Source organism: Haliotis rubra, unplaced genomic scaffold, assembly GCF_003918875.1.
Source record: "Haliotis rubra isolate DU_JTF1 unplaced genomic scaffold, ASM391887v1 Scf917, whole genome shotgun sequence".
In the NCBI taxonomy this organism is placed as follows: Eukaryota; Metazoa; Mollusca; class Gastropoda; order Lepetellida; family Haliotidae; genus Haliotis; species Haliotis rubra.
Genome location: NW_025767654.1, coordinates 54,038 through 198,216, shown reverse-complemented (window position 1 = coordinate 198,216; position 144,179 = coordinate 54,038). Strand labels below are relative to the sequence as shown.

Sequence of the window (144,179 nt, the reverse complement as noted above, 5' to 3'; positions counted from 1 at the left end):
AACTAGTACTTTGTAGTTCCCAGTCAGGTCAACGCGACCGACGTGGCACGTGCAGGCAACGGAACGTGATCACCGCCAAGTGACGTGACCTTATAGCCTCGTTCCGAAGAGTAGACGCCACATCCACATGCTGCTGTAGTCAGCATGGCGGATTGCTTTTCTGCGAATAGTTCCGATTACGAGAAATGAATCAGGTAGACGGTTAAATCTAACATTTGAAGGGCACATCCCTGTTGCACAAAAGTCGAAACAAACATACGTTTGGGTCTGTACAGCTATTTCACATACAAGTCAACAGACGTTTTTAAAAAAAAACTGGAAGGGTTTGCAAAAACTTGTGTGTAACGTTCTTCTGCGTCGTCACTACTAATACTAGTAATACTTTTACTACTACTGTTACTACGGCTATTATTATTATTATTAATATTACTGTCACAACAAGAACTGTTACTGTCTTAACAGTTTGGTTCAAACTAGTTTATTCGCATTCCGCGTTCAGAGCCATTGCTACTAGCTCTACTGCCGCTGATGATGCTGGTTTGCATCATCTACTCCTTTTGACAACTGTTAAGTCTACGACTACGACGTTCTGGGACGACACGACCATTAGAATCATCATGACAAATTCTACTACAACGACAACTACTGCAACTACTGCTGCCACTCTGGAATAGTGATGCCTGTGGCGTTAACAAACTAGTATACAGTTTCTGCTGCCACAACAGCCGGAGCCTCAAACATCTGCACGTTGATACGGTTCAAGCAAAATTCACTCACTCATGCACCCCGGGTTAGAATAGGTACACATCAACCTATGCTGGCCGTAAGATGAGACCTAATGTATCATTTGGTCAGACTCGGTGAATGGCTGATCGCGAGTCTCTCGAACCTGATAGCTCGTTTCTTACAATCTCAATCACCGGATTTTCTGGTCTTGAGTCGACTATTTACAGGGCGCCGTCTAACATGGAAAAGCGATCAGCTTAGGGATAATCACAAACTCACACACATACGCGCACGTGCGCACGTACGCATACAGTTCTTGCATCGTTTCTTCTTAAACGTAATGTCGCGTCTGAGATTCCAGACTTGATAGCAACATCTGGTCAGTAATTCTGGGAATATTGACTTACTCGTGTAGTTATTATACCATTGTCTGCTACTTTGATGTCAGCACTCTAACCTACGAAACGCAACACCGGATGGGGGTCAGTGAGTGCATATCACATTGGCGAGCCACCAACGTTGCCAGGGGCAGTGACAACTCTCCTTCTGCTGACGCCACTACCCCAGGCGTAATATCCCGAGACTGGCTGCTATCATGTTAAGCTTTGTTTTCTTTTCTTCAAAGCCGCACAAATAGTTCCAATACAGCGATACGTAACGACAACCATAGCCCATCGTTATCTCTGGATTCAACATATGGTCAGTACACGCATGCGCAATGCTCTAATACTTCTGGTTCACCTGCGATGTCGGATCTGGCTAACACACACGGCCCACGCCCATGAGAGTGAGCGGATCGTCTACAGTAACGGCAGATGCTGAGCTCGACATCAGCATTACAAACAACATACGCGTTCCTGCGGGCATTAAACTTCAAATTTGTTTTAAGTCTGATGCGTAATCGGTAACACTCGAAACTCTTTTTGCACCCTGGTGTAATTGCCTGCTTGTTATGAGCGACGATTACCTATTTAGAGCAGGAATTGGACTCTAAATTGATCGAGATTGCGTCACATACCATTGATGTAGGAGCCTTGAATCATCGTGTATTTACGTCGGTATTAGATGGGGTACATGTGTCAGGTACATATATTGTTCACAGGTGAGCCAATCAATGCGAATATTACGGTGAATAATCAACATGAGAACCTAATTTTATTTTGTACAGAAATTATGTAATTAATTGGAGATAGAGAGACAGTGTTCTGCGAGTGAGTGAGTGAGTGACTTTGGTTTAACGCCGCTTTTAGCAATATTCCAGCAATATCATGGCGGGGGACACCAGACATGGGTTTGTACCCATGTGGGGAATCGAACCCGGGTATTCAGCGTGACGAGCGAACGCTTTATCCACTAGGCTACCCCAACGCCCCTACAGTGTTCGGTAGAAGAAGAAGAGTGCAAGGTTCCAGATAGTGTTGTGTATGTTGATGTGTATTTATAAAGTGAGTTGGGCGGATCTGGAAAACAACTTCATCGAGGTAGGGAGTTTCCCTGTATTCTTTTCGTCAGTAGCACTGTTTATTCTATGTATATAATGATAACATTCTCCAAACATAATATGAATTTACCTGCTCAGTGTGATTGCATAGAGTTGGGTGATGTTTAACTCCGCACTCAGCAATATTCCAGCTGTATGGCGGCGATCCGTAAATAATCGAGTCTGGACCAGACAATCCAGTGATCAATAGAATGAGCAACGATGTAAGTGGGATAAATTGGGATACGATGACATGTGTCAAACTAGTCAGCGATCCTGATCACCCGATCCGGTTAGTCGCCTCTTACGACAAGCATGGGTTACTGAAGATCAATTCTAACCCGGATCTTCACAGGTCGATAATTATATAGAGCAACGACGGTGTATATATTTGATATCGAAATCATCCCGTGTGTTCGTCCATATTGCCTGTTGTTTAAACCTGCACTCAGAAATATTCCAGTTGTATTTCTGCCATTAACCCGACAATCCAGTGACTGACATCATGCACATCGATGTACGTTTTCTTTGTTTGTTTGTTTGTTTGTTTGTTTGTTTGTTTGTTGTTTGATGCCGCTCTCAGCAATATTCCATCACGGCTCTCTGTAAATAATCGAGCCTGGGCAAGATAATCCAGTGCTGACACCATGAGGATTGGTGTACGCAGTCGGGATACGATAACAAGTGTCAACCAAGTCTGCTAGCCTGACCACCCGATCTCGTTAGTCGCCATTTACAACAAGCATGGATTGCTGAAGATCACTCCCAAACCAGATCTTCACGGATCTTGGCAGTTGATTGTCCACGTATCTGCAACCCAGCTTGAACGTAAACAAACCATATTTCCTTTGGTACGAATTGCGGCCTGTGCTTTAAATGAAGACTATTTGAGTTTAAAATACATTGTTTATGCAATTCAGTTATTTTTGCTCATGCATCCTTGGCATCATGCTCTAATGTTATTTATCTACCAATCCGATCCTTTACAACATCATGAGACTCAAAATACAAGACCATATAGTTTTCAAAGCGAAGGTGTGGCGTTTTCTGGAAACATTAACAAATTAAGAAGCACAGGTGTAGTGACCCTCCCTGGAGACGCGAGGAAAGCCACACATATCAGATCGCCAGGTATTCCGTGCTCAGTGCTGAAGTAAATAAAGCAGGTTGTTTGTCTAGTAGACGTGTATGTTCAAGATAGCGGAGGCTACTTGTCTAATGGGAAACAATTGGTCTATTTAGCAAGAGAAGATGGAAGGCATCGCCGTGGAGGAACTGATCAGGTTGTGATTACAGCTGGAGAAGATGAAGAGAAAAGTAGGTTGGTGGTACACTACTCGTTAAATTAAAATGCCCCAAATCAGAGATGACACGCGGAGTTGCCGCCATCTGTTCGTCATCTGTAGAAGGTGTTGTCCTACAATAGAACAGCATAACTGGACGAAACTGAACAGATGTCTTTTCTCAAAAGTCGTTGACGAAGAGATCACATAATATGCAAGAAATGTTATTTTTGTTTTAATTTGTATTTTCTTAAATGTTTAGATACTAAACTGAGGATGAACATAATGTGTGTAGAAAATCTTTTTTCCCAAGAGATGGCGGGGTAGCCTAGTGGTGAAAGCGCTCACTCGTAACGCCAAAAGGACTGAGTTCGATTCCCCACACGAGTACATTATGTGTAGCCCATTTCTGGTGTCCCTCGCAGGGATATTGCTGGAATATTGCTAAACGTGGCGTAAAACCTTACTCACTCACTCACATTTCTTCAATTACGACAGGGACACAGCAGAGTGTATTGTAGTTCATTTTACCGTTTCTGTCCTCATACATTAGCCAGTTATCTTCAGCAGATATGGCGACTTGGGAGCCTGTTTGCAACGAAGGGTGTATTTATTTCACTGATCGATATAATGTCTAAATGCTAAAAGGAGAGAAATATATTCTGTAATAATAACATTCAAAGACTATACTTAAAACTGTAACGTCGATCGCGTCACCAACTCCTTTAGTTGAAAAGAATTACTGTTATGGCAGAATGGCGTCATAGATGTTTGGCCATGTTAGCAGCAACTGGTCACTCGACCAGACTCAATTCTATACCGACCGCTTTTGTGTAGCTGGAATATTGCTGCCACACAACACATCAACACTGACTCACTCGCTCTCCCTTGGGACACGTCCAAAAGAAAGGCGATGAACTTCCTGTCCTTTGTAAACAACCACAGGAACTGTATATGTACATGTGCACCCAAGATAAAAGAACACCGTATTTATCATTGCCTGGAATTTCTACAACGTGTAAAACAATCACTTCACACAATTCATGGCATACCCTCTCTGTTAATCACTCGGCGGTATAGGTGCACTCGCGAACGTTTATATCTCACCTGAACAATGTTTCCACACTTCATGTTTCACTGATTACAAAACATTGTATGAAGCTATAGGTAACACGTGTCTACAGACATAAACTCGATTGATACCTCATATGTTCTTCTCATCATCCGAAGATGGAGACCTGCCACTTCTAAACACGGACTGCGGCAGCAAGGCGGAACTGAACGCTCTTTAACGCGTCGCGAACATGGCGTGAAAATGACAAGTTGAAAATATTACTTCTAACATAAACAAACTAATGATTACATCGTTTAAAGATAGATCTGAAATGTTGAAATAAATGAGTAGGGAACATATGGGATACGCGTCTACCTATTTAAGGCAATGGACACTCTTCACCATGACTTACACGAACAGGTAACGATACCGCTCGTTTAAAGATGGATCTGAAATTGGACGATTGTGTTGGAAATAGATGATCTTGGAACTGGAGATAAACGGCTAACTATTTAAGGCAAGGGTCGCTCTTCACTATGACTTACACAAACAGCTAACGAAACCCCTCGTTTAAAAATGGATCTGAAATGTTGGAAATAAATGAGGTGGAACATATGGCATTCGCGTCTACCTATTTAAGGCAAGGGACACTCTTCACTTTCACTTTCACTAACAGTTAACGCTGCCTCTCGTTTGTAGATGGATCTGAAATTGGACGATTGTGTTGGAAATAGATGATCTGGCAACTGGAGATAAACCGCTAACTATTTAAGGCAAGGGACACTCTTCACTTTCACTGACCCTCGAAGGTCCGGGTTAGATTATTGATCTTCAGTAACCCATGCTTGTCGTAAGAGGCGACTAACGGGATCGGGTGGTCAGGCTCGCTGACTTGGTTGACACATGTCATCGGTTCCCAATTGCTCAGATCGATGCTCATGCTGTTGATCACTGGATTGTCTGGTCCAGACTCGATTATTTACAGACCGCCGCCATATAGCTGGAATATCGCTGAGTGCGGCGTAAAACTAAACTCACTCACTCACTTCACTTTCACTAAACAAACAGCTAACGATACCTCTCGTTTAAAGATGGATCTGAAATTGGACGATTCTGTTGGAAATAGATGATCTGGCAACTGGAGATAAATGGCTAACTATTTAAGGCAGCCGGACGGTTCTTCGAATGAGTCACAGACCATTAGTTCCTGTGTTTCGCGTTATCCTCACCATGCATGGTATCCACGATGCATAACGTCAACTCTTCAAACGGTAGATTTGTCGATACCCACATGTTTTAATATTGTTTACGCGACCCCGCACCCGTTGCTCTCCTCGCCATGACATGTTTATTTGGTGAAGACTGCAAGTGCATTATGCACGTTTATTTTTCCTCTGTTCCTTTATGATGAAACCCGTGTATCCTTTACAACAGACACACCAACAAGTGCAGATATATATTTAGAAGTAGTTTTATTGATGTTTAGATGATGGTTATCTGACATAATGTTGTTTCAATGATGAGCGGGTCTGTCAGACAGGTACATATTTGTTCTTACATAACATCGCAGAGGGAAGATATGCAATGTGAATCACTGGATTCTTCTCAATCGCAGGAACATATGGCTGATAGAATGTGCAATGATCGGGCTTTGTTTTCATAATCAACTAATCGTTATTGCATCTTCAGTTTTTGATGTGGCTTATGAAATGGAATACCCGCTGATATGAAATAATTCGTCATAATCTGTTGTTTGTAAAAGCATCTCGTGTTATGCAGTAAGAAACACTGTGCAGGTCGATATAGCAAATATATTTTATCGCTGCTTGTACGTGGATATCTAAAGGTGTATTTTCATGAATTATGTGTACATGGCTTTGTAACTGTAAATATCAACGATGTACATGCACTTCGGTTTATATGGGTAATATCAACGATGTACATGGACTTCGGTTTATATGGGTAATATCAACGATCTACATGCACTTTGGTCTATATGGGTAATATCAACGATCTACATGCACTTCGGTTTATATGGGTAATATCAACGATCTACAAGCACTTCGGTTTATATGGGTAATATCAACGATCTACATGCACTTCGGTTTATATGGGTAATATTTACGATCTACATGCACTTCGGTTTATATGGGTAATATCAACGATCTACATGGACTTCGATTTCTATGGGTACATATCAACGATGTACATGCACTTTGGTTTATATGAAAGATCGACGTGCACTAAGGTTGATATGGGTAAATATCAACGATCTAAATGCACTTCGATTCATATGCACCGTGGAATGCAATCATGGTAAATTACGTGGACTTGCTTTACATGGGTTTAATATGGTAAACACATTTGACTGACTTGTACCGTGGTATATAACAGGAAATATAAGTCATAACCAATTTTACCGGGGTATCTGATGGTAAATACTCATAAGCAGAATGTACCTAAGCTATAATGGTAAATATTCACGACCGACATCTACTTAGGATTATGATAAATAATCCTGACCTAATTGTACTTCGGACTACAATTGTATATGACCATGACCAACTTGCAAATGGGTTTATCGTGATAGATATTCATGGCCTACGTATAACTGGCTTTATGACGGTAAATGCACGTGATTCGCTTCGTGGGCTCGCATCAAACTGTACCGCGTTCAGGTAATCATATGTAACGCTGTAGAGACACAACAAAGATATACTGAAAAACACATCAGGAAGTATGGAACATAGTTACATAGTATTGTTAACGCATGAGTGAGCAATATTATAGGAAAACTTCCTGGTTGAGGTTACAAATACATGTAATGCTTCTAGATCATGAATGACACAACCCTCGGATATACTTACGTAATCACAATCACATAAATGGACACACATATGGACATACGCACACACGCACACACCTTCACACACATACATCCATACATACATCCATACATACATACACACACACACACATACACATACATACATACACACATACACACATACACACACACATACATACATACACACACACATACATCCATACATACATCCATACATACATACACACACATGCATACATACACACATGCATGCATGCATTCATGCATGCATGCATACGTACGTACGTACATACATACATACACACACACACATACATACATACATACACACACACAGACACACAGACACACATACATACATACATACATACATACATACATACATACATACATACATACATACATACATACATACATACATACATACATACATACATACATACATACATACATACATACATACATACATACATACATACATACATACACACACACACACACACACATACATACATACATACATACATACATACATACATACATACATACATACATACATACATACATACATACATACATACATACATACATACATACATACATACATACATACATACATACATACATACATACATACATACATACATACACACATATAGCCACGCATACATATACGTATGTTGCAATGGAATGTTAACATGGATAATCATCACTGCATTTCTGTTACTAATGTTCAAACGCATAACTTACAGGAACAGCAAAATGTGTCACGTATGGCTCTTCCATTCGAATCTCGAAAATTGCTTTGTCAGAATAAGATTTATTTAACTGAAAATATATGAACCAACGTGGGCTAAAATCTGATTTTATTGCCACAAATACCTTGTGTGTTTATGTTTGGAGATTACGCAGTCAATTTGGCAAATACATATTCAAGATGTAATGTTTGGTGATTACAATACCATAAAGAAGGCATGTTGTGCAATGTTGTAGACAAGTGTTATTGCAGTGGAAAATTACCGTTACTGCGTGTGATAGTTAACACAGATTATGGTCAGAAAACAGATTGGTTGGTTGGTTTGTTGTTTAACGCCGCAGTCAGAAATAGTCCAGCCAATGTAAAATATTCTGGCGGCATTCTGTAAATAATCGAGTCTGGCCAAGACAATCTAGTGACCAACAGCATGAGCATCGATATACGCAATTGGGACACGATGACATGTATCAACCAAGTCAGCGAACATATCCACCCGATAGCATTAGTCGCTCTTAGGGCAAACATGGGATGCTGAAGATCAATTCTAACCCGGATTTGCACGGGTAAAGTTATGGGCATGTTAACTGACCATATGTCTGCCAGTCAAGTGTCGTTCAAGAAAAACGCGTTTCTGAGTATAAAAACTAAAGTTCATTAAAAAGATCATGTTTGAGTGACTTGGGTTCTGGCAGCGTTTAACCAGAGAAATTATCTAAGTGGCCTCACGAATGACATAGCTAAGTGGTCTCACGCACCGAGACGACCAGAAGATTGTATGTGGCCATTGTCAAGCAAAGTACAAATCAGGCGACAATAAGATACGTTGGTCTTTGAGTGTGGTCACCGATAATAACTTCAAGACTGCTGATGCGGCAGTAAGAAATATTCATTCACTCTTCGAGTGTAGGTGGATGGGAGAGAGTTCGACAACTCAATGAACTCTTTTTTCTTTGGTTAATCTACATGTGTGTCTTCTAGGGCAGGATACGATGTTGGGTCTAAGCCTTAGGTACCCGGTAGAATAAGATGGTAAAGTGACTTTCAAAATTCTCGAAACTCATTTGGCAGATGGATGTGCATACCCAAAAGGGATTTAACTGGAATTTGGATGTACAGTGAATAATAACTGGGCGCCGTGATAGTTTTTGTAGTATTGCGCACTGGGTGTGCTCTGCTTCTGTTCCCGACAGGTACATAACGGTGGTGTGTTCTGCAATGAAACCCCAATAGGGAAACAAGGGTAACTGAGATCCCACAGGACTGGGACAAATATTTAACACATTCTGCCCTGAAATCCCACTAGGGAACCCCACAAGGGTGACTTGGGGTCAACAATAATGGGGTACTTTGGACATATTATCCCTGACAGGGAGACGCACAGTGATAACTTGGATCTACGAGAATGTCCTGAAATCCCAACAGTGAGACACATAGGGGTGCCTTAGGGTCAATAATGATGGGTACTTTGGACGTATTACCCGCAGCAGAGAGGCATACAGCGCGTACAAGAATGGGGTACTTAGGACACTTTCTGCCCTGGATTCCACCAGATGATGTTAGGGTGTGACGTCTGATGAAGATAATCTACGAGGAAGTACGGCGGAAACTGCGCCCGCAACGGAAATACCACAATATCAAAACCGTTACAAAATAAGCAAATTTTCTACTCAACGCATATATTTATGGCTCTCCTTCTTAAATCCTCCTCGTGTTTCTTTACAGAGTAATTATTTACAATATAAACGCGGTGAACACATACAATCATATGAAACACAGGTCTTTTTGAAGCCAGTGTTATGAGACACAAGTGCAAACAGATTACAGCTATATGATTAATCAGGTTTTCAAAAAAATCTAATAGCCAAACCTTTATCAGGTCTTAACCTGTCTGTGATCTGTAAATACTTCATCGAAACATACCGGAAAGAAAGTTGCCTTTGGGTTAAAACAACCTTCAGCATCCAATCTTTGGAGGGCATTTAGAAGTGGAATGCATAAGAAAAGCAAGATTTATGGATGTCAACTTCTGTATTGTGAATAACACGACGTTTCGGAGTGTATGCTTACTCCTTTATCAAGTGAATGGTATGGTGTATCACTGGCCTCATGTACTTATTACATATTCATTCCTCAATATTGTTAAACATTGTTATACATGTTTTCTTTGTAGTGCCTCGTGTGTGTGTGTGTGTGTGCGTGTGCGTGTGTGTGTGTGTGTGTGCGCGCGCGCGCGCGAGTGAGTGAGTGAGTGAGTGAGTGAGTGAGTGAGTGAGTGAGTGAGTGTGTGTGTGTGTGTGTGTGTGTGTGTGTGTGTGTGTGTGTGTGTGTGTGTGTGTGTGTGTGTGTGTGTGTGTGTGTGTTGCCTGATACTCCCTACCATTCACCTGGGCCTATATTTTCGAAGCTCTCTTAGCGCTAAGATAGTCGTAAGTTAATGTTAATGTATGGCACTTACGGCTATCTTAGCGCTAAGGGAGCTTCGAAAATATAGGCCTGATGAAGGAGCAAGCATACACTCCGAAACGTCGTGCTATTCACAATAAAGAAGTTGACATCCATAAATCTTGCGTTTCTTAAACCTTCAGCATCTTCATCATGAAGCATCTCGGCGAAATTGAACTATTGCAAACCGGAAACAATCATTCCTTGTGAACTTTATGTGCATGTACAGCTAAACTTGGTTTTAATTCTCTATTGTATAATGAAAATACGGTATTATAACCAGGTTGACATTATAACCAGGTAGGTGAATGATTGACTTGATTGGTATAACTTCCTTAAGTGGCAATTAGAAGCTGGTATGATGAAGAGGGACACTTTTTATTGATAGACAACTTCTCTATTGCAGCGGGTGCGACGTTTCGGTGTAGATCCTAACACGGTTATCAGGTGCAAATAATTTTTTGTTTGATAACAGTGTTAGGATCTACCCCGAAAGGTCGCACCCACTGCAATACAGAAGTTGTCTATCCATAAGACATGTTCCTCTTCTTAATTGGAATAATATACTCATGCCAATAATGGTTGTCACCCCCTTCAATGTTTTTAATTGGAGAGGGGGTGTTGGATGGGTGTGTGAGGTGTGGGGGTTGGGGTGGGGAGGGGGATGACAACCATTATTGGCATGAGTATATATACAAGATATGAGAAGCATAGCACTTTAAAGTGTCTGTACTTACACTTTATAATACACTCTGGACTCGATATTGTTAAGTTCTTGAAAGGCATTTAGAAGTTGGACGAAACATGAATACATGACACGTTTTTATGGATAACCACTTCTTATCATGTCGTAGAACTTTTTATCCCTAAAAATTGTTTTGAAGATGAATCTTGTGTATGAAAAGAGTTTCCCCAAAGAAAACCTAAATATGAATAGACTGACAACAATGATCAATACACTTGCAAAGCAGGACGATTTCTTAAGAATGAATAATAATGATACATATTTGTGGGCGTGTTAAAAATCGCAGTTTTGGCCGGCATTTGAAAATTGTTTTCAGAAAAATATTGGCACTAGCCTTAGAGGCAGGTTGGCATCATAGATAAGTAATTTGATAGTACGGAAAAATTTCCAAGGAAAATATGTCATTTTAACCAAGTTTTCGTAATTATCAGCTTCAAATTGCGGCAATCAACAGTCTGGATTGACGATTTGAAGATCACATCCCCTAACAAGATAGAAACGGAAATGATCTTCACAGGTTGTAACGAGAAGGCATTTGTTTAAACGGTCCTGTCTGTATTCTACTGTAAAATGCATTGAGATAAAACAGCAATAAAAGAGCCGATTTCTTCTGAAAGGGTTAGACAATTGGATCAGTCTCAATCTGGTTTGATCATCATAACAGCATACCGTTATCCCATTATTGTATTACCGGTGATGTAGCCAGTCTCTGCATCCTTCTCATCTTTACGGATGCTTACGAAGCAAGATGTACAATGTTTCTGGCATAGTTAAGTCTTTAGCGATGCCCGATTAACGCTTCATGCTTCGTTGAGACAAGTTGACATTATAGTAAATTTCCCATACATCTACAAAGAAGCAACTCTTTAGAGACCGTCCGTGTATGTCATCTCGTCTTTGATCTGTAAAACGCATCCAGGAGGGTGGTTCCATCTTACGTTGTATTTGAAAATGCATTGCAATGAATAAGTCGGTAAGGGTGTTTAGTGTTTAGATGCTTAGTACAGTTTAGAATCAGTTCAGATTTCATGGCGGTTAGCTTCGTAGATGTAGAATTCTTGTAGATATACTTCAGATGGTTAATCTTCAAAAGGTTTGATTGTTTTCGGTTTGGAACTCGGTTAGCTTTCTTTGCCGCGTTCGCTTAGTTCGATTCCTTCAGTTAGCGAGTGGGTGTTGCTTTAAGGTAACAATAAGCAGTATATCGGGTTTGTTACGAAGAAGTATCAGTCACTGGTTTTCTTCTGTTCGAAATGAAAGGAGTGAGTGAGTTAGTATGGTTCTACGCCATTTTTAGCAATATTCCAGCAACATTATGGCGAGGGACACTAGCAATGGGATTCACACATTACACCAAAGTGGCGGAATTGAACCGGGTTTTTGGTGTGACGAGCGAACGCTTTAACCACTAGGCTACCCCGCCGCCTCTATTTATATGTATGACTGGGAATTGCCTTTTCAACATCATATGTTAGCTCCCTCACAAATTCAACGGACACTTCACATTCAACCAAAAGCTATGCGATGATAAAGTGTTTTGTTATCTAGGCCGTTGTGTCGTATCCTAGGAATCCTATTTGACATATGTCAGCAATTTACCGTGAATAGACAACACTATCACGGCATCTCACCCTTAAATGTTACCACCAAATGAAGGACAGGTATATTTGTACACATAAACCTTCCAGCACCTTTAGCGTACATGTTCCTGCAAATAGATGGCATTACAAGACCTCCGGTTCCTTTGAGCTCAAGGACTTAAAAAAGACAATCTCCAGCATGTATCATGTAGCAATTATGTACAAAATATACAATAACAGACACGCCCACTATGTAGGTGTTATGGTAGTACGGCACCCCGTTGGTGCCATAACAACGATGATATTATCAATACCGAGATTTTTCTTTCTTCTTGGAGTACAAGCCGAGACCGATCCCGCCGACACGTCGATGTGTTGGATCCCGGCCAGAAAACCGCCCGTCTCCCTGACTAGTATTTACATTTCCATGCGTAGCCTGGTTGAACGAAAGGCTTTAATCATTTTCAGTTTTGTACGTACACATGTCACGTGACTGAAGAAGGTTTGCGCGGAGGTGTACGCCAAATATGGACGATTTGTATCAACAGACGTTAAATGGTGGTAAAACTACCAATGAGTCGAGGATGTATTTGGGCGAGAGAAGATGCCTAAGTCAAAATGAGAAATGGGTTCCATCTCGTTAGCTCGTTTCAGGAATTTGAGCTTCTCGAATTCTGTTGACTGATTGCTTGAAAGGGTAAACGCATTTATTCAAACAATGACGTCATGCATTTTAGAAGGCCAATGCCAGCTGTTGACTCACTTTCCAGAGTGAATGTTGATTTATGTCGGAATGTGCATGTAAATAGTCGAGTTAATTTGTGGCTAATGGCACATAGAACGGGAATAAACACAACGAATGTATGTAGGTATGTGTAACTCGTATATAGGTATTGTAAAACCATAATTTACATGTGCTTAGACAATGGACGCTCATTCGAGGATACACTAGACACATACATAGACCCATAGACCCTCAGATAATATCAACTCGGGACACGGTGACACAGTGGACTCGTGCATGGGCACAGTGGACTCGTATATGGGCAGCGCAATGCAGCTAAGGACTCGCACGACTTTCTGGACCCGCATATAGAAACCCAGGGCCTAGATTTTCGAAACTCTCTTAGCGCTAAGATTGTCGTAAGTTAATGTTAATGTATGGCACTTACGACTATCTTAGCGCTAAGAGAGCTTCGAAAATCTAAGCCCTGAACTCTTACATAGACGCTATACGAACACAATAGACTGATCGGGATCGGGTGGTCAGGCTCGCTGGCTTGGTTGACACATGTCATCGGTTCACAATTGCGCAGATAGATGCTCATGCTGTTGATCACTGGATTGTCTGGTCAAGACTCGATTATTTACAAACCGCCGCCATATAGCTGGAATATTGCTGAGTACGGCGTAAAACTAAACTCACTCATTCCCAATAAACTGATATATAGATTCAATGGACTCGTACATAGACACATTCGACTTCCACACAGATTAATATATAGACACAACGGACAACGGACACAACAAAGACACAGTTATATCTTGCACAGAAACACTACTATGGACTTGTGTATTCGAAATAGTGGACTGAATGGCACACTATACTCACATAGATGCATCCGCCCATCCATCCGTCTATCCATCCACCCACCCATCAAACCATCCATCCAATTACACACATGCAGACATACATACATACAGACAGTCAGTCAGACAGACAGACATGCATCCATCCATCCATCCATAGACATAAAAACACATACATACATACATACATACATACATACATACATACATACATACATACATACATACATACATACATACATACATACATACATACATACATACATACATACATACATACATACATACATACATACATACATACATACATACATACATACATACACATACATACATACATACATACACCTGCTGTAGTCTATAAACGGTCAATATTTCTGAATGGACACACATGTCACTGAAAACATGTTCCATTTGTTGTTGAATATGTATGCTAAGTTAAAGGCAGGTGTTCTGTTTTTCTCTCGAGCCGCTGACTCTAGAAGCATCGTCTAAATCCAAACCAGCGCCTGACATTTCCCGTTCGCACCTTCTGTTTGATGCTTCTCATCATTGCGAGACTATACACCCATATTATATTCTCCGCTCGCCCTTCTAGTACACCTTAACCTGTCTGGAAGCGTCTGGAGGAGTCTCCATACAGATCAGGTACACTGGTATTCCATACCGAAACACTACAGCTAAATGAAGACCGAATGACAGACAGCCCGATGCCCGTTTTGCGCCCTTTGCATGTACGGATTCTGAGGCGTGCTTCTACTTCGGTTCTTATCAGGGAATAGCTGAGAAGACGTATTCAGTTTTTACGTTTCATTGACAAAAATGAATAATGCTAAAATGTACAATATACTCTCGTGATTTTCACAATTGCCATGCCTTTGCGTGTGTTTTTCTCTCACAAACACATGAGAAGGCATGGCATATGTACTCTGCATTTAGGAGATATTATGTATCATAATGGAAACGTTAAATACTCATGGAAACAAATAAGGGAACGCATGAAAGTACAAGTCTTTTATTCTTTTCCAGGCTTCTTTGCATGCTTTGTATTGCAATGTGAGTGAAATTCTGAAAATAAATAAAGGAACACTTGTACTTCCATGTGTCCCCTTATTCATTTTCATGAGTATAGTTGCGTATATGTGTAATAGAGAAAACTTCATGGTACTAGCCTCATTAAAACGGAAAGCCCATCTGTCTGGCGACGACTGATCGGGTATTTATGCTTAAGACCCAACTCTGTAATCCGGATATATGTTAATCTGGTTGATTTCATTCCGATCTGTATCATTCGGGTTAACATGGATTATTTATCCTGAACTGGCTTTCACCAGCTTTCGCTCGGGGTGAGATCAAGTGATATATCCCCGTTCATACCGCTACAATGAAATTGCATCACAGTTGTATACAGCCGATTGTGATGTAATCAGCTACCATGACGTCACTAATAGCTCTGCTACTGAAGCTGGTGAGTTCCCTTCACTCATTGTGCTGAATGTTATGGCTTCAAACTGTAAAGGATGGAAGAACTATTTGGGATTAATAATAGGTTCTCGCCGTCCGACCCCTCATATACTCATGCCAATAATGCTTGTCACCCCTTCAATTTTTTAATTGGAGAGGGGTGTGGGGTGATGGGTGGGGTGTTTGGGGGTCGGGATGGGGTGACAACCATTATTGGCATTAGTATATATCAAATCTCGTTGATACCATAGAAGTATTTCCGTCGGAAATGTTATCAACTTCATTTATTTTATCTCGAAAGGCTCTCGAGTGTGATTACAACTGCATCTATATCCCCCCCCTACCTGAAACTCACCTTGAGTGCGGATGAGCTAAAGAGTGAGTGAGTGACTTTAGTTTTACGCCGCTTTTAGCAATATTCCAGCAATATCGTGGCGGGGACAACAGAAATGTTCTTCACACATTGTGCCCATGTGGAGAATCGAACCCGGGTCTTCGGCGTGACGAGCGAACGCTTTAACCACTAGGCTACCCTACCGCGAGGCAAGAACAGTACATCACATTGCTTGCTAAACTTCCAAATATCATTTCTGAATATATTGACAATTCTGACACAGAAATATCAAATCAACCAAGGTGTAACACCTCGAAATGCACTTATCTGACATGCACCTGTATTACATATTTTCAGATCAAAGAAACAGAGCCGAAAAACATATTTCTCCGTTTAATTTTTCAACGCAGCAGACCTTAAATACTCTGTATGAGTGCCTGATGTATCGTTGTTTATTCAGTTAGAAAATAAATGCAAAATTATGTAGCGACCTTATTACCCGAAACCACCTCCTCAATATCTGTTAAATATCCAGTTCAAAATATGTATTGTTTACAAGTGCTCTCGGGCCATCAACGAGAATCTCGGAGTGCACGCGCAGCTGTTGCGTTTGGGCGCATCGCGGGCAGGTGTGGGAACATTAGTGCTCAGTAAATAACACTACAGCATATTATTTCAGTGATCACTGTTTGTGTGCTTGGAGCCCAGTGCCCCACGTTAAAATGAAGCTGGGAAAACGTAAAGCGAGGTGAAAATGTGCATGACATATTTTAGGTTTGACTAATAGGAATGGAACCGTAATTTGATCTCTGATAATATACATTTCAGGCTGACTTCAGTACATTCTGAATCGTCAGACGGTGTGCACCTCTGATTGTTTGTTTGTTGTGTAACGCCGCAAACGGCAGTATTCCAGCTATATAATAATAATAATAATAATAATAATAATAATTTATTAATCCAACGCGATGCTGTTCTCCTGCGTTACATTATTACCCTGACGGAATTGTACTTTCAAAGCTGCTACTAAGCGCTAAGCGCGACCGTATAGGTCCTTACATCCGCTTTTCAGGTACCCATTTTAAACATCTGGGTGGACTGAGTGCAATGTGGACGAAGTGCCTTGCCCAGGGACACAACACATATGACGGCAGTGTGTAAATAATCGAATCTGGTAATCAACAGTACATCCAGGGGAACATCGATCTACGCAGTTGGGGCACGGTGACGTGTGTCAACCAAGTCCACCCGATACCGTTAGTCGCCTCTTACAAAAACCATGGGTTGCTGAGGACCAATTTTAACGCGGATTTTCACGGGTTATGTATCTCTGATGGAATTCTATTCTGTGATGAAGATCACACGCTTTAATAGTCCGTAATTAAAGTACCGTAATTTATATGTTTCTGGAATAAGTGGAGTTTATTTGATAATGGTCCCGTGAGTACAGAATGACAATGTTTAACACTGCGGTTACAGAGCTGTATGGGTCTATTTCACACGGAGTCCGTTAGATTTGGGAAGAAATCAAGCATTGGTGCAGATCGCAGGTATTTACCATGTTTGGTGAGGCCCACAACCACGAATGTTGTGCTGAAAAGAAATTATATAGTCAAGGAAAACAGGGAATCGAACTCCCCATAGGTTTCTGGCAACGCCATTATTGTAAAATGATTATCATAATTCTCACATACGTCTTTGTTTCTATTTTTTGGTCAAGTGAAGTCGGTGATAACTTTCTTCTGCCCGGTAGTTTATATCAGAAATATCTTTAGATGAGCATTTACGACATGCATCACTGTGGTGTTTTGTTCAACATATAGCTGACACACCTTGATATATTCGCAATTCTGCTGACACCGGCGTTAGACCATCTCACTAACTCGTTTTGGCACAGAGGTGTATTCATTTAACAGGCTACTTTTTAGTATCTCTCTGTGCAGTTGGTGGAGGTTTCTCTTGTTTTGTTATTTGTTGCCACCAACTTTTCCTTCGCTATGTAATTGTCATTGTTTCCACATTTCTTCCTGAGCTTCCTATCTGTAATGATCATGTATTTGTTACACTGGAAATGTCACAGCAACACTGGCATCAGGAGTGCATGGAGCAGGAAGGTTATCAGTGCCAGTTTCATCATGTAGGCTTGTCCCAGTCACACTTATAATGATTAGATTATGTTGATCAAATGGATTTCAAAAGAGCGTCCAGAATCACTGCGTGGTGAGATGGTGTTTAGAGTCCTTACGTAACATGTAAGATGAGGTGAAGTAAGGTGAAAATGTTTATAATTATAAAGTCAATAATGTAACATGTAAGATGAGGTGAAGTAAGGTGAAATGGTGATTAATTATAAAGTCCTAATGTAACATGTAAGATGAGGTGAAGTAAGGTTAAATGGTGATTAATTATAAAGTCCTTACGTAACATGTAAGATGAGGTGAAGTAAGGTTAAAAGGTGATTAATTATAAAGTCCTAATGTAACATGTAAGATGAGGTGAAGTAAGGTTAAATGGTGATTAATTATAAAGTCATAATGTAACACGTAAGATGAGGTGAAGTAAGGTTAAATGGTGATTAATTATAAAGTCCTAATGTAACATGTAAGATGAGGTGAAGTAAGGTTAAATGGTGATTAATTATAAAGTCCTAATGTAACATGTAAGATGAGGTGAAGTAAGATTAAATGGTGATTAATTATAAAGTCCTAATGTAACATGTAAGATGAGGTGAAGTAAGATTAAATGGTGATTAATTATAAAGTCATAATGTAACATGTAAGATGAGGTGAAGTAAGGTTAAATGGTGATTAATTATAAAGTCCTTACGTAACATGTAAGATGAGGTGAAGTAAGGTGAAAATGTTTATAATTATAAAGTCAATATGTAACATGTATGACCGGGTGAAGTAAGGTGAAATGGTGTTTCATTATAAAGTCCTTACGTAACATGTAAGATGAGGTGAATCAAGGTGAAATGGTATTTAATTATATAGTCAATATGTACCATGTTTGATCGGGTGAATCAATGTGAAATGGTAATTAATTACAAAGTCATTATGTAACATTCAAGATGAGGTGAAGAAAGGTGAAATGGGGCTCAGCATTGCTTTCAACATCATGTATCCTATATTTCCACATGCATGCACATATGTGTGTGTATGTTTCTCTTTGTATGAGACCGGACTTATGCCGATTTAAAAGTGCTAGCCCAATGTGATACCATGTTTAACAAGGATACCCAACTCAGCAAATGTTTACTGACTCCGAGCGTCCCAGTGTTATTTTATCCCGTTAATGCCAAGTGCCAGGCAGGGTAACAAAAAGTACCATCTTTTAACGCCTATTGGTATGACGCAGTTGATTATTGATCTACGGTCTCCCTCTGTCCGTCCGGTGTTATCTAAATTTCTGTGCCAATCCGAGACTGACATTTATTCAAGAAAAGAGTGAGTGAGTGCGTTTAGATTTACGCCACCATTAGCAATATTCCAGCAATATCACGGCGGGGACTCCAAGAAATGAAGTTATCATAATCTTACAAAAGTCCAAAAGGAGCTGAGAACATTTGCTTATTTCTAAAGGTAATGCTATCTAGACTTGCCCAATCGTTCGCGAATTGGACTCGGTTTTTTAAATATATTTTCTAGACGCCTGGAGAACCTGCCAATCCTACAGGACCACCTAAACTTGTTATTTTACCTTCGACATTTTATATATCTCTATGGTGCTCCGAACAATGTATTTGAAATAGTTTCCTTCACATGCCACCACAAGCTGCTGAAGACACGAAGACAAAGGAAACTGTGCATGTAGATGTTTATAGAGTGCGGTATGAGTGTTATTCGAGTATAGCCAACTGCAGTCTCCAACAATGAATGCTCCCCGGAGTGAGTGGGCTACGTGCTGCCAAACAGGCCGTTGAAGCTACCGATTATCTACAGAAGCCTGTCGTAGTCATAATTGGAGATTTTAATCTCAGGTAGTTTTGGATTCAACTCAATGGCTTGAAACAGCCCAACTATGTAATTATTTAGACTCAGCAGCTACACTGCTATTATTTTTGGACAATGTAATCATTATATACATTGAATAAACATTGCTGCTGACGAAAAGAATACAGGGAAGCTCCCTACCTCGATAAAGTTGTTTTCCAGTCTCGCCCAACTCACTTTGTAAATACACATACAAACACACAACACTATCTCGAACCTTGCACTCTCGTTGTTCTGCAGAACACTGTAGGGGCGGCAGGGTAGCCTAGTGGTTAAAGCGTTCGCTCGTCACGTCGAAGACCCGGGTTCGATTCCCCACATGGGTACAATGTGTGAAGCCCATTTCTAGTGTCCCCGCCATGATATTGCTGGAATGTTGCTAAATGCGGCGTAAAACTAAACTCACTCACTTGAAACGAACTATTTTAAGCCGTATATAAGATTTTGAAAGTAAAACCAAAAGATGATCTTAGTGGCGTGTGATGCTGTTAGGCCATGACATGCTTATCGTTTTCGCGAACACCTGGTGATATCACTGATTTTCAGTGATCCATTTCCCCGTAATATTACCTTTTCCGGCAAGTAGGGTGCGTTTTGTGGGAATTTTGTTCTTTAACATTGGTGTTATGTTAATACATACACAATTCGGTGATGTAGACTGAGTAACCAGGATGGTGACCAGATGTCCCGATGAGTAATAGGTATGAACCACGTAAATACATCTGGGGATGTAGACTTGGGATTAACGAGTAAACATAATGCAGTAATGTTTATAATGTGGGATTATTTTTTGGATTACTTTTCGAAAAACGACGAAGCGGGTAAATATTTAGAAAAATGTTGCCATTGTGACTTTCAAGTACCAATTTTCAAGTACTGATTCTGTCGATGTTGACGGGTCCATAACATGCCCTAAATGGTCGATATGTCCAAATGCCAACCCCACGCAGTCGTGTCAGCGCTGCGTTGCTGCTGATGCAGGGGCGGTGGGGTAGCCTAGTGGTTAAAGCGTTCGCTTGTCACACCGAAGACCCTGGTTCGATTCCCTACATGGATACAATGTGTGAAGCACATTCCTGGTGTCTCCGACCGTGATATTGCTGGAATATTGCTAAAAGCGGCGTAAAACTAAACTCACTCACCCATTCAGTTATCCATTTCACCGTAACATTGCCGTTTACAGGAAGTACGATGAATTTTGTGAGAAAATGATTCTCTAACATTGGTATTGTTTACAATTCGGTGATGTATGTTGAATGACCAGTGTGGTGTCCAGATGTTCCGATGACTAATAGGTATGAACCATTTAAATACATAACGGGATGTATACTTGGGCTTAACATGTAAAAATAATTCAGTAATGTTTATAAAGTGGGATTACGTTTTGGATTATTATCATAAAAACGACAAAGCGGGTAAATGTTTTGAAAATGTTGCCATTGTGACTTTCAAGTACTGATTCTGTCGATGTTGACGGGCGCATGACATGCCCCAAATGGTCGATATGTCCAAATGCCAACCCCACGCAGTCGTGTCATCACTTTGTTGCACCTGATGCATTTATATATGCATAACAGGATGTGTAAAAATAATTTAATAATGTTTGTAAAGTGTCGTCGAGATGTAAATAGATGCCATACGTCTATATTTATGGAGATGTGCATACTGCTGAAAAAATATGACCCAACCAGAGCACCGTAGACTGACATTTGCTGAGTGATGCATCTTGTTCTCTGTCATGTGTAAATATAGAGATGTACATAGGCTGTATGATTTTTAGCATCTGCATCAACAATACTGGGTGGAAGTAAGTCAGGTCTGTATGTATTGAATTTTGCCATTGAGAATAATGATTCCACTGTGTAATGTACTTGCGGTATATGGTGATCGAAGCTAATGTGCAGCTCAGTAGAAGGATCCATAGAGATCCAAGCCTGATGATCTTTATGTCGCTGAAACAGATTTTAAAAAAAACAACATGCTATTTGAAATTACGCTTTTCTTCTCATCACCAGGTGGCGCCTCACCTCTGTCTGACTATTCCACTGAGTGAGTAGTTGTGGTATATGCAGTCACAGTCCCTGAACCGCATTACTTTCCTACTGCCCAGCCCTCCCTGCAATGCTAAGCACTAAATGATGCATGTCTAGAATTCCCGAGGTTCCCATCTCAATGGGGTTCCGTTTCATTTGTTGCTATCAAAATTATATATATTCAGACACTGAGCGTTAGTCTACGGTATATGGTGAAAATAATGTCCAGCTCACTATAAGCATCCATGGATCCAAGACAAAATTATTGATGATCTTTAGGTCGCTGAAAAGGTTTTATAAAACACCATGGAGAGAAACGGAATTTCGATGTCAGTCGCATTTTTTGTCAAGGGTAGCCGTGTGGTTAAAGCCTTTCCACGTTACGCTGAAGACCCTTCTTCGATTCCCTACATGGGTACAAAGGATGAAACCCATTTCTGTTATTGCTGGAATATTGCTAAAAGCGGCATAAAACCATACTCACTCACTCACTCACTCACTCACTCTTATCACCAGGTGAAGCATAACCTCTGACTATTATCATGAGTGCTGTTTACAACAACGTCACATACATCAGCCTCAGTGGCTATCACCTTCACGGCCACATACAACGTTTGTATATTAGCAACGTTCTTGTGCATAACAATTCCACGTGTATATATACCCCCTTAGACACGTTATATCCCCTTGAAGCTGATTATATGTCTTCAAAACGCACTTGCACATTTTTTCAATTCATTTTTTTGACAAGAATAGGTTAATACGAGAAAGTTCAGCAATGATAAAAAATGAGGTATCAAATTTAATCAGGAATCGTTTAAGATTAACGAGGACGATACATGAAAGCAAGTGAAATCAGATGTTGGTGGATTTACAAACCTGATGCTTACCAAATGGCCAAGCAGATTGTGTACATATTATTTACTGGGAATCAAAACAATCACATTCAGCTTCAGGCTGTTTAGAGAAACTTATCAAGGTTTGTTGCGCTTGCAGCCTTGATACGATGCACATCACTCTACTGTAAACAATCCGGCCCTGTGTTTACATCATCAGATGAAGACTATGATGATCTCTGATTGGTCTTCTCGAAGGATATCCGCCACGAATTCGGTCATTTCTCTACAACAACTATTTTAAGGAGACTCCCATCAATATGTACCCAAAATACCATGTACTTTATTCGGACAATGATTTGTGTATTAAACGTGTCTGTTACATTTGTCTCTTTTGATGAAGCTAGTCCATAAGTTCTTCGTAGAAAAACGTTTCTTTGAAATAGATCTGGAATGCCGTTTTGTTAACTATCTCTCCGTAAATGATTGTTTTTTCTTCAAAGGAACCAGTAACAGATAGCACTGTGTAGTAATTCATAAAATGATTAACTCTGAAAGTAGCTTGTGGGGTAGATAAAGACAAAGGGAGGCTTGTGATCAGCGCTATCTCTTACACGATATTAATAGATCAATTCTGTAATGTCTATGACAAGATACTTGTAAAAAACTTCAGTAAGGCGCCACCAGCACCGTATTTGTCATAATTTCAGTTATTACTATTTGCCTTACATTTCAACGCGGATTAAACAATATAACATTTTGGCACGATAGCGTGGGAACAGTGCCGATTTTCACTTGTCAGAGGGGTACACAAACTCGGATCTAGACTACCAATCTTCCGGCTTCCGTTTTTGTGGAAGCTGCGTTGGCTGAATGGGTTAGATAGCTGACTTTCTGTGCTGTTGGTTAGGTGTCTAAATAATATTTCGGATTATTTTCCAAAACAGGCAGTCGTAGATATATTCAAAATGTTTTCATTGTGTAATTCAATTACAACAAGTCGTCAGTCGTTCATGACATGCCTGTGGATGGGCCCGAATGTCCGCTGCACGCAGTCGTGTCATCGTCGTGTTCCTGTTGATGCAGTTACCCAACGTTGTTGATCCAGTTACGGAGATGGAAAATGCGGGGTGAAGGTCATCTTGCGGGCTGGTCACTCTCGGTCGTGGGCCACTTCTTGGACTGTCTGTCTAGTATGTTTGACACGTCTCAGTCTGATGCTGGTCTGAAGTGGGTAGCCTGGTCTGAATTGGGTAGCCGAACGTTCTAAGGACATAGTTAGTCCTAATCCCCTCATCTGTAGCATTCCAAAGGCAAGTCCTGGCTCCGTAGCTGATAATCTTTTTGATGTGTGTCCTTAACAGGTATACCACAAACAATCTTAAACGATTGTGTTTCATACTGTTGGCGCATAACATGCACGTGAGATTCAACAAAATCATGATTCCATGATATTCCACTACAACTCTGTGAAGGATATATGTAGTGTTTGGCAAAATGTATCAATGTTTGTGACACTTTTCAAAATATTTACTATGATTGTTTGGAAAATAATCTCGAAACGCCAAGTGTATACTTTCTTTTCCACGTCAGTTTAGTTTTATCACATACACAGATTATCAATACTTCCTTTACATCAAGGCACGCCAAGAACGGACTCCAGTGAGTAAAGATGGCAAGTTTGTATCGCAATATTAAACAGTAGCTAGTGGGCTGCTTCAAAGGACCATTATTCTATACTCGGGAATTGAAAGAGGCTTGGGGTAGGGGCGATAGTGGGACCCTTTTTCCCTTGGTATTTGCTTAAAACACATTTTTTTTCTGTCAAAATAAGTCGAACAGATTTTTACAAGACATCCAGCACATCACGATTGAATACACATTTAGTGAGTGCAAATCCCAGATAGCATTCAGACGTTGGCAATGGTTTTGCCAACATTGCCAACGTTGGGCCAACGTCTGAATGCTATCTGGGATATGACATTTCAAACTGGGATTGTGCTTCTGTCAGTAAAGTACCAATTCTGGAGCTTGTTTGGGTTGCGTTTTGAGGGACTCAGCCACAAAAGTACAAGAATCTGTACTTTCCTGATAAATTAAAATCACAAATAAAGAATGTGTAACATCAAGCGTGTTAAGTGAAACTCGAGAAGATCCGGTTAGAGTTGGTCTTCAGCAACCCATCCTTGCTGTAAGGGGCGACTAACGGGATCGGGTACGGTGGTCAGGCTCGCTGACTTGGTTGACACATTTCATCGGTTCCCAATTGCGTAGATCGATACTCATGCTGTTAATCACCTGCTTGTCTGGTCAAGACACGATTATTTACAGGTCGCCGCCATATAATTTAGCTGAAATACTGCTGAGTGCGGCGTAGAAACCAAACCAAACCAAAACAAAACAAAAGCATATTAACCGAACCAGCATATTCTCACGACAGAATATGTCACAGTATATATATTGTTCCATTTTAATGCATATCTGACACTAAGGTCGTCAGTTAAATGGTTATGTACACAGGGTTATTAGTTATGCAATATGTGCAAAGTGCCCGGTGATATTCTCTGTGCTGTAGTTCTCGAGCAGTGCGTGGTTCATACCTCTCTCAGCTTCACGCATCAATATTTACCCCTGGTGTAATCATGCCGCGGTGCTTTCAAACATGAGATATTTGGCGTGAGGGACGATGAGACTCGTTTGTGTGGCTGGTTCTTTATTTAAGTTAGGAGTTCCATCCCTTGATTCTGCCAGGTGTTTCAAGATGAGTCAGTGCCTCTTTTTCGTCCTTCACCGCCTGAACATGATTATTTGACATCTTGTATTTTCAGTGTTAGAAAAATATCACAAATCAACCAAGATTTGTCGCTTCCTCCTTCATCCAAGATTGAATCTTGATATGGTAAAAAGTAATTTGAGCATTTCCACACGTTTTGATGATAGCATTAAATCTGTGTCTGATACAAAACAATATTAAAATGACAGCTGCCCAATCTTAATGTTTACTTTACATGTGTTATAATTCTTACAAAGGTGATTCATATATAGGGATTGTAACGAGTTAAACACTCTCAGTGCTATTTCATCAACGTGGAATGATTTGTGAAGCTACGTGACTCAATCAAACCAACAATCTCCCCCTTTCACTCTGACATTTGAGACTTGACGAGATTACGTCACGTGCAGCGACGAAATGAGATTTCAAGTCTGTGTTGAGGCTCGGTGAGTGATGAAGGGCGCCTGGTGTTGTGGTCGCTACCAGCTGCTCCTCCTAGTCCAACAAAAACCTCAAACCTCCCCCCGGCAATCACACAAAATTACCCCACCCCCACCCCACTCCCCACTCTCTCTTACAAAAACACACAGCATCACAGGTTCCTCATCCTCTCCCCACCCCCTTACACTATACGTCCCCGTAGTAGATCCATTTGTTTGAGTGAGTGAGTGAGTTTTACGCCGCACTCAGCAGTATTCCAGCTATATGGCGGCGGTCTGTAAATAATCCAGTCTGGACAAGACAATCCAGTGATCAACAGCATGAGCATCGATCTGCGCGATTGCGATACGATGACATGTGTCAACCAAGTCAGCGAGCCTGACCGAAGGATTCCGCTAGTCGCATGGGATGCTGAAGACCAATTCTTACCCGGACTTGCACAGGTAGGAGATGTTAAAGGGGGAATGAGATCGAATGTGACAGTATTTATTTGTCTGAGTAAATTGTTAGTTCAACATCAACCATTCAAGGTCTCTAATACCATGTATAAACTTCTGAAAAGAGATTTCTCTAGGTTCACGAGAGCGGAAAGACGATAGCTCGATCCCTGACCGTATCAGGCCAAAATAAGTAAGAAGTGGTACTTTTTTGTTTCCCTGCCTGGTGTTCAGCATCTAGGGGATACAAGGACTTGACAGCTTGGATTCAGCTGACTGTGTCTGAATAGACATGTTAAACTGCCGTCTGGTATCAAATGGACTAGCACAGTCTATCAAAGCGGCATTATTCTAAGATCGTACAATCAGTCACACACCGCCCACACACTTGTAGAAAAGTCGCTACAGATGTGAAAGTATCTTGAGCGTGACGTTGAAGTCCGTTTCACCTCACTAACCCCACGCAGTATTGGTTGGCGTGCGTGGGTGAGTTTAGTTTTACGCCGCACTCAGCAATATTCCAGCTATATGGCGGCGAGCCTGACCATCCGATCCCGTTAGTCGCCTCTTACGACAAGCATGGGTTACTGAAGGTTCATTCTAACCCGGATCTTCACGGGTCAATATTGGTTGGAGCATTAGGGGTATTCGTTAAATCAGAATATATACTACTCTTGTGAAGATTCGCATGTATGATGTACAGACAAAATTAGGATGAAACATATGTATCGTATATACACGTAATATACTGAATACTATGTATATAACGAACGCGGTTATAACGAACTGAAGGATAATACGAACTCATTTTGCTCCGACCATATGCTGTATATTTTAATCGAAATGCGTACAACCAACCGCTGTTATAACGAAACAAAATATGTCGCCCGTTTGAGTTCGTTATAACCGTAGTAAACTGTGCTTTACATTTTACTATTGAATATACACATGGTATCAACCTTAACGGTTCTGCCAAGGATAACTATGCTCATGCCAATAATGGTTGTCATCCCCCAGTCTATTAATAAACTTGAATGGGGTGACAACCATCATTGGCATGGGTATATAACAGTTTGTGAGACATGAACGGATCAAAGACACGACTAAACAAGGCATTGCAGTGACAGTCTGCTTAACGTCATGGTTTTATTCAATAGAAACCATTGTTAATACCACAAATAATAATTCATTATATAGCGCTTAGTATCCATCTGACTAGCTGCTCACTAGACGCTGTATCACAACCTGAACCTGTACCCGTGAAGGTCCGGGTTAGAATATTGATCTTCAGTAACCCATGCTTGTCGTAAGAGGCGACTAACGGGATCGGGTGGTCAGACTCGCTGACTTGGCTGACACATGTCATCGTATCGCAATCGCGTAGACCGATGCTCATGCTGTTGATCACTGGAATGTCTGGTCCAGACTGGATTATTTACAGACCGCCGCCATATAGCTGGAATATTGCTGAGTGCGGCGTAAAACTTAACTCATTCACTCACTCACTAAGCTGCCTGTGAGGTGATTGAAGGTTTATAAACACATGACTTATCCCACCTGGTACTCATTTTTCTGCTGGGTGAACAGAGGCAGTTTTGAACAAACTCACTTGTCTACGGTGAGACCACATGTATCGCAAGTGCTTCGTTGTGAGGCAGGACTGAAGTCCTAGAAACTCTCAGGAGTCAAGATGTCAAACATGGACACCCATCCAAAGACTCTCCGCGCTGAACGTTGCTTAACTTCAACTAATTTGTGACCTGAGTTCTATGCGCAGGACCACACACCACCACATATATTTAATAATACCCTTTATATGCCGAATTCGGATTAGTCGATATGTAAGTAACATTGTCAGTTAATTTTCATGTCGTGTCTCGAACTGTAATTCTATTTCCAAAGGCTCCAAGGTTACACGAATACGCGAGGAGACTAAGTTTACCATTATGTTAAAAAGAACAGGTTCACACCAAAGAACATGTTTTGGAAGCATGTTAAGAAGGGTGATGAGATAAAATCCTTATTATATTACACTCAGCAGGGATTACCTGGATTATGGTTTATTGGATTCTACCTGCTAATTCGGGATGAACACTACTGGGCGTGGGAAGATGAAGGTATAAAAAGCCTTTGATCTTGCCGACCCTTATGTAAAAGTACATAAACTATTTCGTACTCTTTCCAGTGCCGATACTGATAGGCTGTAGCCAACATCTTGTTCGGCGATTCTTGAAGAATTATGTTTAGAATGCCTAATTAACAAATCAAGATTGCAATCATTAACTTTTATTACATATGAACAGGTGAACGTGTGCATATGCACAGGAAATGAGGCAGTGTTAAATGAGAGTGTTCCGCCCTCTGATGTATATCCTTTAAACATATTTCATTAAACTTCTACATTTATCATGGTAACCTATAGAAAATCTGTATCCGACAAACGAGTGAGTGATATTATGAACCATGCCCCTTGTCGTCGTGGTAACGAAGTCCCTAGCCTGGCCATAAAAGCATTCAAGCTGAACATATATGTCATTATACATATAAAAGTATAGTAATGCCCTATGATTCGTAAAAAGACTGTTTCCTTAGTGGAGTAGATAGAGGAGAAGTTTAGAGGTTCGATTCCCTGGCCGAGTCATACCAAATTACGTTTATAGATTTACATATTGTGTTTGACATTAAGAAGACAAAACAAGGACCTGTCCACAAAGAGTCGGTATATTGTTTCTGAGTGGGTATTATTATCAAACTTGGGGGTGGCATCTCACAGGGAAAGGCACTATTACATCAATCACTATCTCGAACAAATCCAAGAAACCACATCGACACGTGTACGTCACATATACGTGACAAGCTGTCTCATGGATAGCATAGCAAAACCACTTGTCGACTTACTCCACGTCTACGTAACATGGTGTATCGTGGGTATGACAGTTAAACCACTTGTCGACTTACTCTACGTCTACGTAACATGGTGTATCATGGGTATGACAGTTAAACCACTTGTCGACTTACTCCACGTGTACGTAACATGGTATAGTGGGTATGACTCCACGTCGACTTACGTAACATGGTGTATCATGGGTATGACAGTTAAACCACTTGTCGACTTACTCCACGTGTACGTAACATGGTGTATCATGGGTATGACAGTTAAACCACTTGTCGACATACTCCACGTGTACGTGACTTCGTGACTGGTGTAGTTAACGCCAAAGAGGAGTGGTTTGATTTGAGTTTGATGTCTGGAGAGTAAAACATAGTTGTACTTGATGATCCATATGTCTGTAACAATGTCAAACACCGACAGCATAATTCAACGCCCACTATACAGAAACCGCCAAGTTATGTATTGAATTCAAACGTGAATTCCACAAGAAGTTGCGAAGACCGCAGTCACACTTCCGAACATTCAAGATCTACTTCCCTTCAAAGCAAAATTGAATAAGCTGTTAATTCCTCTCGGGTTGCGTTTGTTGAACTTCTTAACAGACAAATATGCGGCTATACATCATACTCAAAGCCATTCTTGGCACTTACATAGAAAACAATCTTGGCACACGAAACAATTTTAGCAACACAAAAACCTGTCAAAACTTGACAGGCAGAACAGGGTATCCTAATCTTACGTGTAGAAACAGGTGTCGGGTCGGAGTTTGCTGTTTTATGGCTGTTAATCATTAAAAGGATTAAGAAGAAAACAGAACCTTGTCTGAGCCCTCATTTGGAAAATTTAAAAATATACACAAAAATTCAACAGCATTGAGAAAATGCTGCGATTTGAAGTTACCCTGATGAAAAAATAAAATGTTCAAAGGAAATTCTTACTTACACCAATATGTCAATGTTAAAATGTCGTTGTGTCCCGAGTACCATACTGGAAAGTCCCGAAAAACGAGGAAATAAAAAAGGGGCAGACAGATTCACTTCTAGTAGACTACAAAGGTGTTGATTTAAAGTCGTTCTGAACATGTCAGAGCGTGTCGGATTAATTACAGGCGTGATACGGAGAAACTAAAAGCATAATCAATTGCAAATCTGGGACTCGAATCAGGATAATCTGCAGCAGTGGATTCACACTACTAGGCCACAGATTACTGGGTCACTGGAACTCAATGAAGACACCAGGTGTTTACAATAGGATACGCAACCAGTCGTGTCTCACTGACACTATCACCCCTTCCCTTCAATGTTTGTAACCACATTGATATATACTGGACAAAATAAGTTAGGAATATTGGTATTTTTGTGATTGATATTTTATCATTGTGTCAATGAATAATTAGATCATTATTCATAATTTCAAAAATAACATATATCCCTAACTATTTTTGTCCAGTATATAACAGAAACTGTAATCTGCATCCTCATGCTTTGTTAAAATCTGAATAAGTAAGTGAGTGACTGAGCTTTGTTCTACGCCGCTTTTAGCAATATTGCAGCAATATCACGGCTCGGGACACCAGAGATGGGCTTCACATATTGTACCCATGTGGAGAATCGAACCCGGGTCTTCTGCGTAACGAGCGAACGCTTTAACCACTAGGCTACCCCAACGCCCCTTTAAATCTGAATAGCAAATAATGCCATCATTTGTAGCTGAAAGTATGTCATTTTCTTTTTTATTCCCTCAGTGTTTAAGTTTTTAGTTATCAAATAGTACTTGATATAGTTGTGAGGTATCAAATAGGACATTCTACCTTTTTAGGTTTCAAATACCACATGGTATTTTTTAGGTATCAAATGATGGTATATTTTTGAGGTATCAAATATTACATTATATATTTGTAAGGTATCAAATAGCACATTATTATTTTAGGCATCAAATAGCACATGATATATTTTTGAGGTATCAAATAGCGCATTGTATATTTTGAGGTATCAAATAGTAAATGGTATATTTTGAGGTATCAAGTAGTACATGGTATATTTGAGGTATGAAATAGCACATTGGTATATTTCTGACATATCTGGTGTATATATATTCTAACTGTGTGTACCGGGTTTCAATTTCATGGCTGCTATTTCTCAACAGCTTTCAGCATTCGCGGGCTAGGAACCTGCTCATTCTGTTTTTAACTTGAGTCAAGGCGTTTCCACTTTTAAATGATTGATCGCCCTATATTGGGCTCCTATGACGTAAATGCACTCTGCCGTTTCCAGTTGAGTCTTTTCAAGAGAGGAATGATGATTGCCTTCCTAATCGCCAATTGTTGCAAAATCTACGTGGATGAGCCATTGTGTAACATGCGCCGGAATTTCAAGCAAGAATGTTTACTGTTTTTAAGCACCGTTACGGTTAACGTAAATATCACCTTGTTCAAGGAAAATATGAAATGGAACTGCATGCGGTTAAGTAAACGCCAGCGTGGTTCGATTTCCCACATGGGTACAATTTGTGAAGTCAATTTCTGGTGTCCATCGGAGTGATATTGCTGGAATATTGCTGAAAGTGGCGTAAATCAAAACTCGCTCACGTCTCCGACTATACAGATACGTCACACCAACTGAACAATACTTCGTATTCAGACAGTAATACGGTCATGGGTGGGGCAGCTGGCTTGGGCACCGCTATTTGCAGTGCAAAAGTGTGACCATTAAGCTTGCAAGACGCCTTTGATCCTGGGTTCGAGTCCTGATTTAGGCCTGATCGTGTTACCAGGTTTGTCAAATACTCTGTACCACTTCAGTTTTTCCTTCGTATTTAACCTTACTGTCCCAATGTGTATGTCAATTTCATTCACGCTCATGCTCATGCTCAAGTCTACTCTCAGCACCCCAAGGGAATTATCGTACATCACGTCTACAGTCCACCTACATATGTTCCGTGTTCAATGTATATTTACCTTTATGCAAAACCCCAGGAAAAAGAACTTGTCCAAATAACCTATAGACTAGTGTAGCATTTTCCATCCTCTTTTTAGAGATTCGGAAATAAGGGAAAAAATGCGGAGCATGTTTCTCGGTGGAACGAAACAGGGTTATAACCCTTCACAGGAACCCTCCTGACCTGTTAATGCTAAATGCTGGATAGCGGAACTTGGTCGGAAAGACAATCCCTTCAACACTACGGTATCCCAGGCTAAACCAATTACTGCAACGTCCGTGACGGTAGGCATTGTCTTCCATCGCGTGGTAGTCGGCGTAGTATTCTGTGTGTAAATATCAGTCGACCATCAGACATGTGTGAAGAATTAGCGAAAACCTCCGATCGTGGAAACGGTACATTGTAACGTCATCTGTAACTACATCCAGCTTCACCAACCATTTGGACTGAGTAGGGGTATTTCTATTTAAACACGTTGTTTGTAGCGAAATGGCGTGTTGGTAGTTGTAACGGTATTTGTGACATATTCGTTCTTTAGAAGGTGTGTATTTAATGGTGCGTGTAGCATCCTCGTAAAAATAATCTTTGTTCTCGAAGACGTGACCCCCAAACTGTTGTTTCTTAACCGGCACATAAGCATGAGTTTGGCAACGTGGTCGCTGCTGTTTGGAGACGTTGGTACCGACAATGAAGCTAGGATAATACTGTGAACGAATATCTGATCAAGAATATGTCATCTTTATGACGTACAGGCTCAGACATATGGATGTAATGATGCAGAACGCGGGTTTTCTAACAGCGATAAATAGCATAATACTGTGAACGAATATCTGATCAAGAATATGTCCTGTTTATGACGTACAGGCTCAGACATATGGATGTAGTGATGCAGAACACGAGCTTTTTAACAGCAATAAAGAACGCTGAAGCGGAGTATCGTGACGGGCCAGATCTGTTCTTGTTATTTGTCAACAGATGAGTCTATTATATTACTACCAAGGACATAAACACCACATGATACACAAACACGTTGTGTTGGAACATGCGGACTAGTTTGCTGTGTGGGTGTTATAGTGTCGCGTTTAGCACTAATACATACATACATACATACATACATACAAACATACATACATACATACACATACATACATACATACATACATACATACATACATACATACATACATACATACATACATACATACATACATACATACATACATACATACAAACATACATACATACATACAAATACTTGTATAGCGTCAAGTCTTTAGATTTGATTTAAAAACAGCTAAATCTCGTTGTGTTCTGAGGTGAGATGGAAGACTGTTCCAGAGATGAGGGCCAGTCGTCTCGAGTGACCTGTCACCATATGTTGTTGTCCTACAGGAATTGTCAAAAGACACTGGTCATTTGATCGGAGTGAACGTACAGGAGGTACTGAGGAGCTAGACCATGTATACTTTTGAAAACAAGGAATAGAGCTTTATATTTTATGCGGTAATGGACGGGAAGCCAATGAAGTGAGTTTCGGTGTCATATCGTTTCGGTGACAAAATACCGTATAATGTAAAAAACACGTTGAGTTGAAACAGACGGACGTATTTTGCTGTATGGGTGTTTGAGTGTCGATTTTAGCAATAATTCAGTCATATCGTTTCGGTGACAAAACGCATGCGCTCCACATGTAGAAAATAAAATCTTGAATGTAACGTGCCAAGTTTTTAACTCTGTGTTGTCTTGTTTTGGTTGGGTAAACTGAACTCAATTTAACGGCGTGTTCGGCGTGTATATGTGCGTGCGTATGCGTGTACGTGTGCCTGTGCGTGCGTGCGTACATAGCTGCGTGTGCGCATGTATGGTAATCGTGTGACAAGAGAGGGTAGGGGGGCGTTTGGGCGGGAAGAGTATTTGGATATTTGTGTCCTTGCGTTTTCCCTATTTTGACCACAGGGTACCATTTGCTAACGTGTTTTGTTAGAGGCGGTCCGTGATCGAGCCACCTCCTTCTCCGGGCAGATCATATATCCACTACACCATGGAGGAGGTCCAAAACGTGCTATCGACCAGGCTACCACATTCTGAAATATAGGAGATGTCTATATTAATTACTGAGAACATTAACATAAATAACTATGTTTTACCCATAGTTGCGGGTTATATCGAGTATTCGATGCCAGGAAATGGCAATGGAAACGTACACGGTAAAATGCTCGTATCAACAAGCTGAATCATGTTAAGATGGAGAACAAAAAAGATAATTAAAAGTAAAATCTTCATAGTGGCAATTTCAACGTTTTTAATCACTTTAGAACATGTTTCAACTAAACTAGCTGGCAATACTCTCCCGTGGTTTCTAGGGATGGAATAGGCCCTCCTGAAATTTGTGAACTATGCGCTTTTATAAGACGGTGTAAATAAAAAGATCGTGTTAACCACACGTTTTCATCCTCCAAGTACGCACACGTGAACATCCGGGTTAGAACTGATCCTCAGTAGCCCATGCTTGTCTAAGAGGTGACTGGTCAGGCTCGTTGACTGGGTTGACTGGGTTGACAGATGTCATTGTGGTGACACGTGGTCCTGTGCATAGAGCTCAGATCACAGATCAGTTGAAGTTGAACTCGGAGAATCCTTGAATGGGTGACCGTGTTTGGCAGCTTGACTCCTGAGAGTTTCTAGGACTTCAGTCCTGCCCCACAACGAAGCACATGTGATACATGTGGTCTCACCTTAGGCAAGTGAGTTTGCTCAAAAGTGAATCTGTTCACCAAGTATCCCAATTGCGTAGGTCGATGTTCATGCTGTTGATCACGGGATTGTCTGGTCCAGACTCGCCATATACACATGTAGCTGTAATATTGCTGAGTGCGGCGTATAACTAACTCAATCAACCCTCTACAACACTGAGGATCAAAATGACATTAACATTACTGCTGACTACATCAGAAAACAATCAAATGATGCACCAAAGAACATCGCATAAAAATCGCCATTTTTTCCTCATCGGACAGACAAATATTGCTAACTACATGCAACTTTTGACGAAACGACTGCGAGGAATGTCAACACATGCGTTGCCTATCATTTGTACTAACGCTCGCTATATGTATATGACAGTCCGTGATATACCAGTACTTACTCTTCAAGGTAGTGACAGTGTGTCGTCGTTCTTTTGGTGCTGACAAAATGGTGTAAACGACACGGTATTATGATAGTATGTGTGGTACGTGCCTCGGCTGTCTTATTAATAGGTTCCTGTCTTACCGTCAGTGAGACATTGCGAAACAAATTTCAACATACCTTTGTCCAAGAAGTAAATCTGACTGTCGTGTGCTATTGTGTTTGTGAGGAATGTATCAGCCATGTGTTTATAATAATCATAACATCATCAATCTCCGCAAAAACACATATGTAACTTGGCTGCCGTGTACAAGAAGACAGTATTCATCTCTGTTGGATGCAATGAGACCGTGAAGATCTGGGTTAGAATTGATCTTCAGCAACCCATGCTTGTTGAAAGAGGCGACTAACGGCATCGGGTGGTCACACATGTCATCGTATCCCAGTTACGTAGATGGATGCTCATGCTGTTGATCACTCGATTGTCTGATCCAGACACGATTATTTTCAGATCTTCGCCATATAGCAGGAATATTGCTGCTTGAAACAACAAACAGACAAACGTATTGATACAAATGAAACAAACTTAATATGGTTATGCGATGGTGACGAATTTCATGCTACTATCATGGTTGTGTTATTGGATCGAAAGAATCTCCAGTTGCAAGACAGGTTTGGTCTTCAGCAACCCTCTTTTATCGTCTCGCTAACTTTGGCGATTCCTTCGTACACCAATTTCGTGGATCGCTGCTGATGATGTTACGAAATGGACGGTCTACTCCAGACTCGATTATTTAGAGACCTGCGTCTGGAATTGTGCTGGGTTCAGCTGAAAACAAAATGAGGGGCATAATGATAAGCAAAATAGTGTATTAATACCTATACCACGCACACTAAAAGCAGTGAGGGTGTCTCGAAGAAGTTAAAGATCCGATGACCATGGTTGGTTGTTGTTTAACGCCACACCCAGCAATATCCCAGCTATATGGCGAGTCTGGACCAGAAAATCAAGTGATCAACAGTATGAGCATCGATCTACACAATTGGGATACGATGACATGTGTCAAAAAAGTCAGCGAGTCTGACCACCCGATCCAGTTAGTCGACTCTAACGACAAGCATGGGTTACTGAAGACCAGTTCTAACCCGCATCTTCACGGGTTGATGACCATGGCTACGAACATCTGAGACCTCTGAATCTCTGTTCCGGTATACCTGATTGAACTACTGACAAAGCATGCATCATATCTAGCCTTGCGATCTGCAGACCATCCTTTTCATCCAATGTGATGAAAACAGAAATCTGCTGGTCAAGGTCAATTTGTAAATTGGAACCATTTGCCACTCAACCTTACACCCTCTACTTCCCTAGAACTAGAGAACTTTCTGCCAAGCAGACACTACTGTCTACAATCTAACTGCAATAACACTGTACGGGAGACCATAAGTTTGCTATGAAGAAACAACACAGTGCTTTACTGGTACGCGCTGCTGAGGTTGTGTGTATATCCTTGAGTGTATTTTCTAGTCAGACCAATTATCAGCAGGAATGCTATAGTATGACAGCCTGTTGTTGACAAACGGTTATCAAGTTAGCGTTGCCATTATACATCAATTACAACGTCGTGTTCGGTTATTTCAGAAGTGACCACCGAGACATTTACACATAACATTCTCCATGCAAACACCAACATAACGACAGGAAACATGCTATTTACACATGGTATCACTCGTCCACAATGCAACATGCGCATAGTCCGAATACCGCTCGTTGAACATGAGAATGTTACTTGGATGAAAATATAACTGTCTTTGTGAAGAGGCCATGGGGAGTCCAGGTGCTTAAGCAGTTGGGATACTATTTGTAATGCTAGAAAACTGTTGTTGGTTCATACCGCCGTGGCATTACCGGAGTACTGGTGTGCGGCAAGGCAACACGTTTAACCCTTACTTTTTTATGAATACTATGAGTGATTGTCCTACATGTACAAACCATGGCTAACCCTGATGTGGACACCGTGAATCATCACTGAATTTTCCATTGAAATACCTTCCAGGCTATTTAGCCCATTTTCGCCAAATTATGTCGGAAAATCTATACTGGATATTTTCTAATTTTACGTGTCAAATTCAATTCCAAACTTCATCCCTATTATGAACCTAATCAGCACAGCATCAAAGTGGTAAATGTCTACGACACTTCATGATGCTACCTGACAGTTGTCAAAGCGTGAAGGGGCGGTGGGGTAGTCTCGTGGTTAAAACGTTCCTTGTGTCGCCAAAGACCCGGGTTCGATTCCCCACATGGGTACAATGTGTGAAGCCCGTTTCTGGTATACACCGTCGTGATATTGCAGTAATATTGCTGAAAGCGGCGTAAAACCAAAACTCACTCTGGACTACACGTCGTCAATTGCGTTAATATTGCTGAACGTAAAGCTGAACGTACTCATGCTTGCTCAACGGCGGATGTTCTATACCTGTGAGTTTCCATATCTTCCCAGATGCAATCTGGCAAAGGAGCGAAAAGAGTACTTTCCCGCAAAGCATCCATAGTTAAACATATGTTTGTTGTGCAGTGTGCCACGATGGGACAAGCGGCTGTTGTGTACCAATAGTTCAACACATGCTTGTGGTTTGCCAGTACATCGACAGTGCATTCGCCTTGTCTGCTGTCTCGGGACGAGGTCACCTTGGTTTTTGCTGACATCCAAAGGGATATGTCAACCGAAATCTACGGGGGTTCATATAAATTTAAAGCTACCTTGTCTTATGTGATTACAATCTTACCCTTTATAGATGCTATAATCCTTGATTAGGTCATCACCATCATCATCATCATCATCATCATCATCATCACCATCATCACATCATCATCATCACCATCATAATTATCATCACCACCATCATCATCAAATCATCGCAAAAACAACTACTACCGTCATTATTATCATCATCATCATCATCATCATCATTACCACCATCCTTGTTATCATCACCACCATCATCATCATAATCATCGAAACAACAACTACTACCGTCATTATCATCATCATCATCATCACCACCATCCTTGTTATCATCATCTTCATCATCAACTTCATCATCATGTTCGTCTTCATTTTAATCTATTCATATTTTCATGATTATTTTTGTCCGTGCAGAGTCATGGAGTCCCTGATCGACAGTTTGGATGCAGACAAGTGGCAGACCGTGGAAGTTGCAGCCAAGGGCGATGGTGAGTATGAACTAACCGCCAGTGTACATTTATTCCTATACTATTAAGTACTTCAAGAGCTTCACTGTTAACCCTAAAATTAATATGAGCAGATCAGCAATAATTATTACTTTTGTCAAGTCAAAACTGATGAGTATTTCAGAATTTAAATACATTATTTGCAGCCGTGTAGCTGGAATTTTCAGTGTTACTCTTCAAGATAAATCTCATTTTGAAATATACTCATGCCAATAATGGTTGTCACCCCCCTACTCACCCCAACCCCACACACACCTCACACCCCCACCCCACACACCCTCTCCAATTAAAAAAATTGAAGGGGGTGACAACCATTATTGGCATGAGTATATATATGAAATACCTACGTGCACATGTTTTACACGTGTCGTAGTGTATCTGTTGATGATGTGTGTACATTTTGACTTTCTGGATGGACATATGTAGGTGTGTTCTCCATGTATGATCGCCCCCTCCATCACCTTTAGTATAGACAGCCCACACATTACACAGTCACAGTTTTATTGATGGTTAGAGACATCTATCTGTCTATCTATCTATCTATCTATCTATCTATCTATCTATCTATCTATCTATCTATCTGTATCTATCTATCTATGTATCTATCTATCTAACTATCTATCTGGGAGGTGGTGTAGCCTAGTGGTTAAAGCGTCCGTTTGTCTCGCCAAAGAGTTCGATTCCCCATTAGGGTAGAATGTGTGAAGCACAACTCCTATCTATCTTGATATCTGTATTGATGTCTACATTCTATCCTATTCTCTATATTATGTCTCCATCCTCAGTCATTTAGGGTATTTTATGTCCATTTCGACATGGATCCACGAGTTGCCACAGCTTTGTTTTGAGACAGATTTAATGACAATTTCCGATCAAATATGTTTTAATGATATGAAATATGACGATGGCAACGTCCGTTACGAAGCTATGATAGGAAATGGGCCCAGGATATCTATCATGACTCAGTGGAGATGCAATACCCTTGATATTCGAGAACGCGTTGTCTCTAACCATCAACTCCAGTTTCCCCCTTACCCTCCGTGTCGTGCGTCTTTGTCCCAGCTGCCTGGAAGATGACGGCTCCCATGACACAGAGTGGATCCTTCTTAGATACACTGTCCCAGCTTGCTGTACATACCTAGTATCAACTGAGTTGTGTGTTGTGTGAACATTCGTAGAATTTGGAATTTGGTAAAACTTCCAAACAGAACCAGAAGCAGTCAGCAGGTGAGAGATATATATATATATATAAATATATATAAAGGATGAGTTAGGATGAGAAAGCCACAATAACTCGGTGCGCCTAGTGGCTGCAAGAGTTGTATACTCCCCAGGGAGTTGAGATTGATAATATGATGTGCCATTGAGATTGACATCCAATGACCGAGGGAAAAAATATCAGCGCCTTGAGCAAGCACTAGTTGCCTGGATATGTGCGCTATATAAGTATCCAATAATAATAAAAAAAAATTAAAAAATATAGAGAGAGATAGAGAGAGAGAAGAGAGAGAGGGGAGGGAGAGAGAGGGAGGGAGAGAGGAGGAGAGGGAGAGAGAGAAGAGAGGGAGGGAGAGAGCGGGAAAGAGAGATGAGAGAGAGAAAGAAAGAAAGAAAAGGAGAAACACGATGAAAATAAATGGGTACATGGGTGATAAAAGCTGTTTCAGCCATATTGATGTACGAATAGAAGTTTCACATTTCAAAAAGCGTTAACATAATTTTCAAAACATATATGAAGACAACAAGGACAAAAATATCAATACTATGATACATTATATAACCATACACTACAATATCTGAACACGTCACGCGTATCGACATAGTGACGTCATACACGTCATTAATTATACATAACAACGAGCATACCAATCAAGACTGAACACGTCACGCGTATCGACATAGTGACGTCATACACGTCATTAATTATACATAACAACGAACATACCAATCAAGACTGAACACGTCACGCGTATCGACATAGTGACGTCATACACGTCATTAATTATACATAACAACGAGCATACCAATCAAGCCTGCAAACCTTCCATAAACCAGATTGTCTGAAACAAAAAGAAGTTCCACTCATTTTTAATCTACAAAATACCCGATGTTTTCTTCAACACCTGGATGAAGCTGGCATCCATCAACAGACGGGGTTTGCTCCCAGTGAACCAGTCAGGGTAAGACTTATTTTCTTGTAACAATTTGACATCTTATGAATGACCTCTTTTGTACCATTATACACTAATTATATTTTTTATATAATTTTAACTCACATTACATACTGGCAGCAGGTGCCTGAAACATAAAACAAACTGCATGTGGCATGGTTGCATGTACCTTTAGCAATCCCAGGTCTGTTTTCAGGTTTAATGTGTACTTCATTTTCAGAAACAAACCTCTGTCATTGTTTGACAGGAGTCAATTCTTAGAATTGACGGATGGGAGACTTGGGTAATTGATGGATAACAACATATTCAATAAACTGTTAACGGGGTATTCGTAGAGCTCATTATACTTGATAAGTAGGAGTGCATTTTGTGAGCATTATAGAATTATAAGAGCGAGTGAAGTAAAATTTCAGAAACAAACCTCTGCCGTTGTTTGACAAGCGTTTCTTAGAATTGACGGATGGAAGACTTGGGTAATTGATGGATAACAACATATTCAATAAACTATGTTAACGAGGCATTGGTAGAGCTCATTATACTTGTTAAGTAGGCCTGCATTTTGTGAGCGTTATGGAATTATACTTAGAAGCATTAACACTGAGAGGAATTTCTATATATGGGTGAGTGAGTGAAGCTTTAACGTACATTGTTGCAGCCTGAGAGGTTGTATACACGAGGAAGATTAAATGACAGATAGTTATTATAGTCTGAACCCAGTGAATCAACATTATATTGAAATGATACGTTTGGATTAAAATACATGCGACATTCCTTACGTAAGTATGAAAGAAGGTAGTGAAAGATAATATACACCTGTATACATATTGAATATCTTCATACCAGTGATATGATATCATCTTCGTTTTAAAATATATTGGGGGGCGGTGGGGTATTCTAGTGGTTAAAGCGTTGGCTCGTCACGCCGAAGACCCAGGTTCGAATCCCCACATGGGTACAATGAGTACCATTTCTGGTGTCCCCCGCCGTGATATTGCTGGAATATTGCTAAAAGCGGCGTAAAACCAAACTCAATCACTCAGTCAGTTAAAATATATTGGCGAGATTTGTTTGCAGATATGCTCTGGAATTTATAAAGCATAGCTGCTCCAACTGTGTACATTTTCTATTTTGTACAATATCTTTACAACCGAACTATGAACATAACAGGCATTTTGTTAAAGATTATAATGTAAGTCATCAAAACCAGGACAAGTCAGAGCAACACGATTCAGTTAAAGTCAGTAAAACGTAGAATTCGATTTTGGTACTGTTTTTACTGTTACACAAATAAGTTACTTTATGATGGAAATTCTTTCTAAATCTTAAACCTGATTTTTAAAAACACAAATGGTCAATTGAAGATTCCCCAACGTCCCATTAAGATATTTTACCACTGAGCGATTCTATCACAATATTTATAGCCTTGGGGTCCATTTGGACCCCGCTCCATAAGACAAGGGTTAATGCATCCATTTCAATTTTGTACAAAAGTACAAAAACAATGCATCTTTATTTAATTTTGTATCATATGAGTAGGCAAAGATAAGTACAAAAGTAATAAAATAAAGAGAATCAATCCATCCAACACCCCTTGAGTCTTTTTTGGTATGATCCAAAGTTTTGATAACTAATTAATAGCTAAGATCACAGTGCGCATCCGTAGAATGCATTTTACCACTTTGAAATCAGAAATTCGACGGATCGGTACGCGTCCGCTGAGAGGCAGGCAGCTTCAGGTATCGCGTGGTTTAAATGAGGCCACCTACTTTTCGCACCTAAATTGCTTCCGGGAACAACAGCTTTTACGTCGAGTTCTGCTCCATTTTTCTAAAATAAACGATATGTTCTCTGTTTACCGGTGTTGCCCGATAACCTTTCTGTCGCTCGGTTATCGTGTGTTGGAAATAGCATATATACATTGCAACAACGCATCGGAAAGGAGTGAGTTAGTTTAGTATTAGTCTAGTGGTTAAAACGTTCGCTTATCACGCCGAAGATCCGGGTTCGATTCCCCACATGGATACAATGTGTGAAGCCCATTTCTGGCGTCCCCCGACGTAATATTGATGGAATATTGCTAAAAGCGGCGTAAAACAAAACTCACTCACTCTAATCGCAACATCACAGCGTATAGCAGCGATGGTTAAGGTTATTGAATAATATAAGTACTCTATATTGCACCTAATAACCAACATATTTTATACATTGAAAACAATGTGATCTAAAGGCTATTAACATGTATTCCTAAAGCTAAACCTGGAGTTCACATGGTTCATATTAATTTAATAATTAATAAGCTGGCAGGTTTATTTTTAATAGGTTGGTAATGCAACAATGAAGCTACATGCACCTGCCGGTTATAACAGCCATGCATCGTTCACCAAGGGTTAGATAACACCCTACGTGTTTAAAACAATTAATGAAGCATCTGATGTAAATAGTTTGTCTTGATTAACGCCACAACTTAGGGAGAGAGGCCAGGATACCCGTTCCAAGAGGTATTCAAGTTAACATGTACGGAGCAGTGTTGATCAGCCTCCTTGCCACATTATATTGCTTAAAAGAACTTAATTATCTTAACATGTCTTCCTGCAAAGAGTTTTAACTTATAATGGCTAGAACTGACTAGAGATATGCGCGCCCAGTTTATTAAAACTTAAATTGACAAACTGCGAAGGGTAACATTGAAGGGTATCGTGAATTTTGACAATTCCAGTCATTGAATGGTAATAAGTGGAATCCAAGTTCCATATATTAAAACCTCGGAGGTATTACATTATAAAGTTTCTATGAAAGCTTCTGTCTTTATAGAGTTAAGGAACTCCTTGGAAACGTAGCTTCAAAAATTTTCGTTCATGTATTTTGGAAGTAATGAAATATATATAGAACGTCATTGCAGAAAAATACCCAGTCTTGACCAAAGTTCAGTCTCTTCTTTTCGACCTGTGACCATCTTCTTACTCTGTGTAGCCCTACATCGTTGACCCAGCTGTATATGAATATGTGACAAAGTTAATATAATTTCCTTGCTTTCAAACTAATGATTACCCTATATTCTTGGCTAACCGTCGACAATGTCCCCTCTCAATTAAACTGACACTCTAAACAATATAGCCTACCAAGCTTAACCATGAATTACATGCAATTTAACCATGAATTGCCGTTCCCCTGTCTTAACCCCGAACATATACTATCTTAATAAATAAATCCGACCGAGTGCATCCCTGAGAAATACTTTACCATACATTTACTTTATATTTTACTTACATTTACTAATCAATACTATTGTGTGTCTTAACGATATCACACAAGCATTAACATTCATGATACTTCGGATCTAAAAAAGACTACAAGATCTCAAACTAATGCCAGCCTCTTTTGAAATTATTTTATATCATATTATATGATTGATTTTACAAAACTGTTCAGTCAAATAATATAACGATCATATTATTCAAAATCGGTAATTACTTAGCATTCAATTCGTTGAAAAACTTCATTCACTCTGAATGACATCCGGTCGTTAATACACATTGTTTAGAGAACTATCGACATTTTCCAAAACCACTTACCTCCTTTTTGGAATTGCCTCCCTTCCTTGAAGTTACCTCCCCTGATGATTACCTCCCCTTGTTCCAGGTTACAAAGAGTACAAGGTGATGAGACAGCACAAGGAGGACCCATACGGTACCTTCAAGTACCTCATCCAACAGGAGGACGATGACCCTAAGGCTGTGTACCTCGTTGGCTGCAAGATCGGCATGGACCCTCTCAAGGATATCGGCACAGCTGAGCTCAAGCTGGACGCGGAGGAAAAGCACGTCCTTGGCGTCGACCTCGATGGCGAGATTGTTGCTAAGAAGTAGAGGCCGTTGTGCCATTTACGACATTCACTATCATCAAATGTATTGGAGCTAATTTCTCTCGATTGTCAAAGCAGCGCGTGAGAAGGGGGGAGCGTGTGTTTGCACTTTGGAATTGGGGGTGGGGATGTAGTCTAAAAAATGCGTCATTGCGCAATAACAAGCTAAATAGAAAAAATGTAGTTTAGAATGGCATTCGGACTACTATTGGCAACGTTACGTCGATAAAGCTTTTGGAACTAAAGTGGAGGCTATCATCTTGAAAAGTCTAAAGGCGCTTTAATTTCATAAATATATACAGAGCTTTAAACATTAGTAGTAGTACATGGTCTGTTAATGAGACCGGTATATGTGCGTGTGTTAAAATCCAAAGTTACTAACAAAGGTTTCGGCAAATTGAACACTATGAAGCACCTGTAAAATGTTACTTCGGGTCGTTAAGTACTTGGACGCTCTATCCCACTTGTGAGATTGACTTTCAGCGAAAACGTTATTCATCTGATAATATAGCAAATATACTTTATTGTTATTGATTGTGATAATCTGAAGCTTTGAAAGAGGAGGATGAAAACACACGACCATCTGACATTACGGAACCATCTTGATTGACATGGACATGTTCTTGTGTTTGATGATCTTTTGATGTTAGTTGTACAAATGTGTGTATTGTGCTTCACATTAAAACAAGCGCACCAACGGGCTGTTTCGTGTAGAACTCGAGAATCCACTGCTGGGAGCTCACATTCACCATCACATGTGTTGTTTGAAGAACAGCATTGACGACAGTCTGTTTCTTATCACCTGAAGCGCCGACTGTCTGACCTGATGATGTATCCATTAAAGTAAACAAATACTTTAAAACATCTTGCAGTACCAAATGTCTGATCGGGTGATTTATCTATTAACGTTTTACAAGTCCTGTTGTACCAACTATCTTGATGATGATTTATCGAAAAAAAGTAAATATTCTTAAAAGTATCATAAACTAATTAAATGGTAAGATGTAAATAGAAAAACACTTATTTGAAACAGTGCAGTTATAATTGCCTTTCTTGTTTTGTTTCAAAGAATTTTTTTTGTGTGAAATTACTTAGTGTATCCCTATTATTTAAATGTATATTAATTTCGTAAATCAAAAAAGCTTAACATCCCACGAGTCCTTAAAGCACACCCATCATCACCTCAAAGCACACGTTAACAGATTCACAGGTCCTATGCTTTTAAAGCTTGTTAACGATTTGAGTTCCACAACAACATCTCGCTCAAGAGCAGTGACCTAGATTTTATAAATAAACTGTTTAGTGTAATTATGTGTTTTGTTATGATTCTGGTAAGTATATTTCAGATTAATGTGTTTTAAAAGCTCCCTTACACATGCCTACTGGACAACGTCGTACATGTACCATTTGGTTTCGTTTTTCAGTTCTTGACAAAGCATACAACTGTCATAGCGTATATGTTTGACAAACATGCAATATCTCATATACTGTCGACATTCTTTACACTTCCATTATTTTATATACATCCAATATCTCATACTCCAAGAATAGTCGATATACAGCAACTCTTCCGTGAACTTCCAATATTAAATATTCATGCAATATTCGATACTTATACTTCCAGTAGTAGTTCCTGACTATTACAGTGGAATTATATGCAGAAAGATATAAGAGAAACATGTCTGTTGGTTACACTCAATAACTGTCATTATTCTTTGAGGAAATGATCGTTATCACACTCATGTCTTGTTACACTCAAAGATATTTGTCAGCTGACTTACGTTAATAATAGCTTTTGAGATTGCATAACCCCGGTGAAAGGAATGAGATTCATGGTAATTGGTTAATTGCCCAAACTGTAATAACAATTTCTGTGTTGGTAGTTTCAGACGCAAAGGTCGTAAAAAGAGGAAAACAAAGGTAATTGATTGCAATGAATTGCTTCCGACTAAGAAGGCACAACACAGTTGTGAGGGGATAGTGAGAATGTCGAAAGCTCTGGTACCTATGTTACAAAATGGTACCAGCATTTTTAAGTCTGCGTCTGCACAAATCCTTCATCTGGTTACATATCTCACCATAACCAGGATACTGTATTTTATCAAGCATACCGACAACTTATTTCCCAAGCCTTTCATTTGTATCAATTGGTTATTGCATTTCTTTTTGTCGTCTCTTCTTATCATCTTATATTTCTTCCTCGTATCTTAGTGAATTACATCGTCATTCGTTCTGTCAACAGTGTCTCAACACACACCTCCACGTCCTGCTTTCCCCATTCAGACGCCCTACATTTTGTCAACACACACCTCCACTTCTTGCTTCCCCAACTCAGACTCTCCATTCTGTCAACACACACCTCCACTTCTTGCTTTCCCCACTCAGACGCACCATCCTGTCAACACACACCTCCACTTCTTGCTTTCCCCACTCAGACGCTCCATTCTGACAACACACACCTCCACTTCTTGCTTTCCCCACTCAGACGCTCCATTCTGTCAACACACACCTCCACTTCTTGCTTTCCCCACTCAGACTCTCCATTCTGTCAACTCAAACCTCCGATTCTTGCTTCCCCCACTCAGACGCGCTGCATTTTGTCAGCGCACACCTCCACGTCTACCTTCCCCTACTCAACACACACCTCCACGTCCTGCTTTCCCCACTCAAACTCTCCATTCTGTCAACACACACCTCCATTTCTTGCTTTCCCCAATCAGACGCCCTGCTTTTGTCAGCACACACCTCCATCTCTTCCTTTCCTCGCTCAGACTCTCTCCACTCTGTCAACACAAACCTCCTCTTCTTGCTTTCCCCATTTAGACGCTCTATTCTGTCCACACAAACAACCTCTTCTTGCTTCCCCCGCTCAGACTCTCTTCACTCTGTCAACACAAACCTCTGCTTCTTGCTTCCCCCACTCGGACGCCCTACCTTTTGTCAGCGCACACCTCCACTTCTTGCTTTCCCCACTCAAACTCTCCATTCTGTCAACACACACCTCCACGTCTTGCTTTCCCCACTCAAACTCTCCATTCTGTCAGCACACACCTCCACCTCTTCCTTTCCTCGCTCAGACTCTCTCCACTCTGTCAACACAAACCTCCTCTTCTTGCTTTCCCCATTTAGACGCTCTATTCTGTCCACACAAACCTCCTCTTCTTGCTTCCCCCGCTCAGACTCTCTTCACTCTGTCAACACACCCCTCCACTTCTTGCTTTCCCCACTCAGACGCCCTCCATTCTGTCAACACACACCTCCACTTCTTGCTTTCCCCGCTCACACTCTCTTCACTCTGTCAACACACCCCTCCTCTTCTTGCTTTCCCCACTCAGACGCTCCATTCTGTCAACACACACCTCCACTTCTTGCTTTCCCCATTCCGACGCCCTACATTTTGTCAGCACACACCTCCACTTCTTGCTTTCCCCTCTCAGACGCACCATTCTGTCAAACCTCCACTTCTTGCTTTCCCCACTCAAACGCCCTACTTTTGGCGGCACACACCTCAACGTCTTGCTTCCCCCGATCACCCTCTTTATTCTGTCAACACAAACCTCCACTTTTTGCTTTCCCCACTCAAACTCTCCATTCTGTCAACACACCCCTCCACTTCTTGCTTTCCCCACTCAGACTCTCCATTCTGTCAACACAAACCTCCACTTCTTGCTTTCCCGATTCAGACTCTCTCCACTCTGTCAACACAAACCTCCACTTCTTGCTTTCCCCACTCAGACGCTCCATTCTGTCAACACACACCTCCACTTCTTGCTTTCCCCACTCAGACGCTCCATTCTGTCAACACAAACCTCCACTTCTTGCTTTCCCCACTCAGACGCCCTACTTTTGGCAGCACACACCTCAACGTCTTGCTTCCCCCGATCAGACTCTCCATTTTGTTAACACACACCTCCACGTCTTGCTTTCCCCGCTCAAACTCTCCATTCTGGAAACACACCCCTCCACTTCTTGCTTTCCCAGCTCAATCTCTCCATTCTGTCAACACACATCTTCACTTCTTGCTTTCCCCACTCAAACTCTCCATTCTGTCAACACAAACCTCCACTTTTTGCTTTCCCCACTCAGACGCTCCATTCTGTCAACACAAACCTCCACTTGTTTTTTTTGACGTTATGAGCATGGATCTACGAAATTTGGACTCAATCACATGCCTCAATGACGTCAGCGAGTCTGGCCACTAGATTCCCCTTGTGTTCTTGCAACAAAGCAGGGTGGTGGGGTAGCCTAGGGGTTACAGCGTTCGCTCGTCACCCCGAAGACCATGGGTACCATGTGAGAAGTCCATTTCTGGTGTTCCCCGCTATGATATTGCTGGAATATTGCTAAAAGCGAAGTAAAACTAAACTTACTCACTCACTCACTCTTACAACAAAGTCGGGTTCACACAGCGCAACTCTAATCCAGGTCTTCACTTGTATACGAAAGTGAAAGAAAGGTGGCTCTTTGCCGTTTACAGAATATCCCCATTTTATTTTTGCGGTTACAGGTTTAAGACCACAATAATATGCAACTAATTGAACATTAGACGCCTCAACGTAATGACACCCATGCTTCTCCCAAGTGCTGGAGAAGAATCGCATGGAAAAAAAATAACATCGGTGCCTGCTCCCGTGAACTGCTCTTACTTCTGGTAGTTCTTCATGAAAATGGGGCGGTGGGTTAACCTAGTGGTTAAAGCTCCTCACGCCGAAGACCCGGGTTCGATTCGCCACATGGGTACAATGTGAAGCCCATATCTGGTGTCCCACGCCGTGATAAAGCTGGAATATTGCTAAAAGCGGCGTAGAACTAAACTCATTCACTCTTAATGAACACGGCTGAAGCTGTAGTAAAATCGTCATATTGTGGCTGCCGTATATCTCTTACAGGGAATGTGTGAAACCAGGGATTTCACGTAACCCTGAAAGTCAGTGATTTCGTGAAATCATTGTGACCCCCAGGGATTTCGTGTATCCCCTAACATTTCAAAGGATTTCATGATATTACTGATTTTCATGGTGTTCCATTACACACATTCCCTGTTAGGATATCAGTGAATATGTGAAATTAATGACTGAAGCCTAAATGGACACTGATCCAGAACCATTCCCCGGGAGTGGTTGTTGCTTTTGTTATTGTTTTTCCCTGCAACTACCCAGATGATATCCCAGACTTCTTGATTGCAAGTATAATATGTATATCCGTACATTGATCAACAACGATGAAATCTGTTTCTCTATTTCAATAAAGGCTGTCAGGGGTTTCATGAAATCCCTGAGCCAATATTTCAGTAATTTCATGAAATCCCTTGAAAGTTTAGGGAATACATGAAATCCCTTGGGGTCACAGGGATTTCACGAAATCACTGACACTTTTAGGGATTACGTGAAATCCCTGGTTTCACACATTCCCTGTAACATATATAATTGTTGGTATGCAAATGTATATTTCAGATATTTGTGACGAGTTTGAGCCAGATAACCCATTGATTGATGTCATGAGCATCGATCTGCTCAACTGGGCTGACATCTGTACTCTACCAAAAGACACAGCAAAAATAACAAGGTTTCCAGTTTTCCGGAAACCTACCTGAAACTGGGTAAAGCCAGAATCATGTAGGTTTCCGCTCACGGAAACTATGATTGTTTGTTTCCGGCAGTTTCCTGTTACTGAAACCAACAAGGTTAGTTTCAGCGACTGGAAACTGCCGGAAACCAACAAAGTTAGTTTCAACGACTAGAAACTGCCGGAAACCAACAAAGTTAGTTTCCAGAAATTGAAACTTACAGTAAAGTATGATTGGTAGTTTCCATTGCATAAAGCAACTGGAAACCATCATTGATGGGAACTTGAATGAAACGAAAGTAGAGGAAATTAATTTGACTCCATATATACCAGTATATACAATATATATCCAGAAACCTACATTAACCTGCCCATGCATTACATGTATATAGGTTTCAGTTTAGTTTAGTTTACTCTACAAAAAATGTTCACATTGGAAGATGTGGATAGAGTCGGATTCTTGCTTTTGTAGATGAAGACGTGTACATAGAAAGCTTATGTTGTCTTCTGTATTGTGTGACTTTGAAAAAGCTGGTATGAAAATGTAGTGAGCGTAAAATTTAATAAAATCATGTCGGTGTTTTCCCAAAGCAGACAGATGCTGGTCTTGCATTAGCCACAATTCGTTAGGAGTCAAGGGGTCGGAATAGAATATTACACAAATCAGAGTTCATTCAAAAAGTGCATAAAGAGTAACATACATGAGACAGGAGTCAGGTGACAAGTCATCAACAGCGAGTGTAACCACCCTGGGCATCCATACACGCCAACACCCGTCCCCTCATTGACGTCCCCTCAGCTGACGATTAAGATGACCCAAGAGATGTTCAATTGGGTTCATGTCTGGAGAACGCGCTGGCTAAGGCAATACGTTGACGTTAACGTTGTGTAGGTATTCTCGAACAATTCTGGCGATGTGAGGCCTTGCGTTGTCGTGCTGCAAAATGACTCCTCTTGGCTGTTGTCGAATAAAGTGCCCCACAAAACGGTCCCTGTATCGCTGGGCATTGAGATTTCCTCGGATGATAATCAGCCTTGTTGTTCTCTTGACACAAATGCCTCCACATATAGCACGACGTCATCGAACCGGTGAACTTCTTGAGCGCACTTTGGCGCCAGTCGCTCTCCTCTACGTCGAAAAACTTGAACTCTGCTATCGTTTGAAACGACTTTCATCTGTAAAGAGCATTCTCGCCTAGTCACGTCGCTGCCACCGACTTACAGTTCGTGTCCATTGCAGTTTGCGTTTACGGTGTAGACGGGTCAAGGACGGTATCCACGGAAGGGCTGGAGGGTTTGTATACCAGCCATACCACGCCGACGACAGACTGTTCGTCTGCTAATGTCGTGTCTTAGTGCTGTCGCCGCCGCCGCCGCCGTCACGAGTGTGTTCCGGAGGTGGATCTGCCGGATGTAGCGGTCTTCGGCCAGTGTCATGACTTTTAGTCTTCCCGATTTTGGGCAATCTTGGGTCTGGCCTGATTTATTGGTACCGGTTTATCAATTTGCTGATGGTGGCCTGGTGCCAGCTGACTTAGTGAAACCCCCATATTGGCCATGCCGATCGTCCTGTCTCGTTGCGCTAGCGTAAGTCTTGGCATATTCGTGGTGTGGTTTGTGTTTTGGGTTTGTTTGTTTTTTGTTGGTTTTTTTCGTTGTTTTTTGTTACTGTATACTTTCTGTGTCCATCGGGATTTATGTCAAAATCTCGCCGGTGCATTTGGACCAATGTCCCACAATTACGTTTTTAACATTTAAAAAATGTACTATTCATTTGAAGATTTCCGACAGCTGCGTTGTTTTCGGGACCACGCTGCGTTTTGGCGAATGTTTTCTGCTTGGGTTCAAACCTGTGCCAGCGTGTGTGGTTTTTTTTATACACTTACTTTAAAAGTGAAAACTTTCTTTTGTCTGGTAGTTTATCTTGATAAATGGGACTTCAACACGGGTGGTTATGAATAATTGGATACATATATGACCGGTCACGCCAGTTTTCAAGGGTATTGAGATCAGTGTCAGTGTCATACATGCACACTCAAGAAAGCTATCGTAAAAAGTGACCATATGTACACACTTCTTTATTTCAAGAAAAGCGTAAATTTGTTCAAATCTAGTGACAATGTATCTACATGCCACATTACCTTTAACGATGCAACACAATATACAAACAAATAACTTCCTATTGATAATAAGGTTTTTGTAGCATCTCAGCGAGTGTGTTGAGTTTTACGCCGCTTTCAGCGATATCCCAGCCGTATCATGGCGAGGGACACCAGAAATGGGCTTTATACATTGTACCCATGTGGGGTGTCGAATCCGGGTCTTCAAAGTGACGAGAGAAATCTTTAACAACTAGGCTACCCAACCGCTCTTTTGCATTTCAGAATATACCTACTACCAAAACAAATATATTAGCTATTTTTCATATATTTTGCATTCACCTTTGCGATAGGGACTAACATGATGATTTACTTAACATTGAGACAACCCTGTCATCAAGAAACCTACGAGATGGTATTGTCGCCGACTCTGGGGTGTTGTTTCGTCAGTGTTATATGTAATTGCAGGAGGGGGTGGGGTAGCCTAGTGGTTAAAGCGTTGGCTCGTCACGCCGAAGACCCGGGTTCGAATCCCCACATGGGTAAAATGTGTGAAGCCCATTTCTGGTGTCCCCCGCCGTGATGTTGCTGGAATATTGCTAAAAGCGGCGTAAAACCAAACTCAGTCAGTCAGTCAGTGTAATTGCAGGATGTAATATTGGGATATGTTTTGTCGGTTATTGGCAAATACAACGTCGCCATATTTCTTAGTAATTGTGTTACGCGCCTGTTTAACATAATGATAATGTGTATGTTTAGTTTACGATAAGCAGAAATCCCAAACATCATGGGCATCAGTTTGTCATTCTACCTCGTAAATTTGTTTGAAATACACGATGCACACTACAAAGACAATTTCACTGGATTGTCTGTTCAGACTCGATTAGTTACAGGTAAGGTGAGGTGAAATTGGGTTTAACGTCGTGCTTGAGAATATTTCGCTCATATGACGACGTGCATGCGTGCGTGTGTGTATGTGCGGCTGCTTGTACTAGCCCAGACTTAAGCTGGTTTTATAGTGCTAGCCCACTGAGATACCATGCCGCAGTGAAGCATGAATACCCCACTCAGACACATTATACTGACTCCGAGCCGACCAGTCCTTGTTGTACCCATTAATGCCGAGTGCCAGGCTGGGACCAACAAGTACCATATTTTAACGTCTTTTGGTATGACGCGGTCGGGGATCGAACCCGCGACCTTCCGCTCTCCGGGCGGACGCTCTAACCACTACACCACGGAGGCGGTCTCGATTAGTTACAGACCGCCGTAATATAACGGCGTTTAAACAACAAACAATAAATAAAAAGCGAATGTATTTTTGCTCATCCTTGTCCAGAACTATGTTGATTAAACCTAAAGTAAACCTAAACTTCACGGTATTCCGGGGTAAGTTTAAAACTGGTACCCCATGAAGTAACTCTAACCCTGTACCCTGGGCGATCCAAGCTAAAATGGGTTTAAGTCTCTATTCGCCTACATCTCAATTCGCCTTCAACCCATATCGCATACAAAAACAATGTAAGCTAATTGGGTATTAGAAAATGCACCCCCACACTGCTATAATGAGCCCGAGGGGCGGTGGGGTGGCCTAGTGGTTAAAGTGTTCGCTCGTCACGCCGAAGACCCGGGTTCGATTCCCCATATGGGTACAATGTGTGAAGCCCATTCCTGGTGTCCCCTGCCATGACATTGCTGGAATATTGCTAAAAGCGACGTAAAACCATACTCACTCACTCACTTTAATGAGCCTGGGCCCCGTTCCTCAAAGCGATCGTAGCGCTACGACAGTCGTCAGTCTATGTTAAGGTATGGGAGTTACGATCATCTTAGCGCTACGACAGTCGTCAGTCTATGTTAAAGTATGGGAGTTACGATCATCTTAGCGCTACGATCATTTTGTGGAACGGGGCCCTGACTCTTGCAATGCTGTCATTGTTGCTTCCTTTTACAGCGCTCGATCAGGGCTTTACCGTCAACGTGCAAGGTGCACAAGTTCTACCACCTGTCCCACAGTCTTTTTGTCCTTCAACTACATCAACTAGAAGAGTCCACTTTTAGATCATAGGGGTGACACTAGTTTATCATTGCGTAATCAACATTCAACAGACCATGAGATGCTGTTTTATTACAGTGGACGAATTAGGATGTAGGTGAATAGATAGTCTGTTGCACAGCCCCTGAACCATATTATTTTCCCTACAGCCTAGCCCTCCCTGCAGTGCTAAAGCCCTAAATGAAGCAAGTCTAGATTTCCCCAGGTTCTCTGGTCTCCCTGGGGCTCCTTTTCACTTTAAATGGGCTTGTTTGTTGCTATCAAAATTATATATATTCAGAGACTAAGCGTTAGTCTAGCGTATAGAGAACACACCAAAATGTGTTCCTCTCAAAAAGATTACACTTCCTTTCGGCAGGAATTTGCTGACAGATACGTGAGGCCACACCCACTTATCCAATTCTTCAATTGTTGCAGGTTTTGTTGAGTACCGAGTGATGCGGCAGCACAAGGAAGACCCAAAATGCACTTTCAAGTACGTCATCCAGAAAGACGACAACGAACCCAAGTACGTCTTCCTTGAAGGCTGCAAGCCCAAAAAGGACCCACTGAAGGACATCGGTACGATAGAGATGAGATTGGATGCCGAAGACAAAATCACAGGGATCGATCTTGATGGTGACATTGTGTCGAAGAAATAAGAACTGTGAAGCGCCATTTCAGTTTCACCGAGACATTCGGCACACCTCGGTTATGTAGTCCGATTACTTGTCATGGAACTCGGTGAAGGGATCAGAAACGCCATGTTCGTATTTTGACGTTGAACCCGTCTGGGGATTCTTTTTAATATCTTTCAACAAGAATGCAACGGTTGGAGGCGCATTTTCCTTACATTGTAAGTCACGTCAGCTAAACTGTCTGAGAGAAACTTCTTCATGAACAGTGGATGGTGTTTGTGTGTGTTCTGAATGTGTTCTTCGTGAAACGTCTAACAGTCGTCTCCGGACACATCGGGATTATGATTACGAAGACAGACATGTATTTAAGAAACAGACACAGGCCGTTTACTCATTGTATTAAATATCTAATAATCAGTAGGCCACCCTGTCAGTAAAATATCCAGTCAAACACCGTTATGTCGAAGGTACGATTGTCTCGAAGTAAAGGCTGGGTTCCTGCCTATTCCTTCTTTAGTCAGCATTTCCGGTTGTGTCGAACCTGGTTAAGTCGATGATATTACAAAGGCCCCTTCAAATTCGACACAATAATGTTTGACTGTACACCGGACTTATAAACCTCCAGTTACGTCACTCTATTGGTCTTGCAAGGCAGTATTTCTAGTCATATCCCGATGGCCCGTCGATTAGGGGCATTACTTAAATATTGTCCCTCTGCCCCGGGATATTACTTCAATATTGTCCCTCTGCCCCGGGATATTACTTCAATATTGTCCTTCTGCCCCGGGATATTACTTCAATATTACTTGTTTTGAAGATTGATTTAACTTTGTCTTGCTATCACTGAATGCGATCGTAAAACATCACATTATTGAAAACTTCCAACATATTACGATAATTAGGTTTGTGTGCCCTGGAAAGACAAAAATGTATTCATGCAAATGTTGCGTACTGCATATTCAGTGATTTTATTAGAAAACAATTAATTACAAACCTTCCCAATGTCAAAAGTCGAAATTTTATAACAGAGTTACTGTATTTTGCAATCGTTGGAAGCTGCGCCATAAAATACATAGGACTCTATTCGTTAAGTTATAATTTGATTGTTCATATTCCAGTTATCTAATCCCTGTTAGCGTATTGTTCAAATTGGCAAGACTTTTGCATGGGTTCTTGGGTGAGTTTCCGTCACAAACTTTGGCTTTTAACAAAACCTGACATTTCAACTGATTTAAAGAACATATTGGTTTACCGTATTTCCTCTTATAAATGTGAGGTTTAGAGTCCGAGTGTCTGACAGACATCACCAGACTTCTGTCTCATATGTTTACGGACCCATGAAGATACATCGTCAATTCCTCACGGTTTTGTATGCACTGCCTTTCTTTGTCACCAACTGTTATGTCCAGCGATGTCAATTTTTCTATTAAGTAATAGCATTATGCCACGTACAACTCATGGCCGAAGATGGACTTGCTGGTATAAATAACGGTTAACCTTACAGGTGGCCCTACCAATAAAAGCGTAACAGTTTGATATCCGTGCATTGTTTACAAACCCGTAACTATGGTGACGACAAGGATGCGGGGTTGAATAACCGCCGTTTTTATATCATATTCAAAGAGACATATGATTAAGTGTCATTTGTGTATATTAAAGGAAATATGTTTTTCCGCCGTAAGTGGGACAGCCTAGTGGTTAAAGCGTTCGTTCATCACGCCGAAGACCCGGGTTCGATTCCCCACATGGGTACAATGCTTCAAGCCCATGTTTGGTGTTCTCCGCCGTGATATTACTAGAATATTGCTAGAAACGGCGTAAAATAAGCTCACTCACTCACTCCACCGTAAGAGAAGTAACACGATAAGCTGTATACAATCCATGTCAAATTGATGTCTCATGTACATATAAATACTAAATAGTTCCTCTTTTTCCTACATATTTCTCCTCCCCAAAACACAAAGTCGATTTAGATGTGTTAGGCTTCTTTTTGACGTCATATAGGAACGGTTCCAGATCCCTAAACAACCAATGAAACGCAGATAGACTTCATCCTGAAGAGGTTATCAGAGAACATGTTTTACCCTACCCGTTGTCCCCAGCAATAAGTCCCAAAGGCTGCAATGGTTTTGGCAATGTACAATATTGGAGAGTTGCTATTTTGCTTACAGGCTATTTTGATATTAACGATTCCCCGATCTAGATGTTTTGCCCTGTTATTATTTATTATTCTTTAAACTATTGCAATAAAGACGTTGATATATGTTTATTGATCGTGACATTTTATTTTCATCACATAATATCCGCCGGGGATTCTGAGGAATTCGTCCCCAGGAACCTGTGCCTGTGACGTCATTGGTCGGAGATGAGGCCCAAGAGCTTGTTGGCTTATCGTTTGCTTGTTTGTTGTTTAACGCCGAACTCAGCAATATTCCTGCTATATGGCGGCAGTCTGTAAATAATCGAGTCTGGACCAGACAATCCAGTGAGCAACAGTATGAGCATCGATCTACGCAATTGGGAACCGATGACATGTGTCTACCAAGTCAGCAGACCTGACCACCCGATCCCGTTAGTCGCCTCGTACGACAAGCATGGGTTGCTGAAGACTAATTCTAACCTGGATCTTCACGGGTCTTCTTGGCTTATCGTTCCCTACGGCGTCTATAGCTGCTCATGATATAAATCACTGGATTATCGGGTCCAGTCTCGCTTATTTACAGACACGGAAAGGAAAATAAGATAATGCCTTAGCGAACGTTGTTGAAATGCCGCAGTCAGATGTATCCAAGGCATATCAGCGCAGACATTAAACATTCATGTCTGTCAAACAATCAGTACACAATTTGAACAGAACGATTGGTAAAACAACACAGTAGACTAGGTAATGAAAATACGAGAACATGTGAGCGAATATTGTTTAAAGCCGCAAGCCACATCATAGCAGCAACTAAACAATCAAATTTGCTTACATATCAGTATTTGAGGAGCGGTGGGATAGCCTAGTGGTTAAAGCGCTTGCTTGTCACGTTGACTGACTGTCTGACTGAGTTTGGTTTTACGCCGCTTTTAGCAATATTCCAGCAACATCACGGCGGGGGACACCAGAAATGGGCTTAACACATTGTACCCATGTGGGGATTCGAACCCGGGTCTTCGGCGTGACGAGCCAACCCTTTAACCATTAGGCTACCCCACCGCCCCTCGTCACGTTGAAGAACCGGGTTGTATTCACCACATGGGTACAATGTGTGAAACCCATTTCTGGGGTCCCCCGCCATGAAATTAATATTGCTGGAATATTGCTAAAAGAGGCGTAAAACTACACTCACTCACCCACTATCAATGTTTGATAGAATGGGCAAAGATGCTGTCCTTCAGACGTTCAACAACACGAAATCAAAAAGGCTCAACCATTCATTTGAGCAGTTCCAGCGCAAACTTTGACAACTGGCTACTGTACAAGTCTGGGCGTGATATGTTGGAACTTGGCAACACGTTAGTCTGCTCTTAGGCTTGATTTGGGGGTGGGGTAGCCTAGTGGTTAAAGCGTCCGCTCCTCACGCCGAAGACCCGGGTTCGATTCCCCACATGGGAACAATGTGTGAAGACCATTTCTTGTTTCCACCGGCGTGATATTGCAGGAATATTGCTAACAGCGGCGTGAAAACCATACTCAATAGCAGTGATTATAGTAGCTTCGAAAATGAACCAAATTTTCATATCCCATAAAAGAGGCATAGACCACAATTGCTCTCACCCAGCCTGCTAGTGGTTCTCCAGTATAAAATGTATGAAGTGGTATCTATAACCTGCGTGATGGTATCTCAGTGGGCTTGGACTTTCAAATCAAACACTGCATTACAAGCGGCCGCGCAGATTCTATAAACAGTGAGTGAGCGAGTTTGGTTTTACGCCGCTTTTAGCAATATTCCAGCAATATCAAGGCGGGGGACACCAGAAATGGGCGTCACACATTGTACCCATGTGGGGAATCGAAAACCCGGGTCTTCGGCGTGACGAGCCAACGCTTTAACTACTAGGCTACCCCAGCGCCCTCTATATACAGATGAATGATTCGGTATTATTGGCCGCGTCATTAAAACAAATATCATCATAGCATACAAAACTGCGTTTAGAAGAGTGAGAAATCCTTCAGTAGATAGTTGTCGTTACGGTCGTTACGAACTCTTTGATCAGCATCAGATGTGTAGCTGTTTATGACACTTAGGTCGTGGATGGCCAAACCGTCGATGATGACGTCCGATAATCCGATAATCTTCGGAATTGGCTCGAAGTGAACTGTGTCTGAGGTGGGTATGTTCTTATAACTGCAGCATATCTCAGTGCACTAGTACTAATTAAACAGACATTACTAGACTAGCACAAAGCATGCACACACGCACGTGCATGTACGTATATAAGGAGTAACCTTGAACTCAACGTTAAGCCACTTTTTCCCTCACCCACAAAACCAGCGAAAGTACAGATGCACAAACATTATTATACATTCTAAACATAATTATACACACTTCTCATTTAGCAAATGAGCACTTACTAGTTGTCATCAAATGGAAGATGTGAGGAGATGGGTGGCCCAGTGGTTAAGGTATTCGCTCCCGGTTCTATTCCCCATACGGATGCAACGTGTGAAGATCATTTCAGGTATTCCCTGTTATGGGGCATTAATATTGCTAAATATTTCGCTCATATGACGACGTGCATGCGTGTATGTGTAGGTGTGGCTGCTTGTACTAGCCCAGACTTAAGCTGGTTTTATAGTGCTAGCCCACTGAGATACCATGCCGCAGTGAAGTATGAATACCCCACTCAGACACATTATACTGACTCTGAGCCGACGAACCAGTCCTTGTTGTACCCATTAATGCCGAGCGCCAGGCAGGGACCAACAAGTACCATATTTTAACGTCTTTTGGTATGACGCGGTCGGGGATCGAACCCGCGACATTCCGCTCTCCGGGCGGACGCTCTAACCACTACACCACGAGCTAAATGTGGAGCAAACCCAACTCACTCACTACGGAATGTTTACATAGTGGGAATTATAAATAGGGCCACGTTGCCGTCAACTTATGTTCCTCATAAACGGAGGTAAAATGGGTCGGTCGTTCATCAACACGACAACGGTAACCCAATTCCTTTGTCCATTGGTCATGAAGGGTGGTAACTGTAACTGAAACAGACGTAAAATATTCACAAACTTATTCCCTGCAGCACAAAGGTTTTTCAGATGATTTCTCCACACAGCAGTAGGTTTGGCTGTATACTCAAGATCGTTGAAAAAAGCGAATTTATCGACAGCCACAAACAAAACATTTTTGCATGATGTATTGTTTATAAAAGATAATTTATTTTTTTTGTTAAATAAGAATACAGGGGCATAAGTCATAAATGAATAATATGGAAATAAATGTTAACTTAAAAAACAATGTCTTTCAGTGGCATTTAGATGTTGTACATAGATGTCCAAGATATTAATATGGATTAAACTTCTTTTAATTTCCCTCAGGACGTTTCAGGACCATTCCAGGTCCCTTCCTCAGGTGATACATAAAATATCTTTAAAATAAAAGTAACAAAAAGCCTTAAGAAGAGGCAAGGTTCATAAGCAGAAGGGCGATAATGTCTTCAGGAGAATGGATAACCCAGGGACCTACAGATTTCATCACCATCCCACTTGTGGATGCTTTATAGGGTAATAAACACGGAAGTCAATAGAATCTTGGCTGCTTCATCAGGAAGAGAAATGACAAAAGTGAGTTTGTTTCAATGCTGTTTTGAACAGAATTTTATTTATTTCAAAATGTCAGCTTCATGCTTATTAAAGGCCTTCAAAGTGCAGGTCTCAGCATTTGGTGAAACCTCTTGAGCTCAGACGAAGTGCTGACCAGACCTAGAAACATAATCATTGTGAATCTAGGGTTCAAACTCTTGATTATAGGACACAATCTATCCAAGGAACACCAAATTGTATTGCTTTTGAAGACTGAATCAACCATCGCCCTAATAATGTGCAGAACTTGGTCAGCAATATGCAAGATGTGAGGAACTTGACTAGCAATTTCAGAAGTGGTTAATCCGCAACATCCCAGTTCCTCTATAGGGTGTCAAGTGCTTAGTCAGCAAAATACTAGCTCTTTCATAGCGTCTGTAGTGATTGTGTGATAGTCTATTGTGATATTCATGATATCAATCATTGGATTGTCTGATCCAGATTTATTAATTTACAGACCGCAGTCGTCTAGCTGGAATATAGCTGAGTGCAGCGTTAGACAACAAACAAACTTTCATAGGGTGTGAAATACTTAGTCAGCAATATCTGAGCACTTTCATAGGGTGTCAAGTGCTTAGTCAGCTAAATCTCAACAACCTCAGCACCCGGATCCAGGTCATTGATAACAGAAATCAATGGGCATTTCACATTCAGTTTTTTTATTACAAAAGTATACATAATAGTATGATGTGATACAGTTGCGTCCAATCATAAACACTTGCTGCAACTATGGTGCATCCTGGGAACAAACAAAACAACGTGACCAAACAGTTTTTATGGGGGATAATCAATGGTCATTATTGTTCTGCTAGAAATAGAAAGAAAATGTCTTCCTGGTATGTCTAAACATCGGCAAGGTGGAAGGGCAAACAGTTTCCCAAGGAATATCTTACAAGACTCAGTGAACATTGCATTATGCCATCAAATACAAGACATTCTTTTGCATCAACACAGAGTTCACAACACTGTAACAACCACAGGCTGAGGCTACCCAACCACCACTTTGAAAAGGGAGGTAATGATATAAGATTCTTGATTCATTAGAAACACTTTGCATTGGAAATAGTTTAGAATCTAGTTTCTGAAATGAATGAGTGAGCGAGTGAGTTTAGTTTTATGCCGCTTTTAGCAATATTCCAGCAATATCAAGGCAGGGGACACCAGAAATGGGCTTCACACATTGTACCCATGTGGGGAATCGAACCCGGGTCTTCGGCGTGACGAGCGAACGCTTTAACCACTAGGCTACCCCACCACCCCCTCTGAAATGAACATATTTTACAGAAAATAATGGTTCAACAATTATATTCTTAAAATGAAATGAAACGAGGTCTAGAGACTTCCTTCATTTTGCTGAAACTGGTAATCTAAACTTGCCACATATTCTAGACCTGCAAGGGTTTTCTTGGATATATTTGTTTCAGGGTCTGTTTGACTGGCTAGAAACGTGTATAACTTTTATCATGGAAATAAGATACTGGTATTTCAGTCAGAAATATAATATATAAGCCACACTGAATGCAATGTTCTACATGAATGAAGACAAAAACTGTAACAAAACTTGATTGATTTTGAACATGGACTGACACAGCATGTTGACATACCTGTCATCTGTAATATATTACACTAATTGATTATCTGAACTTAGTATGTTTGTCTTGCCCAAACAGACATCCACTTCAATAATACATGGAGAATGTTGTCAGATGAAGACTATGATGATGAGTCATCATATAGGGCTCGATTCATGGACTAGACTCGTACCAGGTGAATGGTGACATGAAACCCCAGGTGCACCAGACATAGCAGGTGTCCTTCTGGTCCAAAAAATGTGTCGAAGTTGAAACAGGCCAGTCCGCCTGAGTCACATCACTTACTGATGTTCTGTAGAACACAATCACACCATGTGCATATAATCTTGAAGTATGTGTTAAATTTATGTACCATCGATGTACCATTTCTTGAAGTTGAAACATATGCCAGTCTGCCTGGGTCACATCATCTAAGGCTGAAATACTGTCGATGTGACTTTAAATCCTAACTTGACAATTAACTAAAAGCACAGACTTCAGTGACCTAGAATGGAAAACAGGTCCTACAGGTATAGAATGTATTCAAAAATAGTTGGAGTGAGGAAAAATAAGAGTTTGGTAGACATAAATTTTGAATTGAATTTTAAATGTTTTTTTTATATGCACTTGGAGCAGATTGACACAAATGTCAGGCTGCATTTTTCTAGCATATATGCACTGTTGCATGTATCAGATAATCTAAATCGAGCCTTTATCTGACTTCATAGTCTGGCAGACCACGGACTTTAAATCATCCAGTGCAAATACAGTGGACATATATATTTCATCAACATGTCTGCTTCTAAAATAGACTGTAGTTGGTAATAAAATCGTCACTGCTGCGCGTATAAACACACAGTTGAACTTGAGCCTGTTTATCACATGCTCGAACTGGAAATGAATTGATTTTTATTTCTAGCTAGATGTTGTCAACAAATGGTAAATATATGGCCACTCAACCTGTCCAAGACATCACCACATCATAGATACGAGGGTTTGAAATACCCCATATATTAGTGTGCCATGGCACGGTAAATATTGAAATGGTACGGCTAAAAAATGTTCTCGGGGCCCTTTTGACACGCCTGATTTTTCAGAGACATAACTCACATTTAGTCATTTAATCCCCAAAACAATTATTTTTTTCAAATTGAATAATACCATACATATTTGAATGCTCATAAACCCATTTCTTTATTTAACAATAAATTTCAAAAGATCATCATCATTGTCATTTACTCTAAAAACATGTGGGCATACTCAACTTCTGAAAGGCACACCTAAAATATTTGTCTGGTGCCCTAAGGCACACTTAGAAAAAAAGTATTTCTATCCCTGGTATGATACTGTTATTGTTGTTTATACTTCATTTGTGGAAGCGGGTTAGGCGGCCGACTTTGTGTGATAGCAATTAGGTGCCTGACTCTGAGAGTGTGGGTTCGAATCCCGGATGGGACTCACCCTAACAAAAGTGCTAGCATCTGTACTTTACTGAGAAAGTGTAATCCAAAATGTAACATATACGTTACATTTGACCACGTTCTAAATGGCATTATGTATTCATGACATAGACTTATTTTTCTTTCTATTTCTGACATTACAACATTTCACACAATCAATAACATGTGGCAGTGAAGAAAGGAGGTAATGGTACAATTCACGCTGCAAACAGAACATGGATTATTTGGTTAATAAATAATGAAACTCTACTTCAGCACACACCCTCTTATCAACATATCATCTATATATACATCTATTGGTGTATTTGTATATATCTATTGATGACAGACCAGAATTACACCTTATATGACTTTAGGATAACAACTTTGTGTTTGTAACACTTGCAGTTCAACTACATGCTGTTGTTAATGTTAATCTGATGTTTGTCACACCATACTACGGTATGTATATAGTTCTCTTCATTTCGTTGTAGCCCCCGTGAAGATCCGTGTTAGAATTGGTCTTCCGTAACCCATGCTTGTCATAAGGGGCGACTAAAGGGAGGCAGTCATATGGTGGTGGTCACCAGACAATCCAGCAATCAACATCATGAGCATAGTACTACACAATTGGGATATGATGGCATGTGTCAACCAAGTCAGCCAGCTTGACCACCCGATCATTATAGTTGTCTCTTACAACAAGTATAGGTTCCTGAAAACCAATTCTAACCTAGATCTTCACAGGTAACCAATGTATCGAGCTTAACATTAAGCTTAAAGGGATCTTTACCTACATACTTGTAGCAAAGATGAATTGTTGCCAAATTTATTTATGAGAGAAAAAATTATCTGCTATTCAGCCTCTGTTCATTGCCTGTGAGTCCACTTAATCCTGAAACTTACTGTTTGTGAACTCTGCAGGGCCATTTATGTGTATCAGTATTTGCAACACAATAATGTTCGAAGAGGACCACCTTTTTATGGATAGACAACTCTTTATTGCAATAGATGCAAGGTTTCGGTGTAGATCCTACCACTGTTATCAAGCAAATGATACACAACCTTATGCACAAGGAGAATATGAAGGAAACAGGTATAGCAACCTCTTCAATGGTTTAAACACACCCTTCATGTACATGTATATATTTCTCCTTGTGTATCATTAGCTTGATAAGGGTGGTAGGATCTACACCGAAACATTGCATCTATTGCAATAAAGAAGGTGGTCAGCAGGAACTGTACTAGTTGTGATATCAAATGATATATTTCTTTTAATTCACCTTTTATTACCTTTACAATGTCTCACATTCCTAACTTCTATTACACTAAACCTCTGTCAAACTATCTAACACCCAAATGGTTACCACTAACTGACAACCTCAAGGTGTGCTGCCTTATCAACGTATCGAAACGAACTAACTACAATTTCACTTCCGAACCCCCACGTGGCGAAAACGTATGCTTTTTGCATGCTCGAACTTTCCGCGAAGTAAGTTGTTGTCAGGTGTGTTTTCGCGAACTGTTCGTATGTACACAAACTGAAACCTAATAACCTGTCTGGTTAACAGTAGTGAATAAATCAGTACAATGAATGAACAATACATTTGTGTGGACAATCCTTTTGTCCAGAAGTTGTCTATTCATAAATAGTGTTCCTCTTCATCATACCAGCTTCTCAATGCCTCTTAAAGAAGTCAATATTTGCCTTATCTGTATGGTGAAACACAAGGGGTACGGAGGGGGACATGATGTCATTCATATACTCTTCATCATATCAGCTTCCAAATGTCGTTTAATATTTGCCTTATCTGTATGGTGAAACATAGGGTGGGGGCACGACGTCATTCAAAAACTCTGTTCCATCAAAAACGTTTGTTTGTTTCTTACTTTATGCCACACTCAACAATATTCAAACAATATGACAGAGATCTGCAATGGGGTACTTGACTGAATCAACAAAGTCTGTGAGTGTGATCATCCATCACTCTTGCAGAGATGCCAACCCTGAATCTAATGAAAGCGGCGTCAGGCCTGGCTGGAAGTCAGGCCATAGCACAGAAGCGGCGAATTGGGGTGAACACGTGGTCGTCTCCGCCATTTTGTTTCACATATATATACGGGCTATGACATACATTTGGAAAAACTTTGTGAAACTTCGTCGTCAATAACACCCAATATACACAATCGATATCCAAAAGATCACACGCTAAGCTTCTGAATGCTTTTACTGGTGTCGACTCAAATAAATCACCGGTGACTTACGAAATTGTATACTGTAAAAAAAGATTTCAGAAATCTTTCTGAAAAAAATCTGAGTTTTTTAAAGACAAATCGGACAGCGGATTTCGTATTTGAAAAGCGGAGTAACTCCACCAAAATCGGAGTGGTTGGCATCTCTGCTCTTGTCTGGTCAAGCTTGGGTAAGAATAACAACAGTGTTTCAACAGAGTGGCCTGGTTTTGTGGAGGGCTTAGCACTCAAGTAGTATTGTGTCCAGTCATAGTTCATTGTTTGTGTCCAGTCATAGGTCATGGTTTGTCCAGTTCTCAGTAGACGCTGCTGCCGAACTTGTGGTAGAGAACTGTGACGTGCCTCTTGAGTGGGTCGACGACCAGGTAGGAGAAGGTCTGTTCGTGGAAAGTGTCGCCTGGGTAGTAAAGGTTCTCCTTCTCATCCTGAAGAAGACAACAAACATACAGAGCTTTACAACACTGTGGATCTGACTTATGTCTCCTATTCCAATTTAACTGTTACTTAATAATTAGTAGGGTGGGTATTGCAGTGAATTTGCGTATTGCGATATATTGCGATGTGAAAGCATGTATTGCGATATGTATTGCAATATATTGCAAGAATTATTTTTAACAAAAAAACTACTTATAATCGAGTTAATGCTTGATTTGTAAAGCAAAAACTCAACAAAATCACAATGCTTGATTAGGCTTTAAAATAACTTTTAATCATGGCAAAATATAAATATAAATAATGTTTGGCACAAATGAAACAAGGAAAGGAACAATTTAAAAACGGAAATATCCGAAGATTTCCGAGTGTTACGAAGTTTTTCAATGCATGTCAAAATACCGGTTTTCGATCAGCGTGCGCAATGCGTGATCGTTTTCATGTCTGAATCGGTAAATACCGGTAAAACGGTTATATTAGCAGCCCTATTACTTAGTAACACTTTTGGTGATATTGCACTTCTTGTCATCACAAAATTTATCAACAGGAGTCAGGAATAGTATCAAAGATGTCTAAGAAAGCAGCAGAAGCAGCAGTGAAACCCAACTGACTAATACTAAACCTCAACGGAAATCAACTACAACTCTCAATTTCTAAAAGATCTTGGAAAAAGTAAGAATCAATTAGCCGTTAAATCATGTAGTCCAGAGGATCTCCAGCTCAACCTCAGGTGGTTTCCAACAAGCAGCACATCCTGCAAATGATCGGCCTTACACTGGTAGGTGGAATACTGCTCTAACTAACAACGGAATTGTACACACATGTTGGTTGGTTGTTTAACACCCCACTCAGTAATATTCCCGCTATATGGCGGCAGTCTGTATATAATTGTATCTGGACCCGACAATCCAGAGATCAACAGCATGAGCACTGATCTACATAATTGAGATACGATAACATGTGTCAACTAAATCAACGAGCCTGACCACCTGATCCCGTTAGTCGCCTCTTACGACAAGCGTGGGTTACAGAAGACAAATTCTAACCCTGATCTTCACAGGTTGGACAACAAAGGATGAATGAAGGGATGTTACACTGGAATTGGGACTTGTGCGCATGATTAACGACAAAGCCCAGGGTGCATTTGATTAAGGCTATACTTATCAGGAAATAAACAACGGTAATTAATGAAAGTGACAGAGCGGCATGGGCTGGCTGACAAATCAATACACAACTCAGTGGTGATGAGGATTAAGATTGGCCATTAGTGTCATATAAATAATTGAAATTAAGTTATACATGTTTGGCTACATGGTGCTTGGCCTTGAGAATTAATGGAACAATGGCTGTCCTGAATCAGCTGCTATTATGACAGGTGGTTGAAAAGCATGGAGGTGAAAGCTTTTGTTCATCGTGATGACAGACAAGTTTAATTCATCTCAACAGTACTTTGTGTCGAAAACATTTCTGATATCTGGAATATTATTTGAACATTGCAGTAATCATTGTATAAAAAACTTGCTATCAACAACTGAAGTGAAGGATATAAATTTTACACAATGTTAGAAATTAATATCATATCTATATGTCAAGCCCAATCACACTCAGACCCACTTTTAAACCTGATGGATTATACAAACTTTACATAATGTTAAAAATTAATACTACATCTATATGCCAATAATACTGAGACCCACTTCTAAACCTGGGCCACCCAAAAAATATTCCCTTATGATGTTGAAGAAAGTCATAATTTGTAGTAAGATTAAGTAGGCTGTCACACCTGACCTCCTCACCTGTCTGAATGATAAGTTACCTGGGAATAAATCCCCACAAACAATCCCTGCAACACAGTTTAGTCAAGCCCCAGCAAGACCATGCTACGCTCATGCTGGACTTTGTATGGTGCTTGTAGCAGAGTGGCAGTGACTCACATACAGTATTGTGTCTGAATAAAGGTGGACCATGCCTGGATGTTCTCTGCATGTAAGTTATTAGAAACACTGTAGAAACGGTTCATTCTCAGGACATGGACAACCTGAAAATCTGCATACGCAGGACCTGGACAGACGGTGTACCATTGATGTCGTGTGTTGTTTTAGTAAGGGATTAATTGGGAAGTGTGAAAATGTTAACTGTGTTATCCGGAATTGTTAAGGTTTCATGAACCCTGTTCACTCTAGTAAGGGTGGTAAGCATTATATATGACTATGATAGGTGAGTGAGGTCACTCAGAAATTGTTTTCAGTGTTGATTGATTTGATAAAATATGTTCTCTCTGATAAGTATACACCGATAGCTGAGTAAATTTACTCAAACGTTTAAACAGTGTCAAAAAATTGTACTACATAATTCTGGCAAAATCATGTCAATCATGCATCACTTTCACTATCTTAAACGCCATTGTGTGTCTTACTTATTAAAATCGTAAAAAAATTGTTTCGTTTCCTTATAATTTCACAATTTAGTATTGCCTAAAGTCTTGTAATCACAAACTTTGTCTATTGTCTGGCGTTAATTAGCTCAGTAACCCATTTGCATGAAGTGGACTCTTTTTTCTGGACCTTGTTTTTACACGACACAGGGTGTCCACGTCCCGAGAATACCCCGTAGAAACAACTTACATGTCATCAAGTAACACTTGATCTATGCTGTCGTAACAGGGGCGGATACAGCTTTTTGAGAAAGTCATGGGGGATGCACAGTTTGTTTCCACCCGTTTTCACAAGACTTTCAATGGTCATTTAATACACTTTCAGGACAAAATTGATACAGGGAAACCTATAAAGAGATATTGCTTGAATCAGGGCTCCAGATAAGGGTCATATCGGCGTATGTACGGATAAAAAATATGCAAGATACGGTAGGAAATAATTTAGAAAGCGTAGCAGATACGCAAAACAGCAATGGTGTACGGTCTTAGAATCATTTACAGACGTATTTATCTGAAAAAGTATTGTTTTATTGTCTATTGACCTGTTTACACAAGAGTAGCAATGTTGTGGTGCATATATGAAACGAAACACAAGATTACTGATACGTCATTAATTTCCATTCAATACTCTAAATGTACCCTTAAGGTTTTCCAGTACTCCTACATTGAATAAATAAGAGTAATGCAACTCTGATGTTGAAAAATTATCTGTAGCCCTGCTTGAATGTATGTTTCAGCCATGTTAAGTGATGGAGAATCCAGCTGATACTTATCCCACTAGTTTGTTTTGGCAGCAGCTGAGGTGCTTTAATTCATGCTCCATTATAGTGAATCAGATAACAAATGAAAATGAATATTTTGAGAAAAAAAAAGATAATACTCTTCATCTGATATGTACAGATGGATCTGCCTATACATTTACTACAGGTAACTCAGTCACTAACCACCATTTACTAATTCCACTCACTCAGAGGCACTTTGATGAAGTATTATTGACAGGCAACCTTTTGTTCAATGTTAATTTTTCATTATTCACTCAACTTAGAAACAAAATGGTTTGGCAAATGTATATTTTAGTTACATATTCTCAGTTCAATAATTTCATTGATAACAAACAGCAGTGGGGCATTTTCATGAATATTCTTACAAGGTATTCTGCTTTATTATATACCACATTTGAAACTATCATTTCACATATTTGGGATGTTCTTGATAGATTATGTTAATGTAAGTGTCTAAAGGATATTTTTAACCAATTTTAACCTGTCATTTCTCTCCAAACTAATTCACCAAAAAGTAGAAATGCACAAGTAATTTCACACCCAAATATATTGCAATACCTTACATGATATATTGGAGCCAAATCATGACAGCATGCTACAGCACAATAGAAATGCCTGTATTACAATATATTGATATATTTGCCAATACCGACCTAGCCATTATACTGTAATTGGTTGTATTCACCTGAGCAACCTGACTGAAAGCTTCAAATGAACATAAATGTCTATGGAAGGCTTGCAAGGTACACACATCAGATGAAGTGCAATATCTTTTTTGAAAAATATTCACTTTCCTTTGTAATCTGATTCACAATAATGGAACATGAATTTAACAACACAGCTGCTGCCAAAACAAACTAAGTGGATAGGTATCAGCTGGATTCTCCATCACTTAAACAATGCTAAAACATACATTCAAGCAATAACACTTTATAGGTTTCGCTGTATCGATGTTGCCCAATATATGGTGGGGTAGACTAGTTGTAAAAGCATTTGCTTGCAACACTCGAGTACCAGGTACAACCTGTCACAATTTCTGATGTCCCTTTCTTATATACTGAGACTTTTCTAAAAACTGCATGGAACCTACTCTCTCACTCCAATATGTGTTAACGAAAGGCTGATTCTTATGACTGTGGATGTAATATTAGGGCTGGGAATTGCTCCACATTGTACTGTGCTATCTTGCAATACAGGCATATAGATTGTAATACATATTCCGATATATTGGGCCTGAACCGTTTGATTGGCATGGATACTGATTGCCAAGCCGATCCTATTTTCTTATTTTCTCCATACTAAAGGGAATATTGCACAGTTTGCTTGTCTGCAACCAGTTTGTTGTCATGGATACAGGGGATATAACAATGTGGCAAGAAAAAGAAGGATTTCTACATTTCTGCAGATTTTTCAATAGATTATAAACAAAAAAATTGTATTAATGCCTGGGTAGAATTTAGGTTCAACAAATAATAGGTTAGGCAAAAATATTTAAAATTGTTATAATTGTTTTTTAAAAGCCAATATATCAGAACATACCAAAAATACTGCAACATGTAATATCTCAAAACCAATTGGGAGGTGGGGTAGCCTAGTGGTTAAAGCGTTCGCTCGTCACGCCGGTTCAATTCCCCACATGGGTACAATGTGTGATGCCAATTTCTGGTGTCCCCACCGTGATATTGCTGAAATATTGCTAAAAGTGGCATAAAACCATACTCACTCACTCACTCTAAAAATCACATTGGAGTATAATGGAGATATGACAAAGTCCTAGATATTATGCAGATGAAAGAACAATGTTGCAGTGTAAGCTGACTTGACATGTAAGGAAGCTTTAGTCTTTATTCAGAGTTCTCCAGCATCGTGTGTGTGACTTGACAGGTGTCGGCCATATTGCTGTGACTTGACAGGCTGTCTTAACATTAACAGACACGATTCAGGACATACTAGCAGAGATTTAAGGGCTAGTTGGCTATTTTAGTCAGATGTGCCACAGGGAACTCATAAAGATCTTAAGTTGTGCCCAACAGAACATAGGTCTTCTAATAACAAGATCTGTTCTGATTCATCTTCAAATTCCATTAGCGGTTTTCAAGGAGGACACATATCCTTTTAGTTTTCATTGAGAGTGACAAACCAAAACAAGAGTTGCTAAGGACCCCAATTTCAAGGTGAGAGTGAGGTGAGGTGAAATTGGGTTTAACGCTGAGTGCTTGAGAATATTTTCCCATATGACGACGATGCTAATGTGGCTGCTTGTACTAGCCCAGACTTAAGCTGGTTTTATAGTGCTAGCCCACTGAGATACCCTGCCGCAGTGAAGCATGAATACCCCACTCAGACACATTATACTGACTCGAAATGGTATATTCAGTCCTTGTTGTACCCATTAATGCCGAGCCAGGCAAGGACCAACAAGTACCATATTTTTGAGGTATGACTCGGTCGGGATCGAACCCATGCGACCTTCCGCTCTCTCGGCTGGCGCTCTAACACACTACACCACGGAGGCGTCACTAATTTCAAGAGTCCATACAGGCAATATGAGGGTCCTGTAAACTAATGAAATACAGTCAACTCTCGTTAATCCGACACTTGTGGTTGCAGAGAAATATGTCGGATTAACGAAAATGTCGGATTAATGAAAATGTCGGATTAATGTATTTGTGTGAAAATATCAATGTTTACTAAATGTCATGATCATCATACTGTTGCATGCATATCAGAAATGGTTGATCTTCACCGTATGTAAAAATATTCACAGTGTGATATTCACCGACGTCAGTGTCAAGCAGCCAGTAAGGCACACGCTATTTACTACTCGCGTGTGATTGTTTGTATACGGTCGGATTATCCGACCGGCTGTGTTGATTGTCGGATTAACGAATGTTTTTACAATGTATTTACAATAATCAGTTGCTAGATTGGTGTGTCGGAGTCGGAATGCGAGAATGTCGGATTAACGAGAGTAATTATCACTGTTTTAAATGGTTCCCTAATTTTGTCGGATTAATGTGATTGTCGGATTAATGAGTGTCTGATTAACGAGAGCTGACTGTAGTGTAGTGTTATTTCAACTACAGGGCCCTTTCACAAAGCCCTTGTAAGCCTTAAGATCTACTTAACTTTTCTCGTAGCAGTCCTACCTGCTATGTTACAGTATAGGAGGTATGAATGCTACGAGAAGAGTTACGAGATCTTAGGCTGACGAGAGCTTTGTGAAACGGGGCCCAGCAGCTTAATACTTCTTGTCAAGAATTTGGTACGATGAATGTTATTGTGCATCCGGCGAATTATATTCAATCTGTAAGTTTCTGCATGTTCGACACACTATCCTGAATACAGTTCCCAGGTTTCTAGGTTCACTTGGAGATGAGCTACAAACTTGACTACTGAGTAAGTGAGTGAGAGTTTAGTTTAACTTCCTTTTGGTCGATTAGCCTAAAGGTTAAAACGACCGCTCATCATGCTGAAGAACCGGGTTCAATTCCCCACATGGATACATTGTGTGAAGCCCATTTCTGGTGTCCCCAGCCATGATATTCCTGGAATCTTGCTAAAAGTGGCGTAAAACCACTCACCCCGTAGTACCTGGCATTAAATATCTGCATTTCCAGGTCTCACCTAGATCATATCTTTAGGTTTCCGTGGGTATCAAAAAGGCCATCATACAATCTATTGACGCCACTGCTTAATGAGCCACACATTCTTAATGCCTGGGGGAGGACACATATAGAAGCTGAAAGGTTACCTACTAAAATCTGATGATACAGCATTTAATGCAATTGCCTTGCTGAGTCAGGTTTGCATGAGGACAATGGACGTGGGAGAAGAGGTGACGTCAAATGGGGTTTTATGTACATTCAAGACGTTAGATTAACGCTTAGTCTCTGAAAATATATAACTCTGAGAGCAACAAATAGCTTAAGCTCTATTTCTTGAGGCATTAAAAACTTAGTGAGTTTACGTTTTCTCATAAACCAAGATTTTATGGATGTCAACTTCTTTTTTGTGAATAAAATGCTCATTTTACATCACCAATCATTCTGTCATTTGAGTAGTGTGCTATTTCACCTTTACTGCTGAATAGCATGGTCGTCACAATGGTTAAAGCATTGTGATATGTCATCTGTCTCCAGCAATATCGCCTGTTATGCCCAGGTGAGTTTTGGACGATATATAGCATTCTTATTACTGAATCTTGTAAATTGTAAAACAGTTGTAACTTGTACAGTCAAAAATGTAATTTTGGAGTAAAATTGATATTTTATACTTATCCTGACTCATGCTCTTTTTGCTTGTCTTCTTCTTCTTGCGAACATAGTGGAACACTTGTATCTCCCTAATTGAAGCTCCTTCAATTTAAAATCACTAATTAGTATTCACCACGAGTTACCTCCTTTCCACAAGCCGGGAGCGAGGGAGGCCACCCTCTACCCATGTGCCTCACTCTCTCCTCATATACTGAGCCCAACATTTTGAATTTACAGGGAAATCCAAAGTGTTATTTGGGGAGGATGGGAGGGCTGACCTCATGAGTCAGGATAAGTATAAAATATCAATTTTACTCCAAAATTACATATTTTTTCCTTATCCTGACTCATGCTCTTTTGCTTGTAGCATCCTACGGAACGGAGGTGGGAATATCTAATACTTTGGATTTTTAATAATTAGTGATTTGAACTGTGATGATTGTAATAACCCTATGGGAACTTCATAAAAGGCACTGAACTGATGAATTCCTGCTGCTAACTTATCAGCTGCCATATAAAAGGTTATTACCATGTACTTATTATGATAAAGTATATATAACATTAATACAATGCTTAAGACTAATAGACTTAAGCTTGTTAATATGCTAGTATAAACTCCTTAGAGTTTGTTAGCTAAAATACTTTAAGATATAACATAGTACTAAGCTTAAGATATGATTAAACTTAAGCTAATTATATAATAGCAAACTCTTTAGAGTTTGTTAGTTAATATACTTATATGATATAGATATAATGCTGAGCTTAAGATATGAATAAGCTTTAGCTACATATATAATAGCAAAAACTCTGTAGAGTTTGTTAGCTAATATATTTTTATAATATGAGTATAGTACTGTGCTTAAGCTATAATTAACTTAAGCTACATATATAATAGCCAAACTCTGTAGAGTTTGTTAGCTAATATAGTTTTATAATATGAGTACAGTACTGTGCTTAAGCTATAATTAACTTAAGCTACATATATAATAGCCAAACTCTGTAGAGTTTGTTAGCTAATATATATTTATAATATTAGTATAGTACTGAGCTTAAGATATAATTAACTTAAGCTACATATATATAGCAAAACTCTGTAGGGTTTTGTTAGCTAATATATTTTTACAATATGAGTATAGTAGTGTGCTTAAGATATAATTAACTTAAGCTACATATATAATAGCAAAACTCCGTAGAGTTTGTTAGCTAATATATTTTACAATATGAGTATAGTAGTGTGCTTAAGATATAATGAACTTAAGCTACATATATAATAGCAAAACTCCAGTAGAGTTTGTTAGCTAATATATTTTACAATATGAGTATAGTATTGTGCTTAAGATATTATTAACTTAAGCTACATATATAATAGCCAAAAACTCTGTAGAGTTTATTAGCTAATATGTTTATTGTGTAACCATAGTACTAAGCTTAAGATAAGATTAGACTTAAGCTAAATGTATATAGCAAAATAAACTCCTTAGAGTTTATTAACTAATATACTTTTTTATGTTCAAAACATAGTACTGAGCTTAAGTTATGATGAAACTTAAGCTATATATGTATAATAACAAAACTCCGTCGGGTTTGTTAGCTAATACCTTTATAATGTAAACATACTGCTTAAGATATGATGAAAACTTAAAGCTAATTGTATAATGGCGAAAACAACCCTTTAGAGTTTGTTAGCTATGATATAAACCTAGTATTGAGCTTATGAAGGAAAACTTAAGCTACATATATAATAGCAAGAACTCCGTAGAGTTTGTTAGCTAATACATGTTATAATGTAACCATAAAGCTTAAAATATGATGAAACTTAAAGAAATATATAATAGCAAAACCCTCTTTTAGAGTTTTGATAGCTAATATATCTATATGATATAAACATAGTACTGCGCTTAAGATATGAATAAGCAAGTTACATATATAATAGCTAAAACTCTGTAGAGTTTGTTAGCTAATACATGTTATAATATAACCATATTGCTTAGAATATGATGATACTTAAGCCAAATAGCAAAAACTCTTTAGAGTTTGTTAGCTAATCTACTTATATGATATAAACATAGTACTAAGCTTTAAGATATGAATAAGCTTAAGCTACCTATATAATAGCAAAACTCCTTAGAGTTTGTTAGCCAATATATTTTAATAATATGAGTATAGTACTATGCTTAAGGTATAATTAGCTTAAGTTACCTATATAATAGTAAAAACTCCGTAGAGTTTGTTAGCTTAATTAACTTAAGCTATGTAAAAATAGCCAAAACTCTGTAAAGTTTGTTAGCTAATGCATTTATCATGTAACCATAGTATTACTCTTAAGATATGAATAACTTAAGGTAAATATATATAATAACAAACTCTGTAGAGTTGTTAACTTATATATTGTATGATGTAATAATCATAGTACTGTGATGATAAAAGGAACTTAAGTAAATTATATATAGCATGAAGCTATTTAGTATTGTTATAAGATAAGTAAAAATCTGTTAGATTGACTTATCTTCTCCGAGAACTGTCAGCTGTTGTGCGAGGATCATGGGATCGAATTGGTGTATACCTGAGGACGTCCTCGGTGGTGATATCTCTCAGATAATGGTTTGCAACCACCATATCGGATTTCCAGAAATAAACCCTCCATTATTTCAATCACATTTGTGTAGAACAATTGTAGAAGTTAGCGCTTATAATATCATGAGTATTAAGCTCATGGAGGGTCGGAATAGGTCCATCCGCATATGCACGTAGTATGACAGTTCTGATCCAAATGGAGATATAGTACATGAGACTTCACTCTGCGTAAGTTGATGATAGAGGAAATAATCTGTTGCATTTTTCCTCCTGTTTTGGTTTAGTGGAGATAAATTTACAGTGCTCTTGCTGGCCATCTTGATAGAATCATCGTATCATGGGGTCCAAGTATGTCATCCAGGCGTGTTCATAAACCTCACTTGTGAGGTGTTGGAGCACTATATTCATATCCCCAGGTTGGGCGTGAAATTTCCGTTTTATTCTCCAAACAGAAGTTTAGTAGGTTTACTAACCATCTAGTTGTGTTAGTCGCTTGATGAAATTCAGCTGTAGTCTGAAACGCTGTGGATTTAGATCCACTTGTATCTTCGTCCTAGGTAATTCGCTGCTAAGTCCTTGACGATGTAGGTGCACAACCAGGTGTGTCTGTCCTCGTTGAACTTTATGTAAAATCAGCCTGACTGCCGATCCCTCGTCTTAACTTGACAGGGGAGGTCTCTAACTTGAAGAAAGGCAGTCTAATCATGAATGTTCAGGTTAACTGGACTGTAATGAGGCTTGCTCGTTCACTGATATATAGTTGTCACTTGTGACGTAAGTCTTGAACTGTGAATAGAGATCGACCTCTGTGTAGGTCGTTGTCCCTCAGCGGTCCAATCAGAACAAGGCATTTTGATTCTGTATAATACCCGCCAGCTGTGATGTCACCGGTGTAGCGGGAAAAAACCCACCTTTGAATAAATTCTTGTCGTCGTTGATATTAGCATAAACGCCGGTCTTCACCGTAGCTTCCCGAAGTTATCCGAGTGACCACGCGTGTTTCGAGGGTTAATGGTAACCGCTGAAACCTCCGGTAAGCCAAATATCTGCGCTCTCTGTAATTTTATGCTGGGTAGGTTATTTTCCTGGTTGTCGTGAAAGTAATTTCAGTTTTGAATATAATTCCGACTTCCTTATATATATAGGGTATAAACAACTTGCAAGTTGTGAGCTTGTAGACTGTATACATGAATGTATCGTCATAATTGTAGAATTAACGTTGAACTTGTTGTACATATTTCTTCTCAGAAACTTTGGACGATTAAGAGTTATACTCGCTGTAACAAGGCTGCTGTTCAATTTCGATATTGAATTGTCTGCAGATATGCGTAATGGTCACGCATGTAGATAATCGTGATCGCCGTCCGGGATTGTATATTAGCAATTTATACGGAATAGTTGATTTCTGTGAAGATCTATGAAATGTCGTTGACTAATAATACAGCGACGTTCTGTGTTGTAAATAGCCTGAGCAATTATCTTAGCAGAGGGCTTATAGATCGGCATCTGGCATACAGTTGATAATCAACTTATCGCGACGCCTTGAACGGACTGACGAAAGTAGCTATATATGACGAGTGGCTAGTATATGGAAACCTTGGAGGAGACTTCCTCGGTGAACGCCGGAGACTTCTCGCGAAGTTCTCGGGCATCCCTTCTAGATCTTCTGGGTGAAGTAGACTTGGAGCCACTTAGCCTTCAGCGACCATCGTGGAAGGTGTCGAGTCAAAGCCCGATTAGTATATATATATATATATAAATATATATATGAGCTTGCTTCGTGAACAGCCTCTGTGTTTAACAGGATGTGGGATCGGCTGAAGCGCTTGCCTAAGTAGGGCCGCATGGATCATCTTATCATATTCAGAAGTCGTGGTTACTGAAGTCTGGTGATAAGTGTCTAATTGATTGTTCTAGATCTATTTAGGCCAGCTTAACATACGTCTCATCATGGATTCAACAGAACCAATATACGATTGTAGTTCTTATACTTGATATCGATGATCAACTTGTCTATGGGTTGATCTTCTCGAGACTTGTGAGGGAACGTTGATAGTTTCGTGAAGCTCTTGTATAGTCCCTCGATGTCCTTCTAGATGATGATGATCTGGATTCAGGTGTCTCTGCGGCATGCCTTCGCGAAGCTTCCTCTGCGTCCGGTCCGGGGGAACGACGATATGACCTTCGCGAAGGCTTCCGTGATGTCTGATGGTCCGAGTCCACATCTAGGGATGAAACCGCATAAGGTGATGATCTATCCTGCCTTCGCGAAGGCTGTACATCTAGGTTCTTTCCGCCTTCGCGAAGGCTGTACATCTAGGTCCTTTCCGCCTTCGCGAAGGCCTTCGCGAAGGCTGTACATCTAGGTCCTTCGTCAAGGTGGTCCGTGACTTCCCAGCGCCAAGGTGACATCATCCTGGCTGCTACGCTGACGGGGTGCCTCTGGGGTGCTGTTCACGTTGGAGCTCTTCGGCGCTTCGGACCCTGCTACACCGCAGATATTGGTCCTCCATGATGTTCATAATTTGTCATCATCATGTCTTCTGGGATGGTCTCTACGGCGAGGTCGCCGGTGCTTTATCTGCGCGTGTTAATGGAGGGTCCACCGGAAAATCGTCCGACATCAGTGTAGAGGCATCAGGCTGCATGGTGATCTCTGCTGATGTCGTTAGTAGCTGTCACCGGTCGTTTCTTGTGTATGCGTCGGGGATGATGATCAGCTGATCATCGTGAGAGGTCCAGGTCATCGGCTGGAACAATCTCGGTTGAGAAAGTCCTAGTAGACTTCGCTGATTTTCCCTCAGAGGTCGACGCTGCCCTGGGTGTGCGGCGTCTGGCGCTGGTACATCAGGCTGCATGCTGATCTGTGCCGACATCGGTCAATCTTTGATGTACATCCGGTATGATGACCGGGCTGATCATCATACAGGCCCAAAACTTCGATGGGAGCGGTCTCGGTTGTTGAGATGTAGTAGAAAAACCCTCTAGTCTTCTGCTCGCGGCGATGGGATGTCTGGGGAAGCAGGATGCTTCTTGGAGATGGCGGACTACGCCCCACACCTCTCCACCACTCTAGCGGAACACCACACGGGAGAGTCGCCAACAGCAGTAGACTGGCGAGGGTTCCGGTGTATCAGTCATACTAGACTCTGCATACGCGACCTATCTGCTGTGCGTGCCAAACGCAAAGTAAATATTAATAAAAAGGTAGAATTGGATAAATTAGTACCGCAACTGCAATGTGAATATAATAAACATGGCCACTACATCATATTAAAGTAGCGGATCAGCAGCAGCATAAAAACGTAATCTGCAATAGTACAGAATTTTCATCAACGTAATCCACTGAAAAAAAATTTGCCCATTTCATATATATCATATATATTTCAGCAATAACATCTAATCTGCAGCGAGTGAGTTGGGATTTACGGTGCTCTTAGTTATATTCCAGCAATATTACTGAGGAATGAACTTCACACATTGTACCCATGTGGAGAATTGAACCTTGGCCTTTGGCAAATGAGCTGACACTGTAACCACTAGGCAACCTCAACACCATAATCTACTCTGGACAAAACAATCCAGGGATTGATATCATGAGCATCAATCTAAGCAATCGGGAAACGATGACACATATGACCACCTGATTCTATTTGTGGTGTATAGTGTTGGGAATTGGTTAAAATCTCATAATTGATGATTGGTTCATTACAACCGATCAATCACCGAAAATAATTGGTTATGGTCATTTATACAATGTTCCTGGTTTTTTTTGTTAATGCTCAAATAAGGAAAAAAACCATGTAGTTCTTTGGGGTTGTTTTGGTGCAAAATTTCACATCTTTAAAGGATGACAAGTATGTAAGAAACATAAATTTCTTAGAGTCTTTAAGATATATTCAATCATGACTTGGAACGAGCTTGTAGTGCTTATGAAATGTAACAGACAAAACCAACCTTGTGAAATATATTGTTTATGAAAACAAGTGTTCCAGAATTGTTTGTGTTCGATTATGAGAAAACATGATCGATTCCTTGGTCGTATAGTCACTGCGACCAATCTTCGATTATTTCAATTAATCGGACCATCACTAGTGGTGTAAAGCTGGTTAATTTCCTCATAACAAGGTTGGTTGGTGAAGACCTATTCTATCCCAGTTATGATGGTGTCATGAAGACACTAATACTGACTTGATGACTTCATTTTGAGCATTTTTGACCATGGTTTATAATTACCATAAACAGTTCATGAGGTGAGGTGACCTGGGGTTTTAACGTCGTACTTGATAATATTACGCTCATATGACGACATGCATGCGTGTGTATGCGCGGCTGCTTGTATAAACAGTTCATGACATCACCTTAAACGATACATTGCCATATGGTGACGAAGATTAAAACTTATGGATGACAACTTCTTGTTTATTCCATAGAGCAGCATTTCAGTGTAGATTCCTACACTATTATCAAGTGTTTGTTAAGTGCCTAGCTTGATAATGGTGTACATTATAACGTATAGTTTCGATAACACTGTAAGAAATCTTTGGATGGGTGACCGTGTTTGGCAGCTTGACTCCTGAGAGTTTCTAGGACTTCAGCTCTTTCCCACAACAAAGCACATGTGACACATGTGGTCTCATGCTAGGCAAGTGAGCTGTGAATGGGTACCAGGTGGGATGTGACTTTTATCCGTCTAGCTCCTTACAGGCAGCTTGCGTTAACTGGGGTAATAATACCTTATCACTTTAAGGATGCTAAAGTGCATGGATACAGGTGCTCTGTAAATGTCCATTATTACAAATGACCATACCACGCAAACCCCCGCCACAGACCAGCTGACCATTCCTAAAGGCACACAGGAGAGGATTGATCATATCATGGCTTCAATGACCGCAGCATCCGATTGTCAGCTTAACCAATCGACACTTGATCATTCTGTCCTGGGGATGGTGTTTCTGTCGTTATTGGCAAACACTTGTCGTCGATGTTGCAAAGAAAGATCACTTAACCCCAATCAATCTCCCAGGCAGTGGGAGGCTCCTTTGGGGATGCTGAAATGGGTACGTGGTTATTTCTGGACTCTCGCTGTTCGATGATAGGTATCTCTGACGGACAGTGAGTGATGGTGCCAGTTTGTACATCCTGACTATTGGAAATAATCGATGGTAGGGATGTATAACATCATAAGGTATTTCTGGTCTGTTTGTTAAGCTCACTCACAACTGTTTGCCGACTTTTTGAAGAGACATGGGGGGAATATGATTAGAATGGTGTGGATCTACTCTACTAAATTGTTATTGCCTGACTGTGAATATCAAAGGTATCACATAGCTTCCTACAGGAAAATGGGATTAATGTTATTTTCAAACCAATTAATGAAGGAGGAAGGGGCATAAAGAAATAAACTAGGGTGCGATGTTCGGTGTTTTTCCAGTACCTGTACCAAGTGCAACCTTGCTTATAGGTTTGGCTGCACAATCGAAATTTGGGTTGCACCATAAAATAATGTCACTGGTTCTCAAAAGTATCATAGATACTTGTTCAGCAATTTTCACAAGTACAGTATCAGATACATTCATCAGAACCTGACCCCATGATGATCAGTGATTCATGATCAATTTTCAATTTTGCATTACCTTTATTTATAAATCTCAACTATACTGAACAGCAAAAGAAACGCAATTCTGCCTTTTTGTCACTTAACCATGAACGTTCTGTTCAACATGAACGCTTACTTTTATGAGATTTAATTTTTTCGAAACTTGCGTTTCTTTTGCTGTTCAGTATAGTTGATTACTGCTACATTACTGATTTACGAGTGCACAAATGCTTATGCTAGTAACAAGTAGGGGTGGGTATTGCAAAGAATTTCCATATTGCGATATATTGCGATGCGAAAGCATATATTGCGATATGTATTGCAATATATTGGAAGAAGTATTTTTAAACCAAAAAACTACGTATAGTCGAGTTAATGCTTGATTTATAATGCATGAACACAACAAAATCACTATGCTTGATTAAGCTTTAATTAGAACTTTTAATCAAGACAAAATAATAATGTAAATAATATTTAGCACAAATTAAACAAGGAAATATCCGACGATTTCCGAGTGTTACAAAGTTTTCGAATGCAAGTCAAAATACCGGTTTTCGATCAGCGTATCGCAATACGTATCGTTTTCATGTCTGAACTGGTAAATACCGGTAAACCGGTTATATTACGCAGCCCTAGTAACAAGTCATGCAGAGAGAAACTTCCCAATTAAAACACATGCTGACAGCTATAAGATGCTGGAGTATTTATTGTTACCTGCACTGGGTGCAACCTGTCACCAGTGCAGGTTATAAATAGCAAAATCGCACCCTGTATACACATATAAATAACCAAGCCACAGATCCTCAATGTAGGGGTCCAGCACTGGTTTGTGTTGCTACAACTAAAATATTGATAAACCACATATATGGCTGGAATAATGGAGGGAGGCATTCAACAAAAAGTCTTTGAAGGACATTTAGAAGTGATACACATAAAGACAAGAGTTTTATGGATGTCAACTTCTTTATTGTGAAGGGTCACGAAGTTTCGGAGTATATTCTTAATCCTTCATCAGGTGAATGAAACAATTAGGAACAGACAGCTATATATGTACATGTTAAAACAACAACAGTTATGAGATAACAAGGGAAACAAAGAGAAAACAGATCCACGGTTCTATGCTCCAAAATGCTAGAAAATATGGCTGGGACAGGCAGCCCGGATACCCAGTACAGGTGGGTAATGAGTTGGACCCGGGTACCCGTCTCAATACCCGGACCCGTTATGATCAAGTGACTAATAGATGAATGTAATATGTTATTCTTTCATGATTAAAAGGTTTTATAGTTTTTGAAAAACTCAAAATTTTAGCCTATGAGCTGAAGAATATATTGCCATTTCTTGCAAATTTGATGTCAGGAATTAACATAACAGGTATCCGGGTAGGGTTGGGTAATAGGGGGTAGGGTACCCGGGTGGAAAATTTGGACCTGTCCCAGCCCTACTAGAAAAATAACTCAAATCAGAAAAATATCATTATTATTGTGTTGAAAGCAAGCACTGAATGACACACTCAGCACTACATATTCAAATTAACTTCATAAACATAATTTAATCAATCTGAAATGAACAAAAGGTTGCGGAAAAATCAATAGGAAACATGCTGACACAGTCCGCTTGAGGCAAAACCGCAATGTCCATCATGTGAATCTCATCATAGCTTATACAAATCATATTCACTTGAACTGAATTATTTAGCAAAACATGCAATCCTTCAACAACAGCTGACTTTCCTTAATCACAAGGATCAGCGCTACAGATAAATGTTTGGGTCATTGAGTTATGTACTCGCTTGTGTTCATCTCAATTGGGTATCCTAATTTTCCTTTGAGTAACCAAATAAATAGTACTCACCTCACTCAAACTCAGATGGGTATTTTGCCATTTTCCATTAATTGTAAAAACATAAAAAAGTATAAATGTTAGTGTTTGTATAATTATTTATATTTGATCTGTTAAGCTAAGATTCGACATTTTGACATGTACGCATGTAAGGTCACATTTATTGAGTATTTACCAAAATTCAAGTGTACTAACGGTAGGACAGATCGGGGTGCTACCAGTAGGGCAGATCAGGGTGCTACCAGTAGGGCAGATCAAGGTGCTACCAGTAGGACAGATTGGGGTGCTACCAGTAAGACTGATCTGGGTACTACCAGTAGGACAGATCAAGGTGCTACCAGTAAGACTGATCTGGGTACTACCAGTAGGACAGATTGGGGTGCTACCAGCAGGACTGATCTGGGTACTACCAGTAGGACAGATCGGGTGTGCCACCAGCAGGACTGATCTGGGTACTACCAGCAGGGACTGATCTGGGTACTACCAGTAGGACAGATCGGGGTGCTACCAGTATGACAGATCGGGGTGCTACCAGTAGGACAGATCGGGGTGCTACCAGCAGGACAGATCGGGGTGCTACCAGCAGGACAGATCAGGGTGCTACCAGCAGGACTGATCAGGGTGCTACCAGCAGGACTGATCTGGGTACTACCAGTAGGACAGATCGGGGTGCTACCAGTAAGACTGATCTGGGTACTACCAGTAGGACAGATCAGGGTGCAACCAGCAGGACTGATCTGGGTACTACCAGCAGGACTGATCTGGGTACTACCAGTAGGGCAGATTGGGGTGCTACCAGTAAGACTGATCTGGGTACTACCAGTAGGACAGATCGGGTGCTACCAGTAAGACTGATCTGGGTACTACCAGTAGGACAGATTGGGGTGCTACCAGCAGGACTGATCTGGGTGCTACCAGTAGGACAGATCGGGGTGCTACCAGCAGGACTGATCTGGGTACTACCAGCAGGACTGATCTGGGTACTACCAGTAGGACAGATCGGGGTGCTACCAGTAAGACTGATCTGGGTACTACCAGTAGGACAGATTGGGGTGCTACCAGCAGGACTGATCTGGGTACTACCAGTAGGACAGATCAGGGTGCTACCAGCAGGACTGATCTGGGTACTACCAGCAGGACTGATCTGGGTACTACCAGTAGGACAGATCGGGGTGCTACCAGTAAGACTGATCTGGGTACTACCAGTAGGACAGATTGGGGTGCTACCAGCAGTACTGATTTGGGTACTACCAGTAGGACAGATCGGGGTGCTACCAGCAGGACTGATCAGGGTGCTACCAGCAGGACAGATCAGGGTGCTACCAGCAGGACTGATCAGGGTGCTACCAGCAGGACAGATCTGGGTGCTACCAGCAGGACAGATCAGGGTGCTACCAGTAAGACTGATCTGGGTACTACCAGTAGGACAGATTGGGGTGCTACCAGCAGTACTGATTTGGGTACTACCAGCAGGACAGATCAGGGTGCTACCAGCAGGACTGATCGGGGTGCTACCAGCAGGACAGATCGGGGTGCTACCAGCAGGACAGATCAGGGTGCTACCAGCAGGACAGATCAGGGTGCTACCAGCAGGAGACATCTGGGTGCTACCAGCAGGACAGATCAGGGTGCTACCAGCAGGACTGATCAGGGTGCTACCAGCAGGACAGATCGGGTGCTACCAGTAGGACAGATCAGGGTGCTACCAGCAGGACTGATCTGGGTGCTACCAGTAGGATGCCACCAGTAGGACAGATCAGGGTGCTACCAGTAGGACAGATCGGGGTGCTACCAGTAGGGCAGATCAGGGTGCTACCAGTAGGACAGATCGGGGTGCTACCAGTAGGACAGATCAGGGTGCTACCAGTAGGACAGATCGGGGTGCTACCAGTAGGACAGATCGGGGTGCTACCAGTAGGGCAGATTGGGGTGCTACCAGTAGGACAGATCAGGGTGCTACCAGTAGGACAGATCAGGGTGCTACTAGTAGGACAGATCAGGGTGCTACCAGTAGGGCAGATCAGGGTGCTACCAGTAGGGCAGATCAGGGTGCTACCAGTAGGACAGATCAGGGGTGCTACCAGTATGACAGATCGGGGTGCTACCAGTAGGACAGATCAGGGTGCTACCAGTAGGACAGATCGGGGTGCTACCAGTAGGACAGATCAGGGTGCTACCAGTAGGGCAGATCGGGGTGCTACCAGTATGACAGATCAGGGTGCTACCAGTAGGACAGATCAGGGTGCTACCAGTAGGGGAGATCAGGGTGCTACCAGTAGGGCAGATCAGGGTGCTACCAGTAGGACAGATCGGGGTGCTACCAGTAGGACAGATCAGGGTGCTACCAGTAGGGCAGATCAGGGTGCTACCAGCAGGAGACATCTGGGTGCTACCAGTAGGACAGATCAGGGTGCTACCAGTAGGACAGATCAGGGTGCTACCAGTAGGGCAGATCAGGGTGCTACCAGCAGGAGACATCGGGGTGCTACCAGTAGGGCAGATCAGGGTGCTACCAGCAGGGGAGATCGAGGGGGTGCTACCAGTAGGGCAGATCAAGGTGCTACCAGCAGGAGACATCGGGGTGCTACCAGTAGGGCAAATCAGGGTGCTACCACTAGGGCAGATCAGGGTGCTACCAGCAGGGCACGTCAGGGTGCCATCAGGAAGATGACAGTCTGTTATTGGTAGTGTGGGACAAACTCATCTGTTTCACCAAGATTACCCTTTCATGAACACCGGGTGTCACTATTTTCTGGGATCTGTACATTTAATTTTCTCTGCCTCTGCCTTTTATGTCCAATGGAATCTCTTTCAGCAAATGAGTGACACTAGATAAGCTCTCGTGGATTCTTATGTCTATCCTTTCAATACTTGAAATTATTTGGCAAGCATGTGTTGGAATATTCAAATTCATTGCCACTTCTACCTTACCTCTAATTATTCAAATTTCATCAAAGATTATCTGTTTAACAGTTTTTCATACAAAATCCTCCCTCCACACAACTTCATCAGCACCAACCACACTTCACCATTTCACGCAATGAAGTCATTCATAAAACACCAGCTGAGAACACCGCCCGTTTCCACCCACAAACTCCGCATCCGTCCGACTTATGCAATTCTGCCATGACTCAATCCTTCTCAACGCCATCGGCCTCACGACGGCTGGGAGGATGTAAATATGAACATCGGCGGCAGCCCCAGCACAGTGGAAACGGCCTATTGATTTTACAGAGCTGACAAAAAACCAGATGGACTCTGGTAGTGGAATAGTGGCAGTGAGTCAATGAGATCAGTCATGTGACTGCCAAGCTGCCTCATTCACAACTGTGGACGTACATCACGGGAACGAACAGCTCTGTCCCCCAGCACAGGTAATAACAGGATAACACACACATGACGGACAAGAACAGTCTGGCTGGAGGCTGTAGGTAGCACATGCAGACATTGGTGCCAATGTTTATATTTTCCGTTTCAGTGATTTATTGATCTGGGTTTCAAGCAAGTTGTTGTGGTAAAACAGCTCTGAATATTTCCCAGCCTGTAGCATGATGGAGTTTGTGGGAGTGTGCTTGTGCATATTGGGATGAAGAGGCCTGTAAGGTCCTGTTCCGACGCAAGGTCAGCGTGACATCAGTGTTTCCAGATCTATGTCTTCTAGGCACTCAAAGAGATGTCAAACCAGCTGGGGCCACTACAAGGGTCAAGGCCATGAGATGACCTTATTCTGTCATCCAACAACTAACAGGTTCTCCATTTTCGGGTCCATTATTGGAAATATGACTTGAGAGATTGATGTGTATGCCTAAGTGATTCACATAGAAATCTGCCAGAGGTGAATGCACAAGTGTGTCTCATATTCAAACCCAGATGTTTTCAAGTATTACATTGCAAAGGCAACTTTCAATGAGAGACTGACTATTTCTTAAGCTTCTCGGTAAGTATGTTATTTTCATTTGACTGACTTTATAGATACTGATGTTTCGATTGGATTAAAGGTTTTGAAATCACACATGGTGACAGGTGTGACAGGCGTTCCATGAACTTGACATATATTGACACCCTTAACATTCACTCCATGAAGTTGACATATCGTGACACCGTATTTACAGGCTTTGTCTTAACTTAACATATGGTGACACCATATTTAGAGATGCTCCATGAAGAAGACAACACCTTATTAACAGGCATTCTATTAACTTGACATATGGTGACACTATATTTACAGGCACTCCATGAACAAGGTGACACCTTATTTACAGGAACTCCATTAACTTGACATATGGTGACACCGTATTTACAGGAACTCCATTAACTTGACATATGGTGACACAGTATTATCAGGAACTCCATTACCTTGACATTTGGTGACACAGTATTTACAGGAACTCCATAATCTTGACATAGGGTGACACCGTATTTACAGGAACTCCATGAACTTGACATATGGCGACACGGTATTCACAGGAACTCCATTAACTTGACATATGGTGACACCATATTTACAAGAACTCCATTAACTTGACATATGGTGACACCATATTTACAAGAGCTCCATTAACTTGACATATGGTGACACCTTATTTACAGGAACTCCATGAACTTGACATATGGTGACACCGTATTTACAGGATCTCCATTAACTTGACATATGGTGACACCTTATTTACAGGAACTCCATGAACTTGACATATGGTGACACCGTATTTACAGGATCTCCATGAACTTGACATATGGTGACACCATATTTACAGGAACTCCATTAACTTGACATATGGTGACACCGTATTTACAGGAACTCCATGAACTTGACATATGGTGACACAGTATTTACAGGAACTCCATGAACTTGACATATGGTGACACTCTTATTAACAGGCACTCTTTAACTTGACATACGGTGACACCGTATTTACTGGAACTCCATTACCTTGACATATGGTGACACCGTATTTACTGGAACTCCATTAACTTGACATATGGTGACACCGTATTTACAGGAACTCCATTACCTTGACATATGGTGACACCGTATTTACAGGAACTCCATTACCTTGACATATGGTGACACCGTATTATCAGGAACTCCATTACCTTGACATTTGGTGACACAGTATTTACAGGAACTCCATAATCTTGACATAGGGTGACACCGTATTTACAGGAACTCCATGAACTTGACATATGGCGACACGGTATTCACAGGAACTCCATTAACTTGACATATGGTGACACCATATTTACAAGAACTCCATTAACTTGACATATGGTGACACCATATTTACAAGAGCTCCATTAACTTGACATATGGTGACACCTTATTTACAGGAACTCCATGAACTTGACATTTGGTGACACCTTGTGCATTTACAGGAACTCCATTACCTTGACATATGGTGACACCCGTATTTACAGGAGCTCCTTAAAATTGACATATGGTGACACCATATTTACAGGATCTCCATTAACTTGACATATGGTGACACCATATTTACAGGAACTCCATTAACTTGACATATGGTGACACCGTATTTACAGGAACTCCATGAACTTGACATATGGTGACACAGTATTTACAGGAACTCCATGAACTTGACATATGGTGACACTCTTATTAACAGGCACTCTTTAACTTGACATACGGTGACACCGTATTTACAGGAACTCCATTACCTTGACATATGGTGACACCAGTATTTACAGGAACTCCATTACCTTGACATATGGTGACACCGTATTTACAGGAGCTCCATTAACTTGACATAGGGTGACACCTTATTAACAGGCACTCTTCAACTTGACATATGGTGACACCGTATTTACAGGAACTTCATTAACTTGACCTATGGTGACACCTTATTAACAGGCACTCTTTAACTTGACATATGGTGACACCGTATTTACAGGAACTCCATGAACTTGACATATGGTGACACCTTATTAACAGGCACTCTTTAAACTTGACATATGGTGACACCGTGCATTTACAGGAACTCAATTAACTTGACATATGACACTTGACAGGAACTCCATTACCTTGACATATGGTGACACAGTATTTAAGGAACTCCATGAACTTGACATATGGTGACACTCTTATTAACAGGCACTCTTTAACTTGACATACGGTGACACCGTATTTACTGGAACTCCATTACCTTGACATATGGTGACACCGTATTTACAGGAACTCCATTACCTTGACATATGGTGACACAGTATTTACAGGAACTCCATTACCTTGACATATGGTGACACCGTATTTACAGGAACTCCATTACCTTGACATATGGTGACACCGTATTTACAGGAGCTCCATTAACTTGACATAGGGTGACACCTTATTAACAGGCACTCTTCAACTTGACATATGGTGACACCGTATTTACAGGAACTCCATTAACTTGACATATGGTGACACCTTATTAACAGGCACTCTTCAACTTGACATATGGTGACACCGTATTTACAGGAACTCCATTAACTTGACATATGGTGACATATTTACAGGAACTCCATGAACTTGACATATGGTGACACCGTAATTTACAGGAACTCCATTACCTTGACATATGGTGACACCGTGATTTACAGGAGCTCCATTAACTTGACATATGGTGACACCTTATTAACAGGCACTCTTCAACTTGACATATGGTGACACAGTATTTTACAGGAACTCCATGAACTTGACATATGGTGACACCTTATTAACAGGCACTCTTTAACTTGACATATGGTGACACCGTATTTACAGGAACTCCATTAACTTGACATATGGTGACACCATATTTTACAGGAACTCCATTAACTTGACATATGGTGACACCCGTGTTTACAGGAACTCCATTACCTTGACATATGAACTTGACAGGAACTCCATTACCTTGACATATGGTGACACAGTATTTACAGGAACTCCATTACCTTGACATATGGTGACACCGTATTTACAGGAGCTCCATTAACTTGACATAGGGTGACACCTTATTAACAGGCACTCTTCAACTTGACATATGGTGACACCGTATTTACAGGAGCTCCATTAACTTGACATAGGGTGACACCTTATTAACAGGCACTCTTCAACTTGACATATGGTGACACCGTATTTACAGGAACTCCATTAACTTGACATATGGACTTGACATATTTACAGGAGCTCCATGAACTTGACATATGGTGACACCGCAATTACAGGAACTCCATTACCTTGACATATGGTGACACCGTATTTACAGGAACTCCATTAACTTGACATATGGACTTGACATATTTACAGGAGCTCCATGAACTTGACATATGGTGACACCGCAATTACAGGAACTCCATTAACTTGACATATGGTGACACAGTATTTACAGGTACTCCATGAACAAGACAACACCTTATTAACAGGTACTCCATGAACAAGACAACACCTTATTAACAGACACTGAGAGAATAAGCAATGACCCACAAGGAAGCAGAGATTATTTATCTCAAGTGAATAGATGGTGAAAAACCAAGCCTTTGACGATGTACAGCATTTATTAAAGAGGGACAGAGATCACAATTCCGAGTTTTGACTCTGTCATTTTATACATCACTTATTGACATTATATAATAAAAATGAAGAAAACTTATCTGTGTAATGTCAACCAAAGACAAACTTCGCTTGTGGCAGTCAATTGATCAGAACATGTAATGAAACTGACTTGTGTAATAAATTATAATGGGTGACATAATATCACAGTTTTCTCAGTAATATAGCACAGTGAAACTGACCAATCAGCATTGAAGCTGGGTAAAGTATTGGAAAGCTGTCCTAGAAGATCGATATGCTCATATGGGTAATATTTCTTGCTTTATGACTCTTTGTTCTAGTTAAACCTTCAAGGTTAGGAAATATTTTTGGTTGTGGGTCTGTATAATAAAACTAGCAATGACTTTAGGGGTTTGAAATCATGGCCAATGATGATGCTAGGTCACTAGAGTGAATATCATCTGATTCAATAATTGAAGACAGCATCTGTATAGCTGGATTAATCTTCCCTTTATCACCATTTAAAGCTGTGCTCTTGTACTCTACAGCTGGACTCTTGTTTGACAATATTGTCTATGTTTTTTTGATTGGACACAGAGATTTTCCTCAAAGTGAGTGAGTGAGTGAGTTTAGTTTTACGACGCACTCAGCAATATTCCAGCTATATGGCGGCGGTCTGTAAATAATCGAGTCTGGACGAGACAATCCAGTGATCTCATCTTGTGGTATCCACTGATGAATCAGGAGCAATCCTGACTAATTGTTGACATACACTACCAGGTTGCTAGGCAAACGACAAACACTAACACCTGTGTCGTACCAGAAGCCCTATCAATATTTCTCCCAAGAATTTCCATGACAACTGTCAATCAATCACACCTTGAGCTGCAGTTAATTTCTTCTTAATTCAAACAGTGACAGAACCACAGACATTTTTCAAACAATATTCTAAGTTTGTTCTCATTAAATGAAGGAATGTGAGGCCAAAGTTTCCCTGGGGAAGGTTTGGCCAAGGGGAAAGTTTGGCCTGCTTCACAGGTTTCAATTCCCCCACATGGGTACAATGTGTGAAACCCATATAGCTGGAATATTGCTGAAAGCGGCGTAAAAATAAACTCACTCACTTTAAAAAGCTCACAATGTAAACAAAGAGGGCTCATCAAGTAAGCATACAAGCCATTGTTTGAGTGAGTGAGTGAGTTTTTTTGTTTTGTAAACTCCTATAATACCCTGTATTGTTTGTTGATTGTTGGTGTTTAACTGAAATCTTGTACACTGTAACCTCAATTTCACATAGGATAATAAAGCATTATCTTATTTAACTTTATTTTATCTTATTTTAAACATGCCCTCCTAAAATATAAAATTTCTATATGATACATTTCTGAGCCTGTTCCAGAAGGTACACAAGTAAATGCATTGTAATTATTATCAAAAACATTTAAATTTGCCACTAATTTTGTTAACTAAAGTTCGATCTGTGGATCTGTGATGTCATTTGACTGTGATATCATGTTAACCGGTGATGTCACAATGGTCTACAAAGCATTTTGTTTGGCCATTCTAAGCATTTTCAGACAATTTCTGTGCAGTGAAATCAGCAAGGAGATGAGGAGAGAAAAACACCCCTGCAATATCTCCAAGAGGATATTGGTTAATCTCATCAAAGTGATATTTCCTGTGAATGCTAGTTTGGCAAAAAAAGTACTTTATAACAAGGCCAAAGTTATTTGCCTTAATTGGGCTTTTAGCCTCAGTCTATCAATTTTGCTTTAAATCCAGCACTCAAAATATTAGTCATATGAAGTAGTGAGTGAATGAGTTTAGTTCTACGCCGCACCCAGCAATATTCCAGCTATATAGCAGTGGGCTGTAAATAATTAGGTCTCAACCAGACAATCCAGTGATCAATATCATAAGCATTGATCTACGCAATTGGGATACGATGACATGTGTCAACCAAGTCAGCGAGCTTGACCACCCCGATCCCGTTAGTCACCTCTTATGACAAGCATGGGTTACTGTAGATCAATATTCTAACACGGACCTTCGTAAAGAACAAAATGGCTGCAACAAATACTGGGTAATATCTACAACTACAAATCAGCAGTTGATGTATTGCTCAATATATTCAGTGAAACAATAACAGCATACCATCTTTGATACCTTGTGACCATTTAAACATGATTAATGTATCATGACATTGACCAGTGACCCAAGTTAAATATATAAGAGCATTGACAAATACCCTGCCTGGCTCGAATATATTCCATTTTTCATATTTCTCTTTGATAAATAACACTAAATTCAATGAAAAAAACATTTGATTAACCAAATACGCAAGTGAATCGTAGCAGCCGTAGTATTTTCCACAACCTGCAAATGAGCATGTGGTGTCTCCTACACAAATGACTGGGTTCACTGCCCTTTAAGCACCTCACAGACCACCCTGTTCGTTTTCTACCACAGGAGCGGAAAATGAGAATTGAGTGCACACTGATCCATTGACCTGGATAATCATCCCTGATAATAATATAAAGCCTCGGTGAGCAGGCTAGCTGGAACTCAACTCCGTGTTATGTAAATAGATTATTGTTATTGTCATTAACAGCAGCTTGCCATCCATAACTAAGACACATAACTAACACATACTGAATGGTCTTGTTTCAGGTGATGCAGCTGCCCAAACAATGAAACCAGATGAATGACATCCCCACTGAAACCTCATTACCTGGAGATTGTTTACCTGGATGCAACTTTAATCAATCATGAACCGACGTAATTAACAGGCCTAATTACCACTTCGTGACCAACCAGCATCTGTCCGCATGAAGACCAACTGAAGGGAACTAGTGCCTCACATTGGACAACAGATCATGAAAGCAGTACGGTGTACCGGTTACTCATACTGACACTGAACACCACAGCACTGCGTCAATACTAGACACCAGTACCTCTCACTAACATTGAACACCACAGCATTGCATCAATTCTAGACACCAGTACCTCTCACTAACATTGAACACCACAGCATTGCATCAATTCTAGACACCAGTACCTCTCACTAACATTGAACACCACAGCATTGCATCAATACTAGACACCAGTACCTCTCACTAACATTGAACACCACAGCATTGCGTCAATACTAGACACCAGTACCTCTCACTAACATTGAACACCACAGCATTGCATCAATTCTAGACACCAGTACCTCTCCCTAACATTGAACACCACATCATTGCATCAATTCTAGACACCAGTACCTCTCACTAACATTGAACACCACAGCATTGCATCAATTCTAGACACCAGTACCTCTCACTAACATTGAACACCACAGCATTGCATCAATACTAGACACCAGTACCTCTCACTAACATTGAACACCACAGCATTGCATCAATTCTAGACACCAGTACCTCTCACTAACATTGAACACCACAGCATTGCATCAATTCTAGACACCAGTACCTCTCACTAACATTGAACACCACAGCATTGCATCAATTCTAGACACCAGTACCTCTCACTAACATTGAACACCACAGCATTGCATCAATTCTAGACACCAGTACCTCTCACTAACATTGAACACCACAGCATTGCATCAATACTAGACACCAGTACCTTTCACTAACACAGTACACTAGTGTCCCACACTAATATTAGACACCAGAGCCTCACACTAACACAAGACATCAATACTAGACACCAGTACCTCTCACTAACACCAGACACCGGTGCCCGACATCGGTAAACGACACCAGTTCCTCACATCACACCATTACAACACACCGTCGCCCAATACCAATACATATCACCAGTGCCTCACATTAACACAAGACACCAGTGCCCAGTACTACTCAGGATACCAGTGCCTCACACACAACAGTGCCTCACCTTAACACAAGACACAAGTGTCCCACACCAGTACAAGACACCAGTGTCCGACTTCAACACAAGACACCAGTGGCCCACACCAATACAAGACACCAGTACCCCACATCAACACAAGACACCAGTGTCCGACTTCAACACAAGACACCAGTGGCCCACACCAACACAAGACACCAGTGGCCCACATCAACACAAGACACAAGTGTCCCACTTCAACACAAGACACCACTGTCCCACACCAACACAAGACACCAGTGGCCCACACCAACACAAGACACCTGTGGCCCACATCAACGAAAAAACACCAGTGTCCGACTTCAACACAAGACACCAGTGGCCCACATCAACACAAGACACCAGTGGCCCACATCAACACAAGACACCACTGTCCCACTTCAACACAAGACACCACTGTCCCACACCAACACAAGACACCAGTGGCCCACATCAACACAAAACACCAGTGTCCGACTTCAACACAAGACACCAGTGGCCCACACCAACACAAGACACCAGTACCCCACATCATCACAAACACCTGGTGTTCCACTTCAACACAAGACACCAATGGCCCACACCAACACAAGACACCACTGGCCCACACCAACACAAGACACCAGTTGCCAACACCAACACAAGCCTGCCACAGACATATGCAACCAGTGTCTTGAGCCAACACTTAGTTCCACAAGCCACAGGGGACCAGTACATCACATCAAGACAGAAGACCAACACCCACCTGAACACAAGACACCAGTGTCCCACCTGAACACACGACACCAGTGTCCCACCTGAACACAAAGACACCAGTGTCTCACACCAACCCAGGAGATGTAAGCCACATTTCTTACATCACATTCCAAGGCAATCCAACCACAGAGGAGTCATACCCACAAGACTCGTGCGATAAATTATTTATCTCCAAAGGGTGCTTTTATCCAATTATCACAACAGGATCCCAGCAACAAGGCTGGGTTTCAGTGGTCAGAACAATCAAGAAATTTCAGACTGGGATTGAAAGAACTTCTAATCAATCAGTTTTCCACGATGAAGTTTGAAGGGTGCTCTGTGATATGTACAACAGTGAGGCTCAAGTCAATCACAGTTATTGATTTCCAGCAACTGGCATCTATCAATATTAGCTGAAATGCAAATCCAAGTGCATTATCTGCCTGGCTTCCATGACACATAAGATTTACAGTACTGTATTCAGGATTTAGTACACAGATGACTGGAGACATGACATTGAGAATGGTTCCAAACACGGCCATCTCATCATCCGGCCAGACGACATTCTCTTTTCTTTCAACTCAATGCTGATTACCTTCTAAATATATCTGACATTTACAAGAAATATGAATGGATGGATTTCATGGCTATTCACAGTGGCAAGAAAGACTCAAGGATAATGTTCTATTTGCAATTGGCTTTTCTGTGAACTCATCACATTCTATGGATACAAAACAACATGGAAAATAGGATTATTTCAAGATTACGGTTTGTGATGTGAAATTGTATTAACATGTGACACCCAATTTCCACATGGCAATTCTGTGATACTGGCCAGCGCACAGTTTGTATTTCTTAACCTGGACGTACTATGCAACACTGACGATGAAGAAGAAGGGATGTTTCAACAATCCTTGTTTTCTGACCTATGCTACCCGGGTGGTGTTCTCCCTGCTAGTTCTGCTCAGTGCTTCCCAGATAACATGCACTGTCATCTTCATGCTTGTTTGTCGCAGAAGTGCTCGCGACCTTGTGTTGACCCTTGACCTTTCTGTTGACCCCTGTATAGGTCAGGGCATCCCTGCCTATATGGCATCCCTAGTTCTGTTGGTGACAGTGCTTGGGTTTGGATGTCTAGGTCGGAAGGCAACTTCAGTGATTTTGATATTTCTCGGAATATGTGATGTTGGTGTTTCGATATATCTTCACGTCACACAGCTAAATCAAGACTTTAGTCAAATCGCGACAGATTTGAACCACACGCTCTCTTCATGTGGTGATGGCATTGACGTATTTCTGAACAGCACAGTCAGCAACACCACATACACTGTTGACAACAACTTCCGAACTTGTCCCAGTGTTTACAACATAGTAGCACAAACCTGCACGGAAATAATCTCTCTTTTTTCACACACACTCACATACAAAGATATGCAATCATGTTCCAGTATTATCATACAATCTCTCACCGACATGAAGTTCAAATATTACCCAGTTTCTCTCCCACTCATGTTTTTATCGCCAATTTTGTACATAGTGTTAAGCGTTTCCTTGTTTTATATCCAACATCGAGACAAGAAGCTCCCCGGCTATAGACGAAGGGAGCATATTCTCCATACACCTGAGTTCCGGGAATGTTCCACAAAGGACACGGATGACACTGACGTAGGGTCGAGGTGGACACTGAAACTGTGTTTGTTGAACCTGTTGTGGTGTCGTTGTGTTGTGTTGTTCAAACAACAGTACTGTTGTGGAGTGAGGAAATCACGGAGGGATAATCGGGATATGTATGAATTTGAAGCATTACCAATGAGACTCTCACACGAGGAGCCAATGACGTCTGTTACACAGCTTGTGTGACAATTGTTGAGACCTTGTGTTTCATGTGTACGGAGCCAGTTATAACTGCGACACGGTGAGTTAGATTGTTGACACCTCGTGTTCATCAAAGAGATGATATGTGGTTGACAGTTGAGATGACAATGTTGACAGTTATTTCACATGCACCAAAAAGATACTAAACTTGCAGCACAATATGACAGATTGTTGACAGCTAGTGTCGGTCAAGCAGCTGATATGTGTCTGACAGCTGGGATGACAATATTAACAATAGTTTAAGCAAGATACTAAATTTGCAGCACAATAAGACAGATTGTTGACAACTAGTGTCCATCAAGGAGCCGATATGTGGTTGACAGCTGAGATAACAATGTTGACAATTGTTTCACATGCACAGAGAAGATACTAAACTTGCAGCACAATAGGACATATTGTTGACAGCAAGTGACCTTCAAGTAACTGATATGAGGTTGACAGTTGGGATGACACTGTTGACAATTGTTTCACATTCATGGAGTAGTCAATAAACTTGCAGCACAGTAAAACAGATTGTTGACAGGTAGAGTCAGCCAAGCAGCTGGCATGTGGTAATGATTTGAAATAACAAATCTTTGAATGCCTGTTTCATCTACATGGAGAAGATCAGCTCTGCAAGACAGTAAGACATATTGCTGACAGAAAGTGTCCACCAAGCAGCTCCAATATGTGGTTGACAGTTGGGATGACAAACCATTGAATGTCTCGGTTTCTGCTGCATGGAACAGATTGTGTCACACAAGCACCTGATGTCTGTTACACAGTCAGAACAACAAATTGTTGACGTTTGTTTCACACAAATTGATCCAATGAAATTAAAACAGATGTGTTACGCTTTTGGGACGACAAACTGTTCATATGTGTTTCATTTTCAAGGGTGGATCAGCTCTGTGAGACAGCGAGTACAAAAGCTAACAGCTAGTCTACAATAGATAGTATGACAAAGCGATGACGTCTTGTGCAGATGAAGCCGATTGTTGACAGATGGTGTATCAAAGCTGATCTATGTTACACTGACGACAAATGTTGACATGTGTTTCATCTTCACCGAGTGATACCAACTCTCGATGACAGACAGAAAGCTTACAGCTAGTCTCAAACAGCTATGATAAACAGGTGACGTCTTGTGTTCCACCTCCACAGAGCATACCAACTCTACAAGCCAGTAAGACTGTTGACAGGTGGTGAATAGCTGATGTGTGTTCCACAGTTGGGATGACAAATTACTAACATCTTGTGTTCCACCTGCACAGAGCAGATGAACTCTACAAATCAGTAAAAATGTTGACAGGTAGTGTCCTATATGTGTTCCTCAGTTGGGATGATGAATTTATAACATTTTGTGTTTCCTCTGCACAGAGCAGATCAACTCTAAAGGGCAGAAAGACTGTTGACAGGTAGTGTCCTATATGTGTTCCACAGTTGGGATGATGAATGAATAACATCTTGTGTTTCACCTGCATGGAGCAGAATAACTCTTCAAAACACCAAGACAATTTGTTGACAGCTATGGTCCAACTTGATGAAAATTTAATTTCCATCTGAACAAAACAGATGAACTCTGCAAGACAGTATGATTGTGGACAGCTTTGTCTCAAAGATGGTACGGTTAAAAAAGTTGGGATGAGGAAAGAGTCCAATATGCATGAATCTTTTATTCACAGTTAACACGGTTAAGAGAACAAGAAACATTTATGGATGAACATTTCTTCATTGGCTCTGAAGGGCTACATTTTTCCGTTCATTAAGTGACTGACTTACATGTACATGTAACTTTAAATACTGATTGTTTTACATTTACACTAGATATAACACATTGGTCTAAACATTGTTGACAACTATTTCCAACACAGAGGCTGACATTTCTTGCAGACATGGGACAACAAGTTGTTAACAACTGTGTGTCTCATATGCATGGAACATTTACATTTGATAACTGTACCTACAGTCTGACACACTGTTGACAACTTTGTGTGTAACAAAAACTAAATCTTTGGTAACTGCAACCAATCTGATTGATTGTTGACAATTTTGTGTCTCAGATATGCATGGCGGGGCGGTGGGGTAGCCTAGAGGTTAAAGCGTTCACTCATCACACCGAAGGCCCGGGTTCGATTGCCCACATGGGTACAATTTGTGAAGCCCATTTCTGGTGTCCCCAGCCGTGATATTGCTGGAATATTGCTAAAAACGGCGCAAAACCATACTCAGTCAGTCAGTCAGTCAGATATTCATTGAGCCTTTGGTAACTAAACCACTGTGACAAATTGTTGACAATTAGGTGTCTGATATGCTTGGGCCTTTGTTAACTACAAAAACAGTCAGACAACTTGTCGACAACTGTGTGTGAAACAAGAACTGAATCTTTGTTAACTGCAACAAATCAACCAATCTGACAAATTGTTGACAACCAGGCTAGCTATTCTTGAAAGGTTCGTAACCTTACGAACTTCTTAAGCCCATTCTTAACACATTGGCTACGATCAAAGTTAAGAATTATTAGGGCTGCGAACGTTTCGAGAATAAGGCCCCTGGTGTCTGATATAAGTGGGGCTTTTGATAAATGTAACAACAGTCTGACCAATTGTTGCCAACTTTGTGTCTGCTATGCATGGAGCCTTTGGTAACCACAGTCAAACAAACTGTTCACATCTCAAGGTTGTAATACGACACACAAGAGTCTGATGATATCCAATAAATATCTGATATGACCAATTGTTGACACTGAGTGTGTCACATTACAAGAGGGGCTGATGATATCCAATAAATATCTGATATGACCAATTGTTGACACTGAGTGTATCACATGATACACAAGGGGCTGATACTGCGTTTAACAAATTGTTGACATCTTGACATCTTGACTCACCACTATAGTCTGTTTGCAGTGAAAACGTACCAATGAATTTCACTCTAAACAAAAAGGTTAATCTAAATTAAGATTGCGAATCCTCATAATTTGACCTTGCCAATTGAACATTCAAATCTCAATATTTTATTCAACTTAGGATAAAAGTTGTTTAACAAACGATCATAGTTTCAAATCGCTATTATTTCAAGGGGGTATGCTCTTTAAATGAAACACCGAGAACAAGTAGTGTTGGTTTAAGTTAACGCTCATCACGTACCGCACGTGTATTTGTTTCACTGTTCCATCTACTGCGTTTACCCCTTCGTAATACACTATAGACTAGACTATGTTTTAGTCATTTAAGCATTGTCAGTCCCGCTAAGAAACAGCTGTCACTTGACTCGTTTTTCGGTAATGAAAGCGAGAAAAACTAATCTCCAGACTCTTCTAATGATGAACACTAAAACCAACTGCAAAATCATGACCTGTGTTATGTGCATTCAGGCCAAAAATAAATCGAACCTCTTACATTTGCTTCTCAAAAGTTTCAGAACACAACCTTAACCAGTCATAAATCTTCTAAAGATCACACTGACTCAGTTAAAATTCACGAAATGCAAAAGCATTTCAGCACTGTGTCAAAAATGCAGAAAAGGCAGACAAGGTTTATTGTTGTGACCAGACTGATGGCCACATATACAAATGCGCACTGTTTATGTCATGGCTCTAAAAATATCCCTGCTGATACTTTTAAAGATTTGATGAATCTACAAGTTATCAATGGTGTAGAAGACTGCAGCAACTTTTACAGAAATGCTCATGTCATTGAGGAATTGATCTTCCATATTATTGAAGAACAGCAAATTGAAGCCATAAAGAGCAGTCCATATATTGGCCTTATGTTGGATGAAACCTGTGACATCACCATAGAAAAAAAGCTTGCAGTACATTGATGGTGAACTCTCTGGGTGAACCTGCTTGCATACAGTATACGGAATGATTCAATTGAACAGTAAAAAATATATTTTTTATTGACTAATCATATAAATGAGTGAGTGAGTTCAAATTTAACGTCACCTCAGCAATATTTCAGCCATATAGTGATGAGAAATGTTTTACATAGACAATAAATTTTAATTGTTAAATAATCAGTCATGAAAGGACTGTAAAATAACTAGACTATCACAGATGGTATCTAAATCTGGCATGTAAATCTAAAACTATTTAGTTTACGAAGACAATACAATATAAAAACAGGCTATAGAACACCAACAACTGAAGGTAGATCGCCAAACTAGGGACCATGGGGACTTACAGTGCTTTTGTTTCTTGCATGGACTCATATAAATGACAAAACAACACAAAACAACAAAAGCTCTTGCTTTTGGATTTACACAATGAAATATTACACTAAATATTAAACTCAAATTTTCATGACTCCCAAATATTGAAAATGACTCAAAAATAAATACTGTGAGTCACCATGACTCCCATTTTTCAAAGTCTGTGTAAAGCCTTGAACAAGTTACCTAAAGGTAACTGATATGTGTTTTTTCTATAAGAATAAAACATTATTATAAATATTATTCATGAATATCAGGGTTTGTTTATCTTGAACTACCAGTACATAAAGCATATGTTTGATCTGCAAATACTGAACAGTTTCCAGCACTGTGTTGCCTTGAACCCAAGGACGTTCTACAAAGAAGTGCAGAATAAAATCAATATTGAAATGCATTTCCTAACATCACAACACGTTTAGAAAAGGAAATCCATTTACAGTGAAGCAGACAGTGAACGTTTTTACAGCAATATTGACAGTGACAAAAAGGTAATCTGCTAAATTTACATGCAAAAGACAATTGTAAAACATATTTCCACTTCTATATTACTCCTTGGGTCATGTGTGTGAGTGTGTGTGTTTCGATGTTGAACAAAGCACTATGCAAAAATCCAGCTTAGTCTGTCTCACAGTCCCTGAACTAGTGTTGGGAATTGGTTAAATGCTCATAATTGATGATTGGTTCATTACCACCGATCAATCATCGAAAATAATTGGTTAGCGTCATTTATGAAATTTCTTAATGCACAAAAAATAAGGAAAACAACATGTAAATATTTTGGGATTTGAGGCAAAATTTCACATCTTTAAAGTATGACTAGTATGTTAGGAACATAAATCTCTTGGTGTCTCTAAGATATATGCAATCATGACTTGGAACGAGCTTGTAGTGCTTATGAAATGTAACATACAAAACCAACCTTGTGAAAAATACTGTTGATGAAAACCAGTGTTCCAGAATTGTTTGTGTTCGATTATGAGAAAACATGATCGATTGCTTGGTCGTTTAGTCACTGCGACCAGTATTCGATTATGTCAATTAATGGGATCAGCACTACCCTGAACCACATTATTATGAGTGAGTGAGTGAGTGAGTGAGTGAGTGAGTGAGTGAGTGAGTGAGTGAGTGAGTGAGTGAGTGAGTGAGTGAGTGAGTGAGTGAGTGAGTGAGTGAGTGAGTGAGTGAGTGAGTGAGTGAGTGAGTGAGTGAGTGAGTGAGTGAGTGAGTGAGTGAGTGAGTGAGTGAGTGAGTGAGTGAGTGAGTGAGTGAGTGAGTGAGTGAGTGAGTGAGTGAGTGAGTGAGTGAGTGAGTGAGTGAGTGAGTGAGTGAGTGAGTGAGTGGGCGGGCAATATCACATCAGGGAACATCAGAAATGGGATTCACACATTGTACCCAGGAAACAGTTGATCTCTGCCCAGGCAATGCAGTTTCTTTAACACTGAGACCCATGAAGGTCCGGGTTAAAATGAATCTTCAGTAACCCATGCTTGTCGGAAGAGGTGACTAACGGGATCGGGTGGTCAGGCTCGCTGACTTGGTTGACACATGTCATCAGTCCCCTATTGTGCAGATCGATGCTCATGCTGTTGGTCACTGGATTGTCTGGTCCAGACTCAATTATTTACAGACTGCCGCCATATAGCTGGAATATTGCTGAGTGTGGCGTAAAACTAAACTCACTCACTCACTCTTTAACACTGAGAGATAATACTGCCACACTATCAACCAAGTCAGAGAACAACTATGGCCTCTCAGTCCATTAAGTCCTCTGTAATGACCAGCTGGGGCCCAATTATAGCCTTCAGATGTGGTTTTGAACAGGGTGTGTTTACATTTCGCATCATATGTCTCTGTAACATTGTAACATCAGAGTCTGCTCAAAGTGATCATATCATTAAAACGACATCAGTGTCTGATCAAAGTGATATCATTAAAACAACATCAGAGTCTGATCAAAATGATCATATCATTAAAACGACATCAGTCTGATCAAAGTGATATCATTAAAACAACATCAGAGTCTGATCAAAATGATCATATCATTAAAACAACATCAGTGTCTGATCAAAGTGATCACATCATTAAAGCAACATCAGTGTCTGATCAAAGTGATCATATCATTAAAACGACATCAGTGTCTGATCAAAGTGATATCATTAAAACAACATCAGAGTCTGATCAAAATGATCATATCATTAAAACAACATCAGTGTCTGATCAAAGTGATCACATCATTAAAGCAACATCAGTGTCTGATCAAAGTGATCATATCATTAAAACGACATCATCAAAACAATATCAGTGTCTGATCAAATAACAATGCCATCAAAGCAGTATAAGTGTCTGATCAAAGTCTCAGTAAATATTTACCCATGCCTCATCAAAATCATGACATTTATCAATATCATACAAGCAACATCATCTGAGTCAGGTCAATTGAGACTACATGACAGCAGCATCTGATGCAAGGCCAGCAGTTTTTTAAGACATCAACCACACAGCTTAATTTGGTTCTGACTCTGACTCCTTGAAAAACCAAACCTGTTATGAAAACACTAGACATGCATCCAATGTAGCAATTTATTTCAAGCGGAATGAGTACAGTTTTACACCATGTTTAGCAATGCTCCTTCATTATCACAGCTGAGGACAAGAGAAATGGGCTTCCTGCATTATACTGTTCAATAAATAATCACATTATTGAATATCACATTATTGAAAACTTCTAATATATAGTGGCAATAACTGGCTTTCGAACCTGCAACCCTTCCCTCTTTAACTTGGCGGTTTCATCCACTAGGCTACGAAGGATCGCTGTGAAGAATGAGATTGTTTGTCAGTATGTATCATGTGTTCCTCACAAGACGGTACTACTGCGGGCGTGCAAGGCAAGGTGTTGACTGCCAGTCGCATCCCAGTTGACACCGGCTGTTCCATCATTTGCGGGCTGTCCCATCAATGTTGTTCTGCTCAGGGCGTATTGATGTTGATCATTATATATTATTTTAAAAGATATTTTATGCAAAAACGGTTGATAAGTCGGGTCCTCGGGATGTTCCCTCCTCTCACTCAGTCTCAGGGTTCACAATCTCTAGTAAACCCTCGTAATCGTGGTTTCTCCTATACTTCACACTACATAATTGGCCTAATTAATATCTATTATACATGTATCTATGAGGCGAATCCAACCTTGGCCTTCAACATGACAACCGAATGTTTTAACCACTAAGCCAGCCATTCTTCCCCATCTCGTGTTAGAGATATCCTTGGAGGAATTATTTGCAACAATCTGCTGAAACAGAGAAAGTTCTGGGACACCAGAAATGGGTTTTACACATTGTACCTGTGTAGAATCAAACCCAGGCCTTAATCATGATGAGAGGACACTTTAACCACTTGGCCACCCCATCTCATGTCAGCGATCTCCTTGAAGGAATTATTTTCAACAATCTGCTGAAACATTTATTATTACTCAGAGCGAGTTCTGGGGCACCAGAAATATTTTACACATCAAACCCGGGTCTTAGGCATGACAAGGGACACTAAGACTCCCCATCTCGCCTATCCCATGTTATCCTTGGAGGAATTATGTTCAACAATCTTCACTACAAAAATGACTTGGTTTCCTGAAATCTGGAAACCATCCGTATACTGGGTAAATGGGGAATCCAGTTAGTTTCCATTCACTGAAACTGAGTAACTGAGTTTCCAACTAGATTCCATTTTGGATTCTTTGATTTTTGCATTTCAGTAAATGGAAACCAACAAGAAACTAAGGTTATAGGTTTCTTGTTGGTTTCCATTCCTGGAATTTGCAATTGAAGGTTTCATGAAATGGAAACCAACATAAAACCAGAAAATGTAATTTTATGTTGGTTTCCTGTGCACTGTTTTGAACTGAGTAACTTAAAATTTGCAAGTATTTGGCATGAAGTTGACCATCCTGGCATCCAGTTGGTATCCATTCATTGAAACTGGGTAACCTTGTTTCCTAATAGAATCCATAAGGGATACTGTAAACTTATAGTTCCGGTAATGGAAACCAACAAGAAACTATGGTCATGTGTATACTGTTGGTTTCCATTCCTGAAACTTAGTTTCGAAGATTAATTAACTACTTTCATATCATATTACATTATCAGTAATTGCGTACAAGTGTGAACAATTTTCATTGTAGTAATAAAAAAGCTTAAACGTCAAAAAGTGAAATTTGAGAGAAAAGTCGGTTTAATTATTTTTGCTTTAGAATGTGAAAGAGTATAAGCATTGTCAATCCGGCACATACATTACGGATCTCTCAATAATTAAATACCAATTATTTATCGTCATTTCATATCATGGGGAATTTGAAAATCTAAATAGATGGATGATATTCTACGATGAGTAACAATTTTCACTGTAGTAATGAAAAAGCTTAAACGTCAAAAAGTGAAATTTGAGGGAAAACTCGGTTTAATTATTTTTGCTTTAGAATGTGAAAGAGTATAAGCATTTAGGAAGTTTAGTATAATGTAATTCAAACAATTGTCAATCCGGTACATACATTACGGATCTCTCAATAACTAGAATATCAGGGAATTGTACTATGAATTGAGGTTGTGAGTAATGTTTACCATTAAAAGCATTTAAAGTTAGTATAAGCTTTGACGGTGAGTTCAAGTACTTGACAAACAATCAGTGTCATGTCATTTGTATGTCGGGGTCTGTGTGTCGGCTTCCTTGGGGTTGTCTCGTCTTAACGGGCACCTATTATCAAAATTGAATTGCTGTAGAAGTAATGAGTCGGTAATCCGTGGGCACGCTGCGAACTTCGTGACACTTTATAAAAGCAATGTTTTTATGTACTGAAGTGGTCATTTTTAAGTCTTTTATGTCTTGAAATCACAACCAAATTGGGTCAGATAATGTTTTCATACCTGCCAATCGAAAAGGGATTAGGTATTTGTTATTACCCACAATGCCCCTACACACAATTGCCGCCATATTGTCACTTGAACTCATGAGAAGTTGTTTTGAAAGTGGGCCAAAGTGTCTCCCGTTTTTAACACAACGAGGAAGCCAGCACAATGAATTATTCCTTAAGCTTGTCCATGTTATCTGAATCAAGAAAATGGCAATCACGAGTTACATTACAAGCTTTGGAGGCTCAGTGCACGTGAAAAACATGAAAACAGGAGCAGTTGTCGATCGCGGAGGGAGAAAGGGAACAATCCACGACCATGCCAGGTACAGTTTAAATTTCTTGAATTAATCAATAGCTCATGTTATGTGTAACGTTTAATGTACATATATGAAGTTAAAGTTATAGACTTGATGGAACTTCGATAAGCAATTGCATGTCGAAATGTTGGCAAGAGATATGGCTTCCTTTACTTAGTCAACCCAAGAACTTCGATTGTGATTTGGATCAGGTCACATCACGACTAAATGGTTCATTATCGTAATGTATGAAATATTGTCTTTGCAAGAACAATATGAACCACAAATATATCCAGCAATGTCACGATTCAAGATAACTATAAATGAAATTTTTAGAGTAAAATTAATATTTTTATACTTATCCTGACTCATGCTTATTTGCTTGTCTTCTTCTTCTGGCGAACCTAGTGGAACACTTGTATCTCCCAATTGAAGTTCCTTCAATAAAGAATCACTCATTAGTACTCACCACGAGTTACCTCCCTTCCCTGTAAGCACTCATTAGTACTCACCACGGTCCTCCCTTCTGTAAGAGCGAGACCCAAAGCCCATGTGCCTCACTCTCTCCTTTTTTGCTTTGAGCCCAACACTTTCTTTTTCCCGAGAAATCCAAAGTGTTAAGTGGGGAGGACGGGAGGGCTTACCTCATGAGTCAGGATAAGTATAAAAATATTAATTTTACTCTAAAAATTTCATATTTTTTCTTATCCTGACTCATGCTTATTTGCTTGTAGAATCCTACGGATTAGGAGGTGGGATTATATATACTTTGGATTTTACTAATTAGTGATTTGAAGTGATATGATTGTAATAACCCTATGGGAACTTCATGAAGGCACTGAACTGAATTCCTGCTGTTAATATAACAGCTGCCTTTAAAGAAGGTTATTACAATTTACTGCATATAATAAAAGTATATAGAACATTAATTAAGCTAAGGCCATTAATGTGATAGTATAAACTGTTGATAGTTTATAATGAATACTTTTATAAGAACCAAAGTAGTAAGCTTACAATATGTATATATATAAGCTATAAGAAATGTGCTTAAGGTATAAAGATAACTTAAGCTGTATAATAGTAACCAACTACTGATAGTTTGTTAACTTATACATGTTATGAAATGAACATATGACTGAGCTTAAGGAAGAACTTAAGCTGAACATATATATAATAGTAGAAACTTCGTAAGAGTTGTAGGTATATATATATTATGATATAAATCATAGTACTGAGCTTAAGATAATATTTTAACTTAAGCAAATATATATAGATAGCATGTAGCTATTAGTACTGTTATCAGATAAGTATAAAATCAACAAGATAGACTTATCTTCTCCGTGGAACTGTCAACTGTTGGCGAGGGACCATGGGACCCGAAATGGTGGATACCTGAGACATCCTTGGTGGTGATATCTCTCAGATAGTGGTTGGCAAACACCATATCGGATCTCCAAAACATCCCTCCATGATGGTATTCAATGAGCAATTTCCATGTAAAGCCAAAGTTGAAGCTAGTGCTCTAATTTCGTGAGGATTAGTAGCACTTGGAGGGTCCAGTCCAGCTGCCTTGTAGGCTCTTAGTATGACAGTTCTGATCAAATAGAAATGGTAGTCTTGTGACACTTCTGTCTGTGAGGTAGATATAGGGATAAACAATCTTTTGAATTTCCCTCTACTTTGCTTGGATCTTTGGAGATATATTTTCAGTGCATTACAGGGCAAAGTGATAAGTCCATCGTATCCTGCGGTCCAAGTATGGATGAGAGAGCTGGGACATGGAACAACCTGTCTGGTTGACCTGGTAGTTGATTTTTAAGCTATAAAATCCCAGAAAGTCCCAGATGGCGATGTTATGAATATCATCAAATCGTGTTCTCTCGTAATCCAAAGCGTGAATTTCAGACATCCTGGCGGCAGTGGCTAGCAGCTAGCAGGAATAAGGTTTTGTGGGTCAATGATTCATATGGCGCTTGAATAACAATGGCTCGTAAGCCTCACTTGTGAGGTGTTGAAGTACCACATTTAGATCCCAGGCTGGCTTGAAACTTCCGTTTCTGGTCTTCCAATCGAAAGGCACGTAACAAAGGCGAGTAACTCCGGTGTTTTGGTCAATTTGGCGCCCGTTCTCATTGTTATGACTGAACTTATGGCTGCAAGATAAGTGGACAGTGTAGATCCTTTTAGATTCTTAGTTTGGCGTAGGAAACATAAGAAATCTGCCACTTGAGGATGTGTAGCAAATCTGGCTGAAAATCCTTTCTTAGCAGCATAATTGACAAATCTGAGCCATTTGTCATCGTTATAAGTTCACAGTAGAGTTACGTAGTGCAAAGCGTGACCGCCTTAGCGCTCTGGTGGAATAACCTCTCTTATTCAAACATGCCTTGATACAATCCACCGCGTGAAGTCGGAATGCTTCTGGTGTTTTGTGCACTTGTTTGGTGTCGCGGATGTATCAGTAGATTGGGCGTAGTGGGAGCTGAAGTACTGGTTTTCCGATTCCTAGTATGAGGTCTGGAAACCACGTTCTCGCTGGCCAGTAAAGCGAGAGACAAAAATCAGATCGAGGCTCTTCGTTTGACTGATTTTTAGCAAGACTTGTGGGATTAGCGCGGGCGGGGAAAGCGTCAGCGTTTAGTCCCTCCATGATATGCTTAGTCGTCCGTTGCCCAAGCTAATGGATCTGGCACTGGCGATCTGAAGGTTGTCAGTTGATTGTTGAATCGGTGGCAAATAGGTCTATCAGAGGAGATCCTATTTCCATGATTATCTGATTGAATATCTCTGTGTGGAGCATCCATTCTGTCGGCGGCGGTTGAGTGCGGCGAGAAAGCGTCTGCTAACACATTCTTTGCTCCTGGAATGTGGCAGGCTTTGTCGTATGTTTAGACTGTCGACTAAATCGAACAGTTTGAAACATCGAGTGAGAAGATTCAGTGATCTTGTTGACCCTTGTTTGTTCACATAAAAGCGCCACTGTTGAGTTGTCTGTGTGAATCATTAACTGGCGTTCTGTAATAGGTTGCTCCAGTGACCTATAAGGCGTTTATGACTGCTTGCATCTCTAGCAGATTTATGTGACATAAGCTCTCTTGAATGCTCCATAGGCCTGGCGCTGTCCTGCGGTAAGGTGGGCTCCCCAACCTTTTAGTGGCCAGCGTCCGCGTAGAGATGTGTTTTCGATTCGGCTCTACTAAGGAGGCGCCTGCGCAAAACATTCAATCTCTTGGTCCACCAGAGTAGATGTGGTTTGATGTAATCTGGTAGACTGAGCGGTAGAGGGTCCTCGAGATGGGCATTGATGAGGACTTGTAATGGGCGTAATTGAAGCCTGCCTCTGAGTGTCAAGTCTTGAGCTGATGTGAGTAGTCCCAGTAGCCTCTGCCACTGGCGTAGTGGTAGCGGAGAGAGTAGGGCTTGGGGGATCAGTTGTTGTATCTTGATCCATCTGTCCTCGGGACTACCATACGATTCTGCGCTGTAAGGAATCATATACCTAGAAACTGCAGATCCTCGTGGGCTCTAGGTCCGACTTGAGTAGATTTACTAACCAGCCTAACTGCGTTAGTAGCTTGATTGTAAGTTCAGCTGTAGTCTGAGGCGGCTGTGGATCTGGATCCACCTGTATACCGTCGTCTAGGTAAAATGCATTCCGCAGAGCCTTGGCGATGTAGGTATGAGACAATAGGCTTGGTTACTCTTGTGAATATCCATGGGGCGAAGTGATTCGAAGGGAAGTACTTTCCATTGGTAGTGTATGCCGTCTAGCATAAATCTCAGATATTTCCTTGAACTGGGATGAATCGAGATGTGTAGGTATCGTCCTGCAGATCTATACTTACCATGTAATCTAGTGGGCCGAATTAGATGACGGGAGTTGAGGTAAATGTATCATCTTGGCGCTGGTGGTTTGCATAGAAATTCTCTGTTGAATGTGCTCATGTTGTAAATGAGGCGATACTTCTCTTTGGAATTCTTTTTCGGCACTAGGAAAACTGGGGAGTAGAAACCTGGTATGATGTTTTGCTGATCGAGAACTTCTAAGGCCTGTTTGTTTAGTAGAGACTGAACTGTTTCTCTTAACATCGGAAGTTGTGCCAGATGAGCGTTGAACCCTGGTGGGTTGACTGTTAATGGTGGCTTGGCCTTGAGTTGTAGGCGATATCCGTACTGAAGGATGTTGGATACATCACGGATCTTGAAGTATTCCCCAGTTTTCCCAGTGTAGTTGTAGGCGTCCACCCACTTGAGAAGGTTGTACTGGGGCGACTGGGGTGGAAGACTCCAGTCGTTCGAACCTGACTTTCATCGTTTAAATCCACGGGCACCTCTGGATGATCTGCCTCTAGCTGATCCTCCTCTGAACTTGTTGTTATGCGAGGCGTGACGAAAGAATCCTTGGGATTATTAGCGGCGCTAATTTCTTATCCGTGCTCTCTGTAGCCCTGAAAACTTGGACTTGCCCGAGTACCTCTGTGCTGATTGTTTAAAGACGTGCGCTAATGTATCCATAGATTTAATCATGAGTACTTCTCTAGAATCTTTTGATACTTCCTTGGAGACCTTGTTAATGTTGCCACCAAACAGTAAGGGTGAAGACCATGGAGCTGTGTATAGGGGCTCTGTGAATTGTTTATTCCAAGAGCAGGAGGCTAGTAATCCTTGCCGACGTGTCATGGTAGTAGTTTCAGTAAGTGCTGAAAGATGGTCTGTAAGGAATTGTTGATCTTTTTTCTGCATAAGTAGAGCTGAATAGATCATCCTGTCTTCCTCATCCGTGGAGTTCTTGAACTTGGTGATGAGAGTTTCGTTAACAGTCCTAGATCTGTTGAGTCCAAAGAACATCCTTCTGGAAATGGTATCTAACTGGGCCATCTTGCGATCGTCTACCCTATAACTTCTGGACTTGGAATCACTGATAAGTTTAAAGTTTTCATCAATCTCCTGAGTCTTGAAAAAGGGCTCCATATTATGTCCATAAAAACTCTTGGCATTGAAGAATGGTAAATGGGTAAGTTGAGTTTTAGCAGATTTGGAGTAGGCTGTATCCAGTTTAGCAGGAACGGCTGCGATAGGATCCATAGGAGGCGGTGATATGATCTACATCATCATCTAACATCAGGTAAGTTTGGGCTGTATCCTGCGTTCTTAGAGGGAGAGGCCAGTTGTAGTCGTTTACCATCCAATACCTTATCTCAGCCTCTGAGAAAATGATACCATCGTCCTCCTCTGACGTATGGTGGTATGTCGAGTCCTCGATCTGTAAGAAGATCTATGTGAGGACTGAGGAGAACGGACTGATGAGTGGCTAGTGTATGTAGACCTTGGAGAAGACATCCTTCGCGGGAGATTGTGGGCTTAAGTGAGCGGTGATGGCCATGAGGCGCTCTGGACTTCTCGAGCGTTGAGGGCTACGCGATCGTCTTCTAGGCGATGTAGAACCACTTAGCCTTGGCGTCCTACACGAATGTCTGGAGTCAGTGTCGATCCGACATATGGCGCTTGCTTGCGGGCGCCCTTCCGTGCATGACAAGGTGCGTGCTCGGCGAAGCGCTCCTTCTCCAGCGAAGCCTCTTGCAAAAGGTGAGGCTCTGGCTCCTTCCGCAGGGCGGCCTGGGATACCTTATGCAAAGAGCTCACTCGGGCAGGGTTGCCCTTCAGCGGGGCGGCGTCTATGGGCTCAGAGGCCCTCTGCGAAGCCAAGGCGGGCTCTGAGGCCCTGTATGACTTAATATGGGGTGGGCTCTGAGGCCCGTGGCTCTCTGAGGCCTCTGTAAGCGTAGCAGTCTTCCATCACCCTCATTATGTGGTTGATCAAGTCGTCTGAAGCGGTCTGCGTTGATGAGGATGTCTCTCTGCAGAGGTGACGGGACCCTCAGATAAAATTTCTGGAGATAGAGTCGGCATCTCCGGTTGTGTGTTCATCTGCGCTGAGGTGACAGTCGCAGAAACGGGCCGTTTCTTGTGACGAACTTCTGGAATGATAATTGGCAAATCATCATCATATAATGCTAATTCTGTAACTGGTAAGATATCAGAGGCAAAATTATTAGATTTTGTTGACTTCCCTTTAGATGAAGGTGTAGATCTTGGTGTATGCGCGGTAATACGAGATGATATGGATGGTTTCCTCGACTTGGACTGAGAAGGCGGCAGCTCTTGAGATGCAGGTAAACTTCTTGGACATAGCGGACTGCGTCCCGCGCTTATCCGCCGAGGAAACTCAGGCATGCCACCAGCTGGTGGCGTGTCCTCAGTCAACAGTTGACATGAAACATTAATTTGCGATCTATTAGCCATGTTTGAATTCTGTTTCACGGGATTTATCTGCCTTCCGTCTATAAGCGGAACATAAATATTTGTCAAAGGCAGAGATAGGTAAATTGATACAAAATTTACAACGAGAATCAAAGGAACATGGAGTAATGCAACTAGGGCATTTTAAATGTGGATCGGTATCAGAATAACGTAGTTTACATTCTGTGCAATTTTTCATTAATGTAGCCTACTGAACAAACACGACGAACCGTGTAATTTTTGGAGTAAAATTGATATTTTATACTTATCCTGACTCATGCTCTTTTTGCTTGTCTTCTTCTTCTTGCGAACATAGTGGAACACTTGTATCTCCCCCTAATTGAAGCTCCTTCAATTTAAAATCACTAATTAGTATTCACCACGAGTTTACCTCCCTTCCCTGGCCCCTTTCGGGAGCGAGGAGCGCCACCACTCTACCCATGTGCCTCACTCTCTCCTCATATACTGAGCCCAACATTTGAATTTACAGGGAAATCCAAAGTGTTATTTGGGGAGGATGGGAGGGCTGACCTCATGAGTCAGGATAAGTATAAAATATCAATTTTACTCCAAAAATTACATATTTTTCCTTATCCTGACTCATGCTCTTGCTTGTAGCATCCTACAGACGGGAGGTGGGAATATCTAATACTTTGGATTTTTAATAATTAGTGATTTGAACTGTGATGATTGTAATAACCCTATGGGAACTTCATAAAGGCACTGAACTGATGAATTCCTGCTGCTAACTTATCAGCTGCCATATAAAGGTTATTACCATGTACTTATTATGATAAAGTATATATAACATTAATACAATGCTTAAGACTAATAGACTTAAGCTTGTTAATATCTTAGTATAAACTCCTTAGAGTTTGTTAGCTAAAATACTTTAAGATATAACATAGTACTAAGCTTAAGATATGATTAAACTTAAGCTAATTATATAATAGCAAACTCTTTAGAGTTTGTTAGTTAATATACTTATATGATATAGATATAATGCTGAGCTTAAGATATGAATAAGCTTTAGCTACATATATAATAGCAAAAACTCTGTAGAGTTTGTTAGCTAATATATTTTTATAATATGAGTATAGTACTGTGCTTAAGCTATAATTAACTTAAGCTACATATATAATAGCCAAACTCTGTAGAGTTTGTTAGCTAATATATTTTTATAATATGAGTATAGTACTGTGCTTAAGCTATAATTAACTTAAGCTACATATATAATAGCCAAACTCTGTAGAGTTTGTTAGCTAATATATATTTATAATATTAGTATAGTACTGAGCTTAAGATATAATTAACTTAAGCTACATATATATATAAAAAACTCTGTAGGGTTTTGTTAGCTAATATATTTTACAATATGAGTATAGTAGTGTGCTTAAGATATAATTAACTTAAGCTACATATATAATAGCAAAACTCCGTGGGAGTTTGTTAGCTAATATATTTTACAATATGAGTATAGTAGTGTGCTTAAGATATAATGAACTTAAGCTACATATATAATAGCAAAACTCCGTAGAGTTTGTTAGCTAATATATTTTACAATATGAGTATAGTATTGTGCTTAAGATATTATTAACTTAAGCTACATATATAATAGCCAAAAAACTCTGTAGAGTTTATTAGCTAATATGTTTATAGTGTAACCATAGTACTAAGCTTAAGATAAGATTAGACTTAAGCTAAATGTATATAGCAAAATAAACTCCTTAGAGTTTATTAACTAATATACTTTTATGTTAAAAACATAGTACTGAGCTTAAGTTATGATGAAACTTAAGCTATATATATATAATAACAAAACTCCGTCGGGTTTTGTTAGCTAATACTGCTATAATGTAAACATACTGCTTAAGATATGATGAAAACTTAAGCTAATTGTATAATAAGCGAAAACAACCCTTTAGAGTTTGTTAGCTATGATATAAACCTAGTATTGAGCTTATGAAGGAAAACTTAAGCTACATATATAATAGCAAGAACTCCGTAGAGTTTGTTAGCTAATACATGTTATAATGTAACCATAAAGCTTAAAATATGATGAAACTTAAAGAGAAATATATAATAGCAAAACCCTCTTTTAGAGTTTTGATAGCTAATATACCTATATGATATAAACATAGTACTAAACTAAGATATGAATAAGCTTAAGTTACATATATAATAGCTAAAACTCTGTAGAGTTTGTTAGCTAATACATGTTATAATATAACCATATTGCTTAGAAATATGATGATACTTAAGCCAAATAGCAAAAACTCTTTAGAGTTTGTTAGCTAATCTACTTATATGATATAAACATAGTACTAAGCTTAAGATATGAATAAGCTTAAGCTACCTATATAATAGCAAAACTCCTTAGAGTTTGTTAGCCAATATATTTTAATAATATGAGTATAGTACTATGCTTAAGGTATAATTAGCTTAAGTTACCTATATAATAGTAAAACTCCGTAGAGTTTGTTAGCTTAATTAACTTAAGCTATGTATATTAGCTAATGCATTTATCATGTAACCATAGTATTACTCTTAAGATATGAATAACTTAAGGTAAATATATATAATAACAAACTCTGTAGAGTTGTTAACTTATATATTGTATGATGTAATAATCATAGTACTGTGATGATAAAAGGAACTTAAGTAAATTATATATAGCATGAAGCTATTTAGTATTGTTATAAGATAAGTAAAATCTGTTAGATTGACTTATCTTCTCCGAGAACTGTCAGCTGTTGTCGCGAGGACCATGGGATCAATTGGTGTATACCTGAGGCGTCCTCGGTGGTGATATCTCTCAGATAATGGTTTGCAACCACCATATCAGGATTCCAGAAATAAACCCTCCATTATTTCAATCACATTTGTGTAGAACAATTGTAGAAGTTAAGCTATAATATCATGAGTATTAAGCTCATGGAGGGTCGGAATAGGTCCATCCGCATATGCACGTGTATGACAGTTCTGATCCAAATGGAGATATAGTACATGAGACTTCACTCTGCGTAAGTTGATGATAGAGGAAATAATCTGTTGCATTTTTTCCTCCTGTTTGGTTTGGTGGAGATAAATTTACAGTGCTCTTGCTGGCCATCTTGATAGAATCATCGTATCATGGGGTCCAAGTATGTCATCAAGCGTGTTCATAAACCTCACTTGTGAGGTGTTGGAACACTATATTCATATCCCAGGTTGGGCATTGATTTCCGTTTTATTCTCCAAACAGAAGTTTAGTAGGTTTACTAACCATCTAGTTGTGTTAGTTAAACTTGATGAAATTCAGCTGTAGTCTGAAGCGCTGTGGATTTAGATCCACTTGTATCTTCGTCTAGGTAATTAAGCTCTGAAGTCCTTGGCGATGTAGGTGCACAACCAGGTGTGTCTGTCCTCGTTGAACTTTATGTAAAATCGCCTGACTGCCGATCCCTCGTCTTAACTTGACAGGGGAGGTCTCTAACTGAAGAAAGGCAGTCTAATCATGAATGTTCAGGTTAACTGGACTGTAATGAGGCTTGCTTTCGTTCACTGATATATAGTTGTCACTTGTGGCGTAAGTCTTGAACTGTGAATAGAGATGCGACCTCTGTGTAGGTCGTTGTCCCTCATGATCCAATCAGAACAAGGCATTTTGATTCTGTATAATACCAGCTGTGATGTCACGGTGTAGCGGGGAAAAACCCACCTTGAATAAATTCTTGTAAATTAGTTGATATTAGCATAAGCGTCGGTCTTCACCGTAGCTTCGAAGTTATCCGGTGACCACGTGTTTGAGGGTTAATGGTAACCGCTGCGAAACCTCCGGTATGAAATATCTGCGCTCTGTAATTTTATGCTGGGTAGGTTATTTTCCTGGTTGTCGTGAAAGTAATTTCAGTTTTGAATATAATTCCGACTTCCTTATATATAAGGGTATAAACAACTTGCAAGTTGTGAGCTTGTAGACTGTATACATGAATGTATCGTCATAATTGTAGAATTAACGTTGAACTTGTTGTACATATTTCTTCTCAGAAACTTTGGCGATTAAGAGTTATACTAAGCTGTAACAAGGCTGCTGTTCAATTTCGATATTGAATTGTCTGCAGATATCGTAATAGTCACGCATGTAGATAATCGTATCGTCGTCGGGATTGTATATTAGCAATTTATCACGGAATAGTTGATTTCTGTGAAGATCTATGAAATGTCGTTGACTAATAATACAGCGGCGTTCTGTGTTGTAAATAGCCTGAGCAATTATCTTAGGCGTGGAAACTTATAGGCGGCATCTGGCATACAGTTGATAATCAACTTATCGGCGTCTTGAAACGGACTGACGAGTAGCTATATATGGCGAGTGGCTGGTATATGGAAACCTTGGAGGAGACTTCCTCGGTGAGCGCCGGAGACTTAGCGAAGTTCTCGAAGTATCCCTTCTAGATCTTCTGGGTGAAGTAGACTTGGAGCCACTTAGCCTTAGCGACCATCCAGCGAAGATGTCGTCGAATCAAAGCCGATTAGTATATATATATATATATAATATATATATATGGCTTGCTTGCCGTGAACAGCCTCTGTGTTTAACAGGATGTGGGATCGTGGCGCTTGCTTGCCTAAAATAGGGCATGGATCATCTTATCATATTCAGAAGTGGAGTATTCACGAAGTCTGGTGATAAGTGTCTAATTGATCGTTCTAGATCTATTTAGGCCAGCGAACATCACGTCTCGTCATGGATTCAACAGAACCAATATCACGATTGTAGTTCTTATACTTGATATCGATGATCAACTTGTCTATGGGTTGATCTTCTAGAGAACTTGTGAGGGAGCGTTGATAGTTTAGCGAAGCTCTTGTATAGTCCCTCGATGTCCTTCTAGATGATGATGATCTGGATTCAGGTGTCCTTGGCATGCCTTAGCGAAGCTTCCTCTGCGTCGGTCGAGGAGCGACGATATGACCTTCAGCGAAGGCTTCCGTGATGTCTGATGGTCGAGTCCACATCTAGGGATGAAACGCGCCAAGGTGATGATGATCTATCCTGCCTTCGCGAAGTCCCGCGAAGGCTGTATCTAGGTTCTTTCGCCTTAGCGAAGGCTGTACATCTAGGTCCTTTCGCCTTAGCGAAGGCCTTCGAAGGCTGTACATCTAGGTCGCCGTCAAAGGTGGTCCGTGACTTCCTTAGCGAAGGTGACATCGTCCTGGCTGCTTTCGTTGGCGGGGGTGCCTCTGGGGTGCTGTCTCACGTTGGAGCCTTCAGCGAAAACTTCGGACCCTGCTACGCAGATATTGGTCCTCCATGATGTTCATAATTTGTGCATCATGTCTTCTGGGATGGTCTGCGGCGAGGTCGTTGATTGCTTTATCTGCGGTGTTAATGGAGGGTCCACGGAAAATCGTCCGACATCAGTGTAGAGGCATCAGGCTGCATGGTGATCTCTGCTGATGTCGTTGTAGCTGTCACCGGTGCGTTTCTTGTGGCGTCGTCGGGGATGATGATCAGCTGATCATCGTAGAGGTCAGGTCATCGGCTGGAACAATCTCGGTTGAGAAAGTCCTAGTAGACCGTTGATTTTCCCTCAGAATTCGGCGCTGCCCTGGGTGTCGCGGCGTCTGCGTTGAGTGTTAGTAATGATGGGACCCTCAGGGCGATCATCGCATATCTCGCGTTGGTACATCAGGCTGCATGCTGATCTGTGCGACATCGGTCAATCTTTGATGTACATCGGTATGATGACGGCTGATCATCATACAGGCCCAAAACTTCGATGGGAGCGGTCTCCGGTTGTTGAGATGTAGTAGAAAAACCCTCTAGTCTTCTGCTGCGGCGATGGGATGTCTGGGAAGCAGGATGCTTCTTGGAGATGGCGGACTCGTCCCACCTCTCCACCACTCTAGCGGAACACCACCGGGGAGAATTGGCCAACAGCAGTAGACTGGCGAGGGTTCGGTGTATCAGTCATACTAGACTCTGCATCACAGCGACCTATCTGCTGTGCGTGCCAAGCGCAAAGTAAATATTAATAAAAGGTAGAATTGGATAAATTAGTACGCAACTGCAATGTGAATATAATAAACATGGCCGTACATCATATTAAAGGCGGATCAGCAGCAGCATAAAAAGCGTAATCTGCAATAGTACAGAATTTTCATCAAGCGTAATCCACTGAAACAAACCGCGGCGTCCATTGAATAAACTGTAGAAAAGCGACTAAATATCAATATATAATGGTTGAAGGATACTAGCTAAACCTCTATAGATGTCTATCTGAGGTAACTAACTAAATATAATTCAAAGGATATAGTGTGTCGGAGACACAGAGCTCTCCGTCCAGCTCACTGGAAGAAGGAAGAGAGTGAGGCACATGGGTAGAGGTGAAAGCCCTCGTTCAGCTTGTGGAAAGGAGGTAACTTCGTGGTGAATACTAATTAGTGATTTTAAATTGAAGGGCTTCAATTAGGGAGATACAAGTGTTCCACTATGTTAGCAAGAAGAAGAAGACAAGCAAAAGAGCATGAGTCAGGATAAGGAAAAAAAAAAGCGCCAATGTACATTATGTTTGGGTCTGGACATATTTCACCTTGCACACATCAATTAACAATTTATTAACAATACCCCACTAAATAGTAGCTGCAAACACATTGTCAATAGCAGTATGAGGTATTAGTTATGGAGGTCCGCCTATGACCCCATTCAATTTCTTGTCTGCCAGAATGACCCACATTATTTTTTTTTTAAACCCAAATATTTCTTTTCACATTATTTTCAGAATAATGGATAATTCGTAGTTCTATACATATAATATCAAAGCATAATGCATGTAACATTCAGAAAATAAGTTGTAGCTTTCATGAGAATTTCTCTGGGAAATATAGGCAATGATAGCATGAATTTAGTGTGCATTCTAAGAAATGTTATTAACTCAATGTCAATGTTTTCTATAAGTCACAACTGTTATTTAGTGAAAGAAAATGTTTTTGTCAGTCATCAAATGACCAACCCAAGCTAAGGAAATCGTCCTTCTCTACCACGCTTGTCTCTACTCTTACAAATTTCATTAAGTTCTTCTGCGATTGAAACTTTTGTCACTTTTCAGGTCAAATGATCAGTTTGATTTATTGAACTTGCGTGCTTATTGGACGAGTGGTTTACAGTTTATTTTTCCTCAAGCTTAAGGAACATTGGACAGTTTTCCTTTCTCAGCTAGCGATATTGTTGACGAATGCTTGTTTGTACTGATTGTTTATTGTTTTCTAACTTTCTGAAGCTGGAAAGCAAGAGGAAGGTCCTGACAACGATTGACTGGCGGAGAAAGCGAAAGTTATTCCTCTCTTGAGGGAAAGAGTTAACATTTCTCAAATTGGAAAACCAAATAATATGGATTCGTCTACATTGATGAGTTTAAGAAAACATCCCATACTCACTGCTATTTATTCCCTTATTGCTTTTTATTATTTATGCATTTTGAAAATTCAGTTTTTATTAATGTGAACATTCCAAATATCAGCTGTTTATCAGCAAATTGTTGAATGTAAATAAAGCTATCATGACTTTTATCATGTGTTTTATTCTGTTATTTGTCATCCTGATGGTTTTACCATTGTGCAATTGTATAAAATACCTGATTTGGTATGTGTGTTGCATGAAACACAACCTCTTTTCTGGAGGTGCGGGTAAGGGTCCAGCACAACAGATTCAGTTTCATGGAAACCAGGTTATAAGCTGGGAGCTAGGTTGGAAACAACAATAAACTAAGCACCAGCAGGAGCCTCCATGAACCAGTGGGCAAAGTCCCGACATGGATACTATCCAGATACTGGTTGCAAAATGTAGTTTCAGTTTTAATGGAAACTAGGTTATAACTTGGAAACTAGGTTTGAAACCTACAACTAACTAAAACATGTAAACCAGGTTGAAACCTACAACAAAACTAAAACATGGAAACCAGGTTTAAACCTACAATAAGCGAAAACCACGGAAACCAGGTTGAAACCTACAATAAAAACGAAAACATGGAAACCAGGTTGAAACCTACAATCTTATGAAACATTACCATCACTCCGAGCGAGTTCTGGGGCACCAGAAATATTTTTACTCATCAAACCCGGGTCTTATGCATGACAAGAGACACTTTAACCACTAAGACCATCTCGCCTATCCCATGATATCCTTGGAGGAATTATGTTCAACAATCTGATGAAACATTACCATCACTCCGAGCGAGTTCCGAGAAGTAAATAAGCCACGATTCCCTCCCACAGAAACTGCCCACGTGCACAAATCAAGTTCAGTGTTAACAGCACATGGGCAGTTACAATAGAGAGGGTGGGCTAGGACTACCTTAAAGGTGAGATCACTTCGTGCAGCACGTCGAGCAGGCTGAGGCTGGTTCAGCAGATCAATATCACACAGATTGTCATCAGAAACCCTATAGTTGTACCAGGGGTGATCTGATCTATGGTCATCTGATCAGTTGATCACAGCCCAATCTGATCTGTCAGTTGATCACAACCCCTGATATCAGCCGATCCATCACTACAATCTGATTACCCAGATATACATCACTGACACCTATATGCAGAACATTAACCTGAATAATATCAGCATTTAATCTGACAGTTATTATGGCAAAAAAATAAGCTGATAACTGAGTGACTCCAATTATAAATATACAGCTGAGATGAATTCAGATTAAAAATCCTGGGCCCTGTTTCACAAAGCTCTCGTAGGCCTAAGATCTCGTAACTTTTCTCGTAGCATTGGTACCTGCTATACTGTAACATTGGAGGTACGAATGCTACGAGAAAAGTTACGAGATCTTAGGCCTACGAGAGCTTTGTGAAACGGGCCCTGGTCCTCATGCCCATATTAGTGAGTGAGTGAGTCTGGTTTACGCTGCACTCAGCAATATTCCAGCCATAAGGTAGTGGTCTGAAAATAATCAAGTCTGGACCAGACAATCCAGTGATCAACATCATGAGCATCGAAAATAATAATAATAATAATACATTTGTAAAGCACCTAATATCCACTGTACAGATGCTCAGTGGCGCTCTGCACTTGGGAAAAGGTGCAGTCCCTTTAACCTTAACTGATAGTTGTTTCCCTAACATTTGGAATTTACATAATTCACAGTCCAACCAACAGTAACATAACCCTGTGATAATTCTTCAATGCCACTGGTTTCTGGTTGGCAAGAAGTTGTCTCTCCTCACTACCAAGGTTTGCTTGTTGTTTAACCCCACACTCAGCAATATTCCAGCTATGTGGTGGAGGTCCGTAAATAAATAGCCGGGACCAGACAATCCAGTGATCAACATCATGAGCATCAATCATACAATTGCGATAAGATGATTTGATAATCATTAGGACAGTATTACTGAACTGTTGTGAGTGACTGAGTTTAGTTTTGCGCCGCACTTACGCCTTTAGATACTCGCAGAGCTAAGATCGGATAGTGCAATGGGACCCTTTTCCATTTTCTATCATGAGTGAGTGAGTTTAGTTTTACGCCGAACTCAGCAATATTCCAGCTATACGGCGGCGGTCTGTAAGTTATCGAGTCTGGACCAGACAATCCAGTGATCAACAGCATGAGCACCAATCTACGCAATTGGGAACCGATGACATGTGTCAACAAAGTCAGTGAGTCTGACCACCCGATCCCGTTAGTGGTCTCTTACAACAAGCATGGGTTGCTGAAGATCAATTCTAACCTGGATGTGACAGTTATAAGAGGTTGGGTAGCCTAGTAGTTAAAGCATTTGATAGTAATCATCTGATTCTGATTCAAGGCCAGCAGTTTTCTGAAACATCAACCATGCAGCATAATTTGGTTCATATTCTGATTCCTGGAGAAACAAGACCTGTTTTGGAGAATACGAAGCATGCATCTAATGAAGCAATTCATTTCTTGTGGAATGCAACTACTGTACTTAAAATAACAAAATCAGAACCACTCTTTGCACTGCACTCTCCTTCAGACATAGAAACTGTATTCCAAATTTGAAAACATTTGAGTTAAAATTTGTAATTTGTTGTAGTTCTTGAAGAAATATACATCATAATCAACATTTCCACTGCATCTCTCCTTTGGACGAAGAAGGTAGTCCCTAAATTTGAAAACAATACAACCAATATTTTTCAACTTATTAAGAACGCTGCATCTATTGCAATAATGAGGATGTCTATGCATAAAAGGTGTTCCTGTTCATCATACCAGCTTCTAAATACCACTTAAAGAAGTTCAAGTTATGGGTTGAAGAAAAATGTCTTTGGACGGTGTGACAGAAGTCCTTAGTATAACAAAGTACCACCCAACCTTTTTAGCTTGGGGATATTAAAATTAATATGCCCTTTTACTCCATTTACTACAAAATACAGTATGTTATTTTGGAAACAAATTATCAAAATAAATATTGAGATCCTGTGCATGTTGGAAAAGATATTTGAATTAATGACACTGAAAAATGAATATCTTATATAATATCAAACTCCCAAACCCTATTTTTTAACCCCAGTTCTGCCCTAAGAGGTGATTAGGAGACTTGGCACTTGTAAGAGGTTTGAATCAAATCATGTAGATATCAATTTATTGCTTGTCAGTTTCATGTTATGACTGATGTCAGCCAATGACGCAGAGATGATGTCAGTTTCACACTAGGCTCTAATCACAATCATTCTGTGACAAAATCTTCAGAGTGTACAACCTTGACATTATGGTATTAGTCAACCAACACACTGCATCGCCTCACGGCTAGCCATCTGGGCTTGTCAGAGTAGCCTCCCTTAAAACATCACAGGATTGATTGCAACATGATAAAAACCAAGTATAGCCTGTTTGGCTCAAAAGTGGACCAATGAATTGCAATCTAACTCGAAAACTAATAAACATTTAATACTTAATGAAACACTGATCATAATCAAAACATCAGACCAACTCTGAGTTTTTCGCAGAATTTATGTCCTAAAAGTAATAAAAGTTGTTTAACAAACTATCATTAAAATGTTGACACAGTTCACTATTTGTTACGAGGGAGGAGTGCAAAGAGAGAAACAGCCAGGTGTGCGAGAAAGGATGGAGACAGCACAGCACAAGTAAATGAATAAATAACTTTGTCGGCACCTGTGCATGTGTTTCTCATACACCTGGCTGTTCCTCTCTATGCACTCCTCCCTCGTAACAAATAGTGAACTGTGTCAAAATTTTAATGAGTATTAAATGTTTATTAGTTTTCGAGTTAGATTGCATTCATCGGTCCGCTTTTGAGCCAAAAGGACTATAGTTAGATCAAAAGCTGATATTTAGACACTGATCAAAAGAAGTTATATTATATTCTATTCAGATCTTGATCCATTCAGAAGCCAATATTTAGACCCTGATCAGAAGCAGGTACAATGTAGTTAAAACCTATTAAGATCCTATAAGAAGTTGACATTTAGACACCGATCAGACACTTAGATTTATCCTCAAGTATACAGCTTATGTCAATACATGACATCATGGTTTTATCTGAAGCTATGGTTTTGTATATGCCATATTACAAATCCCTGAAAACAAGACCATTGAAAAGGAATCCGCTTTTATGCACCCTCTTGAGAAGTGGGGCTGCACACTTCATTTTCACGTGAGTTTCAATGGTCATTTAATAAACTTTCAGGAGAAAAAGTGGGGTGTAGTGTGTTCCCCTCTGGATCTGCCAATGGTGTTTACCAAAACCAACTTTGACGTTAGCATGAATTACATTCATGAGTACAAACACGTGAAAATTAGTGAGGTGAACAGGCAACATTTTGAAGCTGTAATGACAAAACCAGCACACGACAACCTGGGTCGCCAAGAGCAATGATGAGGGCCTACAATAATGACATGTATCTCTCGGTCAGGCCTACAGATCTTGTTCGCGTTGTTGGATGATTTTGTCCGACAAAACATTGATCGAGTGATCAAACTAATGTTGGACAGAATTAAATGATAAACTTTATGACTTGCAGTTTACAAGGTTCATCCTTCATAGTCTCTTCAGAGCATATGACGAAAGTGTGCAATCCGAGATCAAGAAAGCTGTCTATTGTATTAGTTTTCACACACCTGATGACAGAGTGCAAGAAGACAGTCAAGTAACCACCATGGTTGGGGATTTTAGGGGATGCTTAACCACCTGGCGCCGTGTTACCACCTAATCGAGTTCCACAGTGATTGAATTAATTAGGGTCATGTGCTTCACTCAGTATCACAGAGCGCACCCATCTCGAGAACAAAAGACAGTAGGCCGTCTCTCGTTCACGTAAGGTCTCTGACAGTTTACTGGTTGCTTTGAAGGATATTACAATAAACATGCTTGTATGGTACACTGCTACTTATCTCATGATTCTACTGAGCTGTCACAAAGAAAATGACTTACCTCTGCCTGTACAGAGAAGACACTGGACACGATGCTGAGCTCCTTGGTTTCAGGGTTCTTCTGAACACTGCAACACAACGCAGATTGATCCAAATAGAACAAATATGACTACAGCACACAAAGTCAGGATCTGTAGACAGCTGTTCAGAACAGCCAGAGGATCAGAGAATAATCCACCAAGAGTTACGTCCCTTGGCTTCACAGACAAAATGAAAAGTCATTGATTTAAACATAATTAATCGCAAGAAATTAATGGGATCAGTTAAAAGTATCCCCATCTTTTATTGCCCTCTGCTTTAGAATTTCAAAATTCAACATAAACACATGCAACACTGTAAGATAGTAGAAGAGATAGATAGCTTTAACAGAGATATAGCATATAGAAGCAACTCAAATCTACAATGTGAATAGTGTCAACTGAAAACAGGGCCTGGTGGAGAGAGAAATATATCAGTCCATAAATGTATCAGTGTACCAGTGTGTCAGAGTATCATTGAATTATCTTGCTAGTGTATCATTGTACAAGTTTATCAGTGTATCTCTGTACCAGTGTATCATTATGTCAGTGTATCACTGTACCAGTGTATCAGTGTATCACTGTACCAGTGTATCATTGTGCTAGTGTATCAGTGTATCACTGTACCAGTGTATCATTATGTCAGTGTGTCATTGGACTAGTGTATCACTGTACCAGTGTATCATTATGTCAGTGTATCACTGTACCAGTGTATCATTATGTCAGTGTATCATTGTACTAGTGTATCAGTGTATCACTGTACCAGTGTATCATTGTACTAGTGTATCAGTGTATCACTGTACCAGTGTATCATTATGTCAGTGTGTCATTGTACTAGTGTATCAGTGTATCACTGTCCAGTGTATCATTGTACTAGTGTATCAGTGTATCACTGTACCAGTGTATCATTATGTCAGTGTATCATTGTACTGGTGTATCAGTGTATCACTGTACCAGTGTATCATTATGTCAGTGTATCATTGTACTAGTGTATCACTGTACCAGTGTATCATTGCCAGTGTATCATTGTACTAGTGTACCAGTGTATCATTATGTCAGTGTGTCATTGTACTAGTGTATCACTGTACCAGTGTATCATTATGTCAGTGTGTCATTGTACAAGTGTATCAGTGTATCACTGTACCAGTGTATCATTATGTCAGTGTGTCATTGTACTAGTGTATCAGTGTATCACTGTACCAGTGTATCATTATGTCTGTGTGTCATTGTACAAGTGTATCAGTGTGTACCAGTGTATCATTATGTCAGTGTATCATTGTACTAGTGTATCAGTGTATCATTATGTCAGTGTATCATTGTACTAGTGTATCAGTGTATCACTGTACCAGTGTATCATTATGTCAGTGTATCATTGTACTAGTGTATCAGTGTATCACTGTACCCGTGTATCATTATGTCAGTGTATCATTGTACTAGTATATCAGTGTATCACTGTACCAGTGTATCATTGTACCAGTGTATCACTGTACCAGTGTACCATTATGTCAGCGTATCATTGTACAAGTGTATCAGTGTATCACTGTACCAGTGTATCATTATGTCAGTGTATCATTGTACAAGTGTATCAGTGTATCACTGTACCAGTGTTCACTATGTCAGTGTATCATTGTACTAATGTATCAGTGTATCACTGTACCAGCGTATCATTATGTCAGTGTATCATTGTACTAGTGTATCAGTGTATCACTGTACCCGTGTATCATTGTACCAGTGTATCACGGTACCAGTGTATCATTATGTCAGTGTATCATTGTACTAGTGTATCAGTGTATCACTGTACCAGTGTATCATTATGTCAGTGTATCACTGTACCAGTGTATCACTGTATCAGTGTATCACTGTACCCGTGTATCATTGTACCAGTGTATCAGTGTACAAGTGTATCAGTGTATCACTGTACCAGTGTTCACTATGTCAGTGTATCATTGTACTAGTGTATCAGTGTACCAGTGTATCATTGCCAGTGTATCATTGTACTAGTGTATCAGTGTATCATTTTGTCAGTGTATCATTGTACTAGTGTATCAGTGTATCACTGTACCAGTGTATCATTGCCAGTGTATCATTGTACTAGTGTATCAGTGTATCATTATGTCAGTGTATCATTGTATCACTGTACCCGTGTATCATTGTACCAGTGTATCAGTGTACTAGTATATCAGTGTATCACTGTACCAGTGTATCATTGTACCAGTGTATCACGGTACCAGTGTATCATTATGTCAGTGTATCATTGTACTAGTGTATCAGTGTATCACTGTACCAGTGTATCATTATGTCAGTGTATCATTGTACTGGTGTATCACTGTACCAGTGTATCATTATGTCAGTGTATCATTGTACTAGTGTATCAGTGTACCACTGTACCAGTGTATCATTGCCAGTGTATCATTGTACTAGTGTATCACTGTACCAGTCTATCATTATGTCAGTGTATCATTGTACTAGTGTATCAGTGTATCATTTTGTCAGTGTATCATTGTACTAGTGTATCAGTGTATCACTGTACCAGTGTATCATTATGTCAGTGTATCATTGTACTAGTGTATCAGTGTATCACTGTACCCGTGTATCATTGTACCAGTGTACTAGTATATCACTGTACCAGTTTATCATTGTACCAGTGTATCACTGTACCAATGTACCATTATGTCAGTGTATCATTGTACTAGTGTATCAGTGTATCACTGTATCATTATGTCAGTGTGTCATTGTACTAGTGTATCAGTGTACCACTGTACCAGTGTATCATTGTACTATTGTATCAGTGTATCATTTTGTCAGTGTATCATTGTACTAGTGTATCAGTGTACCACTGTAACAGTGTAGCATTGTACTAGTGTATCAGTGTACTAGTGTATCAGTGTACTAGTGTATCAGTGTACCACTGTATCATTATGTCAGTGTATCATTGTACTAGTGTATCAGTGTACCAGTGTATCATTTTGTCAGTGTATCATTGTACTAGTGTATCAGTGTATCACTGTACGAGTGTATCATTATGTCAGTGTATCATTGTACTAGTGTATCATTATGTCAGTGTGTCAGTGTACTAGTGTACCAGTATCATTATGTCAGTGTATCATTGTACTAGTGTATCAGTGTATCAGTGTACCAGTGTATCATTATGTCAGTGTATCATTGTACTAGTGTATCAGTGTACCACTGTAACAGTGTATCATTATGTCAGTGTATCATTGTACTAGTGTATCAGTATCAGTGTACCAGTGTATCATTATGTCAGTGTATCATTGTACTAGTGTATCAGTGTACCAGTGTACCAGTGTATCAGTGTATCAGTGTACCAGTGTATCATTATGTCAGTGTATCATTGTACTAGTGTATCAGTGTACCACTGTACTAGTGTATAATTATGTCAGTGTGTCCGTGTACCGTGTACCACTGTGTATCAGGGACACCCTACCTGATGAGGTCTTTGTAGAGAGCCTTGGTGAACTCCAGGTATTTGTCCAGTACATCCTCGTACTGACAGAGCTGGCCTCCCAGACACAAGTGCTTGAAGAGGCGGAACAGGAACTCATCCCGATCTGCATCACTGAACACGTCGTAGTTATCAGAATCCTCCAGTAACAATACCTGAAATCATGTACAACAGACACTTACCACAGGATATAAACAAACACACCTGGGATGTGTCCAACACAGCAAATAAACACACACCTGGGATGTGTCCAACACAGCAAATAAACACACACCTGGGATGTGTCCCACACAGCAAATAAACACACACCTGGGATGTGTCCCACATAGTAAATAAACACACACCTGGGGTCTGTCCCACACAGCAAACAAACACACACCTGGAGCATGTCCCACATAGCAAATAAACACACACCTGGAGCCTGTCGCACACAGCAAATAAACACACACCTGGAGCCTGTCGCACACAGCAAATAAACACACACCTGGAGCCTGTCGCACAGCAAATAAACACACACCTGGAGCCTGTAAGCACACAGCAAATAAACACACACCTGGAGCCTGTCGCACACAGCAAATAAACACACACCTGGAGCCTGTAAAAATAAACACACACCTGGAGCCTGTCCCACACAGCAAATAAACACACACCTGGAGCCTGTCCCACACAGCAAATAAACACACACCTGGAGCCTGTCCCACACAGCAAATAAACACACACCTGGAGCCTGTCCCACACAGCAAATAAACACACACATGGAGCCTGGAGCACACAGCAAATAAACACACACCTGGAGCCTGTCCCACATGTGCCCCATCATGCATCACAAATTTACACGCGACAATACATGTTGCACACCCCAAAGCATAGTATGATGGCATCATACTATTCGAGAGCGACCATATGGTAAGATATTGTAAGAAATCTCGGGTCCAGTACCAGGGATTTCAAAGTAAAAAAGAAACTGTCACAGAAAAAGTCTTTAAAAAGTATAAAAAGTTGAAAAGATTGCCTCGCACAATAAGTACATTGTCAAATATGTCAATAAAATCATAACCAAAAAAAGTATGCAAAAGTCCAAAATTGTCAAAGGCAAACATGTTTACCACTAGGTGGATATGCATAATGAGATTCAACAAGAAATATACACCGGCTAAGGAATTCTGCTTTGGAAACAGGAAATTAAAACAACAGACAGATCCATTTTGGTTTACAGTTCTGTTAAGAATTCGCTTTTTCACTGAGTTTCATCCTTTATTGAACTCATGACAATAATCTTTTCAACATTACGAATTTGTTTTACAATACATCAGTTCATGTGTAAACAGTGCAGTGCCCTTAAACAGTATGGAATATTTTGCAAAATTTAGTTCAGAACAGTTGACTGAAGTAAGTGGCTACATTTACACTAGTGAGTCTGAACTTTTGATGGGTAGTATATTTGGGATTGCACTTTCTCAGTAAAGTACAGATTCTAGTACTTTTGTTTGGTTTAGTTCCATTCGGTGCTGGCTGAGTGGGTTAGACGGCCGACTTTGTGTGCTGGCAGTTAGGTACCTGGACTCTGGGGTTTTGAATTCAAATCCTAGATGGGACTCAAATCTGTACTTTACTGAGAAAGTGTAGTACCAAATATAACGTGTTATTAAGGTTAATAGACAGAGATATATGTGTTTAAAAATGAAAATCATCACACAACTGACCACAGTAGATCTGTGACAGAATCCATGATATGCATACCTTTCTTAATTCATCTGCGATTGTAATATCTTCATAGAATTCATCGAGACATTTATGTAGATGTCCGCTTTCTCTAGCAATGTTGTTCTCATAGAGACGGTCGAAAAATGACATGGACAGAACTGAACACGGGATGGACTTGACCTTCACGGACTTTGCCGGGATACCTGATAAAGCAAAGATACAGATTTAAGTCGATCAATGGGATTCATTCCCAAGTAAAACCAACACAACCGCCTGTTAGAATTGATCTTCAGTAACCCATGCTTGTATTAAGAGGCGACTAACGGGATTGGGTGGTCAGGCTCGCTGACTTGGTTGCCACATCATGACATCATATCCTAATTACGTACATTGATGCTCATGCTGTTGATCACTGGATTGTCTGGTCCAGATTCGATTATATATAAACCACTGCCATATAGCTCAAATATTGCTGAGTGCAGCATAAAACTTAGTCTGTCGTACAGACCCTGAAGCAAATATATCCAAGAAGGCCCACGCAAGTCTAGAAAATGTGGCAAGTCTAGATTTCCTCAGCTTCTGAAAATGAATAAAGTCTCAGGGCTCCTTTTCATTAAATATATTTTTTTTTACTATGAACTTTTTTCAGTAAAGTATGTTCATTTCAGAGACTAGTAGTTAGTCTACATAAAACTAAACTCACTCACTCACTCAATATCAGCCTCTGAGACAGCCAAGATAAATCCTTAGAAATTCTTAGAAATGGAGGGTAAATCTTTGTGTGTATTCCTTCCTCCCTTGGGTGTCCCATTTAAACTCTGATATGTATTTCGTGGTACATAGCAATTCAGCATATTATCAATTGCCTTCATTATATGTTTCAGCTTGCAGTCACGACCTGGCATATTACCTACCCACAGGGCTCCAGCGACAGGTACTTGACACAGTCTGTAATGTTGACAAAACTTCAGGATCATTCATGAAGTCCTGTAATAATAACACCAGAGGGACATTTATCACACAAAATTGTCTGAGGAAAAAAACAAAAATGCAACGCCATTAGCAGTCTCACATTCAAACATATTTTTGATGACAGCAAATCAGATCATACAAATCTGATGTAACTAACTTTTTCGATGAAGGGTGGCTGAGAGTTCTAAGGTTCCATGTCCGGAGAGCGGAAGGTTGCGGGTTCGATCCCCGGCCGCGTCATACCAAAAGACGTTAAAATATGGTACTTGTTGGTCCCTGCCTGGCTCTCGGCATTAATGGGTACAACAAGGACTGGTCGTCTCGGAGTCAGTATAATGTGTCTGAGTGGGATATTCATGCTTCACTGTGGCATGGTATCTCAGTGGGCTAGCACTATAAAACCAGCTTAAGTCTGGGCTAGTACAAGCAGCTGCATATACACATACACACACATGCACGTCGTCATATGAGCGTAATATTCTCAAGCACGACGTTAAACCCAATTTCACCTCACATATTAGGTTCCACAATAAGCTGTAGAGTTGTGTCCCTTGAACATTCCAGTAACCTACAATTATGGATTTGAATGGGTTCACCTTGAATACAGTTCAAGGTTTGTCAGCACGATACTGCTGCTTCATTACGGACATCAATATCTGAGACCTCCATGACTTCAGGATTACCTCCAACATTAAACTTACACAGTGTGATATAAATAGAATGGCAAGAGACCTGATTCACTCACTCTGTTGCTCAAAGATGAAGCAGGAAGGGAAATCCTTCCTCAAAATGCCACGGCAAAATAAAAATGAACAAAATTCCAAAGTAATGTCTCACATGGAATCAAGCAGGCAAAGGATTTCCAAACAGTGGATCTTTGTTACGTTATAAAATGTACCAAACTGACATCATGGGCGGTTGCAGTTAAATGACAAACCCGCTAAGGTCTAAAAAGAAAAATGTTGTGGTTACGATTACCCGACCAACCCTTGAATTCTGGTGCCGACCCTGTTTTTTTTTAAGAGATATGAATAAAATAAGCTTTCAGATCATACCATTGTTTTTTCCTGGCCCGACGGACATCAGTCATTCTGACAATGAAAGTTGACATGATGGCCACAAGCTTGATTGAATATACAATTACACATTGATAAATGTGTTATTAGTTTGCACTTGACTTATAAAACAAATTTTTAAAAATCCTAACTGCCTCCCCTGAATTTTAAAGGGGTGTAATCGGAACAACAACATTCTTTTTATTTGGCCTTACCCGAACAAAACATTCCTTCTGGTAAGCTTGAAATGGTTGGTCAAAGCTGTACATCTGTATCTTGATTCTTCCTTTCATTGACCTTAAACAAGAGACTGTTAGATTGTAAACACAGTAACATGATATGCTCAATTCCTTTGTCAATTCACAAAGCTGGGAGCAATATTTTAGTTTTGACGGTCACCTGTGCAGGAGGTATACACTTGACAATTCAATGCAGAAAACAAGTATTTATTGCAAATGTATGGATGGGTTCTGTAAGCCACGGTGAAGTGCTTCATTCCACCTTGCTTAATAGACAAGGTTAGATTTTGAAGGTTTGTAGAGGGGCTCGTTTATATGATGTGTCGCATCCAATCATGGTGATATACGTTACTCAAGTCCAATGATGGATATTCTGAGCAACAATCGATGCTTTCATGGGATGATGACACACAGTCAAGCATGTGACAAGTTCTACGACCTGATCCACCTTTTATGATAGGGTGCTCAACCTTAGGGCCTATTGTAACTTGGCATCTGCTCTTAGCACTTCTCTGTAATCATGGTAATAGAGACATGTTTTCTTGTGTATTTACTCTCAGCAGTATTCAAGCATTTAATATGGTGGCATTTAAGAATCGACCTGGCATCTGACTAACCAGTGACTGATATTAAGAGCATGCCGACACCATAACACTTTAACTGACTGACTGACTGAGTTTGGTTTTACGCAGCTTTTAGCAATATTCCAGCAACATGGCGGGGGACACCAGAAATGGGCTTCACACATTGTGCCCATGTGGGGATTTGAACCCGGGTCTTCGGCGTGACGAGCCAACGCTTTAACCATTAGGCTACCCCACCGCCCCCATAACACTTTAACAGTAATAATCATATGACAGTTGAAGAGCCTTTGTTTTTGTTCTTTAACACTGCACTCAGCAATTTTCCAGCTATGTGACAGTGGTCTGCAGTCTGGGTCAGACAATCAAGTGATTCAATCAAAGCAAACTCACAAACAACCTTAATTAGTAAAATTTTATATATCCACATATGTTTTTTACATACAAAAATTCCACATAATCTTGTGATCAAATTATAATGATGAAAATATAAGTGGCCAAAACAAATCATAAAATTGTTTTGTTTGTTGTTTACACAGTTCTCAGCCATATCCCAGGTCTGGACCAGACAATCCAGTGATCAACAGCATGGCATTGATCTACACAATTGGGATACGATGACATGCATGCATCCAGTACGGCTGCAGCCATGACCACCTGCTCCTCTTAGTCATCTCTTACAACAAACATGAGTTGTTAAAGACAAACTCTAACCCAGATATTGAAGGTATTCAGGCTGAAGGGGTTGTTGTTGCCATATGCCCTAAGGTATGTACCCATGTACGTTTTTGGTTACATAAACGTACCTGGTCCATATTCCTCATACCAAAACTGAAACCAGTTCAGGTTATAGTTCCCGTTTTGCCTCATTACAAGTGATATTGTGCATTGCAAAGTTTTTGTAATTGTGTGAGCCCATTTCTTAAACAATGCAACTGAATGCATCTTATGTAATAAGACCCATGAAGATCCGGGTTAGAATTGATCTTCAGTAACCCATGCTTGTTGTAAGAGGCGACTAACAGGATCGGATGGTCAGGCTCGCTGACTTGGTTGACACATGTCATCGTATCCCAATTGCGATGGTTGATGCTCATGCTGTTGATCACTGGATTGTCTGGTCCTGATTCGATTATTTTCTGACCACTCCCCATGTAGATCTAGCTGGAATATTGCCGAGTGTGGCGTAAATCTAAACTCACTCACTCATGTAATAAGTATGACAGTTTCAATCAAGAAAATGTTGTTGAATGGTCTCGCCCTATGGCACGTTTCTGTACACAGAAATATACCTGGGGTATAGTAACTCTTCAGCGTCAGTCTGCATTGTTTTGTAAATAACCGCCATAAACTTTTGGGCGTAAAAAGAAGGTTGCCATTTACATTTACATTTTGCATTCTGTTTGATAAGTCATATGGCACCGTCCGTCCATCACAAGCACCTGTATTGGGCTTACAAAATATATAAATAAGTTACGTGTGATTCACGATTTTACTGAGCATATCTGCTCGGAGTCCTTAGCAACTATCTAACTGTCACTGTTTACAGCCATGATTTGCGTGACAATGGTGTAGATTTGAAAATGGAAACTGTAAGCACCATTTTAGTAAATCATCCTGGTTGTCTTTTCCGTCAACAACATCGAAACGCTTTCCACTGAGCTGTTTGAACGAGAATTTTACTTCGCGGTCAGCCATGTTGGTAATATGGGTTGTACTAAAAGTATTGTAACGAATTTTGAGTTTACTTTATGTCACCTGAAAATATGTACAGGATATAAATCAGAGAGAAAGATGTGCCTAGTTATTTAGTATGGAGTTACACCGATGTGTAACACGAAATAATTTTCTTCTTTTCGTCAGGACAACACAGATGGTTTTAGCAAGAATACACTATGCACAGTCAAATTACCTCCCTTGATTAGAATTTGTCGTCTGCTCGAGATTGGCGTTATCGCACAATATTTACCCGCCACCAGCACACGAACTTTATCATCTTGATTCGTGGTGTATGAGTATTTTTAGTTGATCGTTTCAATGTGTTTTGTTTGACTGACTTCTTAAACGTTATTCATTGCGCCGTTTCGACGAGAATGGACGTATTCATATCATCACATAGGCTGATCCCTCTCAGAATGGCTGAAGGGGCGGCGGGTTAGCCTAATGGTTAAAGCGTTGCCTTTTCACACCGAAGACCCGGGTTCGATTCCCCACATGGGTACAATGTGTGAAGTCCATTTCTGGTGCCCCCCACCGCGATATTGCTGGAATATTGCTGAAAGCGGCGTAAAACTATACTCACTCAGAATTGCTTTTGTCCTCACGATCGAGTACTACGGACAGCTTCTGTCAGAAATATTACCTTAACAAACTAAAAATACAGAACGGAACCCCTTGGATGTGTGTAGACGTACAACCTAGCTGGGCTGAAGGGGTCGTTGTTGGAACGGGTACTACCACAGGCCCTCGTGTCTTTGCGAGAATTAATTATTAAAAATATATTGTTTTTGAGATGACCCCCGACTCAAAATGCTTCATAATGTATTATACTGTGAAGCATTTCGAGTCGGGGGTCATCTCAATTTTTTGTAGATATTTTATAATACATAATGTATTATACTGTGAAGCATTTCGAGTCGGGGGTCATCTCAAAATTTTGTAGATATTTTTTATAAAATCTTTGATCCTCGCAAAGACACGATCGAGGGCCTTTGGTTTTACGGGTACTATCACGGCGTATGAGAAATGGGCTTAACACATTGTGCCCATGTGGACTTGTGTATGAAATATGGTCCGTCCGACCGCCCGAGACGGGCTAGATTTCTGCCGGACGGTCTAATTTTACAGCTAGCCAGCCAGATGGACGGGTGAAAAAAATATTCAGATAACGTGTCCATTGGCACTGTCTATTTAGTACGCCAGCTAGCCTTGGTGCAAGGCTACACTGAGTGCTTAACCCAAACATGTATAGCAATTCTATCCTTTAAAGAGGCAAGTATAATATGCGGACAGTATAAGGACCCCTGTCTGTTATTTATATTTTGTTTTAGAAATTATCATTTAAACTATTAATTATTACCTTAGAGACTTATGCAAGTATATACAGATGCGTACCTTATGATGTATGCAGAAAACTAAAAAACGTACCCTACCAGAATCAAAATACAGAAACGGGCCCAAGGACGAGTCAATTCCACATTGGACATTGACCGGAACTGCCGTATTGTTTATTAAATACATTTGATTACGTTATATATAAGCAACGACACAATGAACGAGCTTACACAGTAAAGAATATTTCGCTATTCACAATACCACTCACAGTCAGATGACTGGGAACAATTTCATGGTTTTGGTTTTAGGTTGCGGAATATGGACTCGTCTGATGTTTAGGTGATGGTACCTTTCTGTATTTTGATTTTGCTTAGGTACATTATGTGTATGAATGAATTTTGAAAAGTCACTGGTCAGTTGTACTAGTTAAGTAAAAATGATGCTAGCTCACATCTTACTTCACTGGCCCTGCACAATGTCAATATCAAAATGCACATCGGTCAGAATTGGCGTGATGTTTGGTAATAGAAGATGGTAAGTTAAAATCATTGTCGCCCTTTGGAAACAATTTAAATCAAACAAACACAAACACTAAGATTTCTTTCTTTATTCCTTAAATACATGTTGGAGAAAACACTGCTCTAATGTGCAGCTCATGTTTAGTGCAAAGGAGAAACTTGAATCCATCAGTCATTGCTTTATCCCCGTAGTACCAGGAAGGGTAACAACAAATACCATCATCAACGACTGAGGATTACGGAAAGGGGCGAGTGGTGACGAATGAAATGAAACAAGGAAATATCCGAAGATTTCCGAGTATTTACCGGTTCAGACATGAAAACGATACGTATTGCGATACGCTGATCGAAAACCGGTATTTTGAAATCATGATACAGAAAACCGCTTGCTGCTGACAATGCGCAGAACCAAAAATACCGACATGGTAACGTCAGCGGTGATTGCTGATGTATTTCGCTTGTAAAACAATGAGCTTATCTTGACCTGACCTCAGCTACGTAGTTTGTTTGGACCACTGATCGCTCGCTCCCTTGCCATGGCCTGTACTATATACACTAGAAAGAGTCATCTTTCCACGAAATAATGCTGGTATATTAGCTCCAAGGAACGTCTTCGACAATCAGCGTTGTCTTTTGTGAACTAAATCCGTCATACCTACGAAAAGTCGTCACATTGTGAGCCTCAACGATACACTCCGTTGGACAGACGCAGTGCAACTTTTTCCGACGAACACAATTCAACCAGCAACATCTTTGCCCAAATGACGATAGCTCCAAATTGTAAACTCCTCAAATTGACAACTAATGACAATTATATAAGCAAGGAACATTATCCATTTGGGAACCAACGATACTCTCAAACGGAATGATGAAGGTTAAATTCTCAAAGATGACTGTTCAACGTGGACGAACACCGGTACTTATAGTGACATTTGTCAAAAGATCTATAATATGACATACATGAACATGATACATAATGATTAATGAAGGCCTCCCTTGAGCTGAGGGATACTCTTGTACAAGTGTTAGCTGCGACATTCCACTGAATGTCATCTCTATGAAAATACAGTCCACGAAATTGTGTCAGTTATATAATCCACTCTATAAAAAACCTTCTACTAGGTTTTGTTAGACTCAGTATAGCAGTGTAACGAATAATACTGAGCCAAAGTTTACTTAGACTGATGTCCCAATCCAAGAAGGACCTGATCTCAGCTGCACACTCCATGGAATGATCTCCACGACGACGTATACGGATCTTCCACGGGACAATGTCTGTTGTGTATTCTGTGAAGATCTATGTGAATCATCGATGGTCTGCCTTGAGTCTACTCATTTACTCCAATAAACCTCTGCGAGGTTAAACGACTGTCTTGACTGACCTGATGTCGGTCACAACTATACTTTACGAGGGTCAATGATGGTCTTCCTAGAACTGACGTCTGTAATATACTCCATAGACACGTCCTCGAGATCCCCCTCATCGTCACTACTCTGTACCGTCACCGTTGTTATTGACAACGGCTGACGTGGTGATGGGCCATTGGAACCTTTGTCTCTTTGGTTCATGTAATGCTGTAAATTGATCTTATTCCGAGCAGCAATACTTTCAATAGGTTCATAGTCAGTCTTAAGCCGGTCAACAGGACCGTAGGGTGGTAACGGTGCCAAACGCCGTTTGTTTTTTACAAGCGGAGCTAGTTTACGTGGCAAAACATTCGGGGCCATGTAAAATCTCCCCTGTCGCTCGTGCAAGACACATGAACGTTGGGGAAATGCTTCCGGTCCCATGTAGTACATCTTTCGTGGCATCTGAGATATTTCTGGGTATTTCGGATCACGGAAACGCCCCCTCTTAAGTGTACGCATGCGCTCTATCGCAACCATCATAAACTGTTCATCTCTGTTTTCGAGGCTTTTGCGCAGGTCCTTGATTCTCTGAAGATATTCTTGCTGTCTCACAGCCACTCTCTCGTATTCCCTCAGCCACTCCGGCATAGCGCTGACCAAAGTGTCCTTGCTGTAGAGAAAGAGACATCAAGGTTAAAGTTCAGACTATGTCCGTAGCTGTAACGCACACAGTTCATCAGCGTATACATTAACATTAAACGATGTTTCCTTACGATTTTTTCTCTAAAGGGTTTACTTTCTCACTATTAAAGAACTGTCTCTACCTCATGATAGAAAAGACCCGTGAAGGTCCGGGTCCGAATTGATCTTCAGTAACCCATGATTGTCGTAAGAGGCGACTAACGGGATCAGGTCCGGTGGGCAGACTCGCTGACTTGGTTGACACATGTCATCGTATCTCAATTGCGTAGATTGATGTTCATGCTGTTGATCACTGGATTGTCTAGGCCAGGCTAGATTATTTCTAGACCGTCGCCATATAGCTGGAATATCGCTGAGTGCGGCGTAAAACTAAACTCACTCATGATAGAAAATGGAAAAGGGTCCCATTGCACTGTCCGATCTTAGCTCTACGAGTATCTAAAGGCTATTTTTAAAGAATTACGATCACCTTCGCGCTAAGACAGAATGTGCCCGCCTGCCCAGAACATATTGAAAAACTACCGCTTTACAAGAATTGTTCGCCGGGCATGCAGAATTTCCTTACTACTTTTGTTCAGCTCCGTGTCTTGAGGCAGCGACCATCAGTTTTCGTTAGTTATACCCGAGTTCAGTAATTTGAAACAATGCCTACGAAGGTAGCTCTAAACATCACTCATTGCACAGTTTGTTTAACCAAATATAACACAAGACTGGTTACAACTTAGCACTTCCAACAAGGACTAGAAACGCCATGCATTAGCACCTCCAAGACAAATGGTCACAATCACACTGGTTGTGACCCTATAGTTGAGTTCTCGGGTGTCCCAACCGTCGCAAATTGTTATTGCGCTCTTTTGGCGAAACGGCATGTTCAAGTTTCAGGTTCACCCCGATTATTCCCTTGGACAGCTCTATGTCTGTGCAGCCATCTTCAATCAGCTGGTAAACTCGTGAGACCTGTATCACCCTGGGCATTGCTTAACAATGATGAGTGAGTGAGTTTAGTTTTACGCAGCACTCAGCAATATTCCAGCTATATGGCGGCGGTATGTAAATAATCGAGTCTGGACCAAACAGCATCGAGCATCGATCTACGCAAATGGGATACGATGGCATGTGTCAACCAATTCACGATAGTCACCTCTTACGAGAAGCATTGGTTACTGAAGACCAACTCTAGCCCGGATCTTCACGGGTGTTCAATAATAAACTTACACAGAGTGATCAAACTGTAAAATGCTATGTACAAAGCGTCGCCTAGAATAAACACTAGTGAATCAGTACGTGTTCACAGGCTGCTGTCAAACTATGTATAATGGATATCTGCCACATTCACCATAAACCCTACAATTCGGCGTAGAGGGCCCTACCCTAAGGTATTTTTTACATGCCAAAATATGCATTGTTCCTAAACATTCATATCTTTGGAATCCCCATACTTGTGAACCATGGAGCAAAATTGGTTGTATTTGTGTATCGTAAAGTTTTAAAAAGACATTAGGGGGAACATTTCCAAGTTTAGAACAATCAGCAAATATTAATGTTTTTTTACCAGGTACTGATAGGCAGATCTAACGTGGATTCTTGACATTTATTGAGAAAATACCAAACCAAGATACGCGTAGGAATTCATAACTTTTTTTCCTTGAAAACACCATTGTATTAGAAGTTCTATTGAGGTAGGGGACATTAGTACACCATGTTTACCGTAATTAAAAATATCAAAGTATAATTCATCAATAAAAAAGGAGAAGAGAATAGGATTAAGCATGCATCCCTGACGCAGTCCATTTGGACAATCAAACTATCTGTTACATTATACACAGCGAACACTTGATTTAACATTTGTGGTCATAGCCATCTTGGTATTATACATTTTACCCCTCAGGCCATTGTTTATGATGTATTGCCCCAATTTAGAACGATTAACAAAGTCAAACGCATTTTTAAAATCTACAAATGCTACATATAATTTAGAAATCGACAAATGCTATATATACTCATGCCAATAATGGTTGTCACCCCCTTCAATTTTTTTAATTGGAGAGGGGGTGTGAGGTGTGGTTGGGGTGGGGAGGGGGGGTGACAACCATTATTGGCATGAGTATATAATTTATGGGTTGTTTTAATGAGAACCGTTTTTGAATTAATGTAAAGATGTGGTCAGTAATTGAATAGTTCTTTCGGAAACCAGCCTGGAATTCCAGTAGTTTGTCTCGTAAATTAGCTCAAGCGAAATACTATACCGTCAAATATCAAAAGTTGAAAAAGTCACTGAAATATCTTAATTCTATCTGTTACTAACAAATAGTGGTGAATTCACGCACACCGAGTGAACAGGCAGTGACTGACTGACTGACTGAGTTTGGTTTTACGCCGCTTTTAGCAATATTCCAGCAACATCACGGCGGGGGACACCAGAAATGGGCTTCACACGTTGTACCCATGTGGGGATTCGAACCCGGGTCTTCGGCGTGACGAGCCAACGCTTTAACCACTAGGCTACCCCACCGCCCCGAACAGGCAGTGAGGTTACTGTAATAAACATGTATGAGTAAAATGCCTATATGACTTAAACATATTCATTTATATAAAAATTCAAATGGAACATTGACGTGTATTTGATTAATATCCAGTTACTACAAATACTATACAAGCTAATCTTGCGAATTGCCGAGCGTAAATAATTAACTAGGCGTATTAAGTGTACACACATTCTTATACTTAGCAAAGGTCACGTTGACCTCGTTAATCTGTTTTGTATGTATTCTAATTATAGGAAATATAACTAGCAAACATCAACAAGAGCTTTCCTTTATTGTAACATGTCAATATATATGCATGGACACATCTAGCCAATTACATTAATATTTGCACAATCTACAGTAAATGTTGTAATCTAGATGTTTTACTTTTATTATGTTTTGTTGCATACCACACACAGCGTCTGTTATCGGCTGAAAAACATTGACATTACTATGCTACTATATTTCATATGGTGTTTTCCCTACACAATCCGGAACACCATATGAAGGTCTTACCTGCTGCAGAACAGTTCTGTGGCATGACGTTTGCAAAGATGGAATTGCCGGGAATTCATTTTCGAAGCAAGACTATGCCCTTCCACTTCCCATGTATATAGCATGTGTGGAAATGCTAAAAGTTGCTTAACAATTCTCAGTGATATATATAATGATGGACATATCAGCGGGGCATCTGACGTGATTTAATCATACCCGTGCACGGCATCATTACCTGCAGGTGCTTTTTCTAATATTTCTTATCATGTCATGTCTTAAATCTATATCACAACCTGGCTTACCTGTTTAAAGCACGACGGTCTCTGGCATCTCAAATAACCAAGTGTTGAAATCGAATACTTCAATTTTTCAGCTGGCATGACATGAGTATATTTAGTCCTGTGTTGTGGAGATTAGTAGCACACTCTCTTATCAGTTTCTCCTTTGCGTTCTTTGTTAACTCTGACATGCATCGATACGTTTGTTTTCTGTGAATACAGATTACGGATCAGAGAGCGAATAACCGACATTGATACCACTGCAGTTGTCTCCCTTAGGTGGTTTCAAAAGCGTGTTATATATGACCAGTGAGAAATGTAAAATTGAAAGTAGTTTCAGTGTGTTTGTGATGAATGTCATTTGAAGTATGTAGTTCTAAACGCAAACTGAATACACTGTTATAAGTAAATCGAATAGATTAAAGGCCACATTGGTGACTACTAGATTCAATCGAATATTTAACAGCCGATCTTTACCTGCCGTGATCACAAAGAGGTTTCAGGCTTTGTGGTCTGACGCCGATATTCTCTGTAGCCCTAGACGTTGTATATATAGTGAGTGAGTGAGTATAGTTTTGCGTCTATTTTAGCAGTATTCCAGCAATATCACGGCGGGGGACACCGAAATGGGCTTTACACATTGTACCCATGTGGCCTAGACTTTGTAATTATGATGTCTTGTGTGAATTCGCGTCTATGGTATTCGTCAAAGTCATAATACTGGAATAGT

At 40.4% G+C, this 144,179-nt stretch overlaps 4 protein-coding genes across 5 annotated transcripts in view; 2 read left to right on the top strand and 2 right to left on the bottom strand.

The window, feature by feature from the left end:
* Positions 1 to 55,952, top strand: part of LOC124264254 — a 73,507-nt gene extending 17,555 nt beyond the window's left edge. Inside the window, exons 2-3 of one of the 2 annotated variants that reach the window (XM_046698997.1) lie at positions 38,936 to 39,009; positions 55,198 to 55,952. In XM_046698997.1, the coding sequence (XP_046554953.1) occupies positions 38,940 to 39,009; positions 55,198 to 55,421 (294 nt within the window). In that variant the 5' untranslated portion in view covers positions 38,936 to 38,939 and the 3' untranslated portion in view covers positions 55,422 to 55,952. Of the gene's footprint in view, positions 1 to 38,935; positions 39,010 to 44,837; positions 46,369 to 55,197 lie in introns of those variants that run through there. The other variant, XM_046698996.1, reaches the window with a different exon arrangement.
* Positions 55,953 to 66,011: 10,059 nt separating this feature from the next.
* Positions 66,012 to 136,225, bottom strand: LOC124264259 (cilia- and flagella-associated protein 300-like). Its single transcript, XM_046698999.1, has 7 exons — positions 136,128 to 136,225; positions 133,923 to 134,004; positions 132,595 to 132,667; positions 131,717 to 131,883; positions 129,959 to 130,131; positions 126,498 to 126,564; positions 66,012 to 66,879 (listed from the first exon to the last, which is right to left on the bottom strand). The coding sequence occupies exons 1-7, from the start codon at positions 136,223 to 136,225 to the stop codon at positions 66,751 to 66,753; spliced, it is 789 nt and encodes a 262-aa protein (XP_046554955.1). The 3' UTR covers positions 66,012 to 66,750.
* Positions 96,369 to 100,414, top strand: LOC124264253. Its single transcript, XM_046698995.1, has 2 exons — positions 96,369 to 99,583; positions 99,694 to 100,414. The coding sequence occupies exon 1, from the start codon at positions 97,413 to 97,415 to the stop codon at positions 98,385 to 98,387; it is 975 nt and encodes a 324-aa protein (XP_046554951.1). The 5' UTR covers positions 96,369 to 97,412; the 3' UTR covers positions 98,388 to 99,583; positions 99,694 to 100,414.
* Positions 136,226 to 139,099: 2,874 nt separating the features above from the next.
* Positions 139,100 to 141,126, bottom strand: LOC124264258. The gene is made up of 2 exons (XM_046698998.1): positions 140,981 to 141,126; positions 139,100 to 140,119 (listed from the first exon to the last, which is right to left on the bottom strand). Exons 1-2 carry the CDS (start codon positions 141,124 to 141,126, stop codon positions 139,498 to 139,500), a joined length of 768 nt encoding a protein of 255 aa, XP_046554954.1. The 3' UTR covers positions 139,100 to 139,497.
* Positions 141,127 to 144,179: the final 3,053 nt, after the last annotated feature.

Excerpts from the sequence above, each read along its gene's own strand:
- LOC124264253 (XM_046698995.1), top strand. The coding sequence starts at position 97,413 with ATGAAGAAGAAGGGATGTTTCAACAATCCTTGTTTTCTGACCTATGCT.
- LOC124264259 (XM_046698999.1), bottom strand. The coding sequence starts at position 136,225 with ATGGCTGACCGCGAAGTAAAATTCTCGTTCAAACAGCTCAGTGGAAAG. Across the intron at positions 134,005-136,127 it reads CAGGATGATTTACTAAAATG|GTCAATGAAAGGAAGAATCA; the intron begins GTGCTTACAGTT and ends CTCTTGTTTAAG. Across the intron at positions 126,565-129,958 it reads CTCTACAAAGACCTCATCAG|TGTTCAGAAGAACCCTGAAA; the intron begins GTAGGGTGTCCC and ends GTTGTGTTGCAG.
- LOC124264258 (XM_046698998.1), bottom strand. The coding sequence starts at position 141,126 with ATGCCCAGGGTGATACAGGTCTCACGAGTTTACCAGCTGATTGAAGAT. Across the intron at positions 140,120-140,980 it reads CGCAATAACAATTTGCGACG|CAAGGACACTTTGGTCAGCG; the intron begins GTTGGGACACCC and ends CTTTCTCTACAG.